Genomic DNA, 109,394 nt, shown 5'->3' on the forward strand with positions numbered 1-109,394 from the left:
TGGGGGCCCCAGAATAAAACAAACCCGTTTTTTTATCGTACGAGTTAAAAACACTTATTTGTCATTGGAAAGTTACCAAAAATTTGCTAGAATTTTTTCTTACGAGTTTTTTTTTTTGCAGAGAACTTATTGATTGAATAATCAACATTCAGCTCCCTCAGAATATTGTACTCTCAACTTAACAATGCTAAGTTTGACAGCCTTTCACTCTTCATAGTCGTACGCAACCTATTTTCAATCAGTTTCATCTTCGATAAAGACCTTTCTCCAGTTGCGTTCGAGATCATTAGGCTCAAATAAATAAATGTATGCAACTGCTCGAAATCTGGAATTTTTTTCTTGATATCTTAAAAATAAAAACCTACCGCAATTCGAAAAAAATGCGATCCGCAAGCAAAAATTTGCACACAATTTGAGAAAGACTGCGCAAATATAAGGCTTCGCTGGCAATAATCTATAGAAACTAGGAAAATCTACACACTTCTGCAGGTCAATAAAATCTGCACACGGACTCTGAAAATCTGCATTTTGCAACGCAAATCTAGTATCCCTGATTCGGACAGGTAAACTTATTTTCGGAATCAACAGCAATGTATTAAAAAAACTTGTGGATTATTTTCTTTCCTGCTTGATCTCCCATGCGCGCTGGATCGATTCAAATGGTGTGTTAATGTCACATCCCTGTCACGAACGTCATCCCCATACATTTCGCTTGAAGCCGTTTTTCTCTGGCTCTCTGGCTCGATTATACGTCAAAAGGCTGTCAGTGCTTGCGAAACAGCCGATTAAGCACCGTCCATGCCAGATCAACTGTTGCTGCAAGTGGTGTAAAGAACTGCAGAAAACGAAAAACGATTGTTTTGTTTTGAACGTTTCATGGATTTTGTGCAGGACATAAATGGTCACGTTCAAACATGTTCCAACATGTTCCGGATAGCCCTACATTCAATATATTTAGAAGCACGCAAAAAATCTGTACAGTAGCACATGCGGCACAATGAATGGAGCTTATGACCATATTTCTAACAGTAGCGCCATCATCATCGGCGGCGGCTTCATGAAACTGTTGCCATGACATCGGTCTGGTTAATGTGTGTCATTCCAAGAGAATCGAAGGTGAAATCGTATGGATGTAGTTGTGATATTGGTGCTCGCGAAAAAATAACACTGAAGGAAAGTTTCAGATTGAAATGGTCTGTTCAAATTTTCTTACTGTAAATTGAACTTTTGATTGAATCTCATTTTTGATAGAGAAAAGAACTTTTTCTCGTTTTGTGGGGGCCCCAAAAATGTGGGGGCCCGGGGCCCGGGCTCTGGCCGTCTTTATAAAATTGGGGAAACAAAATTTGGAAATTTTACGTTGTATAAAACATACATAGTAGCTAGTAGATAATCGAATGCATTCCATTTTACCGGTAATTGAATCCTACGTGAAATTCACATGAAATGCATATGTCTGCTGTATAAGATTCATAGGATAAATCATCTCAACAAATCATGATGAACTCAAATGATAATCACGAAGAATTATTTTTTTGTTAACCATACCATACAAAAGGTCTGTAAACCTCCGCTAAAAAATCACTCTGATAATTTACAGGCATTCCTAATTCATTGTTTAGCAATAGATCAACATTAACGTATGAAAATAAACACGTCCTTCGATGTACCTAATTGCAATACCTCTCAATGTGTTGTTTACTTTCTTGTTCAGCTCAGACACAGAGAACAGATGTCATCTTATTTTTAAAAGGATGTGTAAAACCAGTAATTTGAACTCAAGTGGCAATGCTCCCGCTATGTGGTGGTCATGACAGATGTTGTTAGTGTTTTAACGTATCTGGTTCAAATTTTTACACGCGATTTTCGATTTTTTAATATGAACATAAATGTATGTTCTCTGTGGCTCAGATTTTGACAGTTCGTTTGGCTCCAGTATTTGCTCCGCCCTGGGAGGGAGAAACGAAGACTACACTCAAAACAGAGAACACGCACATGCGTCGTTTTCTGATAGCGTGTAACTATCTTCTTGCTGTAACGCACGCATGACTCAAACGAAGGAATACTGAATGTGCAAATATTACAGATTAATTTTTCGAGTCTGTGTTTCCTTTAATTTGCCATTGTATAAAAGTTTTTTCAAAGTTTCGAGTTTGACCGTGATGAAGTGTGTTCGAAATTGTAACCAAAGGCTTAAATCATGAGAAGCGTAAAGGCCCGAATACACACACGGCGTGACAACGCCTTTCTGACGAAAATTGTCAGTACCTTCTCGAAACCTTTTAATGTGCCTTCTAGCATCTGCCACCTTCCACTCGTCTACACGGAAGACGCAATCACGCCGTCTCGAACTCTGCCGTGTGCTAACCTTCTTGTTGTCATGCCACCCAATTCATATTTGTTTATGTTTGTTGGAAGAAAAAATAAGGCAACACACTTCTAGAATCACCAGCAGATGGAAAATGATACAACACGGCGTTGCCAGTGCCTTCGCCAAAAGAAGGCTTTACAAGACCGTGTGGAAGGCACGATGCGTCTACACGAAAGGCATTCAAGTACGCAGCCGAAGGCGGCGAGCGACTACCATCTTCACTAGAAGCACAGAACAGATATGCAACTTCGAACAAAACTCTGCAGCAAATCGGTGCCCAAGCTTTCGCATTCATTTTTTGCTGTTCCATCCTACATTGATTTTACAGTGCATCGTTCGAACAGTTCGCTCCAATAGTTTGAACATGCACCAAAAAACTATTTTTTTTGCTTTAATGACCAGGCAAAAAGGTGATCTTGAATAGTTGAATCTATCAAAATCAAGCTAAGACAGGACTGCATTCAAGAGATCTTTGAAGTGGAAATTCAGTAACAATTCACAATCAACGTCAATAGAACGAATTAAACTAAAAATCTTTCATCCATTCAAACATTGTCTAACAAATTTTCTTGGATCGTACACCTACGACTGTTAAAACTATTTCAACCTGTTAGTTGATTAACTTGAATATTTTCGTTGGACTTGGAAACCAAATTTCTCGATCAACGACAATATTTTTTTCTCGTACCGTTATTTATACCTAACATTGCTAGAAATGCATATCAGACGCGCTGTACCAGCACTGCTTAAGACATTAGGTACATGTAAAAAAAAATGATTGTCGTTAGTCAAGATATGTATTCAGTTTTCAACTTGGGCAACAATGAAACTCATTAAAAATATATCTACATAAAAACCGTTGCACGTATGCGGGTGGTACTGTACGTTTATCATGAAAAGGCACCCTCGCTATACCAGTATCGGGGAGAACAAAGGATTCTCTCGACGAAAAAGCGGCGAGAGCTCATACAGTCCTTTTGTTGAATGAATGGAACATAAGCGTAATGAAATTTCGAGTGTAAAATGCGTTTTCTCCACCGCTAGATGTCGATACTTAAAATAAAGAGATTTTGTCTCGTTTTTGGTTCTTCAGTTGAACAGATGTGCTAGAAGGCAAAGCTAAAAGGTTTTGGTTTAAAGGGGTCCCAACGGAAGGCGCAATTACGCCTTCTAATTTGTATGGAGGAGGCATCATTACGCCGTGTGTGTATTTGGGCCTTAAGTTTGATAATCGAAGTACGCTAGCATGATTATGATACCAATTTTTTTTGTAATACGACAATGAATACAAAAACTGTTTGCGATGAATATTTTTTCGAGCAACGCGATACCTTTCAGTTATAACAATACTCATCGCAAAAAACGCTTATTTTTCCTTGGTTCAAATTGACAGTCAATGACAGCTCATTCTGGTTCATTTTGACACTCACACAGCTTCGTATCCGTTTCTCCCTCCCAGGCTCCGCCTATCTCACCCTTTGAGTATTGCTATAGACCTTTTTACGTACGAATGATTAGTGCAACTAGTTGAGGGAAGTATTTACAAATCGCTTTTTTGTTTACTATGCTATGTTTTTGGCAGCTGGACAAATATTCAGTTGAATACTTATTATAAGTTCTAAACTCGTTTCTGAATGAGTTTTTCATTCGTGATCATGAATCGGGAGAAGCTGCTGAACATTATCGACCAAAAATAGTAAAAAGTGATAAAAAGTCGGAGCAACGAGATGCGATGATTTACAGTTTGGAGGAAACAAAAGCAACTTCACATGAGTTTACACGTTCATTAGTGTGCGTAGGTGAAAAGTCACTTATCTCTCTAGACCATCGCACGGTGACGTCACGCATCATAATTTGACAGCTACTGGTAACTTTGTTTACCTTCGGGTAATGGAGTTTTGTTTTCAATTTTAGCAGATCATTTCAATTGTGATCGAAATGCCTTTAAAATGCTGTACATGAGGTACCAGTACACTAAGAACAATTATTTATTGAGCAGCATTTCCACTGCGCACACGTTTGTTCCACCAGAAAAAAAGCACAAAGTGTAAAACGTAAACAAAGTTACCACTAACTGTCAGAAAAGTGAGGTTAAAGAGATTTGGTGAGATGGTCTATATCTGACTTTTCTGCCGTGAGATGACATTATGACGTAGATCCATTTAATCAGTTTTTCAATACCATCCAAAAACGAATGGATTACCTGTCACTTTTGCATTAAAATGGTGCCTACGTTAATTGGTTATCTTGACTTTATGCAACGTATACGTATCAACGAAAGGGAAAATATCAAATGATAGATCTTAGAATAACGAACAAAATGGAATAAAATACCCATATCCACGAGCGAAAATGGCGGATAATGCACGCAGCCCATTTTGACGTTTGCTGTAGGTCAGGTAATTTTCAATCGCAGTAACGGAGTAGAAAATATAACAACGTCGCAACGTAGCATAACAACTTCAACAAACAATGGGCGTTTTGTTATTTGAAACTCGTCTTTGGGTTTTCATCGCTTTTATTTCATTTATTTTCTACGCACCTTTCGTATTTTTCATTGAAAAATAGTAGGGGGATTCATGTCGAGCTCGTAAACAAATACCCAGCCGTAAAAATACTCACCTCCATTGACGAGTAATGGAAGATACGCAGTTTACGGCTCGGTATTCGTATACGAGCTCGATGTGAAGACCCCTAGTATATTCACCACTTGAATAAAAATGCGCATGTGTGCGTGAATGTTTCGTCGTAATAATCCTCTCGAAATCACCTCAGAAAAACCCTCACTTTCTCTCGCAGTCTTGAAAGTTCCACCGGAGTTCTTGTGTGTGACTACCTTCCTTCCAGTCCGGCATTTTAACTATTTCAGTGAAAAGAACATTAGTGTTCCCCTGTTAAAAGTTCTATAGAAGTAAGTAAAGGATCATAGTGCTTCGTACCAAGAATTTTACAACAAGAGAATGAATTCGAAGTCGCGTAAATCGATCCACGAAACATTGCACACCGCGGCTACTGCGATTCCGTTATAAAATTTCACTTGTTCTGATAAACTTGCATTATACAATCTCATTCACTAGATAGATTCAGAAAAGCTAGTAACAGAAACCCTATAAAACAAACAGAAAGAAACCGAAAAAATGATTATTGTGCATTTCAATCGGGAGTTTGTGCGTTACATAACCGATCAATACCTACACATGAATAACGAGTTAATGCTGGAAACAGATTTACGTGAAACGTATTTTACATTTCCATATCTTATAATTTTGCAGTGAAAACAATCAATTTGCTATTAAAATCCCCTTTAGAATCAAGAGTAGATTGACCAGGGAGCAGCATGTGAAATTCGGGAAAAGAAAATCAATATGGCTGCGAAAATAATTGGGTACGTAGTTTTGCTACTCACACTATCGCATTATTTGGAAGCACAGGAGAGAGGAACGGACCATTTTCTCTATTTAATTTAGAACATAATCTGTTACTATAAGACAGGTTTATCAAACTCGAATTTATCAGCCTTAAGTTTTCCTGCATGCCACTTGCTGCAGCTAACATGAATTAAACAAGTTTTCTTTTCACTGTAAATTCTGGATGTTCCTAATAGTGCATTTAGTGTCAGGTGTGTCTGCAGGTAAAAAACCCGTTATGCAATAAAGCAGAAAATGGTTCTCCGTTATCTGCCCAATTTACAGAATGGGTTTTTTGCTGTATATTTCACCGGCATTACACGATTGCAAACCCTTGTAGGATATATTTCGCCGGGCTCAAAACGTATTTGTGTTCGTGAAACACGATTTTGTCATAAAATGTTACGTCATCTGAGCATGAAAAGAGTATGCTAATATTTCCTCAGCCCACTCTGTAGCACATGACAATTTCGCAAAGCATGACGTACATTAATCGCGTATCATCGATACTAATGTTTATAAAAGTGCTCAAGTCTTTATTGCGACTTTTACGCCAAATTGGACTACCCCGAAATACACGATTATCACAGTCGAATCTCGCACACGATTTCGCAGTTTGGGTGATGGGTATCGATACTAGCGTTATCGAAACGCTTGACAGAAATATTTTATCATATAGACAAAAAAATCACTATCATGACTGCTACCTTGGTAGGTTAATAAAAAATCACCTCAGCAATGGTCAGTGCTTGATACCTATATATATTAATAAGGTATACTTGAAACCGTGAGGTCTGGTATCGATACAATAACAATTGAGAAAGTATCGATACTCAGTATCACCCAATCAATCATGTAACACTTAGTTTTGTTGTGATATTCAACCTAATTTTCAACTAAAGCTGCTCAAAAATATATACTTAATGTTGCAAATGAAAAACAAAACAAACAATGAACCCAAAAAAAAAACTGCCACTGCGCTACTGAGGTGTCGATTTGATAAAGCGAAATAGAAATTGGGCAATGAATGATTATCACAGAATTCCAAATAGTCATGCAAGGGGCAATACTTACAAAAATAACTAAATCCTTAATTTGAATCAAACGTGTTTGTGAAATACCAGATGTACAAGCAAAAGTTGCAGGATTAGGGTAGTAATATTGACATTTGACTAATGAATTGAACGTTATATAAAATTTGAACGTAATATAAAGTTTGTATAATAGCATGTTTCAAACGATTTCTCGAAATTACACAGTTTTCTGTGTAACAGTAATCAGTTCAAGAAACTTTAAACGAAGTAAATGTACTTATGTTTGCACCATACCAATACCATACATTTTTCTGATATAGCTGTGGGAGCCAAATTGAAGACCGATTAAAGCCGCAGGCTACTATCATCTGAATATTTACTATTTCTCTGTTTAGTAACCAACTCGACTCAAGTTCAACGTCTGGCCCTAGAGACAGATGCTGATTAAATTAAGCTAATCTTTTATTTACAATTTTTGCCGCACTGGTTATTTTTAGAACTTCGCTGGTGAATCTATTGTTTGAATAGACCTCAACTATTCACTCATACTCAAATCCAAACTATGTGATAGTGAATGTTTGTTTTGCGATTCACTGTATGATGATTGTTTACTTTTTTTCTGCTTGAAAGACTAGAATAGATTTCCCAATAGAGAATTGATCACGACACGATACAAGAAATGTCACTCAACTTTGTCGAATATGATGTCGTGTAGACACATCGAATTAAATGAATGAAGTCATTGTCATCAACCATTATATTTCATTCCAGATGGCTCCACCAGCGTACTCAGATCTTGGTAAGCAAGCTCGCGATGTTTTCAACAAGGGATATCATTTTGGACTGTGGAAGCTAGACGTGAAGACGAAGACTAGCTCTGGAGTTGAGTTCAACACCAGCGGTCACTCGAATCAGGACAATGGAAAAGTGTTCGGTTCGCTTGAAACCAAATACAAAGTCAAGGAATACGGTCTGAACTTTTCCGAAAAGTGGAACACGGACAACACACTAACCTCGGAAGTATCGGTTGAAAATCAACTAGTCGAAGGATTGAAACTGTCGTTCGATGGTTCATTCGCTCCACAAACCGGGTACGAAAGCCTTGCTGTGAATTATGGTGTCACGTACAAGTACCGACGTAAGATAGACAATGCTAATATTTTTACTTTGTCCTACAGAAGCAAGACTGGACGCTTCAAGACCTCTTATTCGCACGATAAAGTTCGCGTTGATGCCGACGTGAACGTTGATCTTGCGGGACCGCTGGTGAACGCCTCTGGCGTATTCGGTTATCAAGGCTGGCTCGCCGGTTACCAGGTTGCATTTGACTCTCAGAAGTCCAAGATTACTGCAAACAATTTTGCTCTAGGTTACTCAACTGGTGACTTCATTTTACACACGAACGTGTAAGTATAATGCAATTACCTAATTTACGGTGCTGATGATGTGCATTTTTTCACTCGTTTAAGTTTTTTTTTACTTAGAAAATGCGAAATCGTTTAATTATTAAAACATGATTGCATGCAGTTAGATAGAATGTTTGTGAGAGAGCAAACATCTGAAACACTTGAAATTCAAAACTAAACTGTTATTGAAAAACTAAAGTATTGAAGTACTATAGACACGAAGTTCTTTAAATGTTTGTTTTTTTTTCGCTCCGCAGCAACGATGGACGCGAATTCGGCGGTTTGATTTACCAGCGATGCAATGATCGTCTGGAAACTGGTGTGCAATTGTCATGGGCTACTGGTTCAAACGCGACCAGGTTTGGCCTGGCTGCCAAGTATGATCTAGACAAGGATGCATGTGTCCGAGCCAAGGTCAATAACCAGAGCCAAATTGGACTCGGTTATCAGCAGAAACTGCGCGACGGTGAGTAGACACCGAAACCAAATTAAAAATATTAGAAGTAATCTTTTATTTCTCATTTCGAAGGCATCACTTTAACGCTGTCCACGATGATCGACGGCAAGAGCTTCAACACTGGCGGACACAAGATTGGTGTCGCTCTGGAGCTGGAAGCCTAAACTGAGGTTGAAATCGTGTTCGTGTTTTAACAAACCAGATTCAAATCCAATAACTATTAAAACAGCTAAACTAACAGACGGAAAAACAATTACCAAGTATAGTAAACATTCGCAAAATGCTGAAGGCAGTTCGTGTCCTAGAAAAAGGTCCTTCTTAACAAATGTTGGAGTGAGCTGCACGATTATTCAGATATCACTGACGAGATGAGATGCAGTCGGCCAATCGCAGAAAGACACAAGTTGAAAAAATAAATTGAAATGAGAAGAGTTAGTAAACTACCAAATCACGTTTAAGATTATTAACTCGATGAGAACAGATATGCAAATCTCTTGACAAACACACTTTGAACAATTGTTACGGCTAATGCAAATTCTCGATAGAAATTTAATGATACAATCCAAAACACCGTTTCATCTACTAGTAGAATTACCCCTTTGGTTTGTGTTTTTTTTTTTTTTTTTGAGCACGCTGTGACCCTGCGGATAGAATTTAAATATAACTGTACTGCCGAGACGATTTAGCGAAATTACAAATGGTAATTCAAATAATAACGCATAGAAAACGGGATTTTCGCTGATTTGTTCATATTTGTGTGCAGCTTATAATGGTGCAGAATACAAGCTGCAAGTTGGCTTATGCGACTACTGATAAGTCTTGAAGGAGAGTTGTTACATCTATAGAATTGAAGAAAATAAAGTGCATTGCGGAATTTCACACTTCACCAATGATGTTGTTTCGTGTGATTTATATGATATTTGTGTTGGCACAATTTAGTAGATTTTTCCGTAACAACTACTTTTTACGGATGTGTAACACTTTTTGTTTTCAACTCCACTGGATAGCAGGTATGCTGTTATTAGCGGAGCAATTAAAATTCGAACCAAACGAAAATTATTCATTAAAAAGAACAAAAACTATATTTTGAATAACTTTCGATTTCATACATAGATACGAAAAACCGGTTTGTCGGTAAAATCAGAACTGCACGAGCCTAGAACAAAGCAACTATTGATCAATACTCCTATATGTGTTTAAAGTCATTTTTCAGGTTTTATAATCATTTCAAAATTTTTATTCAAGTCTGAATAATGATCGTCCGATTGAAAGGATTATTGACCCTATCACAGAAGTCGAGTCGAAGCTCCTGTAATACGACCCTGTTAATCAGTTTTATTCTTGTTTCGTTCGAACTACTACATGTGTACCAAAGTATATGGTAGTCGTATTTTTATTTCCGTTCAAACCAATTGGGTTGTTTAGCTATATCAGTTTTTTATATCATCTGAAAGATATGCATTTTCTAAGTAAAACGTGATTTAAAAAAATTTTCTATCCTTCGCTTTTTAAGTCACGGTTTGAATATGCTCGAAATCGCTACAATGACAGTTCGCCCATATATCAACGAAGGATAATGATATAAAGCTTTAAAAAATCACGTTTTGCTCAGAAAATTACACTCTTTCAGTTGATATATAAAAATAGGAATTCCGTGAATAACTAAACAACCCAATTGGGTTGTATAGCTAAATACGGATTTCAAAAAAAGATTTTTAAAAAATATAAAATTTTTAATAGAAGAAAAGAAAATGCGCGGAATCTGCTGAATGACAGTTAGTGTATGGGCGAACTTTCATTCAATTCAATGTCCTTCAAGCAGTTTACTCGTGATTTTGAAACTGAAGGACAATATTTTTTTTAAATCACGTAAGGCATCGTACATAAAATACGTAACGCTAAAAATCTAGATTTCAGATCCTTTATAACAATATAAGTAATGTTCGAAACCTCTCCCCCCTCCCTTTGATCGCATAGGGGGGTTCGCGATGGTGCGAACTAGGGAACCTACGGCACCGACATCCGTTTACTACGATTTCGCCCGTGCCGATTTCGATAATATCCACGTATTGTTGTCTGAAATCGACTGGAATACGGTTCTGGACACAGATGACTCAATGCCGCCGCCTTAACTTTTTCCCATATTCTTAATTACGTCATTGATCGACATGTACCGAAAAAAAACTAACTCTGATCAACAGCGATTGCCCTGGCTGAACACTACGCTACGACGTCTAAAATCAGAGAGGAAAGCGGCCTTGAGAAGGTTCTCAAAATACAGAACTCTACCTCTACGGAACCACTACCTATCGATCAACACTCGCTATAAACAGCTAAGTCGTTCCTGTTTTCGAGGCTTCCTTCGGAATGTCGAGCGTAACCCCAAATCATTTTGGAAATATGTAAACGAACAGCGAAAAGACGGCGGCCTACCATCAAGCATGTTCTTAGACGGTGATACAGCTATTTTCGCGGAAATTCTCTAGCGTGTTTGTAGACGAAAGGTTAACGACGGACGAAATTACTTCTGCGACGGCACGTGTTCCTTTTCTCGGTCGTGCATTGACTAACATTTCCGTCGACGTTAGCATGGTTACATTAGCCGCCTCGAAGCTCAGGTCTTCCATATCCGCTGGGCCAGATGGCATACCGTCCTTTTTCCTGAAAAACTGTATCAGTAGTCTGGCTGCTCCAATGAGTAATCTCTTCACTAAATCCATCAGCTCGGGTGTTTTCCCCTCGATCTGGAAATCGGCATACATGTTTCCAGTACATCAGAAAGGGAACAGGAGAAACGTCAATAACTATCGAGGAATCTCAGCGCTTTGCTCTATCCCGAAGCTTTTTGAGCTCAGCGTGTTCGAACCCACTTTCTCGTTCTTCAAGCAGTACATCGCAGACGAACAACACGGTTTCATGCCCAAGCGATCTACGGCCACGAATCTCCTGACGCTTACATCTTACGTAATGAACAGCTTTGACGACCAGTCTCAGACGGACGTTATCTACACGGACCTTTCCGCCGCCTTTGACAAACTGAATCACGAGATCGCCGTTGCGAAGCTTGAAAAGCTCGGCATTGGAGGACCCCTACTACTATGGTTTAAATCTTACTTGACTGATCGGCGATTAGCAGTGAACATCGACGGAGTTTCCTCGAATTCGTTTTGCCGCTCATTCCGGCATCCCTAAAGGTAGCCACCTCGGGCCACTGATTTTTCTTATTTACCTGAACGATGTCAACTTCTGGCTTCAGGGCCTTCGACTGTCCTTCGCTGACGATCTGAAGCTAATTGCAAAAGTGAAGGTCCCATCAGATGCCGCTGCGCTCCAGGAGCAGTTATCGATTTTCGCGAAATGGTGTGTCGACAATCGCATGCAATTGAACGTCGACAAATGTGAGATTATAACGTTCTAAAGGAAGCTTAGCCCAGTGACCTTTGACTATAAGTTATCAAATACACCTCTACAACGCACAAACTGTGTTAATGACTTGGGAGTACTGCTAGACTCCAAACTCACATTCAAACAACACATGACTTTCACCGTCGACAAGGCCAGCAGGAACCTGGGATTCATAATGCGCATTGCGAAAAATTTCAGCGACATTTATTGCCTAAGATCTTTATATATTGCGCTTTGGTACGATCTAGCTTAGAATACTGCGCTTCAGTGTGGAGTCCCTACTACCTGAACGGAGTAAGCAGAATCGAAGCAGTACAACGACGGTTCATTCGCTTTGCTCTCCGTAGACTACCGTGGACTGACCCCTTTCATCTACCAAGCTACGAACAACGTTGCAGGCTTATCGATTTAGACACCCTGCAAATTCGTCGGGATGTGATCAGAGCTATATTCATCTCGGACGTATTGACTTCACGGATAGATTGTCCGGCGATTCTCGAACAACTTAACATCTATGTCAGACCACGTATGTTGCGAAATAGCCTGTTTCTTCACGTGCAAAGTAGGCGAACAAACTACAGTAGCTTCGGCACGAGAACCGGTCTACAGCGCCATTTTAACGCCAGCCATGAGATACTGAAGAATCGATTCTTAACATTAGCACGTAGCACTTAGATTAAGAAAATCAGTTGGGCCACAAGGCCTGTTGATGTATTTTTTACAAACAAACAAATAAACCTGTATATTAGAGAAATGACAAGACACTCACCGTTAAGGCAACTGTCAACATCAAAACGGATAACGGCAATGCAAAATTATACAGCTCGCCCGTTTTGAAGTTGACAGTTGCCTCAACGGTGAGTGTCTCGGCGTCTCTCTGGTGTATCCAGCTTTTTACGCACCATAATGGCGGTCGCTATAATGCGTGTTCGTAATATGCGAACTTCTCTGCTTACGTCAGATTTGCGATTTCTGAAAAATTGGCAACACAAATGTTGCCAAATATATTTTTCTTTTGATAAATTGTATGAAGACTTCAAACTGACGTAAGCAGAGTTGTTAAAAGGGTGAGTAATTTATTACGAACTTTGCATCATAGCGTCCGCCATTATGGCTCGTAAAAAGCTGGATAGGCTGACTAGTGCAAATCTCTTTTAGCTTCGTAATTGCGAATAGATGAAACATTTCATATCAGCATGGATTACAATTGGATTGTTTAGCTATATCAGTTTTTTAAGTCATCTGAAAGAGCTGCAGATGCCATAAAAACTGATATAGCTAAACAACCCATTTATTTTCAGTGATACTTTAAAAAAGGTAGTATGATGTCATCCCCCTGAGATGTTATCGGTTTTCGAGCAGTTGAAGATAATTCTTAAAGAAAATCTGGCATCTCTGGTATGCTGCACGTTGTGCCTCTACTGTAATCATTTGTTTTCGCTCTACTCTTGTTTGCATAACAAAGATTATCCTGCTCTTGGGCTCTGAAAAGTTGAAATTTATTTTATTCCAAAGCTAATAATATATCTATTAGTGTGGTGAATCAAACTGTTCGATTGAAGTGCTTATTTCGGACAATGGCTTTTTCTGCTGCCGCTCTTCGCAATCAACTTGCGGCTTTGACAAACTCGTCTGGCATCCATAGGGAGCAAGCTGACAAATACCGGGCATTACTCGATCAAATTTTGCTCAACACTGGAAATGAATTAGTAGATACCCTTAAGCTTTTTATTGAAGCAAGTAAGTTTTCTGTTGAAATATATTTGATTCCGCTAATACCACGTTTTTATCTGATCAGTTGTTAATGAGCATGTAAGTCTTGTGATTTCTCGCCAAATATTATCGGACGTGAGCTCTCACTTGGCAAAACTTCCGGATGATATTTCCAAAACGGTGTCTCATTTCACGCTTGATAAAGTTCAACCGCGAGTTATTTCATTCGAGGAACAGGTGGCCAGTATTCGACAACATTTAGCACAAATTTACGAACGCAACCAGAACTGGAAAGAAGCCGCAAACGTTCTGGGTGGTATTCCATTAGAAACAGGACAAAAGTGAGTATCTTTTCTATTTTTCTCTATTTTGCACAATGGTTTTTTTAAATTTATTTCAGGCCATATTCTTTGGACTATAAGCTAGAAACATATTTAAAAATTGCACGTTTATATTTGGAAGACGAGGATCCTGTCCAGGCAGAAGCGTTTATCAATCGTGCTTCTATTCTGCAGGCGGATACAAAAGACGAAAAACTGCAGATTTTATATAAAGTTTGCTATGCGCGTGTACTAGATTATCGTCGAAAATTTATTGAAGCCGCTCAGCGTTACAACGAGCTTTCCTATCGCACAATAGTAGATGAAGGTGAACGCATGACTGCCTTGAAGAAAGCACTAATTTGCACCGTGTTGGCCTCAGCTGGACAACAACGATCTCGTATGCTAGCCACACTTTTCAAGGACGAACGTTGCCAACACTTACCGGCATATTCTATATTGGAAAAAATGTATTTAGATCGGATTATTCGTCGTTCGGAGCTACAGGATTTTGAAGCTTTGCTTCAAGCGCATCAAAAAGCTAGTACAGTTGATGGCTCCACTATCCTAGATAGAGCTGTATTCGAACATAATTTGCTGTCTGCTAGTAAACTGTACAACAATATTACTTTTGATGAACTTGGTTCGTTATTGGAAATTCCACCACCAAAAGCGGAAAGAATCGCAAGTCAGATGATCACCGAAGGCCGCATGAATGGTTATATCGATCAAATCGATGGAGTTGTACATTTTGAAAGTGAGTAACTGATATGGTATTCATAATTTATTGTATGAATATTTGTTCTATCTTTTAGCTCGAGAGATATTGCCTCAATGGGATAAGCAGATTCAAAGCCTTTGCTATCAAGTAAACGGATTGATTGAAAAAATTAGTGCTGCAGAACCCGAGTGGATTAATAAGATTATGGATGAAGAAATGTGCACCTAAAACAAGAGCGCAATAAACAATGTTCGAATTAATAAATTTGTAGATAGATTTGTGATACAATATTTATGCAATAGGGCTTTCACTACAATTGAAAAGTGTATTCGTATTGTGGATGTCTCTTCTGTTGCGATGTGTTATAACTGTAACAACTGGATAATTTATTAGTGAAAACTGATTAGTCTCTACGAGAAGTAAAATCACTTACCCACCCTTTGGGGATCGATTTCATTTCACGTGAATTTAGTAGCAATTAATTTCAATTGCAGCGGAAAAAACATAGTATTATTAAAAATCACAGTACAAGTGTCCCTAATATACATAATAAACCTATCTTAATGTGACACTCGTTTCACTTCAGCCTGCAACAAAAATTTGCTTGGGGAGCGTAGTCATTTGCTTACAAATCTAGGTTTTACTCTGTTATCTGACATTCATATGAACCTTATTACAGGTACTGCGACCGCAACTCCTTCAGCTTTTTTGAACTGCCCCCTGTTATACCCCATAAGACATAAAGAGAACTCAAAGCAAGACCAATACCGCAACCAATGGCACATTTTCTCAAACCAGCTGTTGACTTATAAAGTAGTCCAGTAGCCCCTCCTGCGGCAATCGTGTTAATTTCGTCATCCTCGCCTCGTGTCCACTGCAGAAGAACTCCAAAGGCCGAATACATTACGGCTATAGTTCCTAAAGTATTCGCGGTACCGGCTCCTTGCTTCATCACATGGTTGAGTAGCCTGAACGTGATTAATAATAGATGGATTATTTCTTCATACCTGCGTTGATTACTAGTGCAACTTACTGTGTGCGTCTAAGCTTTCCAGTTTGATTAGCCAGCGCGGTTGCTCGCATTCCGTTGTATAACCCAGCCATTCCGCCAATTCCAGCACCAATCATAGCGGAAGAACCAATTTGAGAAAATGCTAACTCGAAGCGTCCACGCTGCTTAGATGCACCTTCGGGAAATATGAATTCCGGTTGAGTTTGCAGGTAGCGCGAGTCATAGTTAAGATATGGTGATAGCGGTTGTATATGCTGAGATGGGAGTGCTAGAACAAAACAGGTTACATTGCGTAATCTTTGTAAAAATCCAACTGTATCTACCGGGTGAGGCGGATCCGAAAGATAGAGGTTTGCTTAAATAATCGTCACTCATTATTATTCACGACACTTTATAGAAGAAAAGGATATTTTTCAGGATTTTTCGCTCTGAATATGTATGATCAAATTGCACAAGCACGCAATACACTTTCGCAGTTCTCGTTCCTTCTCACGACTCATCATCAGTCATCAGATTACTGGACCAACGTGACTTGAATCGCAACCGTCAATGTCAATCGATTACAGAGATGCCAGATGTTCTTGAAAAAAAACATGCAACGGCTTTCGAAAAATATGTATGTGCATGAAATACACTGAATACGAAAAAAATTACTCAAAATTCGACAAAATTGAGCGCGATACAGCATAAAGCCCTGCTTAGAGTTTCAAGCAAAGTGAAAATCTCATACAAAATGTTCATTTGTTTACGTGCGTGAAAAATGCAACCTGCAAAGATTTAACTTCGTTTGGAACTGTCAACAAATTTGATCCAGCGAAATCGAAGGTTGTGGATCGCATCTTTTTCATTTGGGCTTACGTTCTTCACGCATGCACACCCGTGAAAATAGAAACCTCTAGCGAAAACTTGATTTTTCAGTACGGTTATATTCTGTCAGTTCCTGCCAATTTTCATTTCGCTCGAAGTGTAAACACGTGAATTTCGCTTCGCATAAACTGTAAAGTACAGGTTGGTGAAATATCTGTGTGTTCCACAATCAATTTTCGCTCGAAAAAGTACGCTTTTTCACTTGTCATATTTTTCACTTCGCTTGGAACTGTAAACTATGCTTAAGTCAGCCAAAATCTGCATACGTTTTGAGAAAGTATGCGTAAATACAAGCAAACAACGGTTACAAATAAACAAAAGAATAAAAATTGGCTAGAACAGACAGAATATAGAAATGCTGGCATGGCTACTACTACCTTTTTCGCTAGTGTGTACATGCGTGAAAAAAGTAAGCCCAAGTGGAAAAGATGTGATCCACAACTTACGATTTCGCTGTATCGAATTTGTTTACAGTTCCGAACGGAGAGAAATTTTTGCTAGTTGAATTTTTCACGCGCATGAAAAAATGAACATTTTCTCCGAGATTTTCATCTCGCTCGGAACTCTATAAACAGGACTTCACGTTTAAACAGCAAACAATAATAACAAAGTGATTCGTTTGACCAGAGGATCTGAGTATTTTAAAATTAACCATAACAACATTGGTTTTTGGTAATACTTTTTTACAGATCGAAACAAAATGCTCAAGAGTTCACAATTTATTACTGCATGCTGGTATCTATTTGAGAGCATCGGTTACATCCTATAGGAATTTTTATATCTTTAAGTTTAGTAAAGCGGGCAATGTATGTAGTTTCGCGGGAATGCGAAGATGAACGGGAATAGAAGGTGTGACTAGAATTAGAAAAAAATTTCCCTCGTCCAGACGGGACTCGAACCCGCAATCTCCGTTGTCTCCGGCAAGGTGTTTTGGCCAATTAAACTACTGGGTAAGGGTAACTCTTCCTAAGACCAATGTCGAATCACCCTCTACTATTGTGTTCCCGCATCTCAGCACGCCGCGATGAAACTGCACACACTGCCCTGTGGAAGTTTATTTCTGTCAACTGAGAGAGTAGTCTCTTTACGCACACTATGTATAATGACTTATTATATCTACAGCGGCGCAAGCGATGAGACACGTCAGTTGGTGGCCAACTCCCATGGAAGGCGTATCACGGAAGAGCTCCGTTGTGCTAATTTTACTTTACGAACTAATTCCATTTTTTGTCATATTGACTTACATTTTAAGTTTAGTAAAGCGGGCAATGTATGTAGTTTCGCGGGAATGCGAAGATGAACGGGAATAGAAGGTGTGACTAGAATTAGAAAAAATTTTCCGTCGTCCTCGTCCAGTAGTTTAATTGGCCAAAACACCTTGCCGGAGACAACGGAGATTGCGGGTTCGAGTCCCGTCTGGACGAGGGAAATTTTTTTCTTATTCTAGTCACATCTTCTATTCCCGTTCATCTTCGCATTCCCGCGAAACTACATACATTGCCCGCTTAACTAAACTTAAAATGTAAGTCAATATGACAAAAAATGAAATTAGTTCGTGAAGTAAAATTTTTATATCTTTATTTATTTTTTATTGACAAATATACATTTTACGTTCAATTGGGTTGTTTAGCTATGCCAGTATTTTGTATCATCTGAAAATGCAGCATTTTCTAAGCAAAACGTGATTTTTTAAATTTTTATATCGTTGTCCTTTGGTTTTAAATCGCAAATTAAAACTGCTCGAAATCGCTTCAATGGAATTTCGCACATATACCAACTGTCATTCAAGCGATTTTGAGTGATTTTCATTCTTCATTTAAAAATCGAAGGACAAAGATATAAAATTTTAAAAAATCACGTTTTGCTCAGAGAATACACTTTTGACGTAGGACTACGTCTTTGTTTTCTATACTAGATTACACTTTGTGCAAATGAAAATGAAACTGGCAAATGTTGCGTCAGATTTCAAACGGTTATAGCAAGCGAACGACTTAATGCATCTTAGTCATTTATATTTCGGTGGATAGATAAAATGTGTAACAATTTTTTGATTTTATGTTCAACATTGTTGCTTTACTGCTTAATGGTGGAAAAAGGTGAAAAGTTCCAAGGTCAAGCTTTCCCATACATTTCCCTTGTTCTTGGCTTTCTTCCCAAGCACAGATAACAATAACATGGACGAAATAAATTCCACTGCCTACATATTTTGACTCAGCAAAGTGTTTTGGTTTGTTTGTCTTTGTCTAAGCTGCGTGGCCACGCCTTAATGGTAAAAATCTACGCTGAACTCGATACAAAAGACTGCGTGTGGAAAATTCAGCTTCAGTTTAGTTTGTTCCACAATAGCGAGTGCGGTGCAGCCGTTGAAGCTTTGCGACATTGAGAAACGAGAGCTGCATACGAGTCAACTTCCAGGCACCGCGGAGCATGTTACCTGTATTCTGCACACGGCAGCAATAATAACCATTGTACGCTGCAGGATATTTTGCTGGCACAGCTGCTGGAGGGCACAGCGGAGAGCAAATTTTATATTTTATCGATGCTACCGGTGGTGGTGTGATTATCAGCATTCTGTAGCATACATTTCGAGCTGAAGGTTATCGAATCGGTTCTTTTTAGAACTATAAATGCTTGAAGATAAGAGTTACGAGAATTTTCACAACTACTCCTAGTGTGAAATGTCCATCTATTTCTCAATAATCATTTTTACAATAACGACCAGGGCGCACCAAAGATAAACGGTAGTGTTGCCTATGAATAGTTTATCACAACAAGACATAACCCTCATTTCAAGAATTTTCACTGCTAAATTGAGTGATTTTCCGGTTTAATTGTTTGTTTGTGTTCACTCGAACACCGTTATCAGTCAAATATTAGCAACGAAAATTAGTTAATCTAAGAACCAGAGTGATTTTCGCAGCGGGAAAGCAAAAACTTTCTTTTGATGCTTATGAAAATCACTCAGTAGTATTGAAGATGTATTGGTTTGTTTCTCTTTCTTTCTATAAGCTACGTGGCCACGCCTTAATGGTAAAAATCTACGCTGAACTCGATACAAAAGACTGCGTGTGGAAAATTCAGCTTCAGTATAGTTTGTTACACATAAGCGAGAGCAGTGCAGCTGTTAAAGGTACGCGACATTGAGAAACGAGAGCTGCATACGAGTCAACTTCCAGACACCGCGGAGCATGTTACCTGTATTCTGCACACGGCAGCAATAATAACCATTGTACGCTGCAGGATATTTTGCTGGCACAGCTGCTGGAGGGCACAGCGGAGAGCAAATTTTATATTTTATCGATGCTACCGGTGGTGGTGTGATTATCAGCATTCTGTAGCATACATTTCGAGCTGAAGATTATCGAATCGGTTCTTTTTAGAACTATAAATGCTTGAAGATAAGAGTTACGAGAATTTTCACAACTACTCCTAGTGTGAAATGTCCATCTATTTCTCAATAATCATTTTTACAATAACGACCAGGGCGCACCAAAGATAAACGGTAGTTTTGCCTATGAATAGTTTATCACAACAAGACATAACCCTCATTTCAAGAATTTTCACTGCTAAATTGAGTGATTTTCCGGTTTAATTGTTTGTTTGTGTTCACTCGAACACCGTTATCAGTCAAACATAAGAAACGAAAATTAGTTAATCTAAGAACCAGAGTGATTTTCGCAGCGGGAAAGCAAAAACTTTCTTTTAATGCTTATGAAAATCACTCAGTAGTATTGAAGATGTATTGGTTTGTTTCTCTTTCTTTCTATAAGCTACGTGGCCACGCCTTAATGGTAAAAATCGACGCTGAACTCGATACAAAAGATTGTGTGTGGAAAATTCAGCTTCAGTTTAGTTTGTTCCACAATAGCGAGTGCGGTGCAGCTGTTGAAGCTTTGCGACATTGAGAAACGAGAGCTGCATACGAGTCAACTTCCAGGCACCGCGGAGCATGTTACCTGTATTCTGCACACGGCAGCAATAATAACCATTGTACGCTGCAGGATATTTTGCTGGCACAGCTGCTGGAGGGCACAGCGGAGAGCAAATTTTATACGCGGCCAACAAAATAATCGATGCTACCGGTGGTGGTGTGATCATCAGCATTCTGTAGCTACATTTCGAGCTGAAGATTATGAAATCGGTTCTTTTCAGAACTATAAGATGATGAAGATAAGAGTTATGAGAATTTTCACAACTACTACTAGTGTGAAATTTTTATCTATTTCTAAATAATCATTTTTACAATAACGACCAGGACGCACCAAAGATAAACGGTAGTATTACCTATGAATAGTTTATCACAACAAGATATAACCCTCATTTCAAGAATTTGCACTGCTAAATTGAGTGATTTTCCGGTTTAATTGTTTGTTTGTGTTCACTCGAACACCGTTATCAGTCAAATGTTAGCAACGAAAATTAGTTAATCTAAGAACCAGAGTGATTTGCGCATCGGGAAAGCAAAACCTTTCTTTTGATGTTTATGAAAATCACTCAGTAGTATCGAAGGTGTTTTGGTTTGTTCCTCTTTCTCGAAGCTACGTAGCCACGCCTTAATTGCAAAAATCTGCTCTGAACTCGATACAAAAGACTGCGTGTAGAAAATTCAGCTTCAGTTTAGTTTGTTACACATAAGCGAGAGCAGTGCAGCTGTTAAAGGTACGCGACATTGAGAAACGAGAGCTGCATACGAGTCAACTCAAAATATTCATGGTGCGATTGTCAGCGTTCTGTAGCACGAATTTTTAACTGAATATCATGGAATCGGTTCTTTTCAGAACTATAGATGCTTGAAGATAAGAGTTATGAGAATTTTCGCAACTACTACTAGTGTAAAATTTTCATGTATTCATGCATCGTTAGTTTTAAAATAACGACTATCAAAAATAAACGGAGTGTTACCTATGAACAGTTAAGCGCAGCATATAATAATATTTAGTTTAGCATATATTAAAAATTAGTAAAGCGGGCAATGTATGTAGTTTCGCGGGAATGCGAAGATGAACGGGAATAGAAGGTGTGACTAGAATTAGAAAAAATTTTCCCTCGTCCAGACGGGACCCGTCTGGACGAGGGAAAAATTTTTCTAATTCTAGTCACACCTTCTATTCCCGTTCATCTTCGCATTCCCGCGAAACTACATACATTGCCCGCGTTACTAAAACTTAAAATGTAAGTCAATATGACAAAATATGAAATTAGTTCGTAAAAGTATATATTAAATATTTAGTCCTACGTCACCATTTCATACAACCCCTAGGGCTGTATACCTTGTAGTATTTTAGCTGATATATACAAATCAGAAATCCGTAAATAGCTTAACAACCCAATTTTTGCATCCAAAATGAAATATATGTTATGAATGGACACGTTTTATAACGAACGCCTACAAATCAACAATCCTCCGGCGTAATAAACTCGAATCACTGCGAGCACGCTGTAAGAAAGTAGACACACGTGGTTCAGCTTTGTATGTTACGTTTCCAGGTGGGTAAAACGGTAGGTCACAGAACAGCTCTCTTTGATTTGCTAGTTTCACTGGCCGCTCCATAACATTCAAGCAAACGTAACACTCGAATTCAGCCAACGAGCGTTTTTCACGTTCTCTCACATAATTTATATCATTTTTATAAATGATGTCTACCAGAAGTTGATTCGATATAGGATAAAAGTCTGTCATTTTATGTTTCAAAAAATCGACATACTCCTCTTCGTTATTGGAAAGTTTTAAAACATACTCCGCTAACTCTGCAGGATTCTGAAAATCGTTGATCAAAATTGCGGAGTTAGGATTTGGAAAGTAGTTCTAGAAAGCAAGAAAAAATATCAATACTCAACAATGTGATCCAGTTAACAACTAAAATATACCCTAATATTAGCAGCTCCGAAATAAATTGGCACGACCCCAAATGTGAGCGATTTCCAAAACTTTTCCGAAATGTAATCCTCGCATACTAAATCTTGGTACACAATTAGGAACTTGTATTTGGAAACGAAGTCGTAGAACATTTTTATTTCGGAAGCTTTTTGTGATTTGTCGTTAACTCCGTTTGGAAGAGTTTTATTTTTCAAGCAACTGCCGTATGAATCGATGGCAATATGTTTTCCTAGTTCCGCAACATAAAGCTCACGACCGGTCAACGTATCACATTGCGATTGGATGTATAAAATTGGCGCCAGTTTCATTTTGTGTTGAAATGCTGTTTTTTCACCGTACGAATACATTTGCTTATAATTGATGAGCTCTTCTAAACTTGTTACGTGTTGTAATGTAAGTGGAACATCACTAAACCGACTAAATGTTGCGGTAAAATTAAAGAGATCCAGGGCATACAACAAAAATGGTGCGGTTTTTGGTGATGAATCATAGTATAGTGCCCAAACATCTTCTCTCCTACGATATGGTACGTCGTGAATTGATAATTTAGTTCCTTGGAAAATATAACCCTGTAATTACAAAGAGACATTGTCATAAACGCATAATACCCTATTCGATTTTACCTTGAAATGTGGATCGTTTTTCGCTTTTCGGTCACTTGTAAATCGACAGTTTAGTTGTCCACATTTCCTATTGTATTCCACGTTTGATCTATGCGGACTCCACCATATCATCACTCTGTAATCTGATTCAATTGGCTTGCGGTGCTTCTGATATATCTTCAAACCAAAATAAAAAATTACTAAGGTTTCCACGCATAAAGTTTTGCCGTAGTATTACTAACGTATGCGCACACGATAAGAATTATCACAAATCCCACTATAAGAAGCTTAGTATTACGATACATTCCAATCCCCATTGCGAACGGAATCAAATGACTTGTCATAAAAAAGCAACAGCATCAAAAGCTTATTTATCACACTGTTCGCGCAACTATTTAGCACATTTCTTTATCACTCAGCGTAGTGCGCGCACATTTGCATGCAGTTGCTGTTTGCATTGAGGAATATACTTCGTATCAACTGCAGCCCATCTTGGGCCGGGCGATTAATGCTACTAATACGGTGTGGAAGTAAGATGTAGAAATTTTGGACTGTCTCATCGAACATCAGCATTTACTCATATTTTGACATATTATATGCTTTTACTATTTAGTGGGTTTTAGTGACTCATCTTTAATTTGTTTTTAAGGCAGAACTACATCATTTCTACAGCTGAAAAAAAAACGGGAGGGTTGTGTGCAAAGCCACGACCGCAAGGTTGAAGTAGAATACTTTTACAAGAAAGATAACCCGGCTGCTTGCGTGTCAGTCATTTTTTCTAGTAACTAAACGTTGACTAATCAGATCAGTCGAATTTTGCGCTTCAACAAAGATGGACCATTATCAATAATATAGTAAGTTGCTTGTCATGGTTGGGAATTGACAATTTTTAAATTTTTGACAGACTGCCGCTTTCCGATCTCTTACTGATGCAGTAAACCCCACTGCGACGTGAGAGATACGAAACAAAAGCCAGCCACCAAACAATACTCTCTACTGAGTAAATGATGACGTGCGATAAAGTGTGCAAGCGATACAAAATACATATTTAGCGAGGTCGTCTTATACGTCTTGCGGTGGTGTAATCGAAAACGCATCTGACCGGAGATTAGAAGTTGTGGGTTCGAGTCCCACCTGCTGGACTATATTTTTCGTAAATTTCTAATTAACTATTTCCCCAGTTAGTACATTTTTCAATCGTCAGCTCCACATTTACTGCTTGAAATAGAAATTTAAATTTTGAGATGAATTTTTTTCGGATTTCGTGCTCATGACTGAAGGAGAAGATAATTCAGTACGTTCTGAGACACGGAAATAAAGTAAAATTTATAACTTTTACAAATTTAAAAATGTAAATTAACTCAAGAGAAAACATTACCGCTTTAATCATGAGGTTTTTATTTCATCCTGAAAAGGACAATTTGTTGTTCAATTTAGTATCGGATAAGATGCCGATTACATCTTTGCGTTATCACTGACAGTGCGAACAAAGTACTCGTTGTGATGAAGTAAACATTGAAATGCTGATATAACACTCAAAAGTAGACGGCTCACGTGTTGTTAAAATGAGTCAACTTTTCATTGAATGCATTACTAGTGCCCACTATCGCACATAGACTGCATTTCACTAAAGTGCCTCACTGCATCAGCCGCTATCGATGCTGAGATCCGCTGCAACTAGTGCGCTATCCATTGCTACGCCACAGCTGTGGCCGCTTTCCGCCATCGCTGGTATCCACTGCACTGCTACAATAATATACATATGAATAAGGGAGGACGACTGCTTATGAGCGGCTTCGGCTGAAACAGGCTTTTATATATGCCAAATAGCATGTTTTCAATTGCAAGGTATGTGATTCTGTCGACCGTGCTTGGGGAGCAATCATATAACGACCAATCATAGGTCGAATTTTTCGTTTTGACAAGGCTTGACTATTTTCAATGGTACAATAGTGTGAATAACAAAATTACAATTATCTTCTTTTGGGAAGAATCTTAGAAGATTTTCCAATCTATTGCTGCAAGAACGAAGGAAATCCATTAAATACTAACCGATTTATTAGCATTTGAAATTGGACATATTTTTCACTTTTTTCAGTTTTAGATTTTCATTTCACATCTCTATGTAGCCGAACTTCCTGAGAGAAGTATTTTACTTCAAAACTAACGGACAAACATACACCCATCCACCAGCTGTAATTTTTTTGAATGAAATTTGATAGCATTTGTATTTGTTGTAAGTTTTTCAAACTACACTCTGTTTCATTCGCGAGCTACACGGAAGAGAAACAGTGGAGTTCGTGTGCAGCTCAAAAACTAAAAAACGAGCGAGTATAGCGTAAAAGTGGTTTGGTGTAGCTAGGGCTCAAAAACAAATTTGACAACAGTTTCAGTATTTGTATCATATTAATTAATATTTTTCGGTGAACAATTACAAAACATCTATTATTTTGCGTGACGTTTTTTTTTCGTCACGCAAAATAATAGATGTTTTGTAATTTTTTGTTTGTTTTTTTATTCTCGCTTATTTTCCGTCGGTCTAGTTCCGCCACTGTTGTGGCCAATCACCGACGCCCAGGGAGGCGACTCCACACCCAGGACCCTAACTCACGGCCCGTTTATTAACGGACCGGCGCCAACGGCTTTACTTCCTCATGCGATGAAAGGCGTGATCCCAGAGATTTTTCGCCTCAGAAAATCTCCCGGTGTCGGCTACGATTGAACCTAGACCAGTTGGGTTGGTTGTGAGTGGATCACGCCACCTCACAACCATCGACACCTATGTCGGCGGTGGGATTCGAACCCAGGCGTCGAGCGTGGTTGGCGGAGACGTTACCAACCACACTAGGCCCCCGCTCTCTCGAGTAATTGTTCACCGAAAAATATCAATTAATATGATACATATGAAGTAACGGTGATTATACCAACAAATAGTTTCAGTATTTGCCTGTAGTATAGGGTAGAGTGGCGAAACTTGATCCCTTCAAATATTTTAAAGAAATGTGCCATTTTACACAAAACAGTATTCCTTTGGGATATAAAACATAGGATCTCAAATATAAAGCAAAGCAAAGCCTCGGTGCTACATTCCGATTCGGAACTTGACCTTCTGTTTTTTATACACAGTAGGGTAGGGAATAGTTATATGGAAAAAAAACGAAACTTTATAGCAGAAGGCCAGAACCAAGTTTTTTTTTTGTTCTTTTTGGGGCCCCTAACAATCCTAAATTTATCGAAAGTCGATTGGTTTTGTCTCCGCTTGGCGCATTGCATTTCAAATTTAAAAACCAACTTTTTTGTATTTTCTATTCTAAAGAGCTCAAAATGGCTCAAACCAAAGGTTTCATGACTTCAAATGGTAGGTTTTTTGATGCCTAACAACTTGGCCGAAGACACTAAAGAGCTAGGGTGTTCCAAAAAGTACTAGAGCTGTTCAAAGTTGAGTAGGTCGAAATTTATCAATCATTTTTTCTGCCAACACTGCCAGTGTACCGGCGTCAGTCAGATTTCCATCAGAAAAGACATCAGAAACACGTTGTAGAAGCTACCTACGCCTAGAATGTTGACCTAAATTTGTTTGCTTGATCCAGCTGAGTGTATAAACTCGTTACGACAGGTTACTTCTGATGGGAATCCTGCTGACACCGGTACATTGATAATGTTGGCAGAAAACAAGATTTTCTGCATTTAAATCGACATACTCAAGTTTGAACAGCTATAGCTCTTCTTATAGACATCCTAGCTCTTCAGTGCCTTCGGCAAAGTTGTTAGGGCATCCTTAACAGTGCGGTACCATTTAAGTTGTTATGGCGGCTGTGTACAACGCGGCTATTTTGCTCACTCACCCGTTTTCACACCGGTCGCTGCTATCGTTTCAGTTTGACGTTTCATCCAGCATAAACCTTTAGCAGCGCTGTTTTCGGGCTGCTAAATTTGAGAGCGCGATGCTTCCCGGAAGCTCGGCTACTATTTCTCTAGCGCGTTTAGCAGCGACCGGTACGGTGTGAAGTGATGATAGAGCGCTGCCAAACGGGCTATAGAAGCGCACCGTTAAGGATGCCGTTAGGCATCTAAAATACTATACTTCAACATAATGTAGTGCATCATTAGAGTATTATTGAGCTCTCTAGAAAAGTTAATGCAAAAAGGTAGGTTTTCCCATATAAATTTCCATACAAATTTGAAATGCAAGGGTTGTTTGGGGCCCCAGCTGGGTTTTGGAAAATCGATCATTTTTCTCCACCCTAATACACAGACTTCGCAGTGTACAGGACAATTGCGGGGTTAGCGCTACGATCCTACTGACACTAACAGTCTCTCAGAAGCCGAGACTCAAACCTACGACTACTGGCTTGTTAGACCAGCATCGTACCTCGAGACCATCTGGGAGTCATTATCTTAAATATACTAGATTTAAAAAAATTGAATCCAAGAAGAACCTCCAGAAGATTCTTTTTTTAAATTTAAGATACTAAATGAACCATCTATCTCTCTTTGAATTTGAAACTAATAAACATACTTAAGAGACAGATATGTAAACTCAAATAAATGGTGATATTTGAGCCGGTTTCTTATAGAAAACTATTTGAAAAATAAGTTTGCTGAACTAAACGAGGAGAGACTTGATCCCTCAAATTTGTGGAGGCGTGATCTTTTTGTGCTGAAGACAACAAATACTAACAATCATAATAAAATATACACTATACAGTATTGCCTTTCCACTTGAAATTTTAGAACATTTATGGATATATTTCTAAACCCACATTCAGAAGTAAATGTAAAGTAAATACTGATTTATTGACTCGTCTATAAGCCAAGCGCCGCGTGAACCTTCAGTTTCATCACAGGAAAATTTATTCGATGAACTATTTGTAACTTTTTTTGATTATTCAAATTCGACAATAATATACATATGAATAAGTCCACGTGGACATTGAATGGCCCTTGAGTGTTTATGTGATTAATGAATGACTTTATATCAGCATACAGCAAGAAACAACGTGTTTTCAATGGAGGGATCAAAGCAAAGCAAAGCCTTGATGCTACATTCCGATTCGGAACTTGACATTCTGTTTATTCATACACAGACTTCGCAGCCGACTATTTAGTGTACAGGACAATTGCGGGGCTAGCGCTACGATCCTACTGACACTAATAGTCTCTCCCGAGCCGAGACTCGAACCGACGACGACTAGCATGTTTGGCCAGCATCGTACCTCGATACTATCTGGGAGATAGAGGGATCAAGTGTACTTAAATGAGGAATCAAGTCTTCCCTGATCTGATTTTTTTTTTCATTTTTGCATGTTTTACATGTTTTGTAAAAATTCTTATTATTCTTTTAGAGCAAAAAAAATCTAAGGCTTTTTATTGCAATTAGTATAGTCTATCCAAATCTACAACAGAAACTTATTTTGAATGTGTTTTCTTAAAGATGTAGTAAAACATAAAAAAGGGGATCAAGTCTCCCCAGTCTCCCCTAGATATCACATTAGAACGATATTTATTACTTGCAAGCTATGCGAGCGTTCAAGTAAAGAGGAGTTTTCTATGTAGTCAACAACTTATATTGAAACATGATAGTTATGGGTCACAGTAATTATTACATCCGGCTTAGTGATTTTACGTGACGGGAAATGATCAATATGGTGCAGAACGAGCATACGCAATGGATTGAACGGTTCACTTTTGTATTAGAGACAAATTTGGAGTCGACAGCAGATACAAGCAAAAGGCTGTTTGCTAGTCAAGTCAGACACGGCCTTGAGGTAAAACTGTGTTGAAGTGACCACGTGACTTCGAATTTTCAAGTGCACAAGACTCGGTAATAGCTAATGCGACAGACGTTCAAGCAAGAACAACATTGATCGAAAATTCCGTGTAAATTTTCAAACAGAAATACGTTATAAATCACTTACACACTAGCGCCGCATGGTGACCATATTGCTACAATTTTTTTTCGCATGTGTACGAGGCTAGCGTCGCTGTTAGCACTATCTGGTTACGTATTACTAGTACTAAAAAACTAGGCGGTCCCACTCACTGAGGTGAACTAGTTATTTTTAACCGCTGACTCATTATTCTCGTTCTGCATAATTTTATTTCGATCAGTTAATCAGACACCGAACATGAAAGCTATGTGAAAGCTTTACACTTTTTTACGTAGCGCAAAGCCGCGTGCGCAATTGCGATAAAACTCCTAGCAACCAGCTCCTGCCGGCTGTTTGCTATGCATAACTCATCCACCAGTCGCGGAAGCAAGCAAAAATTAACATGCCACAGCAGGCCATACGCTCGCGAGCTGATCAAAAAAGCTAGTTCATCGGAAGAACCCGTTCTTCTGAGAGCGATCAAAAGATGTCGTTCTTTCAAAGAACTAACTCTTCTGATCAGCTCGCAAGAGGATTGCCTGCACCTGTATGGGTTCAGAAGATCAGTGAACTAGTTCTTTCGCTCTTTTCAACTTTTACTATCCATTCGTCTACTACTTCCTTCCGGTTAAAAGAACTGGTGAGATATGTACCTAAGTGCTTCGTTTTTGTCACTACCATTATGTTATATGGACCAAAATCTTCAACATGGGGAGGTTCACGTGCCACCGTTACTGACGGATCCCGTATTAGGATATCCGTTTTGTCCACATTTAGTTCTAACTCGAATGCTTGAATAACAATAAAATCGGCCAGCTCGTTGTACTTGCAAAAGCGCTTGCCCTAGTAGATACACAAATAGTTTGAGTAACAGTGGACACCCTTGCTTTATGCCTCGCACCTTGCTGTACTCGAATATTCGTTGTCCGAATCACCCAACAAATAATTAAGCTAAATAAAACAGCTAATAACTTGAAACTAGCTAAATAAAGTCTGCATACAGGTGAAACAGATTGCCGCAACGTTCAGGTTGATTTATCAGCTGAACAAGCAATAAATTCAGGTATAGAAAAACTTTTGAAATACTCCTCGTCATTATTTAGTTGTTGGCTGGTTAAGCGCTATTTCAATTTAAAAAACAGCTATTAGGTAGACAACACCAATTAAACACTGAACAAACTGGTTGAATAAACGCTTCTTGATACTTACTGTCTTCTGTCTTAAAAATCTATCATTTTTTTATCCGGTGTTCAAAAGTTAGACTCCCCAGCTGGTCTCGAGGTACGATGCTGACCTAACAAGCCAGTCGTCGTAGGTTCGAGTCTTGACTCGGAAGAGACTGTTAGTGTCAGTAGGATCATAGCGCTAGCCCCGCAACTGTCCTGTACACTTAACGGTTGGCTGCGAAGTCTGTGTATAGTAAATAGAATGTCAAGTTCCGAATCGGAATGTAGCACCAAGGCTTTGCTTTGCTTTGTTTAAAAGTTTGTGAGATATTTTAAAAAGCGAAACGTATATGTACATAAAAATAGAGAATTGTACCGAATGATAAAAAATATACCAAACAGAAAAAAGTTAGTTTGTTATTTTATTTCAATTACTGTTAATTAATTTGAGTACTATGATCTGTTTTGAAATGGTTTTAATGCTTTCAATGGAGCCGATGGGTATTATTGATAGCAGAGCAAATAGAAAATAGCTGAATTTACAATGTATTTTCCTCGTCATTCTAATCAGTAACAAGAGCTCCTGTCGTTGCCACCACCTTCATTAATGCCAACTTTTTTTTCAGATCACTTTTTAAAGCAGCTACTGATTTTAAAAACATAATACCAACCCAAGAAACATTTTTTGGCTAAATAAGCGCATTTATAACTAGTCTAATTCAGCTGATGGCTGAACATAGGTTGAATAATGTATTTTTAAGTGTTTAATCAGCTTTTAATCAGTCGGTTTTAAACAACTAAATCAGCTATTTGTTACATTCGGCTTACTAAATAGCCGAAGAAGGGCTTAATAAGAAATAACTCAGCCAATTGAATAACTTTTATTTATGTTGATCGATTCCGTAGAAGCGATTATTCATTCTTTGTACAGCTTGTAGAAAAACTCTTTTACAGTCAACAGTAGCTGGCTTATAGTCTGAATAAGCGCCTATATGGCAATTCCATGGCTAAAATTGTACATTTTGTCTTTCCGTAAAAGTGCTTTTTCAGCTTTATTACAGCTACGTGAAATATAATTCAAAATATATATTCGTCCTAATTAGACCATTTTTTTATTGGTTAGACGATTCGAACACATCTAAATCTTTCGATTTTTTGCATTTTTGTGTGTATTTTTCATCGTTTATTTTTATATTATTGTTTGTGAAAATTACCTTCTTAATATTCAATTACTTTACTGCCAGTCTCGAATCTCGAACTCATGCTCATGAGGTTGCTGGTAGAACACGTTGCCGTCTATCTTGACATACATGCATACGTATCGATTTAACCCGTACATCTATTTCCAGTTTATTTCATAAACAATTTCACATTGGCTGTATATTGACTGAATTGTAGCTGAACAAGCGCTTTAACATTTCTATCGTATCCCTTGAACACGATAGAACACGTTTTGTCAAAGTAACGGCCCTCTCTAAATGGTCGATTTTATACAAGGCACTGTTGAATTTTGATATAAGTGGGTATGGCTAGCCGTGCTGCAAAAACTATCATTATTTTTGGTTTGCACTGTTTGTTTATGTATACGAGGTGCATAAACTAGCGATAATTCCTCCAATTTCTACAATTTCGGGATATGATACGAATGCTGAAACGCTTGTTCAGCTTCAATTCAGTATATATACAGCCAATGTAAAACTAAGTACGCTGGTACTCCTAACTCTTTGGGGACAATTCTAATCGGTCGAATTCTTGTCGTAGATCTAAGGACAAGATGTAAGAGATTGGAACTTGGAACGTCCCTATTCCAGACTCCATATGATTGCTACTAGTCGATGTATTTGACGTAGTAAGCTCTCCGCCCCATAGCGAATCAGTTCCGGTAGCACTCTGTCTGTACCAGCTGCTGTGTTATTCTCTAGTATGAGAGATATTTTTTCTATGACACTCAGCGTAGGTCCTGCTCTGGTGGAGGAGTATCTTCGGATATCAACGGTATATTTTGTACGCTATCACTTTGTTGCAAAGCGGATTTTCATTCGCGTATGGAAAAGTATCTGTTACTCTGTTGTTTCATACTGGCGACGTCAGTGTTGTGTTAAGCGATCTCGTTCTAGAGGTGGCTCCTCATGATAAGCTTCTGTCCTTTCTTTTTTGTGGCCTATAAAGCTTTTTTTATTGTTGGGTTGCCAGGGTATTTCCTAAGTATGTTTTGCAGATGTTCTTTTCCAGCGCGCGACCTTCTAGGATTCTTGGACGAGTTTTTAGACTTTAGTGAAACCTTAGCAGCATTTTTGATGCTCTCTTGATGAGAGATAGCAAAGCTGTCGGGTTTGTAATGCTCTCTACGTCTACGTCTGACTTGTTAATCCACAGTGATTACGATTTCTTGACGGTGAGCAGTGTTTTAGTAGGTTTACGTTGTATCCAGGTTCCGCAGTACCAGCGCTATTCGCAACTGGAAATGTTGGGGACCCATCTGATGTGTTCGCCGTTCCTTGATTCTGGTGGTGTTTTACATTTATAAGTTTCCATTTTCAAGTTTTTCAGTTTTGTTTTTTTTTTAATTATTTTTGTTCTGTCACCGCAGATTTCTACTTAAGCTCGTAGGTTCAGGATCATTCCAGGAATCAGAATCAGAATAGGGGAACAGAGAGACTTCATTTTTGTACTGATAGGCGCTTATTGCTCGTGTGGAAAAAAATATATGAAGGTTTAATGGCTCATTATATTATATTTCAAAGGCTATTCTTAAGAAAGTAAACATATATCATATTTATGTCTTGGTGGTGTTACGATAAAAAGTGTTGCTCTCCAGGTTTAAGGCACTAGATTTTTGTTCGTTATCTGTCTGTACTATTGTTTGCAATGCTAACCCTCCTATTTGCTATAATTATTTCGTAAATGGCGCATTTTATTGTTGTGTTAATGGTAGATTCACGCGGATATGTATGCATTCAATGAATCATAAACATGGATGTCTTACATCAAACTTCGAAAAGACTCAGATTGCTCATCAAAGCGATCGATATACATTATTGTTATACATTGTGTATGTTGCAACACACATTTAAATGAGACTGTTAACAGTTTGATTCAAAATGGTACAACTCAGCAACAGAAAACTCGTCAGGCCTTCCAAAATAAAACGAGATGTAGAAACTCAAAAATATGTGGCATGTAACATTACATTCAGTTTTTAAAGATTTGTGTTTTTGTTGCAGATTTGGACCGCTATACCCATTTATACGATTAGAAGGTTTCTTCTGAAATAGTTTATCATTTCTAAAGATCCGAGCCGATATTTTCGATTTGAACTCCCTTAAAACCGAGAGAGGAATGTTGCGTTTTTTCAATGCTGACGCTAAATGGGTCTAAATAGCTCATGCAAGCAAAGTTGACATGTTGTAATCAAGAAAACATGTGGTATGAAAAAGTTGAATTTTAAACTCGAACGCGACGGCTAGCTCTAGCACGTTGAGCTGCAACTACTACTGTCCAAATCCAAAGAGCGATACAAGTCCACGAGCATATAAGTCCGATGATCAGTGCAGCGGCTGTGTTGATTTTGCCCTCACGACGACGATCCCAGGATACATCTTGGTGCAAGTAATCCATAAAGTCAAATACCGAAGCGCATGATAATCTTCCTTGGATAGCAGCTACAAGGGGTCCACTAGCTTGCATATACTTGATCAGTTCATTACGATACTGTTTGCAGCTGTATAAAAACCCATCTAAATACATTGCGGCATGGACCAGTGTGAAGAGCGCCATAAAACTTCCAATAATACTAACAGGGATCCAATAGTACGGACTGATATCATCCTCATCAGTTACATCGGTTTTGGTCGTCATCACAATAACTTCACCAGATCTGAAATTTCAAGAATAAATTTACCCCGAAAAAGGAATGTATATGTCATATTTGTTATACCTCTGGCGAACCGTGGCCGTTGAAGTGTTACCCCTAGGTTTGCCACAACAGACACGAAATACATGGAAAATACCAAAAATAGCACAAAACAATATCGGCAGGACGAGTCCATAAGTGGCCCAGTGGCAATAAGCGATATGGCCACCTGTGAAAAATGTGGGAGTCGAAAGGCCATTGAGAATGCATCCGCAGTTGGTTTCCACGCAGGTATCAAGCACATAACGCCAGTGATGCCATGCCACGGCGGTTGATATGCAGCAGATAAACGATAATGCACCGATAAGAGGATACAGATAGGCCAGTCGTTTCTCACTCCTATATTCATTCATGTTGAATCACTACTATTTCCAACGAAATTATCCGACACTTCAATTGATACTACAGATTTGTACGAAGCAACAGTTTAGAGTTAATGCTTTGAATATTTGAAAAAAGTATCAACGCATCGGACAGGGTGTGTGCTATTAACAATAATACGGATCAAAACAAAAATGAAGCTTCTCTCCACGGTACTTACACGCGTATGAAACTAATGGTAATTTGTTTTTATGAGCGACGCCACGGTTACGAGTATGTCTGACGCGCTTACTTACACCGATACGTGAGGAAACCTCCTTCGCTGCGTGTTACATAAATGTCTGGTTTCTCGTTTGAAACGTATTCGTGCTGTGGATATTATTCTCACCTGTACCTCCTTCGCTCACCTGTAAATTGCGCTGCTAGTGTGTAGTATCAGTCCAGTAGGTAGATTTCGATACCCGATCCTAAACCTAAACTTTAAAGTAACTTAAAAATGCTCAAGACAGAAAAACAGAGCGTAATTATATGAGCCCAAGATAATTTTTGAATACACCAGTTTTGAAAAAAATATGACTTTGATTAGCGGGGTAAAGAAATAAGTTAAATATTAGAAGAGGTGGTTGCGGTACAACCAGGCTGAACCAAGTCTAGAAAAACTTATTTGAGTCATTGACATTTAGAGCCTTACGGCTCACAAATTGACCCTGGCTTGACCTAATTTATATATTTATCACTAACGCTGATGATACATGAAATTTACCATATGGAAGCATTTATTAACAATAATTCTCAGTTCGGTATATTATCATATATTCATGTTGATTTCACTACGGTTCCGCGCATTTACGTTTTTTAGAACACTGCTACGATCAGAGCCGGATTTATAAGGGGGCCCAGGGGGCCCGGGCCCCGGGCCCCCACATTTTTAGGGCCCCCACAAATCGACAAAAAGATATTTTCTCTTTAAAAATGAGATTTAATCAAAAGTTCGATTTACAGTAAAAAAATTTGAACAGACCATTTCAATCTGACACTTTCCTTCAGTGTTATTTTTTCGCGAGCGCCAATATCACAACTACATCCATAAGAGCTCACCTTGGATTCTCTTGGAACGACACACATTAACACACCATTCGAATCGAACCAGCGCGCATTAAACGCCTAGAGTATTTTGCGCAGTCTTTCTCAAATTGTGGGCAAATTTTTGCCAGTGGATCGCATTTTTTTCAAATTGCGGTAGTTTTTTTTTCAGGTATCAAGAAAAAAATTTGAAGATGAAACTTATTATAATAGGTTGCGTGCGACTGTGAAGAATGAAAGGCAGTCAAACTTATCATTATTAAGTTTCGAGTACGAGTATACTGAAGATGTTTAATGTTGATTATTTAATTAATAAGTTTTCTGCAAAAAACTCGTAAAGCATAGTTTACAGTTCCAATTTGACAAGTGAAATAGCGTAAGTTTTTGCTTGTGGAATCTGTCGTGAAAACCCGTTTGTGGAACACGCAGGTATTTCACCACCCTGCAGTTTATAGTTTAAGTGAAGCGAAACTCACGAGTTTACACTCCGAGCGAAGTGAAAATTGGCTGCAACTGACAGAATAGAAACTCACTAGCGCTTGCAAAGAAAGAAAGAAATAAACCCAAGTGAAAAAGATGAGATCCACAACCATAGATTTCGCTGGATCGGATTTGTTTACAGTTCCAAGCGAAGTGAAATTTTCGCAGGTTGCATTTTTCACGAGCGTGAAAAAATGAACATGTTGTATGAGATTTTCACTTCGTTTGGAACTATAAATAGGGCTTAAGAAAAAATTCTAACAAATTTTTGGTAATTTTTCAATAGCAAATAAATGCTTTTAACTCGTACGATAAAAAACAGTTTTGTTTTATTTTGGGGCCCCCACTATAACTGGGACTCGGGCCCCCACAATCGTAAATCCGGCCCTGGCTACGATTCGAAGTTCTCTTTCTCTACTTAATGGATATTTATAGTTTCTTCGACCTATTTTTTTTATAATACGTTTTACTAGTTTTGAAGATCGATTTAAACTGAAGCAATTGTACAGCTAAACTACATTGAACGTGACTGCTTACAGTGCATTTATAACTCCGGTTTTTTATTGTTTCATTTTAGATTCTGAATTTTTTTTAAGGGAAAAATTTATTTTTCGCCATTCATTTTTATTGGCCTAAGTCATGCTAAAACTATCCAAGAATCAAAATCTACATCGCCCAAGTACAGATCTAAACTCAAAGTTCGTTTAAATCAATTTTTACCGAACAACTTTTATACTCCAAAATCACATTTTTCGTTTAATTTGGCGATGCTCGTTTTACTTTTTATTTCGAGACTTTGTAAACTAGCAGGAGTTACCTACGATCGTTATCGTGTAATTTGAATTATAGAGGTCTCTGCATCAAATTTTGACCGTTATAGCGTCTCTACAGAACGTGTTTACTCACAATTTCCCTTTGTTTAGTCGATCAGCCGTTCTCGTTGTGTACATTCTTTGTTTGAGTTTTTCTATACTTTTTAACTGTGAGTTATATTCAAAAGTACTTAAATATGAGTGACAAGTTTGAGTTTTGCGTGGGATCGGGCGCCAACTGTGTCATAGTCGCTAAGCATCGCATGTCCGACATCGCGAAAGGCGCAGCCATACATCAGGTGACAAAAAGGAAGAAGTGGAAAATAAAACCTAGGAAGGACAATTTTACGGCGCAGAGATTGCTGACTGAAGGTAAAAAAATTATTAGGGGCTTTGTTGTTGCGATTCTTTAGATTTATAGCATTTTGAAACTTTAAACGCATTTTTCTCAAAACCATGTTTTCAAAATCGGCGAGCAGTAGAACTGAAAAAGTTTACATCCGATTGACTTGAAATTTTAACTGTAGCTTCTTCATTAGATTATCTAGTGAAGTACACACGATTTAAGCGATTGATTAACAACAACTAAAGTTATAAACAATCAAAGTCGATTTTTTTTCTCGAAACAGAACTTTTTTTTCAAACCGTTGCCATTTTGCAAAAAATTCTAAAAATATAATCATGTGTACTTCACTAGTGACACTTATGTAGATAATGAAAAAAAAATTGTTTTGGTTATAGGTGGAGTTGGACACGACTTCTACTGTTCGCCGCGGAACAACTTAAAAAAAAAAGCGGTTCACGACAATCGCTGCACAGCCGCCATTTTGTAACAAAAATAGCAAAAAAAATATTTTTTTTTCTATTCTGCAAGAGTTGCTCAATCCAATGATATATTATTTATATACCTTACATCTCAAATGTCCTGTAAAAAAATCATGAAAAAAGCCTTGCTTTTTTGAGCATTTGGTAGATATAACCCCTTAAAGATTCTTAACCTCATATAAATATAAAAGAAATTGCGTAGGAAAATTCAATTTTCTGTTCGGCTAATGTGCATTACCTACATACTGATTGTAAACATAGCCGTATTTTGTTTCGAGTGTTTGTTAACTAATTCCGTTTTTTTTAACTTTATCCTGGCGTTTTCTCCAATATAGAATCATATTTCATAAAAACCATTCAATTATGGCCACATGTCTTAACAGTATTTTGAAAATAAAGCAGATCAGCCTCATCAAAACGGTAGGCTTCACAAAAATCTTTTGGCTATTTACTTACCAGGTTCTGAGGATGATTGTGACCTAGAGTGGCTCGTGGTAGTGAAACCAATGCCAATGATTAGAACGATTTGAAAAATTTCCTTTTCGAAGTGAAATGATTACATATTTTTGTTTCGATGCGGTGTTGAGTGATTGAGTTAACTAATTTCAATTTAATCAATGACTTAATTAAATTTGTGCGACCTTCACATATATAGTTCCGTCGTTGCGCAACATTTTAAACCCCTCGAGAGTGGTAAGTAGTGTATACTTATCCTTGGAAAGATAGTCTACGTCAATTTGACTCCTCGCATTCAGCAATTTAGCAATGTGTTAATACCATAATGACCAATTATCTCTAATTTATGAAGGCAAACTTGCATTTTCATATATTCGAAAGTCGGGAGTCAATTTGACGCATTATTATCTTTTTACGCACATCAAAATATGATTATCTTTTAAGGACAATGTCTTGTAGTTAGTTATTAGCTCAGTATAAAAATAATATCAATTTGAACCATGTAAATGTATTAACACTTCAATCTTACTAATGCAACAATCGTGAATATCAATTTTCAAAATTAAACAATTAAATACAATTGTTCAGAGGAGTTACCGAAGATGCAAGAAAATGCAGTGACATAGCAAGTTGCTGCGTTAGCAATTTGTATTGTTTAAATTAATGTGACACAGGGTCAAGTTCAGAACCGCGTGTGGCCTAGTTGTTTGTATCTTCACACCTATGTGTTACATCAACGAAGTACTATGTATGTACGAAGTACCATGTATGTTGCAATCTTAACTTTCCTGCCCTATACATCGTGGCTAATAAACTTGAAACATCAGGTAAGAATACGCTAATACTGGTCATCACGAAAGTGAACAATGGCAGAAAACGGTCATTATGGAGGCAAATGAATACAATGGTACTTATTAAGGCTGTAGTACACTCTTCGGCCAATTGTCAAATATTTAATGTTTTTCCGAGAAATATATTTAACCGTCAGTGTAATGGTCAAATCTATTTGACATCAAACACATCTATCAAATTTTTTTCTACTGTTTGGTCAAACATGTTTAGTGTGTTTGTCAGATAGGTAATGCCGTTTGTAAAATATTTTGGTCAACATTTTGTCGTGATTGTTGTTTTCCCATGTTTGACGCTTTTAAAAATTTGTAAGTGACAAACAGACAAAATTTCTCTTGGTGAACGGTCACGGATACATGCGTTTCTTTTTACAATGACATTTTTCGGCAATCAATCAACCGAGAAATGAACCGGCGAACTTGCAAACCCCGAACTTATCTGGATAGCGACTGAAAAAGTTTGACATAAACCGTCAAATAGTGTACTGATCAAAATCAGTTTGATACCGGCTTAGAATTTTTTTATTTGACCAAAGAATTTTCTGTCAAATATTTTCCAAGTATAATGAGTTTATTGAATAATTTTGACAAACAATTATATTTGACCAAAATTTTGTAAATATTTCATCTGTCAAAAAGTGACAAATATTTGAAACTTGGTCAAAGAGTGTGCTACAGCCTCTGCGGGAGTCACTTTACGGTGAAATATGTTTCACTCTCACGCCCACTTCACTTTTTGAGACTTATTGTCGAATCCACCTAAAGTGAGGTGAGAATAGGTCATGTAAAATAAGAATGTTTTCCAGCTCTAAAATTTCCCAGAAAGTCGTTTTTCCGAAATTTTTTTTAGGTAACATCATATTTCGACGTCTTCTGCATTTCTTAGCCATTTGGCATAGTAAAACATTTCGATATCGAAAATATCATGAACTGCATTGCATTATGCACAGAATTTCGTCTGAATGATTTATTCTGCTTTTTGTGCATTTGCATATTAAACATTTTTTTACGAAAAAGGAGGAACTCTCTCATGTTGAACATTTGCTGTAAAATCTTCATGCGTAAAGTCAAGTTGTATGACATACATCTTTATTGAGATTTTGACGACTTAAAAGGGGCCCCACAAATTACCTGGCCCACGGGCCTCCACAACCCCTTAGTTCGGCCCTGGATAAGACACTCATACACTATAAAAAATCGACATGTTACTGCCTAGTGGATTACACCTACTTCTGTAGTAATAGATGTCAAACATTTCATATCTAATCATCTCAAGGCACAAAATCAAGTGTCTAACTCTTCGGTTTTCCATCAATCCAAACCAAAATCAATTTTTTACACTCATATTTCAATGCTAAAACACGTCAAATGTCAAAACACGCCAAAATACCGCGAATTCCATTAAAAATCGAAATGGGTCGACCTGTTAAAATGGTTGACCTGAATGAAATGACCTGTTGAATGGGTTAATTGAGGTTTATTGGTATTCATGTGTGAAGAGCATTTGGTTTGAGTGTGCAATTTTTTTTTCAGTGTAACAACTCAGATTTCACGGCAGATGTCATTTTGCGACGTTTTTCTCACTAAGGTGAGTCCCGTAATAGGGCTTTGTTGGGTTGTTTAGCTATATCAGTTTTTTGAATCAACTGAAAGAGCTGCATTTTCTAAACAAAACGTGATTTTCAAACATTTTCTATCGTTGTTCTTCGATTTTTAAATCACGAACAGGGCTGCAAAGTATACAGATTTTTCTGTATTATACAGATTTTTTGACTACGATACAGAAATGATACAGAATTCATACAGAATTTTGATTTTTAATACAGATTTGTCCAGAATTTCAGCAAGCGATTTTTTTTTATTCTTGCTTATTTTCCGTCGATCTGGTTCCGCCATTGTTGTTGTGCTAATCACTGACGCCCAAGAAGGCGACTCCACCCAGGACCCTAACTTACGACCCGTTGTTTAACGGACCGGCGGCGCCAACGCCTTTACTTCCACATGCGATGGAAGGCGTGATCCCAGAGATTTTTCGCCACAGAAAATCTCCCGGTGTCGGCTGAGACTAAACCTAGACCATTTGGTTTGGTTGTGAGTAGATCACGCCACCCCACAACCATCGACACCTATGTCGGCGTTGGGATTCAAACCCAGGCGTCGAGCGTGGTTGTTCGAGTTCTGCTGGGTGTCTGGCACTTACTAAGCGGGAATACCTTTTGTTTGATTTCTTCTGGGGTGACATTGCGCATTTCGTTTCGAGCAACTCGAACAAAACCAAATGATCGCTGGGGGGCGTTATGTTTCGTTTTTCGTATTTTTTCGACTTTGCGGGTTAGATGAGCCGCAGGACAAATTACAATGACAGCTCCTTTTAAGCTTAAAGCATAACTGGCAGTATGTGGCCTACTCGAAAATAGCGAAAATCGTTCGAATCGAGCTGCGCAATGCCACCCCTGGACATTCGACATTTGGCTAAGCGGGAATGCTTAGGAACAAATATAGCCGATTCGATTGCTTTCATAGAAAAAAAAAAAAAAAAAAAAAAACGATTATAGACCTGAGTTTTCTTTCAGAAATTCTACCCAACCTTATTACGGTTTCAGGCTCAAGAACAAAACGTTTTGTTTTGTTGAAGGTTGCTTTAATAATGAACCGTTTAATAACTGAACAATCTCTTTATATAGGAATCGGTTGCTATGTTTCTTGGTTACTATTTCTGTATGTAAAACATCTGGGTTACTATTTCTAATACCCCCTCTCAGTTAATTAAATGCTAAGCCTAATTTATTTCTTAAAGCTTCAAACATTTGAGCAGGTAGGGACTTCGTCAGGATATCCGCTTGTTGCTTTAAGGTTGGAATATATATTAAATTGATTTTACCATCTGTAACTGCATTCCGAATAAAATGGTATTTCACGTCGATGTGCTTGACGCGTCTGTTTTCTTCTTGTTTGGCTATCGCAATCGCTCCTTGATTGTCTTCAAAAATTGGTACCGGAAGCAGCAATTCATCTAGTTGAAAATCAGCAACTAAACCAGTTAACCAAATCGTCTCACTCACGCAGGAACTCATGGCTACATATTCGGCTTCGGTGGAAGACATAGCCACTGTAGCTTGCTTCTTGGATGACCAGGTAACAACGTTCCCGTAAATATTTAGCAAAAAACCAGAAATACATTTTCGATAAGATTCATCGCTAGCAAATTTGGCGTCCACATACGCAGCTACTATTGGTTGCTTGAGGTTTTTTTCTGTATACTAAACCCAGTTCATTTGTTCCTCGCAGATATCGTAGCACCCGTTTGGCATGTTTCCAATGATCAATATTGGCAACATCTTGAAATCTAGCCAAGTATCCAATGATAAAACACAAATCTGGCCGTGAACCCATCATTATATACATTAGGCTACCTAAGTTCCCGGTAGGGATATGCACATTTTCCGTCTTCACGTTTCAATTTTAATCCGGGTTCATCTGGTGTCTTAGTAGGATGGCAGTTTTCCATGCTAAAACGAGCGAGTATCTTTTCGATCTGCCCTGTTTGTGATAACGTTGTCGTACCACGTATCAAATCCCTTTCTATCTTAATGCCAAGGAAGTGATATAGTTGCTTCATGTCAGTCATCTCAAACTTCTCCATCAGCTTTTTCTTTACACATATGATGTCACCTTCATCTATAGCAGCAATTAGAAGGTCATCCACGTACACCACTATGTATACTTTCTTGCCTCCATCGTTTCGAACATACAAGCAATAGTCATGTTTTGACCGTATGAATCCCAAGGGAATTAGAAACTCATTTAATTTGCTATTCCAGCACCTTGGTGACTGCTTCAATCCGTAAAGTGACCGATGTAGCAAGTACACTTCGTCAGGACGTATCTTTACCCCCGCTGGGCACTGCAAGTACACTTTTTCGTTGAGTTTCCCATTCAGAAATGCAGTTTTGACATCTAGCTGGTGAATTTGAATTCCTTTTCCAGTTGCTAATGCCAAAAGAGTTCGGATGGTAGCCAATCGTGCCACTGGTGCAAAAGTCTCTTCGTAGTCAACGTGTCTCTTTTGTGCGTAGCCCTTGGCTACCAATCTTGCCTTGTAACGAATGGGCTGCCCGTCGGCATCCATTTTCACGCTGAATACCCACTTGGACGGTACGGGTTTTACCTCATCAGGAAGCTTTACTACGGTCCAAGTTTTGTTTTTCTGCAGCGCCATTAGTTCGTCTTGGATCGCTTGTCTCCACTTAGACTGGTTTGGATGACCCTTTCCATCAGCATAGCATTCAGGAATCTGTATAGAATTAACACCAGCAGAAAGAGCTCTATATGGAATAAAATCAGATAGCCAACCTGGTCGTTTGCACTCCCGACCACTAGACCTCGGAACATGCACGATTTCTGCTTTCTTTGCACTAGCCATTCTGGACCGCTTCGATTATTCTTACAACTTCAACTAACTTATTGGTTTGGCATGCCTGTGCCCATAACCTCAAGAATAAAACGTTTTGTCTTGTTGAAGGTTGCTTTAATAATGAACCGTTTAATAACTGAACAATCTTTTTATATAGGAGTCGGTTGCTATGTTTTTTGGTTACTATTTCTGTATGTAAAACATCTGGGTTACTATTTCTAATACAGCCAAAGTTTAAGGTCGGATGCCAAGCCCAGTTACCCTAAGCCAGAGCACTTGTAGGCACACGAACAGAATACAGAAAAATACAGATTTTTTTACGGGTGCATACAGATTTTTCAAAATAAAATCTGGCAGCTCTGATCACGAATTAAAACTGCTCGAAATCTGCTTGAAATCGCTACAATGAAAGTTCGCTCGAAATGAGTATCAATGAAATTCTCTTCTATATATATTTTATATATTGTGATTTCAGAGAAAAAATAGAATTTTGCGCTCTAACTGACAACCGAAAATGACAATCTCAGACAGCACCGATAAAAATGCGACTCATGAACTTGTTTGTCAAAGCATATGCACTCTTAATTTACTTCAATTGAAATTGAATAGCATTGAAGCCCCCTTGATTCCTTGCCCTCGACTATGCAACAGAGCCGCATTGATATGGTTTGCAATCAGAATGTTCTACGAATAAACTAGTTATAATCCATTATATGATGTTGCTTAAACAATATGCAATATAAATAACATAGTTTTCATTGACTGCACCCTCACTCTGGGCTACTCAGCGGCTGAGTTGAATTTTTATCATTTTTTTCAGTTGTTCGAAGACGTCAAAAAATGAGTAGAATTAAGTTGATAATGGCGGCAAAATTACTCAAAATTGGGTAATCGGTGCTTGCGTGTTGTTGTTGTTATTCATTTTGCAATTGAAAACAAACAGCAAACCAAGCAAACCGTCTGAAAAAAGGAGGAAATAGAAGTGTTTGAAATTCGTTGTTATCGGTAAGTAATTCATAATTTGAAATAGTTGACTGCAACTAATGCCAATTTTTCTTTTTCACCAGGACTCGTTGGTTGGATATACGGCGAATAAATTCATAGATCTCTCGTGTCCCGGCGAACAAAGGCAAATTCCCAACATTTTTTGACGTAGGACTACGTCTAACCGCACTATATCGAGATCCTGGCACTCCTGGCACAGACTTCATGAGTGGACACCAACTGCCTGCTATGACAACCTCTATTCAGTGGCAAAAAAAAAATTGACAGAGTCTCCCCGTCCCAATAGGTCAACTAATATTTGCTTCCATGAACCTAGACTATTTTGATGTCTTGAAACTGATGCTTTTTCGGAAAGTTCGTAACAACCTCCTTTATCAGACAATTAAACGATCTGCTGTGAGAATGTTATTAAAACTGATGTCTTGAAGGAAAAAATGCTGACACAGGCAACAGTACTGCACCGAGCCATGTATGAGAAGATGGTCGCTCGTCGTCAGTGCAGTAGCACTCGATTGCCATTTATGTGCAGTCAAGCCAAGTGGAAACAACACGCTCATTATTTGTTACTCTAAAGTGAGTTAGATATGACCCATTTTTGAAAAAAGTGGAGGTACCCTAATTTGAGTACTTTTACGGTTACTCACTTCTGAGTAAGGGCGTCATACGTCAAAAACTGATTAGAATCTACTCTGTTTATGCAAACCAAGAATTAACGAAATGAGTACAAGTTACCCAGTTTGCCTGAATTTGGAAATTTGATGATTTCTGGTTTTTGTAAATCTGACTCAATAAATAAAATAAATTCAGAACAATCAAAATCATAGATTTATTTTTCATCGAAACATTATAAAAGTTTTAAATCATTCACGTGTCTTTATATAATGCGGCAACCAACCGGTTCACAGTTGCCCGTGAACTGTGGCTCATGTTTTTGTACAGTACGCACACCAGAAAATCCGCCATCATCCGTCACCAAACACTGCGAATGATTTAAATTGTATCGATTGCATGTATTGGGCACTGTACATCGATACAAATGTTTCCGTTCATTATCACGAATAAAAGCCCGACTTAAAACGGCATCGCAGGACACACAACATGCGGTTGTTCATTTTGAAGAGATGTTTTTTATGTTTTCAAATCCTCTGCAATAATGATGTTGGGCTGAAATTGTTATGGAATATTGTTACATGTTGTTTGTAATGTAATTGATTAGAAAATTATTGATTTGATGAAAGATCAAATACTTACTGCTAGCAAACGAATAAAAAGCGACACCAATTGTTCTCCGGAAACAGATAATATCGCTGTTGAAAACTTTTGACATATACATATACTCAGGGGTGAGTAAACATCATGTATAATAACTCAAAACTGAGAAAACATGGTATTTATGAAAATTTGGGTAAATGTTACTCAGTTATCCAGTACCCGATAACTCACTTTTTGACATTTTGCATAAGAATACCAAACTGAGTAGATCCTAATCAAATTAGAGTTAAAATAAAGCAGCGTGAATGTAGCTGCTGTCGACGTACAGTGGTGCGTGTTCGCACACTACGCTGTGCGGCCGGGGATAAAATAATTCTGTACGCAACAGTATATCACGATGTTGGATGTTGCATCCAATATGTGATTACAACTGAACGGAATTTGACCACCAATGCTTTGATCGAACGACGACGGTTTCCAAAGCATGTGATATAATAATTGACATATCATTGTACATTGTACATTGAACTGTAAATTAGTAAAAAGTTCAGTTGATATCCATTTTTCCTAGTTCAGTTTCGCAGCTTTCCACCAATCACGAGCTCGCTTTATATAGCTGCAACAGATGTTTTCTCATCGTTTTAAAGTGCTTATTGTATTACTACCCCTGAACAGATTTCGAACACCGATGTCTTATTCGACAGGTAGAATATTGCGAAAGATTGTTATACAATAATTAAAATATCTCTTAAACGAAAGTTGAGTTAAAAATCGTGGACATTCTACTAATCAGAAGCTTGCTAACCCGTTGCTCGTTTCGTTTTGGTTGTCGTGACGAGTAGATGGCATTTGAGCTGCAACCGTAGTGATTCTCATGTCCATGTTTAATGATAAAAACTTTTTTCAATCTCCTAAAATTAGAAGTTGCATTGGGTTGCTGTCTTTTAGAATTCTACACTCTGTTTTTCTCAGATTTATTTAAATGACCAACTATAGGCTATTTAAAAGACAATAGAAAACCAATATGCTTCGTAAAGATTTTTAAACAGATAGTTCAGATAGCTCGTTTAAGCTGTACTGATGGTTATATGTTTCCAGTTAAATAAATTTAATTCAATTTGACAATCCTAGTTGCATTACGCGGTTGTGGTATAGAGAAAACCCAAATTATATGCATCTTGACGTTAGGTTTTAAACATTCATATTCGTATTTTTCACTTACAAAAATATTACATCAGCATCTGCAAGAAACTATTACTAAACATATAAATACAAGCATTAGGATGAAAGGTATTCATCAATGTTAAAAACAGTATTTTTTTCTTCTCAAATAGATGTCCTTAAATAAATAATCAGAATTTTTTCAGTTGTCAAAATCGGACCATGTTAAAAGTAAACGCTTCTCTTTTTATGACTTTCTGGTGGCATATGACCTCAACAATATGTGGCCATCAATGAACTAGTTTTAGGATTGTAAGTTGTTAGAGGTGTCGCTTGATGGATTTAAGCTCAATAATCTGAAAGTATCCGGAACGCACCGGGGACAAATCCGCATGAAGCCTTCAACGACCTAGACACTTGATATGACCCTTCCGAGTAATTAGAGGTATAGCACGGTATTAAGTACTGCTTTGATCATGTCTATTTTGGTTTCGGTTGCGGCAACATAATGAACAAAATGGCATTCTTTTGGTGGTAGATGAGTTTAAATTGGTTGAAACCAAAACAAGAAAATTATAAATTATGAATAAACATAACCGATCGTTTTTGGCTAATGTGTGCCAAAGTCGAACCGTGTCGAAAGTGAAACGTGGTCAAATCGAACAAAGTCTGAATTCTCTAAATGAAATATAAAACTATCGTAGTCCTACGTCAAACATGCGGTCGTGTCTTGGATACCACCCTCGTACTATTTTTTTACGTTTTTTATTATTCTGCGGAATGGTATTCTGCAAGGTGGTACGCCGAATAGTTTTCCGCTACAAACTTACTTTTTTCCCTTTGAGGATTTTGCTGGTCATCTTGAACACACATCTGCATTTCCCCACATTGCATGCGAGGTCGAAGTGCTCAAGACCGGCAGGTATTTCGTTATTTTTCCTGGGATTGTCATCTTCGACCACGAGTTTTTCATAGCTGCCATCGGTATTTTTTCAAGAGCTTCGCTGTGTTCGGTGTGACTATACCAACCGAAATCCAAAAGTTGTACGATGTAGCCATAAAATTCATTAAAAATGGAATGGAAAATATAATAATATCGAGTCAATATAAATGATTTTTCCGAAATTCCCTCATTGAAGCTTAAAGTACTCATTTTTGAGTCTAAAATGAGTAACTTTTACGCATCGCGCATCAGGGATAATATGAGTAATATTTACTCAATTTTTAGAACATTCGATGGTACTCAAAAATGAGTAAAACAACTTCTACTCAATTTTGAGTACATACGGTTTTAGCGAAACTGATTAGGTTTTGACTCAGTTTTGGGTCATACAGAAAAAGCGTGTGGTGAATGACCGCCGGTTAAAACCTCAACAAAAAAATATGTCGATGAGATATATGGGAAAAAGACCTCTGAATTTCGTTCAGAGATATAGAGGTACGGCTCAAGAGTTTCGTCTTCTCGAAAAAAGTCACTATTCTAAATTTCAGCACAATCGGACTTCGGGAAGTCGTGCGGATAAAATTATACTTTTTTACCAATAAAAAAATGTTCGATAAAAAAAATTGTGATGCCAAATTCCTTAGAGATGCAATAAACGTTAAAATCTAGTGTTTTTTGTAAAATTTGGACCACTGCGACCATTATTTTAATCTTTTGTGGTAAAAAAAAATATTTATATATTTTTCAGCTGGGAACTCTCTCAGCTTTAATTTATTTTTACCATTGAGGACATTTTTCGAAAAACCGAAGCTTCTGAGCCCTACCGCTAAACGAAATTCGAAGGCCTAGTTTCCCCATAACTTCTGTTGGTTCCAGCTTGAGAATTCCTATGCTTCAGAAAGTCTTTTTTTTTTTGAAAATTTGTTTCCTGAGATAACATAAATGTCTTCCAGTACCGCAAAAGTCTACAGCGCATCGTTTCTATGTATGTCTCCTGCACCTTCAAAATTGAGCTTTATAGACATAGTTGTCCCACGACTTTTATTTTATATATCATGGCATTGTTGTGATAAATACATCAAATCACCAAAAGCATGCGAACTTTAACAAACCCGTACCCGATGTTGTCGTATCATATTCACTAACCGATCTAAAAATAGGCGAAATGGTGCCCATCGCTGATGGCAATAAATCGTACATGCCTTTGATGAGAATATGATATTCTTTGCTCAATCAAGCCAAACGAAAACCTAAGAAACAAATAAAAAGACTCTAATTAACTAATAAAGTGTAGAGAATAAAACTTATTCGGATATTTTTGTATTTCAATTACGAACATTTCACTATCCCCAGTTGAACGTGTATCGAGTACTATTCCTTACAGCACTTTTTTACCAGTGTTTGAGATGTCTGTCAGTTGCGGGTGTTGCTTCTACTTTTTCTTAAAAATACCCTGCATTCTAATTTTTTTTGTGAAAGGACAATAGTATACTGCCAGAATTCTTGGCAATGAGTAGTTTTGAACCTATTTTTTGAGTAGTTATCAATATGCATGTGTACGACTACTGCACTGTCAAGTGTCAAATCGGCGAACATCAAGAAAAATAAACGAAAAACCGAAAATTGAATCTGTTGTGTGGTTATACTGTTCATCAGCTTTGCCAAAATACTGAACCACATGCGAAATTATACCTAAAAATCTGCTGAAAAAGCTCACGAACAAACAACAGTTAGGGAGAATTTATTGTTATCAACACTTGAAACATGGATATAGAGTTGAAAAAGGTTAGTCTCTTGAGCATTAGCTCAGTATTAATTGTACCTGGTGATTTGTTTCTAGGCCTTCACCGAGATGCAGGTGAATAAAATCGAATCTACCAAAAAGATTCGCTTACTGGATATGAAAACTGATAATTTAAAAGTATCGAAACAGCGTGTGGAATTAACAAATAAGGAAGTCTCTCAGCTTCAACCAGACACTAAAGTGTACGCTTCCGTAGGTCGAATGTTTGTTTTATCAGATGTGCTCTCCTTAACAGATGAAATGAAAATGAAGCAAAATAACTTCGAAGAAATGATCAACCAATACGAAAAGAATAAAGAGTTCTTACTCAAAAATCTTAAAGAGCAAGAAGACAGTCTTCGAGAGCTGGTACAGCAGAAGCGATCAGAATCGGCTTCTAAAGAAAATGGGACCGATGCCAAAAAAGGAGAAAATTAATCGTGAAAGTTATGTTGGGTTATGAACTAGACATTTAATGGCATATTTCGGATAACGAAACTTACGCGTTTCTTATAGTGATAAGTTTCATTCTCAATAAAATCAGGCTACCTCTGCCAGCACATCATCTAAATCGAAGTTTGCATAAGATCTAAACTCATTGCCCAAATTTCGTTCATGCTGTGGTTCAAATTTACATACATTTAAATCTAAATATTTCAAAGCCCAATCACGTACAGCATAACCAGAACAAAGGATTATTTTACAATCAACGTTTGCAATTTTTTTTATTACCATTCCAACTTTTCCAATGCATTCCTCCGATAAGAATGGAGGATCCGCAATAATGAAATCAAATGATTTCTTAAACTCGTCCAGATAGTCTTCTTCAACCGCTCTGTTGTAGTCAAAATGGAGAAAGTCCGCACCGATCGTCGCAAATCGTTGGTCAAATTCAAACAGTTTCACTAAAAACAAAATCGTGTTTCAGTCTTATTAGACAATATATTTACGATTATATGTGTTTTTTCTTATTAGTTTAAATCACCGTGATTTTGCCGGTGACTAAAAATTTTTGTTACTGATTTTACCTTTTGGTATATGGAAAATTAAAGTGAGGCTTCAGATTGAAAACCTCTATTTAGGTGAATACTATGCTGGAAGTAATATTAAGAAAAACTTACCGTTCATATTAATGTCCTTCATGTGATTATAGAGAGACGGGCAAGAAAGCAATGCCACACGTGGTTCAGCATCCTTTGATTCCATAAATTGTTGCCGGAAATAATTGGCAATAGAAGCTAATTTTTCTTTAGTTTGTGTATCATACCAAAACTGACTTAATTGCTATAAACAGAAATGCTCTTATTATTTTTAAACAATAATAAAAACTATAGTTATTACCCAGTTTTCTTGAAAGTTGCATGTAGATTGTTCCTTAGTCTGCTCTTCTTTATCGCGTAAGTCCTTCTCAATTAAAAATTGCTGTAGGATTAACATAGTGTCCGCGGGAAGCCTGCAATCATCGTCACTGTCCATGCTGGATCGGTAAATAATGTGTATTTACTATTGAGTGCGAACTACTAAGAGATTATTCGTCATAAAAATAAAGTTTATAAATAAAATTACAAACTCCGGTCCGGTGAATAACAACACAAGGGCATGGGTGCCAGATGATTTTTAATAAATTATCCATAAAAATAGGGTCTGGAAAATATAGGGGTGTTTTCAGTTTTGTGCACAAATGCGTGGGGTAATTAAAAGTTGCCGCAATACATGATCATTAAACGCAAATATCAAAGACTGTCAAGAGAACCAGAAACATATCAGAACAACCTATTTTTAAGCTTGTATGTACTAGTTAACATCACCATCAAACCCTAACTTGGTTACGGGTAAAAAGTATCCCCGTTACCCGTTGATTCTTGGTACCAAACACTTATTTGAAGTTTAAAATTGTCATTTTGAGGACGTAAAATATTCAAAAAGTGAATTTCAGTATAAACATTCAGATATTTTGGTTATATATTACCAAGATTCGCATTTAAATTTATCAGTAGTTCAAATATAATAATTTACCAAGAACTCAGCTAAACACTGGATTCTCTTTTTATGCGATTGATGCGTCCGCGCAAAAAATGAATCGCGTGAAAAAAATCGTGTAATTTTGAACAAATCGCATAAAAAATCGCGTATTTTGGAACAAATCGTGTAAAAAAAGATCTCATCGTTTAGACAAAATCTTTCGCTATGTGGTAAGTGTGTGTGTGTATGTATGCGTGTATGTGTGTATGTATGCGTGTATGTGTGTATGTATGCGTGTTTGTGTATATGAGTGTGTGTATGTGTGCATATGTGTACACATACCTATGTGTGTATGTATGTGTATTAGGGTGGGGAAAAATGATCGATTTTCCAGAACCAAGCTTTTTTGGTTCCTTTTGGGGCCCCAAACAACCCCAAACTTACCGGAAGTCGATTGGTTTTGTCTCCGCTTGGCGCATTGCATTTCAAATTTGTATGGAAATTCATATGGGAAAACCTTCTTTTTTACATTTACCTTTCTAGAGAGCTCAATAATACTCTAGTAATGCACTACATTATGTTAAAGTATAGTATTTTAGATGCCTAACAACTTTTCCGAAGACACTGAAGAGCTAGGATGTCCATACACACTTAGATTTTATTGCCGAGAACTCAACAGCTGATAAATTCAGCGAAATGTTCTACAAGTTTTCGGCAGAATTCTCAAGAACTTCGGCAAACGAGCTGTCAATACTTGCTGATTCACGGTAGATCGATATATTTGCTGAATGTTCGTCGAAGTATATTGCTGACATTTGTTAAAAACTTCGCCGAGCTCGATCAGCTGTTGGGAAGTTTGCCGAGATAAATTAAGTGTGTGGGAAGAGCTATACCTGTTCAAAGTTGAGTATGTCGATTTAAATGCAGAAAATCTTGTTTTCTGCCAACATTACCAATGTACCGGTGTCAGCAGGATTCCCAACAGAAATAACCTGTCGTAACGAGTTTATACACTCAGCTGGATCAAGCAAACAAATTTAGGTCAACATTCTAGGTGTAGGTGGAATCTACAACGTGTTTCTGAGGTCACTTCTGATGGAAATCTGACTGACGCCGGTACACTGGCAGTGTTGGCAGAAAAAATGATTCGCAACATAAATTTCGACATACTCAACTTTGAACAGCTCTAGCATTTTTTTGGGACACCCTAGCTCTTTAGTGTCTTCGGCCAAGTTGTTAGGCATCAAAAAACCTACCATTTGAAGTCATGAAACTTTTAGTTTGAGCCATTTTGAGCTCTTTAGAATGGAAAATGCAAAAAAGTTGGTTTTTCCATACAAATCTCCATATAAATTTGAAATGCAATGCGCCAAGCGGAGACAAAACCAATCGACTTCCGATAAATTTAGGATTATTAGCGGCCCCTAAAAGAACAAAAAAAAACTTGGTTCTGGTCTTCTGCTATCAAGTTTCGTTTTTTCCATATAACGATTCCCCACCCTAATGTGTATGTATATGTGTGTGTTATATCTTGGTTCATATAAAAATGTTTTCATGTCACAAATCGCGTAATTTCAAGAAACCGTGTAAGGAAAATCGCGTAATTTCGAAAAAACAGAGTTCAGTGTACTTTGTGGTAACATCTAGTGTGGTCCCAAGCTAATTTTGAGTGGATACAAAAAAATACGGATTGAGCAGTTGGTTTTCATAACTTTTTAATAATTTTAACGAGCCAAGCGTGCTGCTTCTAGTACGAATGCAAAGCGAAAAAACAGCTACAAGGCAGCGATGCCAGATGTTCATTGAAAATATCTGCAACTACTAAAAAAACCGGAAAAATCTGCTTAAAATCCAAAAAAAATCTATCCGTGATTCGAAAAAATTTCGATCGCGCAAGTCTGCAAAAATCTGCACAAATTTTGAGAAAATCTGCGCAAATATAAGAAAACTCTGACAAAAATCTGCAGAAACTGCGGAAAATCTACACATCCTTTCGATCTAACAAAAAATCTGAACAAAGACTTTTAAAATCTGCGTTTTGCAGGCAAATCTGTAAATCCTACATGGCAAAAGTCTAGTTCTGGTGTAGCTACACCACAGAAACGAATTCGACATTATTCGCTTGAATGACAGCTGGTAAATGGACGAACTGTCATTCAAGAGATTTCGGGCTGATATCAAACAGTTTCAATTTGCGATTAACGGAAGAACAATTTTACACACACACACACACATATATATATATATATATATATATATATATATATATATATATATATATATATATATATATATATATATATATATATATAAATATATATATATATATATATATATATATATATATATATATATATATATATATATATATATATATATATATATATATATATATATATATATATATATATATATATATATATATATATGTTTTTAAAATCACGTTTTAAACAGAAAACTATTATAGATAAATAAGCCAATTCACTATCGTGCTTTGCTATTTTTATTGGCTTTTCAACAGAAATCACATGATGAAAGTTTGTTACGTCAAGTTCAACTAGTCCTCTATTACTATATTCTCCTTTGTTCTTCATTTTGACATCTGTCATTAAGGTCATTAACATCCCTTTCTGCTTTTCTGCTGCGTGATGTTGGAAGTCGCAATCGCAAATAACACTAATTCATTTTTCTCTCCCATCCACGATTTACCTCGCAGACGGATATTACTAGAAACTTTGTGAATGTAACTTGCAAAAAAAGATTGAGCTAAGTAGAGTGAGTATACAGTGTTCAGCAAAGAAAGGTTAATCTCTCGACGTAGTCATTAAAAAACAAGAAGCAAAAAAGTAAGTTTTTCTCAATTTCTCTGTCTATATTGTGTAAAATCGGTCAGGAGTTTAGTAATTTTGTTCGTTCTCTTGAAATATTTGCTGAAACCACACCTTTAGCTTAAGACATGTCTCAAGTACGCTAAGTTTTGATATTTCTGAATTAAACGCGGCGTAAATAATTAACTATGTGCAATTTTAATAATTAATGAGACGAAAATCGATTGAAGAATAGTGAATAGTTGTAAATCTTTATTGCCTTGTAATTGTACGAAGCGTCGGACTCATTTGGTGATCCGGATCGTGATACAATGATGAAATTAATTACAAGAAAAGTAAAGTCATGTCTCACCGTAATGAATGTATGGATGATGAGAAACTTTCAAAAGAGCCCTCACACTTGCACGGTGTTCTATAAATAGTGACTTCCCAGTGGTGCTCCTTATGTTATTTATGTTGCATTAAAAAATCTTATCAGTGTTATCTATAATGTGCGAATGCTATCTAGAATTTGGGTCTGTTCGTCTTCCATCGTGATTGATCGCAATATAAAAATAACATTAAGCAACACAATTTTGCGTCACCACGACCTATTGAACACATGAGCATATGTATAATTATTAGAGGATCATCCGTTTTGAAAAGAAAAAAAAGTTCACAATTTAAGTTTATACGCATACTAAGCTTAGTATTCGCACATTCAAATATTGCGTGTGTATATTCCTCATTCTTCATGAAGAGAGCGAAGATTTGAACGTAATTTTTGTATAAAAAAGGTTACAAAACTGAAAATGATTTCATATTAGCTTGAAAATAGTGTAAAGTGTTAACAGATCAAACAAACTGAAACTGGGAATATCAAAGGTATGCGCAATGTAGACAGTCAGTTTGATTTGATATAATTTTAGTTTATTTTTTCTTCGATACATAAATTCTATGCAGTTGAGTTAAGCCGCAATAAACACCGATAATGGTTATAAGTAATAACCGAAATACGTTTCTGCGGACGTTTTAAAGCGGTGCTCGATGTTTGCAGTAGAATTGAACATTGTCTATTCTTAACATCAATAGTATATAATTCTTTTTTTGTTTGAACAGACATAACATGTAACAAGCATACCTTTCACTATTAAGTACACAATTGTCTATTATAAATTTATCCCAAATATATTATCGATTAGTCGGCTGTCGGTTTGACTCTCTACCCTTCGTTCAACTGTTAGGTTTCAAGATATATAAAAGTTACAGAATGAAATCATTGGAGCATAAAACAAACCATTATCGGAAACACTGTGGTATACAAACAACTGAAGAAAGCGGAAATTCTATGTTAAGAACGGATGTTTGTAAAGTGAAATCAGCTGAATTTCCTTCTCAATTATTAAATATTCTGTGCTTATTAGACCCTTTGTCTTAAAAACCGATATTTTACGGTATGCGCTTCGCGGTATTCTGGTTGACGGTTCTGCCACACGATAGTGACATCGATTCCCGACTTGATAACGGCTAGACTGAAAATTTTTGTTGCCAATAGTGGTGTACGATGTAGCTTTACACTCAAAATTTTATTTTTTTGTTCGTGGTGTTCACATTGTATGCTGTGTTAAATACTTTTTTGAATTGATTTTCGAATTCGCCACACCGATTATTAATCATTCTGAAGACGAAATTGATTGATAAGCTTTATAAGTGCTTCGTTTATGTGAGTGTCGTATAGCCTTCAACATTGCTTTTTTTCATTCCAGTTATCCGGTGTAAAAGTGTTATAATAGATTAGCGAATATAGTAAAACAATGAGCGATCAGCAAACACGCGACCAACCACGTGGAGTGGATGCTCTAAAACAGCACATCATTGTCAATAAAATTGATACCGCATTATGGGCATCCCGAGTACTAACCATTATCTTCGCCTTGGGATATGTAGTTCCGATATTCGGGTAAGTAATCTACTCATATATTTTTTTATTTAACTTTCAAAATAAATGGTATTGCTAAGCATTGATATATAAGCAATCGAAAGTAAATTAGAATGTCGAAGGGGAGATAATTATTAGTTTGTAATATTTCGCCTGATTGAAAGTAGAGCTGTTTTTTGCTTTATAAGTCATCATTGCACGTTTTTATACAGTCTCACGTTAACCAAAGGTAAAGCGATAAGCTTGGGTCGAGGAATCCCATCATCTATACGATTCTATAGATGTGCGTGTTGAGAGCAGCGAATCAGTGAAATGAGAGAAGTGCACCACAGAAAGCAAACAAAAACTGTATAATCCCCCTCACCTACCTGCTAACATGCACCGCGATGAAGCTGTCATATATTAAACCATTTAACGGTGGATGGTACGCGACCGCTCGTATAGATGTGTAAAAGTCATTACGGCGTAATAATTAACTGCCTTACGTAACAAAAAATGACGGCGCGTATGTATATCTTTACGGACAGCATCGAAACAAACTTAACAATTCATCCAAATGAACTTCGCGTGCAATTGTTGCTAAAAGAAGAAAAAAAAACAAGTAGCAGATTTGCGATGTGGAGAATGCATTTTTATACATCGATACTCTCATATCGTGATTTTTATCATTAACGCTCAAACTAATATGTAGTCTTTTCATCCAAAAATCATACAAAGAAATTGGCCTGACGTTAGACAAAAATATATTAGGTATGAGGGAAAATATTATGGTTCCTAATTATTTTTTCTTGAGAGCAATATTAAGGTCAATTGCGAAACATTCGGCGGTTACTGAAAGCTACGATATTGGAAAGAGGTTGAAATCTAGGTGAGAGGTAAATGAGATGGGGGAATATTCTGTTGGTATTAGGTTGGTACAAGTTTAACATTTAAAATTTTAAATCAATAGGAAATGTATAAAATTTATCTCGCAATTTAGAAACTGATTAGTCGTCGGTATAGTGGCTGGGTATGTATGATGCAATAAACGACAGAGGTATATTTTATCATCGACGAGCAAGTTTACCAATATTGCAGCTAGTACATGATTACCGATTGTATTATTGTACCTAGCCAAAAAATATGTACATCACATTCAATAGACATGAGACATTGTAATCTAATCAGGAACTACCTCTAATCAAGACAATAAATATTTGCAGCAAACATGTTGGTATGAGCCAAAAGCGGAACCAGACAAAATTTAAAAAAATCATTATACATGAACTTTCTTGAGACATTGAATCAAGGCCGTTGTCATCGAATCGGCACGACTCCATCAATTCATTTCCCACACGAATTGCGTTATTCAATTAATAAGTTCAAGTTCACGTGTTTCAACTGAAATTAAATATTTCAATTTCTTACATAGTACCCAATTGATTAACGACCTACAAAAATGCTACATGAATTTTATAATTTGAAATTATTAAACATCAAATTATCAACTCATTGGCGTTCAAATGATTTTCAATGCCAATTTGAATTTGAGATGTCGGACGCATTATGATCGAAATGCCCGAATTTTGTTAGCCATTCAAGAATGCTTTAGTGTTCATGTTCTGTTTAGGTAGTAGTTAGCAATTGTATTCGCGAGACTGTTTTAGTCATATAATTTTATTTTAGTTTTTTCTTTCATTTGCTTTACAAACTTTTCATTATTTCGAGTTTTTTTCTCTAAATGTTCACATTGCAGATGTTTTGTCTGTTTGTCATTATACCCTAATTTTTCTGGAAGGTATAAAATAATAGTCTTCGTTTCTTTTTCCTAATTCCAGCAACCCCACCAATGCGTACTACAAAGTATTAATGGCCAACGCCGCCACAAGTGCCCTTCGTCTGCATCAGCGTATGCCAGCGTTTAAGTTTTCCAGGGCTTACCTGCAACAATTGCTGCTGGAAGATTCCTGCCACTATTTGCTGTATTCACTCATTTTCCTGTATGCTTATCCGGTGCTGCTTATCATATTCCCAGTAACTCTGTTTGCGGTTCTGCATTCTGCCAGCTACTCGTTGACGTTGTTGGATGTAAGTACAACTTTTTCATGAGCTAATAACGCTTGTAGTTTTGTGTATGTTATGAAAAGCGTGTAGTTGAACTCGCGAAGCAACAATAAACGCAATATTAGCATATTTCGCGCGTTTCCAGTTGCGATTGAAATTAGCGCAAATTTACACCTCCATGCAAAAAACAATCATTTTTCCCATAAGGAATATTAGGAACAGTTCTAAAAGCAAGCCATTTTATCTGAAAATATCATATAAATCATATAAAATCATGACGAATCTTATAGTGTTTTAAAACTATGTATGATTTTTTTCCAGACTTTGGGACAAAACTCATGGTGGGGTGCCAGGCTGCTCATTTCACTGGTTGAATTCCAGACACGAAATATTCTCCGGTTGGCAGCATTCGCTGAAATCTTCATTATGCCGCTGGCAGTCGTATTAGTATTTTTGTAAGTACAATATTTGTATTCACTTTCGAATAACAAAATGCTTCACACTTAAATTTTAGAGGAAAGGCCGGTATTATGACACCACTTGTGTATTATCAGTTTCTGGTATTGCGGTACTCGTCCCGTCGCAATCCCTATACTCGAAATGTGTTCTACGAGCTACGTTTGGTTACGGAAAACTTTGCCAACGGTGCTCGCACGCCACCGGTCATTCGTAAGGTGCTTCAAAGCAGTGTTAGCATCGTGAGCCGATTAGCACCACCGATGCAGCAGCAGCAGCAGCAACAACAATAGATGCAATCGTGTGGCTTGTTGAAAACAAGTCAGCAAAATTCATCATTTAACAATCACGGCATTCACTACAACCACCACCAACTTCATCGCACTTTCATGTAAAATGATATAGCAGTTTCCACAAGCATTTGAAGGGGCAGTATATGTTTTTGTTAGTTTGACATACACTTTGTGGGAGTGTGCTGTTTTTCATACATACTTTAATCAGTTGTAATAGGATATGGGATGTAACCTATAAGTTGCTTTGTTAACAGTTTTAAAGGATAGCTTATACACACAACTAGGAACAATTGACGAGTAATGCATAAAGACAGCAAAGGATATTAGTTTGGTTATTTCGCCTATAGTTAGACAACATGATTGACGAGCACTTATGAAAAATAGTATGTGAATCAAGAGAATACATTTTTTCCCTGGCGTGTTGTGTTTATGTTTACTGTTATGTGGAGAGAAGCTAAATCATAGTGCAGCTGGGTACATTAGTTTTTACAACGACGAAAAAACATGCCGGGTAACCTACATTGATGGTCAATAAATATTTCTATTTAGGTTAAAAGAGTGACACATTTCCTACAATATTGTATCTTTCCATTTGAAAGAAATTTTCTGATTTGTTTTGAATTGTTTTTCAACGTAGTCCGAGTTTAGGGAATTTTGTTTTTAAACATGAAGCAAAGGTTTGGATTTTTGAGTTGAGTTGATATCAAAAAAATTGTAAAGTTTTTGCTGCTGTATTACAAAAGCTTCGACAAGTCGTTCGGCTCATTTGGAATAAATGGTCGAGATGAGTCTGCTTGACCTTTGTAATAGGCCATATATAATGCTATCTCCTCATATAAATTCGAACGACACTCGCAAAATTCATTTTATAGAAATCACAATCGCTTCTAGTTGATTAGAAATTGTGCGAGGGATGTTATGAAAAAAAGCAAACCCGCAAAGATAGACATGTAAACCAGTAAAAATGTGGATTGATAGAATGGTTATATATTACCTAGGAACTTGATTATAGTCAGTAAGCCACATTGGCCTTCGACTACGTATACTTGTCAGATTTTTTTTCTACAGTAATAATGATGGCATAGAAGTCAGATTGTTATGCTCTATTTTGCTGGGCGATAAAATGAGACATATTTAATCAAGTGTACCTCCGAAACTTAACAGTCTTAAACTTACTTGAAAAATAGATTCAAATTAACTTTATTGATATGTTCTACAAACAATAAACGTTATGTCTATTGTTATAACCAGTTTCACTATTACAATTTCTCCGCTGTTCGAAATATCAACATAATTCCAAAATCTACTCCATGTGATGTGCAAGTCGATCACGTAACTGAGTGAACAGTTTTGTGCGCCAATTGATAATCACAATCCTGTGCATCCATATTACGTCATTATACAGCATGACATTAATTCACCTGTGCTTGCGTGACTTTGAGTAACCATCACTTCACGTGTAGGAACATCTCGTTTTCTATTGGATGACCAGCAATCAAAAACATAACAAATAGCACAATTGCAACTGAAGCATGCAAAAATGAGCGCGCTTGTTGGTAGCTCTTTACTTAATGGCCAGTTGGGAAGCGATCCAATCCAAGTTCTCATAATAACGAGGGTCACTCATCTTTAGCGCCGATCTCTTGTATAGGTAATAGTAAAGTGGCGAGACTAGAAATAAAAACACTTCAATCAAATATTCGAGATAATCAAACGTCACTAACTACACCCACATAATCTTTGCACGATGAACAATGCAGTCAAAGCTTTTGGCCATTGGAAAAGATATGGCGATTTATTATGATCAATGATTTGCCAAGCGTGAAGACTGATGCAAAGAAGAAAATATGCCATGGCAACTAGCAATGGAACCCGGAATTTCTCATGTAACAAGTGCGCCATACCAGCCTGAAGTCCAAAAAGCATAAATCTGATTTTAAAAATATTTGAAGACAGTCGTGAATTTTTTTACCTGATAGACGTATGTCGAGTATAAACTGAAGATAATTGCTGTTAGCGATAAAATCAAGCATACATCTTGGGCTCTGAAAGAACAATATCAGTACATTTGGATCTTTGAAAAATCGATAACTCACTTACAAGAACAGGAAAATAATGGACACTTTATCTCCTCGAGCCAAATAAGAGAAACTGTTGATCCCTAAATCCACAAAGAGAAACACCATTTGAAAGAATAGCAATGACGCATATCTTTTCAGTGATAATTTGAACATTTTGTTTTCGAACTGCAGAGCAATACAATTCAGACGAAGGCTTGCTTTATCAGAGCACCGTTTCTAAACTTCAAAGAGTTGCAATTTGCACCGCCTACACAAAAACGTCACCAAATGTCCTGCGTGCGCCGCGAAGTATATCAGCTGGCGATGTAATGAGACTGTAAACGATGGTAGTAGAACAGAGACAACAAGCAAACAAACTTTTGTTGCATTCGTGTGCGTGTACTGTTATTCAATATTATGACATTTTTATTTCCGGAATAAGAGATAATGGATCACAGGTATGTTGCCTTTTGGTTCAAAATTATACACAGAGAGGTAAAAACGAATAAATACATATTGAATAAAGGCAATCCACCGGTGACGTTTCACGTTTGTTATTGTTGCTGTTTTTCAAGCTGTAAACCCGAAACACGACCATAACCGAAATTTTTTAATGTCGGCGATAATATCAAAAGTGATTTTTGATTGTTGTATTAAGAATTGGCATTCGCGATACTAGAGCTACCAGGGGGGATTTACTGCTGTCAAAATTCATATATGTGTGCGTTATCGCAGATCAACTTTGGTCCATGAAGTTTGTTGGTCCATGACGTTTAAAAGATTTCCTGTGTGGCGAAGAAACTTCATGATTTTCAGCTAATTGCAGGCTGCTGCCACCAAATTTCACTACGCAACGCAGTATGAATAAAAGTTTTCTACGATTTCTAGAGTTTTGTTAAAAAAGAACGTTACAATTCTACTAAATTTTACTTCAATCAAAACGACAAAAACCATTACAACCGGACGCCTTGTTGCCAAATATGCTGGTCACGGTTACACGATATTTGACAGATAGATTCCCCCTGAGAGCTACCGATCGGATAACATTTGTTTTTCACGCTTCTGGATCCGGATTGCATACAAGTCTTACCACATACATAAGACATACGTAACACTCAGGAAGAAATCTTCCAAAAAAGTTGGTACAAAATAAACTACTCGAAAGTACCAACCTCTGTAAGAAAATCCTCTGTTTGAGTTGGTTTTGAAGGCAGTGTACCTGCGCAGCCCTGCATTTGTCTCGTTCCTACTCGAAAAATGCTGCATTGATTTTGTAAATAACTTTTTGACAGTTCCTCATGGGATTTTCTTTGGGGCTCGATAAGGCCGAGAAAAAGAAAATTCATTTTGTTCATTATTTATCGAGCAGTTTGACAGGGTGAGGTACGGAGTACTATGGGGCAACGTGTACCAGAAAAAAACGCCAGTGTTACGTATGTCTTATTGTAATGGAATAGTCAAGTAAGCCTTGACGTGCTGTCAAGGCTATGAAATAACAGCTGTGAAAAATTATATTCATTCTGATTCCAACCACCAAAGAAACTAGACTATTAAAGTAGAACTTAACAGTTATTAGTAGTTCTATTATCTTGAAGAACTCAACATATTTTGAAGTTCGAGCCCTTGGTAGAGAAGCTCCGTTCCAGATTTCCTGATGTTTTTCAAAGTTCCCTTGGTCGTTGCACCAAAGCACAAGTGAAACTGTACCTCAAACCCAATTCACGCCCTGTGTATTGTCCAAAGAGGCCGGTGGCCTACGCTGCACTTCCCAAAGTTGACGCCGAACTACAGAGATTGCAAGATAAAGGTATCATTTCACCAGTTCAATTCTCCGACTGGGCGGCCCCCATCGTGGTTGTTCGAAAGGCTGACAACGTCTCCGTTCGTGTCTGTGGTGATTACTCCACGGGTCTCAACGACGTGCTGGAATCCGATTGTCATCCTTTACCGCATCCGGAAGACATGTTTGCCGAGCTAGCTGGTTCCCGCTTTTTCTCGCACATCGATCTTTCAGATGCATACCTCCAAGTGGAAGTCGAAGAAGAATTCCGTAAGATGCTGACCATCAACACTCATCAAGGATTGTTCCAGTACAACCGTTTGCCACCCGGAGTCAAATCCGCCCCTGGTGCTTTCCAGAGAATCATCGATAGTATGGTAGCCGGCATTCCAGGTGTCAAACCATATCTTGACGACATCATGATTGCTGGAAAAACTCAAGAGGAACACGATCGCAACCTTTACGCTGTCTTGGAACGAATTCAAGACTATGGATTTCATCTCCGCATTGAGAAGTGCCGTTTCTCACTTCCACAGATTAAATTCCTGGGTCACATCATTGACGAGGATGGTCTCCACCCTGATCCTGAGAAGACGCGAGCCATTTCCCAGATGCCAGCCCCGAAGAACATTTCGCAGCTGCGATCTTATTTGGGAGCAATCAACTACTATGGACGATTCGTTGGCCAAATGAAAGAGCTTCGTGCGCCACTGGACCGTCTGCTGAAGAAGGACGCTCGCTGGGATTGGACCGCCGAATGCCAGAGGTCTTTCGAACGTTTTAAGACAATCCTCCTTTCCGATTTGTTGCTGACTCACTACGATCCAGATAAGGAAATCATCGTTGCCGGTGACGCTTCTAAGGATGGTTTGGGTGCAGTGATTATGCACCGTTTTCCGAATGGCGCGGTCAAGGCCATCGCACACGCTTCAAGGTCACTGACACCAGCTGAACAGAACTACGGACAGATCGAGAAGGAAGCTCTAGCGCTTATTTTTGCAGTTACCCGTTTTCACAAAATGGTTTTCGGACGTAGATTCACTCTTCAAACCGACCACAAGCCGTTGCTGAAAATATTTGGAAGCAAGAAGGGTATTCCAGTTTACACCGCAAATCGCCTACAACGCTGGGCACTCACGCTGATGCTTTATAATTTCGACATCCAGTTTGTGCCGACTGCAAGTTTTGGTCACGCTGATCTCCTGTCACGCCTGATGAGTTCAAACAGTAGACCGGACGAAGACTACATCATCGCTGCTTTGCAAATTGAATTGGATGTGAAAGCGATCCTCGACGACTCCATCTCTGCTTTACCGGTCACATCTGAAATGATAGTCAAGGAAACAAGTCGTGATCCAGTCCTACAAAAGGTGATCCAGCACATCAATCAAGGTTGGCCGCAAACTGCAACCCAACCACAGGATCCAGCCATTCGTCAGTTTTTCACCAGACGAGATAGCCTGCAGATCGTTCAAGATTGCATAATGTTTGGTGATCGGGTCGTTATTCCAGCACGTTTCCGTAAGCGCATCATTCGTCAATTGCATCGAGGACATCCTGGAATGAATCGCATGAAAGCGTTAGCTAGAAGCTTCGTTTACTGGCCAAACATAGACGACGATATAGAAACTTGTGTTCGACATTGCAGTTCCTGTGCCGAAGCCGCCAAATCCCCGAGAAAAACTGATCTGGAGTCCTGGCCGATTCCGTCGAAACCCTGGGAGCGCATTCACATCGACTACGCTGGCCCCGTGAATGGTTACTACTATTTGGTTATCGTCGACGCTTACTCAAAATGGCCCGAAGTTTTCCGCACCCGCAGTACAACAACGACAGCAACACTGGAAATTCTTGAAGAAACCTTCGCAAGGTATGGAAATCCACGAACCCTGGTGTCAGACAACGGTTCCCAGTTCATCAGTTCAACATTCAAACAGTTTTGTGAAGCAAACGGAATCTGTCACCTGACCATAGCTCCGTATCACCCGCAGTCGAATGGACAGGCTGAAAGGTTTGTTGACACACTGAAGAGGGGACTCAAGAAGCTTGTCAAGGGGGAAAACACGGCCACATTCCAACATCTCCAGATTTTCTTATCTACGTACCGCTCAACCCCGAGTCGAAACTTGCCTGAAGGAAAGTCACCTGCTGACCTGTTCCTAGGAAGATCGATCCGTACAACACTCGATCTTGTCAAGCCACAGATTCCAAGCCCAACTGAAGTAAACACGAAACAAAACACTCAGTTCAACAGACGCTACAACACCATCAAACGGGAGTTCAAAGCAAATGATCTGGTCTACGCAGAGGTACACCAACGCAATGCAATCAAGTGGATTCCTGGAACAATTGTGGAGCGCAAAGGCCGGGTAAACTACAACGTTCTGTTGGAAACTGGACGTCTCATTTGCTCGCACACAAATCAGTTGAAGCAACGTCATGGCGATTGCGACAGTTCTCCAGTATTACCCAACATGCCGCTCTCTATGCTGTTGGATGAATTCAACCTCCAACCAGTGAAGCCCGCTGTTTCTGAGATTCCAGATGAATCAGCTGCCCCTGTAGTTGAAGAAGCTTCTCCAATCATACCTGAAGGTGAATCAGATGACGATTTCCAGGATGCAGAGTTAGCCAGTAGCCGTTCCCTGTCTCCTGCCCAGCCAGACCGTCCAGTTCGAAATCGTAGGGTCCCAAATTGGTTGAACCCCTACGATCTCTTCTAAAAAGGGAGATGTAATGGAATAGTCAAGTAAGCCTTGACGTGCTGTCAAGGCTATGAAATAACAGCTGTGAAAAATTATATTCATTCTGATTCCAACCACCAAAGAAACTAGACTATTAAAGTAGAACTTAACAGTTATTAGTAGTTCTATTATCTTGAAGAACTCAACACTTATGTATGTGGTCTTACTCTAATGCGTATCAGAAACGGTGATGCAAAACGAATGTTTTTTTTTCCTGTATGGACTTCCTCACTGCGACCAGAGTTGTAGATCTATTGTGAGATATGCCCGGGTGTCTGCTGTATCCCGCACTTCTGTTAATAGCAATACCGCTATTGAGAAGTGGCATGCTTATTGTTATTGTTTATCAGTGCTTGTGTGTAATGTGATACTCTTCCTGACACGCTTACTGTTCTATCATACCGACACTTGTTCCTCTTGCCAAATATCACCAATTATAATTCCCTTGAGAAGTTTCGTCGTGCGTCCTTCTGGCCAGTTTTATTGCTAAGAGGGACTTATTTTTTGTTAAGAGGAAGTCACGCAAAGGTATTGTATATTTCAGCGTAAAGGAAGGGTAACTGGTGGGGAGCCTGAGAATAAACCCATGCTTAAGTCCTTTCTGACATCGGATGGCCTGGTTCTTCTAAGATTCGAACCCTCGACCATCCGCATGACAAAGCGGACTCTGTAACCTTGCGGCTACGCAGCTCCCCCCGAATGTTTAAAACTTAGTTTTAAATCTCGTTTTAAACACACTTTTCATTTGTGATCAAGATTTTTTTATATTTGAATATTTGATCTTCTAAAAAAATACGTATAAACAATTAAATTTTTTGTTCATGATGTCTGAATTCCCTGTTACTAGAAATATCCTTCTGTTGCCAAAGTTTGAGTTCTACAAACTTAACGAATCTTTTTTACACTGACGCTCAATATCAGTACACGAGAAGAATCCTGTTTATTGTGGTTACACCGGTTACACACTTAAAAAACACCGACTACGGTGAAATTTCACCGGAATCTCAGCAGTGAAGTCTTCGGTGTTTCTGAAAATAACGTCCCGCATAAGCAAATACCATACACGAATTGTTTCCCGTATAGTATCTTAACCATTTATAAAACAGTCACATAACCATTTACATATCAGCTTTAGTTTTGACCATCTAGTTTATAGTAAACTGAGAAATAACCATTTGGTGAACTAGGCGTTAGGTATGGTTACCATTCAAAAACAGCGATTTTCCCGAACATATTTTTTCGATATTATACACGATATGGTAAACTAATAATCCAAAATTTTGTACAAAAACTATTCTTCAAATAGTATAAATATGTTATTTTGCAGTAGTTTCCAGTTGTTCAGGTATCATTTCATGAATGGTATATTTATATTGATTTATATTCTGATAATCGTTCGTGGAATAGTCGTGATATTGTTTTGAATATAAAGATTGTTAGTGGCGATTTCTTTATTTTTTGCAAAATCATGTTTTTGTTTTTCAGCTGCAGATATCATCACTTGCCAGCCATCTTGCACATTTATTTTTGTGACTGGTCATATTTGTATTCTCCCAGGCTGCGAGGGGCGCTGTTTTGCATTCGTCGTCGTGCAATGTGGACTTCATTATCGTTCTGCTCGAAGATACTGGATAGAAAAAAGGATTGTATAAATACTAAAGCCAAAAGATTTGTGACCAATTTGATTACCTTTCATTATAGTTTGACAAATACCTGCGACTACAGCGTTTACTGGATCTCTTCGTTTTTCGATGGAGCTTCAACCGTTGAAGGTGTGGTGGACAAACAGTGCTTACTATCCTATGTGGGGATATAAATAGTTTAAGACTTTCAGTTTAGTACAGTAATACCTGATGAAAGACATTATCACGAACAGTTACCATACTTCATTTAGTACAGTTAAAATCCTTACCGCTTCAGCAATGGTTTTTGGTTATGCGGGGTGCTCCTTAAACACGTTTAATGCCAATACACGTTGAAATACCGTGGATTCCAATAGACCTTTTTACGTACGAATGAGTTAGTGCTAGTTGGGGTAGTTGGGGAAAATATTTATAAATAGCTGTTTTGTTTGCAATGCTATGTTTTAAGTAGCTGGACAAAAATTCAGTTAAACACTCATTATATGTTTTAAACTTGTTTCTGAATAAATTTTCTCATTCGTGATCAGAATTCGGAAGAAGGCGCTAAGTATAATCGACCAAAAATGGTGAAAAAGTGATAAAAGTCGAAGCAACGAGATGCGATGATTTACAGGTTGGAAGAAACAAAAGCACCTTTACACGGGGTTAGTAATGTTAGTAGGGTTAGTAACGAAAGGCTGAAACTCAAAAGGCTGAAACCCGAAAGGCTGAAACTCGAAAGGCTGAAAAGTATGTTTCATAACGAAAGGCTGAATGCACAAGAGGCTGAAGCTCCAAAAGGCAGAATGAACGAAGGGCTGAAACATAAAAGGCTAAAACTTTTGTAACTTGAATCATAATCGTTGAAAAATTCGGACACATGGCTAGCAAATCTTTATAAGGTGACAGAGTTCAATGTTTGAATATTAATTGGTTTGTGCGATGGAAAATTAGTTTTCAGCAACATTTGAATCTGTACGCACTTGACTCTTGTACACGTTTCCTAGATGATTCAGGGCGAGACGGCCGAAGGCCGCGAGTGTGCGCCGGCGACCCGCAGTCGGAAGCGCCGGCCACTGCGGGGGGCAGCCCTCCCACAGAAATCACCTCTGTATAGGTTCGTTCGTTTTCCTAGGTCTACTAGCTCGTGATCCCCTAGTTTAGTCCGAACGAGCGATAGCGAGTAAGGACAGCATACATCATAGACAATCGAGTCGGCCGTAGACCGTGAGTGTTTTTTTTTTTTTAGAAATGAACTATGTGAATTTCAGCCTTATGATTTTTCAGCTTTTCGTAATTCAGCCTCTCGTGTTTTTCAGCCTTATGTAGCTTTTAGCCTTCCGTGATTTCAGCCTTTCGTGTTTCAGCCTTTTGAGTTTCAGCCTTTCGTAGTAGATCCGGTTTACACGTTTACTAGTGTGCGTAGGTGAAAAGTCACTTATCTCTATAAAAGCGATACGGGTCAACATAATAAAATAATTAGGTTCATTCATTGGCATTTACATGTGACGAGTGTGGTCCGTGGCTCTGTGGTTAGCGATGTCGGTCTGCTAGCACTCTCACACGGTTGTGATATCGGGTTCGATTCCCGATCAGCTCGAGGATCTTTTCGAGCTGGAAATTTTTGACTCAGCACTGGGGCACGGTGTATCGTTGCACTTATCCTACACAAGCAAAATGTGCCAAAAACAATATCGATAACGAATTCTCTCAACTAATCTAGCGAGCGGTATTGTTTGTTCGTAAACAGCATTAGGGATTAGCGTGCGATTTATTTTCAGTGTAATTCAACCACATAACGTTGAAATCCCACTGCCAAAATGCAATGTTTTCGATTTGTGGTTGAAATTCATTTGTCAATAATTTTGGTTGGTAACGCTGACAGCTGGACGTGACGTCACGCTGCTGTTAAGTTCTTTTCTGTCCCACGTTTCATGGGCTTCAAGTTTACTGATTTGAAGAAGCAGTAAAATTTTATCAAAATGAAGTGAGTTTATTTGATATGACCTGATACACGAACTCTAAATGACAAGCAGAATAAAAAATAAATATTTTTCTTTAGGATTGGCCTGTGCGCATTCAGTGGATTCAAAATTTACCCCGCGAGTGGTAAAACATTGGTTAAAGCCGATGGCAAAGTAAGTTGATATTGATATTTTGGAAATGAATACGACCTCTTATTTGATATTAGTCATGGTTCCTCAACGAATTATGGTGCACATCTTAGCAAATATTTGTTGAATGCATTTTTTTTGTGTTGTCCATTGGACGGCTAAGACCAATGTTGGTCCATCTCGCCATTTGATTGCATTTATTCCTATTTTGCAGACATTTACCTTCATCAACAAAAAATGCGAGCGTTCCTTCTTGATGAAGCGTAACCCGCGTAAGGTTAAATGGACGGTATTATACCGAAGGAAGCACAAGAAAGGTATCGTTGAGGAAGCCACCAAGAAGCGTACTCGCCGGACGCAAAAATTCCAGCGCGCTATTGTTGGAGCTTCTATCACTGATATCATGGCTAAGCGTAACATGAAGCCAGAGGTGCGCAAAGCTCAGCGAGATCAGGCTATCAAGTAAGTAAATGTTATTAGGAATATGCTACCTCTAGCAGCCTGCTTGCGCGATTAAGCGTTTGGTTTTAATGACGGTTAGCAGACATAGGCAAGGCTAAAGAAACAATTCCTTTTGTTCACCTGAGTTCTCTATAAGCTTGCTACTAGAGTTTACATAAGGAACTCACTCTTGAAAAAGGAAACATCTTTATACTGGAACACACGGTGAATGTGATTTGATATATACCTATTTGAGATGGGGTTTTGAATTTTAGAGAGGATAAGATACCAGATTGCACCAGGTGTCAAATTTTTAAAATTACTCAGAATTATCGGCATTCATGTTGTTATTATGTAAATATAAATTGTGTTGCATTTTTTCTGGTAAAAGTCTCTATAGCTAAGTTTAAAAATCTATGTTTTTCGTTTTCTCATTCTTTCCAGGGTTGCAAAGGAAGCTAAGAAAGCCAAACAGGCTGAGAAGAAAATTAAAGCTCAACCGACTACCAAGCAGCCAAAACAAAAAGCCGCGAAAGTGTCCCAGAAGGCTGCTCCACGCGTAGGAGGAAAGCGATAAATTTCGAAAACTCCGTCTGTTTGTAAGGATTATTCTAATATTGGATAAAATAAAGGAAATAAGGAGTGCTAAGTTGCTGTTGTTTGTTATCGAAAGATTTATAGACAGATATTCTCGAAATCTAAAACATTTCAGAAGCACGACATTATTACCTTTCTCAAAGAGAGAACTTGTTACCGTATGTAAACAATAAGCCGTATGAATAAAAGCGTTTGCTTTACTCATCCCGTGCAAATCTTACGGGAGAAGCAGAGTAACTTCTTTTATTCATACGGCCTAATGATTCTTCATGTGTTGTGTTTGATGTGAAGAGTAAGGCAAAAATCAAAAATATTCACTCTTATTAAAAACTTTGCTTCAAATTGACCAATCGATTCAATCTCCTATTTGATTCTGTTGGTGTTTTCAAAAAATCTTCGTTATTCAGTGGAAAAAAACTGGTACTTAGTATTCAAGAATCAAAAGGATTTTACTTTCGGATGAAAAAGTGTAAGGAAATTAAAAAATTAAAACACCTATAGTTTATTCACATTTTTCATTCATGGGTTTTGTAATCGGAAAGCTAGTTTGTTCTGTTATCGTTTCTGTGCCATTGAAAGTCTTTTACTCAAATAGAATCACCTTACGTTATGTCAAATTATGTTAACATTCATCAGAATAGCCTGTGTCAAACACCGACGGATAAAATCGGCGTTACAAATGTAATACTCTTACAAAATAATATTCAATAGAACATATCTACATACAGACAAGAGGAATATAAAACTGAGGCAGATACAGTAAAGATCACTCGTTTTTTGTGCGAGTTTCACCAAATCACAAAAGGCGCATTAAAGATAGGCTCGGCTGTTTACAATTCGTCTTTGGTGGTGGCTCCGTTTGAGCGAATATATTCATACATTGCCTGGGCCGTGCGCTTTCCTTCGTAGTTGGCAATAAACTTCCCCCGCACGAAAAATTTCAACGTTGGAAATCCTTGTATTTCGAATTTTTCTGCTGTTTTGGTTTGTTCAGTGCAATCAACAGCTGCCACCTTGCCAGATACGTTGGTTTTCACCAGTAGATTTGCTGTTTCAGCAAACTCCGGTTTCATGCGTTTGCAGTGTCCGCACCATGGAGCATAGAACATAACCAGTAAACGATCCTCATTGTGCAGCACATCATCTACGTTTTTGTCACTGATCATGATAATCTTATCTGAACCAGGATAATCCCCATATGGTTCTGGAGGTGGCTTTTCTGGAGCAGGCGCTTCGGGATCCGAAAGAAACTTAATGAAATCATTTTGTGTTCTTCCGCCGTTGTATTCTCTAACAGTTTTAAGATAGCTGAAATATTTCAAAGTTGGGTACCCACGAACTTCATAGACCCCGCAAACTGCATTGTAACGGGTACAGTCAACCGCTGCCAGCGCTATTTTGGGATCTTCTTTGAAATGTTCTGCAGCGCCTGCAAACTCAGGCTTAGCACGCTTGCAATGGCCGCACCCTACAATAGAAGGAAGAGTTAATCAACTGTCTTATAAAAATATATACGTAATGCGTACATGGAGCATAAAACATTACTAGAGCGTGCTTCTTTTTCTTCAAAAATGTTTTAAATGTCTCATCATTGAGATGAACGACTTGGTTTTGTTCCTCTTCCCATGGCGTTTCTGGAGCCGGAGGTGGTGGTGGTTCGGACGGGTTCTAATAAAACAGTAAATTTATACACTGCATCCATTTTAGTTTGCTTATAGACCTACCTTCATGAATTCGACAATTTTGTTTGCTTCCCTTAAATTCACATCAAATTTGAACTCGCCATTGCTGAAATATTTCACGGTAGGATAACCCTTTACCCCGAACTGTTGACCGATTGCCTGTTCTTTGGTAGCATCAAGCGCGGCTAAAACACCGGCTATCTTCTGCTCCTTCATTAGGCTGGCTGCTTTTTCATATTCGGGTTTCATCTTCTTGCAATGACCACACCATGGAGCATAGAACATTACTAGCGCAGATTTTTCATCTTTCAACGCCGGTTCAAAATTAGCGTTACTTAAGTGTACAATTTCAGAACTTGCTTCTGATGCCCAGTCTGGTTCTTTAGGTTTAGCAGGGGGCGGTGAGGCTGGGTTTTTCATAAAAGCAACTATTCCGGCTTTATTATTTTCCCCGTCGAAGGTGTGCTTCATGCGCCCATTTCTATATGAAATAATAACGGCTATTAGATTATGTTCATGACTTGCATACAATAAATTCTTACTCATAATACAACAAAGTTGGAAAACCAGTGATATTATATTGTTTGCGAATAATTGAATTTTCTGGACGATTCACATCTATAGCTGCTAGAACATATTTGGGTTTCAGCTCACTGGCAGCTGCAGAGAACTCAGGTTTAAGCGTTTTACAGAATCCACACCACGGTGCGTAAAACATTACCAGCACCGGGCGTACTTCTTTTTTGAGAAATTTTGCGAGAGCCTTGAAAAACATCGTGAATTAACACTATTTATCTTTCAATTGGTTCATGGCCTACTTACAACTGAATCTGGAACGTGTGTAACATCGACTCCAATGGGATCTTCCTCCCAAGGGAGATCTCCTGTAGGATCTCTCATGAAATTAGCCAAGCTAGTAACAGTCAGTTGGCGATCATAGTCTTTATGGAAATCGCCGTCTTTAAAGTGCTTCAATGCATGGGGTGCTGGATTAGCTTTTAGCTTTTTACAAATTTTTTTCATATCGCTGTTGCTGCAATCCAGTAATACCATCGTTCCTTGACCTTTGATGACTTCGGCTGCTTCACGGAATGCGATTACGGTTGCTTGGGCCTCTTTCAAACTACTTACGAACAAAACCAACACATTGTTTTTGGTTCTGAAAAGCTTTTTAAGTTCCTTCATGTCCGTGATACCTTCTACCACAGCATTTTTGGAGTTTGTTTTTGCATACGCTGTTTCAAGTTCAAGGGCAAAAAGCTGAAGTGGAAACAAAAGTACTCGATAAAAGTTTGTCGAAAAAAGAAAAACTGTCTTTTTGATACTAGCACATCAAACCATCAAGCGTTTAGTTTTATAAAAAAATAATTGTTCTCATGACCGTGAATATTCATCGCGGATATGTTAATTTACAGCTTCGAAGGATAAAATAAATCTGACGTGGCGGCGTCAAAATAAATTCTTATAAGGTAGCATTTGCACATAATCCGAACTCAAAAACTGCTTCTTACACTTACCAGTGCTATGAACAAAATATATTTTAAAAGCATGGTTATTTCAACTACTGTGAATTTACTACATTTAAAATTTTATACCAAGAATAAAGTTTAGATCTTTTTCTCCAAACTAACTAAGCAGCCGGTGATACAAAAGAAAGTTTGACATAAGTGTTAGCTTCGTTTGCTGTTCTTTTTTACTTCTTTTTCCTGTATCAAACATAACCGGTTCGCGATTACAGGTAGCGTCGATGAAAGCCGTCAGAGAAAAGAAATAATTATTATTTAATGAAATTTTGAGAATTTTTGCTGTTATTCAATCAAAATAAATACCAATTCAGAATAAACAAATTGGTTGGTAGTTACATTAAACATTCTATATCTATTCAACAAAAATTGTGCACTTATCCATCGTCGTAGGTTCGAGTCTCGGCTCGGGAGAGACTGTTAGTGTCAGTAGGATCGTAGCGCTAGCCCTGCAATTGTCCTGTGCACTTAACAGTTGGCTGCCACAAACAGTCGTCGTTCGCTAACTGCAACATGTTAACATTGCAGTTATCGAATGCCGTTCGATAACTGCAACAGTTGACACATGCCAAAATTTAGAGGGGGGTCCGTCACTACCATTTTTGTTTTCAATGATGTCGAAATGTATTTTTTAATGAAGTACATAGTAGCAAAAAATAGCAGAAAACTAAAATAGGTAAGCTTTTTGATTAATCAATTTGATAGTCATATTTCCGCATCATAATTTATTGCGTTTTAGTAACTACTTTACATAACCAATATGTTGGCGAAGATAAAGTTCATCACTACAGAAGACCATTTTACGAGACGATTCTGAACTCAATTCATGAATGAAATTTTGACAGAAAGCTCGGAGCCGCTGACATAACGCAAGTAAAAGCAACATCAATGTCAGCAGGATCCGTGACGTGAAAGCTAGCCAAACAATGCACAAGGAATTTTTTTTCTTATAATAATTACGGAAAGTGAACCACTTAACATGGTGATTTGGCTTCATTGATTAATAGTGGAGATCTATAATCTCCCATCTAGAATGAAGAGACAACAAGTGAACGGAATCGAAAAAAATCGAGAAAAATGAAAAGTCCTTTTGAAATGTTTCTAGAGATTCAACAATTTTTATTTTCGAATGCATTTAGAATCCCCCCGCGAGATTTGTCACTTCAATGTCAAATATGACTTTGACTTCAGATTTGACGGATTGCGGTCCGATAACTGCAAAGTTGTTGCAGTTATCGGTCTTGCAGTTAAAAAGCGTTGCAGTTAAAAGACTTGCAGTTATCGAATGGCGACTGTACTTAGACATACGTAACACTGGCGATTTTTTTTGGTACTCTTTGCCCCACATCACCCGGTACCAACACCAGTATGAACTGCTCGACGAAAATGAACGGAATGAATTTTCTTCATCGCGGCTCTACTCGAGCCCTCAACAAAATCCCTTAAGAAACTGTCAAAAAGTTGTTTACAAGATCAATGCTGCATTTTTCGAGTGGGAACGAGACAAATGCAGGGCTGCGCAGGTACACAACCTCCATAAACTACTCAAACAGAGGTTTTTTTACAGAGGTTGGTACTTTCGAGTAGTTCATTTTGTACCAACTTTTTTGGAAGATTTCTTCCTGAGTGTTACGTATGTCTTATGCATGTGTGGCTGCGATGTCTGTGTATAATAAACAGATACGGTTTCCAACCGATTTCCGTCATTTTTGCAGCAATCGATTGGAAAATTATCTACACAGAAAAATAAAAATACCTGATTATGCGTATTTTTGACGCAAACCAGCCCCTCTGTGCGGGAAGGTACTTTTAGGTAAACCTGATTTACCTACTTTTAAACACTGCACGGAAGTCATCATTTAGGTTAAATTGGATACCTTGAATCATCAATATCAACGTCAAAAACTCCATACAAATTTTTACCCAGAAATAAGTATTCGCATTTTATTGAGCAGTTGCGTTGTTTTCATCCATTTTTATGCGTATTATTTACCTAAACCAGTGAAAACATTCAGGACTACGTAGATTTACCTTGTTTTTACGTGTTCGCTTGGTAATATTTTCTTTGTGTGTAAGCACCCATCTAAATGTAGAAAATTGTAATCTGATTGTTCGAACTATTGTATTATTGAAAATTGTTGAACATTGTCGAAAAGCGAATGTCGACTTACAGAAAACCCCGACCTACAGAAAACGTCAAAACCTACAGAAAACGTCAAAATGGGCTGCGTGCACTGTACGCCATTACTGCTCGCGGATAGCTGAATAGCAACATCAACATACACTGGGCGTTTTGTTATTTGAATTTCGTTATGCGCACGCGTGAACCGAAATAAACAAAACTGTTGTATCATCAACATCGCATGCGCTCTTCATGTTTTTTTTTCATATGGGACAATTATAAGCAGTAATGCAAATTATCCAGCTTGCCACGAGCGGTGATGGCGGACAGTGCAAAAGCAAAGCAAAGCCTTGGTGCTACATTCCAATTCGGAACTTGACCTTCTGTTTGTTATACACAGACTTCGCAGCCAACTGTTTAGTGTACAAGACAATTGCGGGGCTAGCGCTACCCTACTGACGGTAACAGTCACTCCCGAGCCGGGACTCGTACCTACGACGACTGGCTTGTTAGGCCAGCATCGTACCTCGAGACCATCTGGGAGGTGGACAGTGCACGCAGCCCATTTTGACGTTTTCTGTAGGTCGATGAATTTTCAATCGCAGTAGCGGAGTGAAAACATAAAAATTTTGCAACGTAGCATAGCTTGTTTTGATCCGCGCATGCGCACGACGAAATTTAAATAACAAAACGCCCATTGTTTGTTAAAGTTGCCAGGCTACCTTACGACGTTGTTATATTTTATACTCCGTTACTGCGATTGAAAATTCTCTGACGTACAGAAAACGTCAAAATGAGCTGTGTGCACTGTCCGTCATTACCGCTCATGGAGCTGGATTGATTTGAAAACATTTTATAATTCGAAATTGTTAAGTGAAAAACCGCTTGTGCAGCTGAACTTCAACTATCATTTGTCAAACATGAAAACGTTGGTTTACATGCTTTTTATATTGTTTTTTCAACGAGTTGTAACGCTTTTTTACGCATCGAAAGTAAATATCTTGAACATGCGCATAATTTGATTTTGTTCGATAATCGAAACGTCTGTCCCACTGTGTTTCGTTACAAAAATAAAACACTTTGAACTTTTTGAACCGGTTCGAGGGTTCGAGTTTCACGTAAATGTCATCGATAGCTATTAAAAATGTCAAGTGTTAAATCTTGAACTTTGTTGATGTTACTAGCGTCGCAAATTTTGAAACATTGAATCAGTTTTTGGAACTCACATCTGCATTTTTTGCAGCTGACTGTGTAGACAACATGTAGAATAAAGGCAGGCCACTAATATTAACAGCAAAGCAGCTAGTTTAACAACTTTGTGTTGATTGTGCGTAGCAATAGTAGCGACCTTGAAATTGCCTGTTTAGCTCTTCGTTAGTTGACAAATATGGAGGAATCTCATCATCGTACAATAATGGACCACTTAGATCTTGGTACTGGAGGTCACCATATGCAAGAAGATCTATCCAAAGGTGTGTTGCGAACAATTCATCACGTCGAAAATGGAACACTCCATTTTATTACAATACCACCGGCTAGTAATTCTCGAGAACAGGAATACATTGAAAGTTCCCTGCTTGGAGCAGATCTGCTGTCAAGTCACCTTCCGAATGGCTTGTTAGTAGATTATATCAGCACGCCAGGGCCGGCTACCCCAAACGGCAATTCATTTCATTCGCAATCCACAAGCTTACTGGATCACCACGCTGGCAGTGGTAGTATGCAAACATATTCTGCAGAAGATCTGCAAACGTTAGTGGATGCAAGCTCGTTGCAGTCATCAGACAACGATCGAAAGCTTTTTCTTCAATTCGTGAATAAACAGCCAACGCAATTATCTCATGAGGCACCGGTCATAGTAACAAACCCGAAGGTAATATTTCTACTTTATAACGGGGATTACGTATACAGTGAATGAACATTTTTAGGATGTAACCGGTGTAAATTCGTTGAACGGACATGACAAATTGACACAGCCATCACATTCACAGTTAGCAGGAGTCAACCACATGCCGGTTACCGCATCTACCAGTAGCTTTCTCCATTATCACAATCAGGATCATCTTCTGGGAACAACACATACTAGTGTTAACAACATGATCAATACAGGGAATATTTTGACTACTCATCATGCCGCGCCCCATCATCATCATCACCATCACCATCTTCAACATCATCATCAGACGCAAGCGACTTCCCACCAAATTGTGCAGAATAATACACCCCAACAACAACAGCACCATCATCAGCAATCTCAAAATCAATCACATCTGTCTTCACTCCATTCCATGTTACAAAGTGAGTGCTCACCCTCGAAGATGTTCCACGTTGCCTCTTCAGTTGCTAACACGAGTATAGCAATAAGTACTGCTACCAGTCAAAATGTAAGTCATTTTTTCAACGTTTCATTCAAAAAAGTAATTTTTTTCCGTATTATAGTGTATCCAAATGCCTCCACTGGCTCCACTGAAGGGTGTCGAATCTCCGAAACGATATCTTACTTATCAAATGGTGCAGTCGCAAGGACCGGTTATGGAGCGAACAGCTTGCCATGATACAGTAGATGTTGCAGAGAATTTTTTATCCCGTGATGACCTCTTAGAATGCGCTGCTACTGGTGAACCACGTTCGGATGACGATGAAGATGCTGTTGAGTCTAATGGTGGACCGTTAGCTACAGCCAATTCAACCTTTACCAATACATACCTGCCACACAAGAAGCGACTATCTAAAAAGTTAGGTGACTCGAAACGCACTGAGCAGATTCAAAGACATTCTGTCATCTCGACTGATCACCAACTGCAAGAATTGCAAAGCAAGGATTCCTCCCAGGATCATGCCAAGAACAATCTAGATGTTGCAAAATCTAAATCATTTTCCTGTCAGTTGTGTACTGATATATTCGAGGATCAATTGTTGTTTTTCACTCACCTTAAGCAACATTATGAACCAAGCTCGGGGAGTCCGAGTGATGAAAGGAAAACCGGTGATCTGAAGAAGAAACCCAAATTACCACGTGTTAAGCATACCAAGAAACTGAAAAATGATAAATCATGTCGTGGAACAGTGGAAGATGTGGAAACAAGCTCAAATGTACAAGATCAACAGCAAACATCCGCATTCGATGGTCAAGGTTTTGAGCAAGCGCCTAGCAATCTGACTGACTATCAGCAACGATCTCAGCAACAAAATTCGGAGGTGATCGTAAATCCTTCACAACAAGCGGTGTGCGTAGAATCCGATAATGCAGCAGGTGAATTCAGTGAAACTGAAGATATGCTTGAAGGTATTCGTAATGTGGTACAAAAAGTTCAAGAAGCTGTCGACACTGACACAAATGATGGTTTAGGAGGGACATCTACACTTGAGAGGACGATTATTACAGCAGAAGAGAAGTTGTGGTATCAAGCACAACAACAACAGCAGCATCAACCGCAGCCACAGCAACAGCAACAGCAGCAGCAACAGCAACAGCAACAGCAGCAGCAGCAGCAGCAGCAACAACAACAACCAAATCAGTCTAGTAGTACTGCGTCGGATATGGTGAAGTCAATTGATTTCACCTCAGATTTGGGAACCCACGAGATCCATATCAATGCTGGGAGTGATAATTTCGTACTATTTTTAAATAAGGCGGAGTTCAACGAGGGTAAGGAAACATCATTTTAATTTAGAATTGAAAATTCATTCATGTTTTCTACTTGAAACTAATAGTTTTTAAATTTCAATTTACTAGTTAAAGTTCTAATTTAGTAAATGAAAAAATTGGGATACATTGCATTGGGGTCTACTACGAAAGGCTGAAACTCAAAAGGCTGAAACACGGAAGGCTGAAATCCGAAAGGCTGAAATCATGAAAGGCTGAAAGCTACATAAGGCTGAAAACACGAAAGGCTGAATCACGAAAAGCTGAAAAATCATAAGGCTGAAATTCACAAAGTTCATATTTTAAAAAAACACTCGCCTTCTACGGCCGACTCGATTGTCCGAGATGTATGCTGTCCTTACTCGCTATCGCTCGTTCGGACTGAACTAGGGGATCACCCCTATGAGTCAGTAGACCTAGGAAAACGAACGAACCTATACAGAGGTGATTTCTGCGGGGGGGCTGCCCCCCCGCAGTGGCCGGCGCTTCCGACGGCGGGTCGCCGGCACACACTCGCGGCCTTCGGCCGTCTCGCCCTGAATCATCTAGGAAACGTGTACAAGAGTCAAGTGTGTATAGATTCAAATGTTGCCGAAAATTAATTTTCCATTGCACAAACCAATTAATACTCAAACATTGAACTCTGTCACATTATAAAGGTTTATTATCCATATGTCCGAATTTTTCAACGGTTATAATTCAAGTTACAAAAGTTTCAGCCTTTTATGTTCAGCCTTTCGTTCATTCAGCCTTTTGTGGTTTCAGCCTTTTGTGCATTCAGCCTTTCGTTATGAAACATACTTTTCAGCCTTTCGAGTTTCAGCCTTTCGGGTTTCAGCCTTTTGAGTTTCAGCCTTTCGTTACTAACCCATTGCATTGTAGTGAAATGCCTCTTGCATCATTAAGATGAATCCAAAAGCTGAATTTTTCAACAAATATGTTCCGCAAAACGTTTGAAACGGAACAATAATCTTATAATCGAAAACGGATATGCTGATTTTCATCGTTGCATGAAACTCTACCAACTCGAAGAGAATCAAAACATGCAAAAAAATTTTTTTGGCGATATTTGAAGCTCACAACTGTAAATTTTAACTTACATACAAACTTAACGCGGTTATTTCTAGAAAAAATAACACATCTAACATCTGATTGCTATATTTCATTGCAGATATGTTACATTCCGGAAATACACCCCACCAACAAGCAACTCAACGTACGATCTCAACCGTTCCACAGCCGCCAATTCCTCCCAGTCACAATCCACCCGCTTCGTACATGATGGATTCCGATTCTCAACTACCGCAGCCAACGATTGGCGAGTGTGATATGAACATGCAAATATTGGACCTTGGTTCCACAGGTATTGAGAATCATCCTGAAATTGTTAAGCTTGTTGATTTTAACCTTTCAACAGTAACTGCTGCTACATCTACAATAAATTGTCAACTGGGTAGCAGCACGAAACTATTGAAAGATGAACAAGCATCCAATCCAGATAGTGACTCTGTAATAAACGACGATGGCTCGTTTTACGTATTTGATGAAAACGTTGAGACAGAAGACTCCTGTGGAGAAGAGGCTAATACTGTGTGCAGTGGAGATGAGCAAGCTACCTACCCGAACACCCAACAATATGACGCAGATGCTGCAGAGGATCAAGTAGCGATAAAATGTAATTCAACGTTTCCGTCAGTTCCTCCCTGTAAAAAGAAAGGTCGAAAAAAGTTGGGCGATTTACCTAAGAAGACTAACAAAAAGTATCCTTGCACCGAGCCAGACTGTGATAAAGTATTCAACTCAAAAACTGCAGTTCGCTATCATGAATTGCAACACAAGAATGAGCGGCCCTATAACTGCATGCAGTGCTCGAAAAATTTCTTCACATCCAGTGCTTTGAAAGTTCACGAACGTCTGCACTCTGGTGAAAAACCGTATAAATGTGAGGAGTGTGGTCGAGCGTTCCGACAGTGGGGCGATATGAAGTACCATCAGTCGTCCATACACTCAAACGAAAAAACACATCAGTGCGAATTCTGTGGTAAAAAATTCGCCCGACGTTATTCCCTAGTCCTGCATCGCAAGATACATTTAAACGAGAAAAATTATGTTTGCGATATTTGCAACAAAGCCTTCAGAGCGAGCTCATACCTTCAGTCTCACCGGATGATACACACCGGTGAGAAACCGTATTCTTGCGGTATCTGCTCCAAAAAATTCCGATGCGGAGGAGACATGAAGCGACATCTCAAAACCCATGATCGCAACAGCAAGGGTGAATCCAGCCACAAAGTAGTACAAGCGGTAGAGGATAACTTGCATGATAAACAACCAAATACCCAAATAACTCGATCGTCTGCGACAGACGTGATCGACTTGACCAAGGTGAAATCCGAGGGTGGTAGTGCCGCGAAACTGACCAGCTGTATTCAAGCCCCTCCGGTAGTGACGGTGTTGTCGAAGGATATCGTACATGCCGGCAAAATTGCTAGTTCTGTCGGTCAGCAGCCACAACTGGTGTACTTACCGCCGACCATCGGGGATCAATTCCGGAATAAACCGGAAGAAACCGTACTGATGGATGTCTCGCGGTGGTAACGGCCGCACTTCCACACAGTATAATAATGGCGATGCAAATGTGAAGCACGAGCATTTTTATATTGAAGTTTTCTGAATCGATTTTTTATTTAAAATATCGTTTATGAAAAACATTTTTTTTTAATAAAAAAGACGTTTATGAAATTAATTTATATTTTCGTAGTCATGTGATCAATAGTGAACTATTACTACTTGACCGGTATAATCTAAACAGCATAGTGTTGATTTATCTCTTAACTGCATGCAATCCATAGTTACAGTATTGGTTTTCAATGAAACGCCACGAGTTGGATGGCCGATCATAGAAAATTCCACGGACTCGCTGCGTTTGACATCCATATTTGCTGAGTATGGAAGAAATAGCTTCTGGTTTGATAAATTTTTCATAGAAATGTGTGTTTTTCGGTATATATCTGAGTATATATTCTGCGGTTACGATCCAGAGGAACCATGCAAGCATTGTTTTGCTTTCGGTGGTGATAAAGATAGAACCTCCAGGCTACAAGAATTAATAGTACGATTAAATTACCAAGACGATCAGCAAAACTAATACTTACCTTTAAACATTTGACACAAGCCCTTAAAATCGATTCTTTTTCATCGACGTGCTCCATCACTTCTGAGCAAACGACTGCATCGTATGTTTCGGCGAACTTTCTAGCGTGTTCTTCTACTGTGATTGCGTGATATTCCACACTATCTTTCAGTTTGGACGAATGGGTGGTAACATGTTCTTTAGCGAGATATATCATCTCTTGACCCGGATCTACGCCGACCACGTAAGCTCCCAGTCGAGCGAGGTCCTCTGCTAAAACTCCACCACCGCATCCGGCTTCTAAAATTCGTATTCCTTTCAATGAGTCAGTCTTACTAACGTCAGCTTTAGAAATTCGTCCGGTTTCTGCCAAACCTTCAACGACTAGAGGTACCCTGAGAGGTTTGGAGTTTGATTAATGACTACTGTTAGAGTTTTTGAGGTTTGTTCTCTTCTAGTTTTATCACAATTGCTCACCGTACTTGATAAAATGTGTGTAACATTTTGGCGGGTCCTTGTTTATCCCACCAGAAAGTAACCATTTTGGCCAAGTGCTCAACCTCTGATTTGCTAACGCTATCCGTTGGTGCTGTTTCCTTCGGACGAGTATCATTTCTGACAAATGAAGGTGGAATATTAATATACTTCTGCATGAAAATAGATGTGTTCGGTTGGATGAGGTTTTATAAAATAAATTAAGAGGTGTCCAAATACTACAACTGTCGCCCCAAATCGTTATAAGCTTAAAGTTGAAGTGAAAATAAGAAAACAGAAATTACTCTAACGTTGTAGCTACTAATATCAAAAAAAAGGTAAGACGGGGAATGCGTAATAAACTAGATTTACTTTTATATCTGAATGTCTGGGAGTTTAAACCGACAAGTAAGATTTTTTGTTTATTTGTGGTAAAGCTGCTCCGTTGAGAAGTGTGCGTGTTTAATGAACGGTACCCCGCCCCGTCGATAACAGATAGCGTGCGGTACTTTGTGGACGTCGGATAAACTCGATCTGGCATCCACAACATCTTGACAAAATTGAACAACAATCAGAGCATCGAACGAACGGCCGACGACCTTGAGCAACAAGAAGTTCCAAATTGTACTGGAGATGACGACCGAGGGAAAAAGTACCTAGCGAACATGGACATACATGTCAGGAAGCGGCAGTTCGTCCACTGGTCTCGAAGCTGCATGCAATGACGCAACGGCAGCGGCTGAATAAGATGGCCAAGTCGATTTTTTCGGTGAATCATGACGTGACGATGGTGATGGAAGACAAGACCTATCTAACCTTGGATGACAACGACTAGCAGGGCACTTCGTATTTCACTTCCTCCATGAAGCGATTGTTGGAGAAAATGGAGCTGAGATGGCTGAATATCGATGTGATACCCATTTGGCGTCGAACCCGACCAACTTCCCTCAGCTACCTTCAATCGAGAATTTCTAGGCAAATCTGAAACGTAAAATCTACTCCAACAATTTTGTCGCGAAAACTGAAGAGGAATTGATAAATAAAACGAGGAAAGATGTCAAAAACATGCCTACACGTATATTTTCGTCCGCTATGGCGAATGTTCCGGGTAACTGCCGGAAGGCCACTCGCAAGGGCATAGAATTTTTTTTGCTAGTAAGCTAATATAATTACTTTCCATGGAAAATGTACTTACTTAGGAGGATACAATTGAACATTCAGCGGCTATCAACTGAAGAAGTGGCTACAGAGTACCCGCAGAAGGTTGATGAGCGGATCGAGGTAGTCTGAATGAAAAGTGGAGGCATATCCACAGTACAATCAGCACCACAGCGGGAGGAATGTTGGGTACATCAGCGACAGCCGCGTACAATGAGTGGTTTGACGCTGAGTACCAGCTAGCGACGGATGAAAAGAACCGCGCCGGAGTTCACATGCTAGCGACGGCTGTGACTCTTCAGAACGTAGGAAGATACCGGGAAGCTAGGGCTACTGAAAAAAAAATCACCGGAAGAAACTACAGCATTGGGAGCGTATTCTTGCGGTGGCGGAAGGTTGCTTCTCCAGGCACGATGCGAGAAGCTTTTACGAGAAGATTAATAGAATCAGGAACCGAAACGTGTCAGTCTCTGTCATGTGCAACGATAGGGATAGGGAAAACAGCGTAGTCGAAAGGAACAGGATGGTGATTGAGGATGATGGCAAAGCTGTGGACCCACCATTCATGAACGAGGTGAAGAAAGCAGTGAAAGAGCCAAACTCTTCAAAGTCGGGAGCGAACAGCTGTATCGTGATTTACACCGGATCATGCTGAGAGTGTAGTCCGATGAAGAATTACCCTCGGACTGGTTGGAGGGTATCATATGTCCGATCTACAAGAAAGGCCACCGCCTGGACTGTAGTAATTATCGGGGTATAACTCTCCTCAACACCGTTTACAAAATTCTCTCCCGTATTCTGTTCCATAGACTGAGGCCGTTGTCGGAGACCTTTGTTGGCGATTACCAATGTGGTTTTTCAGGGAAACACTCCACGGACCAAATGTTCACCCTGCGACAGATCCTCGATAAATTTCGAGTATTCAACTTACCGACTCACCATCTGTTCATAGACTTTAGGGCAGCGTTTGATATAGTTAAGAGAAATGAGTTATGGCAAATTATGCTCGAACATGGTTTCCCAACAACACTTATCAGGATAGCCGGTGAGATATTGAACTACTTCGTGACGTTAGATGGTTTGAAGCAGGAAGACGGGCTGTCAAACTTACTGTTCGACATCGCATTGGAGGGTTGGGCGTGCAAAGAATCGGCACCATCATTACGAAGTCTCACATGCTTCTAGGTTTTGCGGACGACATCGACATCGTTAGTATCAACTGTAGAGCAGTGGAAGAGGCCTTCGGACCTCTCAGAAGGGAAGCTGCGTGCAAGATTGAACGTTCAATTTTGGTGTGGCAATTCCATTCAATGGGGTCCTAAAGTTTTAAACGATTTTCTGATTTTTATATATTAGCTGGAAGAGTGCAATTTTCTGAGCAAAACGTGATTTGTAAAAAATGTTTATCATTTTCCTTTGATTTTTAAATGAAGGATAAAAATCTGCTCGAAATGCCTAGAATGACAGTTCTCTCATATACCGTACATGGGCGAAACGTCAACTTAGACCTTTCGAGCAGTTTTTTTATTATTCATTTAAAAATCGAAGGAAAACGATAAACTAAAAATCACGTTTTGCTCAGAAAACGCGGCCTTTTCGAATGATATATAAAAACCGGTATAGCTTTAGGGCCCTATTGGCCGCGTGCCGATAGCTCGCGCTACAAGTACAATTTTGAAACTAGATGTACGACAAACTTGAAGTCCTGAAGTAATGCTATAAATTTGTCGAAGAAAGCAATGCCCTAACTCTTATGCCTAAACTGTAAAAGCCCATATTTAGTGGGATATTCAGCCGATTGTCGCGGTGAATATCATAATATTCACCGCGAATATTGACTGAAATTGCACTGAATATGGGCTCTCACGCATCAGGCATAAGAGTTAGAGCATTGCACTATTTGACAAACTTGTAGTACTACTTAGGGACTACAAGTTTGTCACACAACGTTTCTTAAAATTGTACTTGTGGAGCGAGCCATCGGCACGCGGCAAGCACCCTAATATTGATTATGCAACCTTGGCTGCGAGAATAGGGCTCATCGTTAACTTTGCCAAAACGAAATACATGGTGCTGGTAGAGAGCGTGGTAGTCCGACGGATGTTGGTGCTAAGGTGGTGTTAAATGGGAAACTCTTTTGAAGTAGTCGACGACTTTATTTACCTGGGTACATCAGTGACATGTGACATCGAGGTTAACCGTGAGATAAAAAGGCGGATAGCAGCTGCAAACAGGGCCTTTTACGGATTACGTAACCAGCTGAGCTCCCGCAGTCTGCAAACTCGTACTAAACTAGCACTCTACAAAACACTAATCCTTCCTGTGGCCATCTACGGCCATGAAGCATGGACGTTGAAAGAGGCCGCACGACGAGTGTTTTTCAGCGTAGGATTTTGCGTTCAATCCTTGGCGGCAAACTAGAAAATGGTGTTTGGCGCAGACGTATGAACTATGAAGTGTACCAGGTGTACAAATCGGCGGAATATAGTCAAACGGATAGAACACGGCAGGTTGCAGTGGGCTGGGCATGTAGCTAGAATGCCAGAAGAACGACCAGCGAAGACTATATTTAGCAGGAATCCCGATAGAGGTCGGCGACTTCAAGACAGGTCCCGCACTCGTTGGATGTATGCTGTCGACGAGGATGCCCGCGAAATAGGTGAGCGAGTGACATGACGACGTATTCTGGATTCGACATTGGATCGATAATCGGTCTGTCGCCGTAAAAGTAAAGTAAAGTAGGTACAAGATGGGTGACAAATTGGAATGTGAGAACTACAGAGCGATCACGTTTCTCAACGTGGCCTACAAAGTGCTCCCCCAGATCTTCTTTCGCCGTCTCTCGCTGCTAGCACGAAGGTTTGTGGGAAGTTATCAATCTGGTTTTGTGGATGGGCGATAGACAACGGACCAAATCCTTACGCTACGGTAGATCCTCCAGAAGAGTCACGAATACCAAGTCCACATGCACCACCTGTTCATCGATTTTAAGGCCGTTTACGACACTAACGACCGTGTAGAGCAATGGAAAGCTATGGATGAAAATGGCTTCCGTGTGATACTAACAAGACTGATTAAGGCCACGATGGAACGTTTACAGTCCTGTGTGAAGATTTCGGGTGGGGAATCAAACACGTTTAAAACACACGAGGGACTTCGAAAAGGCGGCGCTCTTTCCTGCCTTCTGTTCAACATTACTCTTGAAGGTGTTATGAAACGTGCGGCCTTTAACATACGTGGCACGATCTTCAACAAGTTCAGGCAGATCATCTGCTTCGCTGACGACGTGGACCTTGTCGGGACGACGGTGCAGGCGGTTGCTGAACAGTACACAAAGCTGAAACGTGAAGCAGAGAAGGTTGAATTGAAGGTCAATACGTCGAATACCAAGTATCTGCTAGCAAGGGGCACCGAGCGCGATGAGACTCGCTTAGGCAGTAGACAGTGATCGACGGAGACGAGTCCGAGGTGGTTGACGAATGTGTGTACTTGGGAGTTTTGTAGCTGGAAATCGTGCTTACTACGGACTCCACAGGGCGTTGAGGTCTGACAAATATCGCCCCCGTACCAAGTGCACCATGTACAAGACGCTCATAAGACCGAAAGCCCTCTACGGGCACGAGACATGGACAATGCTCGTGGAGGACTTGCAAGCACTAGCCGTTTCCAAACGACGTGTGCTAAGGACCATCTTCGGCGGAGTATGTGAGGATGGTGTATGGAGACGAAGAATGAACCACGAGCTGGCGCAAATCTACGGTGAGTCTAGTATCCAGAAAGTCGCTAAAGCTGAAAGGGTACAATGTGTGGGACATATTGTAAGAATGCCGGACAACAATCCCACAAAAATAGTGTTCGCCTCGAATCTAGCCGGCGCAAGACGTAGAGGCGCGCATCGAGCTAGGTGGTTGGATCAAGTGGAGTTACATTTCGGAAATGTAGGACGCTCAAGAAGCTGGAGACATGCTGCCATTGTGCCTCAGGTGAAATCCTGAGTATTGTTTCACCACGAAAGAAGAAGAAGAAGTATAAACACAACTCACTTCATTAAGTTTACAATGTTGTTTCCAAAATGTCGTGTATTGAGTTGAAAACTAAAATGTAAGTCTTGAACATCTGGCGCTCTGAAAACAATATCGCACGCTAGCCTGGGGGGCTAATGCGGTCTCGATTAACTAGGTTAGTTGAGAGAATTCGTTATCGATATTGTTTTCGACACATTTCGCATGTTGTAGGATAAGTACAACGATACACCGTGCCCCAGTGCTGAGTCGAGAAAATTTCCAGCTCGAAAAGATCCTCGACCTGATCGGGTATCGAACCCGATATCACAACCGTGTGGGAGAGCCAGCCGACCGACATCGCTAACAACAGAACCACGGGGACCACGGCGCTCCGAAAGGAAGTAACATATATCCGAATTACGAAACGAATTAAAATTCAACCGGAAATCTTGATATCAACTATTCCCTGAAAAGCCACATGTGGTTTGTGATCAACTTTAGTTTTTACAAAAGGCACAATAAATTCTTAAATTTATTTGAAGAAGAGATTGGTTCGTCTGTATAGAAAACATGACGTTCTTCTTCATTCTGACCAGAATCGGTGTGTCCTGTTCCTTAAAAAAGAAATCAACCCACCAAACTGTTCCCAACTGCGATCGATTAAACGTTACTGAGCAATTGTTAAGGGCAACTCAAAAAGGAATCTATCAGTAGCGCCCAGGAAGTGCATTTTGTGCTAAATTTGATGAAAGGCGTCAAATCTGAAGAACGAGCATTTGAACGCGTTTTAAGGAGCGCTTCCATGCCGAATGATCTAAAACACAAAAATCTAATCGACCATTTATGATTTGAATGAAATTTTGCACACATATTTGACATAACAAATTATATGGGTATTCATATCAAGCTCGTATACAAATACCCTTCCCTAAAAATATTCACCTCCATTGACGAGTAATGGAAGATATACAGTTTATGGTAGGTTATTTGTATACGAGTTCGATGTGAAGACCCTTTAAGTATTTTCCGCGGATGAATACATTTTTCTGACTCAACAATTTTCTAAAAGGGTGTAGGAATATGGCATTTCATGCAACGCATTGTAGCTTTTTTCACTATTTGGTTTTTCAAAGAAACCGAAAGTTATAAGAAAAGATTTGATAAAAGTCCAAAATGGAGTAAGGCGTCGTACACAAATTACGTAACGCTAAAAATCTAGATTTCAGACCCCCCTATGAGACGATAGGTAAAGTTCGACATGACCTCCCCCTCCCCTAGAATTACGTAACACTGACCCCCCTCCGAAATTTTCAATTTCGAGCAAACATCCCGAAAAAAAATTTACGATGTATTTTGCGGTGAGAACAGTGAACGGACAATGTTTTTTATTGTAACCATAAAAAACATGGTATTTTTACTATAAACTTGCAAACGATTTTTGTCGTTACCATGTTTTAACAACGTTTTTCGATGTTGCATTTACCACCGCCAATATTTTTACCATGAAAAACATTGTCAGTGACTTCTAAATGTATGGGAAAAATGCCTGAAAAAATACTGTTAAGATACATAACAACCACCCTTTTATGGTAAAAATGACAAAAACAATGTTTTTTTATTGTTCTGGACAATGATAGGTATTTAATGTAAAATTGATGTATTTACAATAAAAAACGTAGTTAAATTATGGTATCACTATGTACAATTACAGCAACTTTTAAGGTTTTTTTGATGTTATTTTTTTCGGGATCACAGTTCCGTAACTGTCTCTACAGATGTACTCGACAACTTAGTACTGGAGGACTTTAAAAAATAACCAAACTTTTTGCACCATCTCATAAAAAGCAATGATACGAAATTGTAATAAAATGCATTTCCTTGGCTTGCCAACTCTTATAACATGATGGACATGCATAGCGGCAGTCTATCGGTAATTCTCTGGTAATTGTTTAGTTTAACTTGGAACTGTTTAAGTTTAAAGTATCTGTTACTCAACAAACAATTTTTAGTTCCACTAAAAATCCAAATCAACAAAATTGTTGCGCCAAAAAAGTGTCCTGATTTATACAGGGGGTAGACAAAAAAATTGAGATAAATAAAATTCTCTCAAATTTTAAATGGCCAGTACATTACGAAAAATGAATCAATTTTGATGACCGGTTTCATTTCACTGGAAAACTATCCTAGTTTCCTAGTATTACATACTTGGGAACTTGGCATGAGCAACCTACACCGAAAATGTTTCGGATTTCAAGAGTGTGTGTCAAAGTGTACAGTTTTGCAATGCATAGAACGTTCTAGGCAACTAAAGTGTCTATCTAAAATACTGCATGAATAACCTAAAAGGTTAAAAAATCCGCGTGAAAATAATCTGACCTTTTTTAATGTTAATTCAGATAAATTTTCAAACGCAAGTTTGCAAAGTTACTTGGTTTAATAAGACCTACACACCCACAATGTTCGATTGAATTCTGCTGAAGTGCCAAAGATAATTAGTACCCAACAGGAAAAAAACCGCCAGAATCAACACCCATACTTAATAAATTCATACTTCGATGATTCCTTGGCGAATTTTCAACCTTTGGCTACCAATGAACCCGAAATAAATTCTGATTTATTGACAACATATAAACCTAAGTGAAACAAGATGTCAGAAAAAGTTCTAGGCGTTGCAAAAATGTACACTTTGACACACACTCCGGAAATCCGAAACATTTCCAGTGACCCTTGGTCACGTCCAGTTCTCAAGTAATACTAGTAAATTAGGACAGTTTTCCAGTAAAATGAAACCTGTTTTGTCAAAATTGATTCATTTTTCGTGAAGTTTTGGCCATTTAAAAATTGACAGAATTTTGCCTACTTCAATTATTTCCCTTATCATACAACCTTCAAAATGAACTTCGGCTTGAAACTACTTCGTAGAAAGCACTCCCGGCGTAAAACCCGAAGACTTTCCAAAACAAACTGTTTAACTCGTCCGGTTGTTTGAATTTTCATTCGCAGTATCGTAAGATTTGTCATTCAAGACCTTAACACAATGGATAGATGCGTTTGCGGCAATTTGACAGTTGGCCCACACATTTACTGTCAAATTAACGTCAACGCAATGCAAACGTATCCACTCTGTTTGGGCCATCACTGTCTCTGTTTTTAACAGATTTACATAGCGAAATTTCATTTGGCAAACAGCTGTCAAATTATCGATACTTATCGATGATATCGATAAAAGCCCCTGAATTATCAATTGTTATCGATGTCCGTTTTGGGCGATATTTCGATATTTAAGTTTGCTTACTTAGTTTTACAATGTAAAAACAATTTCTGACAGAGAAAAAGATAGAGAACAGATTGATATACTTCTGTTTGAATTTCACCCTACACATTTCGAGTATTTTGTCTCAATACACAGGCGGTTCCTAAAGCTGCTTAGAATATGTTCCCTACCCTATTTAACTTATGGGAAAATAATTGTTATGTGCTTTTTGATTGGAAATGTTCATCCAACAACTTGTTTAAATAATAAAGAGAGAAAATCTTAAAATAAAATGTTTTTCTCAAACATAACATTCAATAAAAGATTACCTTTTTTCCCGTTCTATAGTTTTGACCACAAGTTTCGTTTAAACTTTAGGTTTTTTGACAAAAATATAAGAAAAAATCATCTTTTTTTGCAAATCAAAATTAAGTGTTTATTTATAATTTATTCAGATAAAATTTTATTCGCGGAGCATATTTTTTCGTTAAGAATTTCTAGTTCCTTACAGTTTATTCTTAGACAGTTTTCTATGCAACTAAAAGTTTTTGAGCTACAATGCTTTGAATAAAATCTATGTCAAAAAGCTTAGTCTCTTTTAGAGATTTACTTCCGATTCTGAAAAATTTGTCCATCCTTGGAAAATAGTCAGTTTTTTAAGTCAAATACGTGAGCAAAGTTTTAATCAAATCAAAAATGTTCGATATTCGATAATAGGTCATTTGGCATGGAAACAAGGGCTGTTTATAATAACGAAACATAGTTCTTCGATAAGTAAACTATTTGAGAGAATAGTTGTTAACAGGATGATGTCACACATCAATGAAAATTAAACTTTTGCAGATGAACAGTTTGGATTTCGCCATGGGCATTCCACTCCTCCTCAATAATATGATACGAGCGAACAAATATGAAGGTTATTCCACTGGTACTGCTCTTTTAGACATAGAAAAAGCATTCGACAGTGTTTGGCATAAAGGTTTGATTGCGAAATTGCTATCTTTTAATTTTACAATTTTTCTAATCAAAGTTTTAAAAAATCATCTAACTGATCGAACTCTGCAGGTTGTCTATCAGAATTCAAAATCTGATAGATTTCCCGTCAGAGCAGGTGTGCCTCAAGGTTCAGTCTTGGGTCCAGCCCTGTACAACATATTTACTTCTGATCTTCCTGATTTACCTCCAGGATGCACAAAGTCATTGTTCTGCGATGAAAAGCAATTCCATAAAAGGAAAAGTCTTCGTGTCATATGCAGTCGATTGCAGAAAAGTTTAGATATTTTCTCTACCAACTTGCAAAAGTGGAAAATCTCTCCCAATGCTTCTGAAACTCAATTGATAATTTTTCCTCATAAAACTAGGGCTTCTTTCCTCAAGCCAAACAATAATCACGTTGTCAAGATAAATGGGGTTATTTTAGGTTGGTCTGACAAGGTTAAGTACTTGAGACTAATTTACGATAAAAAACTTATTTTCAAAGAGCACATTGAGAGTATACAAGCAAATTGCATTAAATATACAAGATGTTTATATCCTCTCATTAACAAGAATTCTAAACTCTGTTAAAGAATAAACTTTTAATTTACAAACAAATTTTTAGACCAGCAAACGCTCCGAAGGATTCAGAATAAAATTCTGAAAATGATTTTAATGCGTCCTCCTTGGTTTGGTACACTCGAATTACATAGACTTACTGGTGTTGTAACATTAGAAGTTATGTCAAATAAAATCACCAATTTTCGACAAAAATCGTTGCAATGTAAGCTCTCTTTATAACCAATAAGTTAGGAACTAAGTTATTTGTAAGTTGATTTCCCTTATTTGACAAGTTGGTTTAAATCCCTACGAATGATAAGTCCTAATTGCGAAAGCAAACAAATCCTCATAATTAAAATAACAAATTTCTAACAGTAAAAAAACAATAAAAAAAACAGTGTTGAGAAGTCACCACTTGTGATTGGGCACACAAACTCATTTTTTACTAAAATTTATCATGAATACTTGAGCTACTAACAATCCCCCTTTTAAAAATCAAAAACGAAGCATAGTTTCTAATCTGAGAGCTCCAGAGCAGAGCAGACGTGTAGTAGATTCAAAAACGAATTTTATCTGAAACCTATCATATTGAGGAAAGTTGTAGGAATTCATACTTATATGTCAAAGTTTCTTCTCAGAAACAGCTTCCCTTGTATAAACATTCAGATTGTTCTGAACAGATTTGATCCAAACTACCCCGGTTCTTGCTTCATAGCCTGTGCTATTCTAGTTTCTAAATAGCTGGATAAAGATTAAAGCTTTTGTAATATTAACTGTATCAGAGACACCAACATTTCTTCAACATTTATTTATTCAGTTGACAAAACAATTTTCAAACGCATGTTGTCAACCAGAATATTTTTTCTGCACGATCAACATGACTTTCATTTCGCGAAATATGTAGCCTACTTGTAGCGCAAACATGTGATCAGGAAAACGTTAACAATGTTTCGGTAAGTTATGTTATTGTGTCAGCGCTGAGTGTTCTGTTAATTTAAATTGCACTGCCAAACCTTAAACATTCGATAATTTTTTTGGCCGGTAAGACTCTAGACATTCAAACATTTCACGTTGACCAAAACAGAGGAGTATTGACCTGTGAGATCACCGGCTTATTTTTACAATACCCGGTGGTACCGCTATCTGTTTACTTACAATCCTATTATGAAATGTCCAAAATTGGATTCCAAAAAATCCACGAGAACGTCGAGTTTGCACAGGTTCACTAACTTTTCCACTAGCCCGAATACCAGGCAAAGAACAACGTAGTAGCAGTAATAGAGACCCATTTCGTAATACTTCTTCTCTTGTCAAACGTCTCACCAAAACTGAATCTGACCTTCAAAGCATTCAATTTTTCGAATCTGTGCGGGATCCGCATAGAGTGCTAGTGTTGCCGTATTATGCAAGAGCTTATTTGCACTGTGCGCGATAACGAGTATAATTTGTTTTGCTGTGTCATCGTGCATAAGGAAATATCTACAAAATGTTAACGTACTAATTTAGTTTTTAAATTTTAAATATTTAAATTTAAAATTTAAACCATCCATATATTATTACCATTTATTCAATAGTTTCAAATGCTAGCATCACTGTTTGAAGCAAATCAAAAACGGCGGGCGATGCATGTCATGGCGAAGAAAAAAATCTGACTCGATTAATAATTTATGTTGCACCTATTTTTCAATACTGTTGATTGTGACCACCGATGCCGTGGTCTCCGATCTTCCCGTTGTTAGCTTTATTTTTAGGATGTGCTTTTATCTCGAAAAATAAGTGTAGTCATGATCAACAAGGAGTAAAAACAAAGGAAGGGGAAGGTCTTGCAATCGTTTTGATAATATAGAAGTACCTATGCCTATGATTCGAGACTATTGATTTCAATATAACTCTTGGTATTTTTCTTTATATTAGCTCTGAATGAGCTGTGGCTTCCTGGCTTAGAAAGCCCCGATAACATGTTGTGCCATGTTAGCTGTATTCATGTGTATTTTCCACGAAATGTCGACTATCATTTGTGATTTACGATTAAAGGTCGTTCCCCGTTATGCATTCATGATTAGAACTTGCACCGTTATCAGTGCTTTGTTTCCACTTGTTTGGGTGGTTTGTCATTTTTATAGCAGTTTCCACGCCAGAGATTCTTATTTTGGGAAATTTTTATAGGATTATTGTTATGACATGTATCGAATCCAACTCACATTTAACCCAAAAAAAAAAACAGTAGTAGCAAGTGGTAGAAATATTTAACGCAATGATTGTCGGAAATAATATGAGAAAACGATATTTGAAGGTGCAGGCAATTTCGCACATTTTAAAGAGTTCGAAAAAAAGGGCTAAAAATATATATTTAACTAATTTTAATTCTCACATTAAATTCGAACAATACCGATCTTCTCAAATGTACATAGGAAAGCAAAATGATGCATTTGACATATACTAATATTAGTTTTCTTATTTGACAGTATGAACCATATTCTTCTGTAACCTATTCCATTAGTAATTGGATAGTAGAATATTCAAAATATGATAGTTTGTTAACTAGTTTTTTATGCTATAATCTTTCTTTATAATTATAAACCAATAATATGAATGATATTGATAGAATGGAAACAAATGAATGCTAATCAATTCTTAATGTCACTGTAGTTTACAACGCATCGCATCGTATTTGCATCGCAGTATATCATCATACATGAGAAGAGTGTAGTGGAAAATGCTAGGTATATTCCTAAATGTGGATATTTGTTTGCGATAAACGCTTGCAACATTATGGTTCCAAGATACGGAGTAACCACTTGTCTGAGGCAGTGAAACTCTCACAGAACCAGCGACCATGCGCGTTACATCCCTAGCAACGCGGATTAGGGTTTGTTGTGTTTTCTAGTGGTTACTCTAGCTTATTATTGTTTGAGTACTAGATCGTAAAAATACCATCATTTTTTTTAATTCACTCTAAAATATAGGTAAAATCGGGTAGTGTAAAATGTTTCGTCACGAATACGGCCTCGCGATGGATCGCGATCAGAATGGGGCCTCGATTGTGTCCTCCTATCAGGTGGATGACTTGATGGAAAAGCTGAAACTGTTAAATTTCGAGCGACTTCTACTGAAGGAGATGAAAATGAAGCAAATTAATCGATACTATTTTCTAAAGTCATTCAATCCGGGGGAGCAGTTTTTCATGTTCACTTCTATATGTGCCTGGTTGAACCGAATGATAGGACGAACTTTTGACCAACCGCAGGAATTTGATGATCCAAATATGGTTATTTCAAGAATTATCCGAGTTTTACAGGAAATGGTAACGTTTTAAAATGCATGAATAATTTCTAGTTTTGATAATTTCCTCAACAGGACATACCAACAGATTTTCAATCCAACAAGTTGATACAAGGAGCGGGTCCGATATGCATTTACATAATGGACTGCCTGGCAACCCAGGCTTTAAAGCTGACCAAATTTCAAATTAAACGTCCTGAGTGTAAAAAGGAAGACGATCCAATGGTGGATCTCATCGAAAATGATTCCGAGATTATTTTAGAAAAAGTTGAAGAAGAGCAAATGGCGGGAGTAAGCGATGAAAATGACGATGAAGGGAATGGATTGTTTGATCTGAATTTTTCTGACCAAAAATACAAAAAGATCAACAACAAGGAGTACAAGATAGACTCATTGACAGCTAGCGAAAACTGGCGGTTGGAACTGGAACGTGTTTTACCGCAGCTGAAAGTCGTGGTTAAAACAGATCCACGTGATTGGAGGGCTCATCTGGAGCAGATTAGAAGTTTGCGGGCCAACATTGAAACCGCAACTGAAGAAACGGATAGCCAGTTAAAGAAACTTCAGACCGATATAGCATATGTGATGGAGAAAATTGAAAGCCGCGAGAAACATCTGAACAATGACTTAAAAGATTTGATTCAAACTTATAAGGGAGTACTGATTGAGTATAATCAGGTGAACAAACTTATCAAGGAAAGCGATGGAGAAAAAACAGAGAAGAAGCACGAATTGTTAAAAATAACTAACGAGTTAGAAAATATAAAAGTTCAAATGGAGCAGAGAGGAAATTCCATGACTGACGGAAGTACGACTCATTCCCTCAATTTATTTTATATGGTGTGTACACAAAAACTCTTTGTTTTGTAGGTCCATTGATCAACATAAAGAAGGCAATTTTTAGAATAAAAGAAGAAATTTCCGAAATGGATATAAAAATCGGTGTTATGGAGCATACTTTGAACTCGGAGATTATAAAACAAAGTGCGCAGTACGCGGAATTCGATTCAATGATAATGACTGCGCATTGATAAATTTGGTCGATTAAAAATATATGTACATAACTTATTTGATTACGTCTACTAAAACTGTAAATTTTTTATTCGAAACGGCAAGCATGCTCTGTTTGGCTAATGAACTTAATTGCAGTTTTTTGAGTTCGTGAACTCTTGTTATTTGAGTCATGCTATGTCATCGATAATTTTCCGATATTATACAGAGGCTGGAATAAGAATTGCTGGGGCCCCGTTTTCAGTTGTAAAAATTTCCCTAGGGGAATATGTCATACAAAAATACAAACTAAAGGAAGATTAAGGAAAGATTGTGTAAGTTTTATTAAAATTTCAGTTATTTTAAGGTGTCACGATATTTTGGATTTTTGTTTCTAGTATCTAGTTATGAGTCATGAGAAGTGAACTTTTGTGTGGTGGCCTCCAAAGTCTGGGGGTCCGGAGGCCATGTCCCACCTGAACCCTCCCTAAATCCGGTTATGTACAGGTATTTTAGATCATTTTCGGTAGAGTTAAAAAGATTCGGTCTATAACACTAAAATGAAGACCTTCTTTAGGTTTGCCTTGAATTGTTGTTGTATTGTTGAAAGTTTAAAAAAATCATAAACTAGGATGAATAGTAATCAAAATATCCGAAAAAGACACCCTTGTTCCGGATATTTTGGTAAGACACAAAAAATCTGAACATCCTGATTGCCGTTTGAACCTTCCAGCTGGTCTTGAGGTATGATGCTGGCCTAACAAGCCAGTCGTCGTAGGTTTGAGTCCCGGCTCGGAAGAGACTGTTGGTGTCATTAAGATCGTAGCGCTATCCTCGCAATTGTCCTGTACATTAAACAGTTGGCTGCGAAATCTGTGTAAAATAAACAGAAGGTCAAGTTCCGATACGGGATGTAGCATCAAGAATTTGCTTTTTGGGTATTGCCGTTTACGTTCTCCACTGGTGTAAATAGAGAAACAAAAAAAGAGAGAGAAGATAACAAGAGAAAAAGAGAAAAAGAGAGAGAGAGAAAAGAGATAGCAAAAGAAGAGAAGAGAAAAGAAAGAGATATATAGAAAAGAGAGAGGGAAATAAGAAAAAGGGAGAGAGAGATAAAGAAGAGAGAAAGAGAAATAAGAAAGAAAGTTTAGCTTAGCTGAGCTTAATCGATTGCACATATCAATGGTTGCTACTCTGTGATTGTTCCGAATCAGTGTAAGTGCACAGTGAATCAATTAAATGGGGTTCTACCATTCTTATTGTACAAGTTTTTCAAGGATCAATAACGGTGCCGGCCACATCCTTGCAATCAGGTGGGAAGAGGGAAGTGATATGTTAGCGTGACTATTACTGTTTAGAGACCGTGCATACAAACAATTATAACTTTTTTTCTGATTTCTTCATGATCGGATCGATTTCATTGTTTGAGTAATGTTTTAAAGTTTTTATAAAAAAAAATCACATTTTTAAAAAATGAGCTTTTTTGATAATTATTTCAAATTTTTCATACAACTTTTTTTCAAAAATTTAATAATTTGTTAGAGTTTATATTTTTTCGGAAAGACAAAATGATTATCTACAACATCACCAAGGACGTCACACCGATCAAATAAACCGTTTTGACTCCAAAAAATATTGTTATCATCAATATCTTCGCAAAATAGCATTTTTCAATAGTTTCTCCAAACTGAGCCATGTTCCAAAAAATTCAACCAATAGCACAAAATGGCATTTTTTGTCCATAGTAACGTCAGCCAAATCAAAAATGACAATTCAATAAAAAAAATATTAGAACTGGGACATTTTTTGTGGAACTGCTCAGTAACAAGTGACAACTAAAATTTTGGAAAGTTTTTGAAGCTATACACAGCAAACAAATTTAGAGAAAAATGAGAATATGTATTACTCTTTATGCCAGTATGTTTAGTTTTGTTTATGCATCCTCCACTGTTTTCAAAATGCTGCCGAAACAAGAAGCATTGCACAAGCGCATTGTACAGTTTTAACTTACGTGCAATACAATCTTGAAAAAAGTTCAAAGTAAACCATTTCAAAAGTGAAAATCTTCCTGTTTCGACTGTGTACAATATCCTGTAGGGCTTTAAATGGTGAGTTGACAACCTGGAAGGAGCGTCAAACATAGCTTCGGCCTTCACAAGTTCCTATTTCACACCTCCACGAGTCATATTATTACACTAGACCGCCGGTTGAAACATGGATACAACTGGTTGTTGTTGGCTGGGCAATGTTTTCATCCGACAATAGCTAAGTGAGAAGGTGCGAGGCGATCATTGGCACGTGAACCATATTCCGGCGGTAGAGAAAATGCTTCGCCAACACGAGCGTCTGTTCACCAAGATGGTGCGGCTTAAAACAGCGTCTAATCTCCATGTTAGGAGCGGATGATCAACGTCCTGGTGGCAGCGTGGGACTCTAAACAGAGCTGACAAGATGGTCCCCCGGCGAGGTTGGGGAAGGCCCAACGTGTCGCACCGGAAAACATGTTACAAACAACGTAAGAGATAATACGGATCGGAACAATCGGCATGGACCTAGGCAACGAAATAAGGACAACGTTTGGACACTTGGGACATGTAACTGCAAATCGCTCTGTTTTCCAGGATACGACAGGATAATCTACGACAGGCTACATCCACGCAACTTCGAAGTCGTAGCGCTGCAGGAACTTTGTTGGACAGGACAAAAGGTATGGAGAAGCAAACACCGGCGGCTACTTTCTACTAAAGTTCTGGCACCACCGGCGAACTGGGAACCGACTTCATAGTACTGGGCAAGATGCGCCTACGCGTGATGGGGTGGCAGCTGATCAACGCAAGGATGTGAAAGTTGAGGATAAAGGGCCGGTTCTTCAACTACAGCATCATCAACGTGCACTGCCCACATGAAGGAAGACTCGACGACGAGAATGAAGCGTTCTACGCGTAGCTGGAGCAGGTCTACGATAGCCGCTCGCGACGGGACGTGAAGGTCGTCATTGGGGACATGAATGCTAAAGTAGGACGGAAGGCAATGTACAAACCGGTAATCGGACCAGATAGCCTGCATGCCGCTGTGGAACGATAACGGCCATCGGTGCGTAAACATTGCGGCCTCCCGTGGTATGTAGTCCGAAGTACCTCCCCGCAAAGGTATCCACAAATCCACCTAAAGATCACCCGACCAACAGACAGAGAAGCAAATCGGCAGTTTCTTCTCCGACATAATCAACATTCGCACCTACCGCAGTGCGAATATAGATTCGGACCACTACCTAGTAGCTATGTGCATGCGCTTAAAACTATCGACGGTGTATAACACGCCCCGAAGTCGTACGCCGCGACCAAATATTGAGCAACTGCGGGACGCCGAGGCTGCACAGGAATACGCGCAGCAGCTGGAGGCAGTGCTACCCACGGAAGAGCAGCTTGGCGCAGCTACTCTCGAAGATGGCTGGAGGAGCGTTCGATCCCCCATAGGGGGCTGCTGTAGTGCTACTAGGTACAAGGGCTCCGAATCATAGAAATGACTGGTTTGACGGCGAATGCAAACTGTTAGTCGGTCAGACTAACGCAGCACGGGTGAGAATGCTGCAACACCGTACAAGAGCGAACGTGGAACGATACTGACAGGCACGGAAAAGCCTAAACTCGGTCCTCCGAAGGAAGAAGCGCCAGCAAGAGGACCTTGATCGCGTAGCGATGGAAGAGCTGTACCAAGCTAACGATACTCGGAAGTTCTACGAGAAGCTGTACTGCTCCCGTAAAGGCTTCATGCCGCAAGCCGGCAACCTTCGATTAATCGGTTTTAAATCGGCGTACGACACAATCGATCGAGACCAGCTATGGCAAATTATGCATGACTACGGATTTCTAGACAAACTAACGCGGTTGGTCAAATGTGTGTAGTTCGAGTATCGGGGGCACTCTCGAGTCCCTTTGAAACCCGAATAGGTTCAAGGCAAGGTGATGGTAATTCGTGTCTACTGTTTAACATTGCTCTAAAAGGTGTCATTAGATGTAAAATCGTACAGACTAAATCTTAAACTATGTGTTTAATCCTAGTTTTAAAAGACGTTTTCGACATACCATACTCGTAGAAACTGCTTACATTATTGTATGCTCTTAAACTAGAGCTAAATGGATTGAAATAGCCTTAATTAGTTCTATGTATGGGAAGATTGATGGCTGAGAAGCTTCGAAGATTACGTTGAGGGATATTAAAGTTGATTTGCTGAACAGTTCCGGACAGTCGATGTTCCCTTCGATGATGTCGAATATGAACATCCACTGGAGCTTAATTCGACGAGCCGATAAAGTGTCTAAGCTGATAAGCATACAGCGTGCTGAGTAATCAGGTAGAGCCATAGGATCCCTCCATGAAAGTCTGCGTAATGCATAGTCCACAAATTTCTTTTGTATTCGTTCAATTTTAGCAGTAAGATTGCATGCACAGATTGCAACCGCATACTCTAGGATGCACAGTGGAGCACTTAGAACACCAAACCTGATCAAAATTATTTTGAAAGATTTTTGGACTGGAAACGTATATAGTATAATAAACTGTTGTAACTGAAAATTTTATGGAATAACCAACCTTTGAGTGATTTGTTACTTTTCTGATGATGTTGTTCGAATTTAATGCTAGTTTCTTTCCTACAATAAATGGCTGAGCCTTTATGAACGAAACAGAACATTTTTTTAGATCAGTGAGGCTTGGGGTTAACACTATTTTGATTATTAATCAATCTGAACACTCAAAAGAATCTGAAGAGTCACTTTTATTATCATCATTGTCCGTGTACGAACATTTCACTCGCAACACTTGCATTGCTTCGGACGAAAAAGTTTGACCGTTTTTCTTGGATTTTGGCCTAGAGCTCGTAATCAAAGGATCCGAATTCAATAGCAACCTGTTCAGAATGTCTCAGGACACTCATCATCATTACATGGCAGAGGTATGTTCTTGGAACTAAGTCAAAATCACTGCCGGAAGCTGAAAAGTTGCAATTTCTCGATGATTTTCACAATGATTTAACTCATGAGTTCGGATTAGTTCGGATGATCTTATATCACCAGTTTGAACAAAAACATACTGGCTTTCATTTGCAATTGACTGTTTTCATTGAAACTCATTGATACCTAACTTACCTCATATAATATGACATATAAAAAATCTCATTTACCTCATTTTTGTGTTTATTAAAATGTTCCCTGGCAATATCGAGACTACTTATAAGTCCTCTAAGCTTAGAGTTTGATAAAACTAACCTTCTTTGACAATATCCATAGTTGGTTTGATTATAAATCACTACGTTGTATTTGATTGTTTTGAAAATAAGTGAACGGTACGGGAGCATCGAATGCAACAACAGAAAGCTAAAATTTAATCGATTTCAACCAGCTGTAACAAAGATTTACAATATTTCTGGATGCTCATAAGCTGTCAAAAGATTCAGTAGGTATCACACTTCAAAATGAGACTATGCAGAACATGGGTAATAAACTTTTGCTTTTTTGACTTTTGATCAGGTTTTCACTTGATTTACTCCTATGTGGGATGCTGCGAACCAAGGTACAGAAAAGCGTTTTTAGAGTATAGACATCAGTGAAGTTGGATGTTTGCCTTCGTAACAACCCCAGCATTGCAAATTGAAGTGTGATCATGGAACTGCAACTCAGAATCTATTGTGACATCTAGATCGCGAATGAACTGGGCCCGTTCCAGCGTAATGATATTGATGTGGAATGGATAACTGATTGCATCTAGGCGACGAGTAAATGTGATCAATTTGCATTTAGTAACATTCAAGTTCATTCCATTCATTCTGTGCCGAACACGCATCATTATCGGACGTGTGATCGGTGATCGCTCCGATAGAATATAAAACAAAAGACGTGTGAACAAGTGTTGGCATTGTTTGCCTGGTCGAGTGAAATAAATCCGGGTTCAAGGTCGCGCCTTTGTGCAACTGTTTCGCATCGTGACTACCAGCTGGTGCGTAAGCCGATTTGGCTGCTGGCTGAATTGTGCTACAGCAGTGGACGAGACACGAAAGAGGAAAAAGAAGAAGCCATCAGTTGACAGTGAGTTGTATCGCTATGTGGAGTGATCTCACACCTGGCTCGCTGCTGGTGGCTGTTTGGTGCTGCTGTATTGGTGCTGCTGGCTGTAACGGCTGCAACTTCGAACGATCGGACAACCAACCTTACTGGAAGGGAGAAGTAAAAAGGTACGTGCTCTTGTCGGCGCTAGTGCGCTAGACTTAGCGGGATGGATGTAGATCCCTCGCCTCCCGCGCCACCATCCCCAAACCCCTCTGACACTGACCCTTCTGTTACCCCCTCCCCTGTTCATTCTCCAGTCCCCCCTCGCCCCAGGCTTTACCCAGACGGAGCCCAGGGCAGCTATGCTGTCTATTTTCGGCTAAAGGCGGGACCGAAATCGAAACAGTTGAACCTCTTGCAGATTTCTAAAGACCTGACGAAGGAGTACAAGGGCGTGACCGAAATTTCCAAGGTCCGGCCTAACAAGCTCCGTGTCGTGGTCAGTAACCTGAAAGAGGCCAACGATATAGCTTGCTCTGAGCTCTTCACACGCGAGTATCGCGTTTACATACCCGCACGAGACGTGGAGATCGACGGTGTCATAACCGATTCGAGTCTGTCCGTCGAGTGTATACTGGCAAGTGCCAAAGGGTGCTTTAAAAACAAAACCTGTCCCGATGTAAAGGTGCTCGACTGCAAGCAATTGCGGTCAGCATCGATCATCGGTGGCAAAACAGTATACACCCCGTCAGACTCGTTTCGAGTTACGTTCGCCGGGTCAGCGCTACCAAGCCACGTCTCGATCCACCGGGTTCGTCTCCCTGTGCGATTTTATGTGCCTCGCGTCATGAACTGCCTGAATTGTAAGCAGTTAGGCCACACCGCCGCCTACTGCTGCAATAAGGCACGTTGTGGCAAGTGTGGGGAGAATCATGCCGATGATTCCTGCAGTAAAAATGCTGAAAAATGCATTCACTGTGGGGAGAGTCAGCATGAGCTCTCGACATGTGCGGTGTACATGTAGCGCAGGGATAAAATAGATAGGTCTCTCAAAGAGCGTTCGAAGCGTTCTTACGCTGAGATGCTGAAGAAGACCGTTACCACTTCTCCCATTACATCAAACCCTTATGATCTGTTGTCCTCTGATGAAACAGATTCTGACGATTCACCAGCGGGAACATCTTACGCCAATCCTGGGGAGTCTAGAAAGAGGAAAAATATTTCCTCTCCTAAACTTCCCAGAAAAGGTCCTAAGATTTCTCAAAGTGAAATGAAAGTTACAAGCAAACCAAACAGTGCTGCGGAAAAACCGAAGCAAACTCCTCCTGGGCTTGCAAATTTAAAGTCCCAGAAGGAGTTCCCAGCACTGCCAGGAACATCTAAAACCCCAGTTGTTCCTTTTCCACATCCAGTTGATGAAACAAACTCTGGATTAGTGAAATTTTCTGACATTGTGGACTGGATTTATGAAACTTTCAATGTACCCGATCCAATTAAAATTTTTCTTACAGCATTCCTCCCAACAGTTAGATCATTTTTGAAGCAGTTGACTGCCCAATGGCCCCTCCTTGCAGCGATTGTATCCTTCGATGCCTAATTCAACTGCGTATATGAAGGATTCTATCTCTGTCTTACAGTGGAATTGTAGAAGTATTTTACCAAAAATTAATTAGTTTAAAGTTTTGATGAATAAAAACATATGCGATGCATTTTCCCTTTGTGAAACTTGGCTTACTTCAAATATTGATCTCAACTTCCATGATTTTAATATTATTCGCCTTGATCGAGACACCCCATATGGAGGAGTACTTTTAGGGATTAAAAAGTGCTATTCTTTCTATCGTATTAACCTCCCCTCGATTCCAGGCATCGAAGTTGTCGCATGTCAAATGACAATACAAGGTAAAGAGCTTTGTATTGCCTAGGGTGGTTTACCGGTAAAACAAAAACCGAAAAAACCGGTAAAACCGATATTTTTTCCAATACCGAAATACCGGTATTGGAGAGGCGAAAAAACCGGTATTTCCGGTATTTTTCTTAAAATTAAAAAAAATAATTGTCACAATATTCATAAATCATTGTAAGGTTAATGAATGCTACCCACTAAGGTAGGCGTTACAAATCAAATGACGGTGTATATAATATTATATATTTAGAAACATTGAAAATAATTTACTCTAACCTATTTATCAATTTTTGTTTCTTTCTTGTTTGTTCTGCTTGGATTCAAATTATGTTTTTGTGTGTATCGATAATATATCAAAAAACTTCTTATCAATAAAGCAAAACATTTATTTTTTAAGTAGAACAGCTAATTTCTTTACACACTCATACTTACAGAGGCAACCCGTGGATTTTGAACCTACCAGTTCAACCACAAATTCTGAAAATCATAGTTTGGGGCAGTAAGCACAATCTTGTCCGCGAAAAAACGTAAGTCATTATTCGTTTTGTGCTATTTAAAAGTAAAACTAAAAAAATAATATTTAAATATAAATTTGGATTAGGGATTTTTTTGGCGTCTCCGAGTGCATTGCACAGGTTGCACCTAGTTATGAACATGTTGCTCCTTATACAAAGCGTTTACAGGATGAAATAATCAATCAATAAAAAATTTTGTCCTAAAAATTATTGCTCCTTATTCTTGAGGTAGCGAAATTTAAATAACTGTAGCATGGCCAAAGCTTCGTCGCCCAAACCGCAGCGAATTTTATTAGCGATAATTATAGCTGAGAAAAATGCTTTCTCAGGTTGAACTGAATATGGAAGGACTGTCAAACAGAATAGAGAAGTATTTACCTTCGATTCCTTCGAATTTGTAGAATGTAAATACTTGTCTAATCATCATTTCATTTTCTTCTTCATTCATTTACTCTTCTCAACAGTTTCAATAATTGTTCCTCTAAGAATTTTAAATTTATTCAATAATTTCAAACTAAGTTTTGCGATGTGAAAGAAATTCGCAATAAAAATCTGCATGTTTTTTTTCATTAATATGAGTTTCGAAATAATGTTCTTCGTAATCATATCACTGGATTCATTCATTAAAGTTTTCCAAACACTATTAAATTTATCCAGTGTTGTATCTGGATCGTATAACACCACAAGAGATCAAAACAAGTGGTCCAAATCTTACAGAAAAAAAAGCTGGGTCGTAATGAAGCATAGGGACTCATCAATGCAAAAACATAATTATGCAGCGACACGTCCATAGATGCGACCTAGGCAAAAAATAGATTTCAAATCCAAATTTCTGTATATATTTAATTATTTTTCAGTTTTATTTTCTAATAGTACAGAGAGAATGATTTGCGTTTTTCCGTAGACATGATTGTCATTATTTCCCTAAACAATGATTTCCAGAATTTTGTAGTTGAACAAGTAGGTATAAAGACCACGAGTCGCCCCTGGTTTGTATTAGTCAGAAAAAAATAAAAATACCGGTTTTTTACCGGTTTTACCGGTTTTTATTTTTATAAATACCGAAATACCGGTTTTTCGAAAAGTCGGTAATACCGACCACCCTAGTATTGCCTCAATATATATTCCTCCCAGAGCACAGGTTGGGCAACGGCTGCTCTTTGATTTAATAGAACTTCTTCCCTCGCCACGTTTGATTTTGGGAGACTTCAACTCTCATGGCGTGGCTTGGGGTTCCCCTTACAATGATAACCGCTCCTTTTTAATCTATAACCTTTACGATGACTTCGACATGACTATTTTAAACAACGGCGAAATGACACGTATCCCTAAACCTCCAGCGCGCCCAAGCGCTTTGGATCTATCCTTATGTTCGACGTCGCTACGGTTGGATTGCACATGGAAGGTAATCCTCGATCCTCCCGGTAGCGACCATTTGCCTATTCTTATTTCAATTAATAACGGGTCAACTCGCATGCGACCAGTTGACATTCCGTATGACCTCACACGGAATGTCGATTGGAAGTTATACGAGGAAATGATTTCAAAAGCGGTCGATTCGATTCAACATCATCCACCACTTGAAGAATACAACCTCCTCGCGGGCTTGATTCTCGACGCCGCGTTGCAAGCCCAAACGAAGAAATATCCCGGCGTAACGATTAAAGAACGGCCTCCCACTCCGTGGTGGGACCGAAAGTGCTCCGATGTCTACACGCAAAGATCCGACGCGTTTTTGGCCTACCAGAAGGGAGGTATACCTGGCGACTATTTACGGTATCCGGAGCTTGATACCAAGCTTAAAAGCTTGGCTAAAGCAAAGAAACGCGGATATTGGCGTCGGTTCGTGAACGAGACGTCGAGGGAGACATCGATGAGCACTCTTTGGAACACAGCCCGAAGAATGCGGAATCGCGTAACGGTCAACGAAAGCGAGGAGTCTTCAAGTAGGTGGATATTTGATTTTGCCAGGAAAGTATGTCCGGACTCTGTTCCTGAGCAAAATATTGTTCGTGATGCGTCTCCGGGCCACGACGCGATAGAATCACCTTTTACGATGGCAGAATTTTCAGTTGCCCTCCTGTCCTGTAACAATAACGCGCCTGGGTTAGATAGAATCAAACTCAACTTGTTGAAGAATCTACCCGGCAATGCCAAGAGGCGCTTGTTGAACTTGTTCAATAAGTTCCTGCAGCAAAACATTGTACCGCAGGATTGGAGGCAAGTGAAGGTGATCGCCATCCAAAAACCAGGGAAGCCAGCTTCTGATCACAACTCTTATAGGCCGATTGCAATGCTATCCTGTATCCGGAAATTGATGGAAAAAATGATACTCCGTCGTTTAGACCATTGGGTCGAATCAAATGGCCTACTATCGGATACTCAATTTGGCTTCCGCCGTGCCAAAGGGACGAATGATTGTCTTGCGCTGCTTTCAACAGATATTCAGCTGGCGTATGCTCGCAAAGAACAAATGGCGTCTGCGTTCTTGGACATTAAGGGGGCTTTTGATTCCGTTGTTGTCCGAAAAGCACATGCATTTTACGCACGGCGATTTGGCAACTTTCCCCCCTTCTTTACAACTTTTATGTAAATGACATCGACGAATGTCTGGCTAATTCATGCACGATAAGACAACTTGCAGACGACAGTGTAATCTCTGTTACAGGAGCCAAAGCTGCCGATTTGCAAGGACCATTGCAAGATACCTTGGACAATTTGTCTGCTTGGGCTTTACAGCTAGGTATCGAATTCTCTCCGGAGAAGACTGAGATAGTAGTTTTTTCTAGGAAGCATGAACCTGCTGAGCTTCAAACACAATTAATGGGTAAAACGATTTCTCAGGTTTTGGTACACAAATATCTTGGTATCTGGTTCGACTCTAAAGGCACCTGGGGTTGTCACGTGAGGTATCTGATGAAAAAATGTCAACAAAGAGTGAATTTTCTTCGTACAATAACCGGAGAATGGTGGGGAGCCCATCCAGGAGACCTTATAAGCATGGGCGCAACTACGGGGGGGCTAGGGGGGGCTTCAGCCCCCTCTAGAAAGTGTTTAGCCCCCACTAGAATTTTCCAGAGAATGATTGTATTCAATATAAATACATTCCATACTACTTATCAGAGCATCAAAATCAACACAAATTGAGATGTCGTCATTCATTGGCTAAGAACTAGTTCTGCACCCAGGATCGTTTCTCAAGCCTTGCTCTCTTACTCATCTTACCAGTCAGACAAGAGCTGTAGTAACTCGTGCTGTATCAAGAAGTTGTCGCCATTTTACTCGGTTTTGGGCTGTGTTTCACCAGTTCCTACGCCCCTTACTTTTTGTTGCCGGTAGGGTTTGCTGAAGAGAAGTGATTTCACAGGGTTGTCGTCCGGCATCCTTACGACATGACCGGCCCACCGCAACCTATTGTCTCTCGCCAGGTGCGCAATGGGGTTCTCTCCAAGCAGCGCTTGTAGCTAATGGTTCATGCGCTGTCGCCGTTATCCGTCGTCCGTTTGTACTCCACTGTAGATAGTCCACAGCACCTTTCGTTCGAAAACACCAAGAGGACTTCCGTAGAGGACTACCGGTTATATTAGAGTTTTGTAGTTTTTTGTATTGAAGTAGTCATGTCCGATCAGCACTGTGATTGGTGCGTACGTATGTAATGTCTGTGAAGAACGGGCCGTCGATGAGAACGTGGTCAATTGTTTTGCTGTACGTTGGTCGAGGAAAGAAGGGACTTTGGACTGCCAGCCCGTGGGAAGCTGCGAAGTTGGTGCATAGCTGGCCGTT

General features: G+C 38.7%; 15 protein-coding genes and 1 long non-coding RNA gene across 17 annotated transcripts; 8 read left to right on the top strand and 8 right to left on the bottom strand.

Moving 5' to 3' along the window:
* Positions 1–5,120: 5,120 nt before the first annotated feature.
* LOC129733326 (voltage-dependent anion-selective channel-like) lies at positions 5,121–9,565 on the top strand. Its single transcript, XM_055695123.1, has 5 exons — positions 5,121–5,282; positions 7,584–7,903; positions 7,991–8,218; positions 8,476–8,684; positions 8,748–9,565. The coding sequence occupies exons 2-5, from the start codon at positions 7,584–7,586 to the stop codon at positions 8,837–8,839; spliced, it is 849 nt and encodes a 282-aa protein (XP_055551098.1). The 5' UTR covers positions 5,121–5,282; the 3' UTR covers positions 8,840–9,565.
* Positions 9,566–13,501: 3,936 nt separating this feature from the next.
* On the top strand, positions 13,502–15,104 carry LOC129731468 (COP9 signalosome complex subunit 4). Its single transcript, XM_055691482.1, has 4 exons — positions 13,502–13,820; positions 13,879–14,134; positions 14,194–14,870; positions 14,929–15,104. Exons 1-4 carry the CDS (start codon positions 13,658–13,660, stop codon positions 15,060–15,062), a joined length of 1,230 nt encoding a protein of 409 aa, XP_055547457.1. The 5' UTR covers positions 13,502–13,657; the 3' UTR covers positions 15,063–15,104.
* Positions 15,105–15,166: 62 nt separating this feature from the next.
* Positions 15,167–16,365, bottom strand: LOC129731469 (mitochondrial import inner membrane translocase subunit Tim23). The gene is made up of 3 exons (XM_055691483.1): positions 16,170–16,365; positions 15,868–16,114; positions 15,167–15,802 (listed from the first exon to the last, which is right to left on the bottom strand). Exons 1-3 carry the CDS (start codon positions 16,219–16,221, stop codon positions 15,508–15,510), a joined length of 594 nt encoding a protein of 197 aa, XP_055547458.1. The 5' UTR covers positions 16,222–16,365; the 3' UTR covers positions 15,167–15,507.
* Positions 16,366–21,816: 5,451 nt separating this feature from the next.
* On the bottom strand, positions 21,817–23,630 carry LOC129729998 (alpha-(1,3)-fucosyltransferase B). 2 transcript variants are annotated; one of them, XM_055688937.1, is made up of 4 exons: positions 23,436–23,630; positions 23,215–23,370; positions 22,582–23,160; positions 21,817–22,519 (listed from the first exon to the last, which is right to left on the bottom strand). In XM_055688937.1, exons 1-4 carry the CDS (start codon positions 23,535–23,537, stop codon positions 22,100–22,102), a joined length of 1,257 nt encoding a protein of 418 aa, XP_055544912.1. In that variant the 5' UTR covers positions 23,538–23,630; the 3' UTR covers positions 21,817–22,099. The 2 variants fall into 2 exon arrangements, with proteins under 2 accessions (XP_055544912.1, XP_055544913.1); XM_055688938.1 differs by having other exon boundaries at positions 23,432–23,630.
* Positions 23,631–32,943: 9,313 nt separating this feature from the next.
* Positions 32,944–34,762, bottom strand: LOC129732581 (uncharacterized). The gene is made up of 2 exons (XM_055693575.1): positions 34,167–34,762; positions 32,944–34,106 (listed from the first exon to the last, which is right to left on the bottom strand). Exons 1-2 carry the CDS (start codon positions 34,493–34,495, stop codon positions 33,674–33,676), a joined length of 762 nt encoding a protein of 253 aa, XP_055549550.1. The 5' UTR covers positions 34,496–34,762; the 3' UTR covers positions 32,944–33,673.
* A 14,421-nt stretch (positions 34,763–49,183) lies between these two features.
* Positions 49,184–50,056, top strand: LOC129732585 (prefoldin subunit 1). Its single transcript, XM_055693580.1, has 2 exons — positions 49,184–49,487; positions 49,543–50,056. Exons 1-2 carry the CDS (start codon positions 49,467–49,469, stop codon positions 49,921–49,923), a joined length of 402 nt encoding a protein of 133 aa, XP_055549555.1. The 5' UTR covers positions 49,184–49,466; the 3' UTR covers positions 49,924–50,056.
* LOC129732582 (protein-lysine N-methyltransferase CG9154) lies at positions 49,992–51,106 on the bottom strand. The gene is made up of 3 exons (XM_055693576.1): positions 50,827–51,106; positions 50,607–50,769; positions 49,992–50,390 (listed from the first exon to the last, which is right to left on the bottom strand). Exons 1-3 carry the CDS (start codon positions 50,959–50,961, stop codon positions 50,026–50,028), a joined length of 663 nt encoding a protein of 220 aa, XP_055549551.1. The 5' UTR covers positions 50,962–51,106; the 3' UTR covers positions 49,992–50,025.
* A 2,969-nt stretch (positions 51,107–54,075) lies between these two features.
* On the top strand, positions 54,076–59,561 carry LOC129732580 (Krueppel homolog 2). The gene is made up of 5 exons (XM_055693574.1): positions 54,076–54,293; positions 56,021–56,214; positions 58,011–58,260; positions 58,558–58,691; positions 58,751–59,561. The coding sequence occupies exons 2-5, from the start codon at positions 56,069–56,071 to the stop codon at positions 58,983–58,985; spliced, it is 765 nt and encodes a 254-aa protein (XP_055549549.1). The 5' UTR covers positions 54,076–54,293; positions 56,021–56,068; the 3' UTR covers positions 58,986–59,561.
* A 581-nt stretch (positions 59,562–60,142) lies between these two features.
* LOC129732583 (transmembrane protein 138) lies at positions 60,143–61,373 on the bottom strand. The gene is made up of 4 exons (XM_055693577.1): positions 61,086–61,373; positions 60,958–61,030; positions 60,719–60,893; positions 60,143–60,656 (listed from the first exon to the last, which is right to left on the bottom strand). Exons 1-4 carry the CDS (start codon positions 61,217–61,219, stop codon positions 60,550–60,552), a joined length of 489 nt encoding a protein of 162 aa, XP_055549552.1. The 5' UTR covers positions 61,220–61,373; the 3' UTR covers positions 60,143–60,549.
* Positions 61,374–61,492: 119 nt separating this feature from the next.
* Positions 61,493–65,715, top strand: LOC129728465 (uncharacterized protein K02A2.6-like). The gene is made up of 2 exons (XM_055686912.1): positions 61,493–61,503; positions 62,641–65,715. Exons 1-2 carry the CDS (start codon positions 61,493–61,495, stop codon positions 65,546–65,548), a joined length of 2,919 nt encoding a protein of 972 aa, XP_055542887.1. The 3' UTR covers positions 65,549–65,715.
* A 1,301-nt stretch (positions 65,716–67,016) lies between these two features.
* LOC129732586 (uncharacterized) lies at positions 67,017–69,168 on the bottom strand. The gene is made up of 3 exons (XR_008729290.1): positions 67,482–69,168; positions 67,259–67,369; positions 67,017–67,196 (listed from the first exon to the last, which is right to left on the bottom strand). It is a non-coding gene; the product is annotated as an uncharacterized LOC129732586 (long non-coding RNA).
* On the top strand, positions 69,049–70,395 carry LOC129732584 (60S ribosomal protein L24). The gene is made up of 4 exons (XM_055693579.1): positions 69,049–69,178; positions 69,254–69,329; positions 69,520–69,767; positions 70,191–70,395. Exons 1-4 carry the CDS (start codon positions 69,174–69,176, stop codon positions 70,321–70,323), a joined length of 462 nt encoding a protein of 153 aa, XP_055549554.1. The 5' UTR covers positions 69,049–69,173; the 3' UTR covers positions 70,324–70,395.
* Positions 70,396–70,821: 426 nt separating this feature from the next.
* On the bottom strand, positions 70,822–73,701 carry LOC129732576 (protein disulfide-isomerase A5). The gene is made up of 6 exons (XM_055693566.1): positions 73,543–73,701; positions 72,848–73,285; positions 72,568–72,788; positions 72,068–72,506; positions 71,870–72,011; positions 70,822–71,811 (listed from the first exon to the last, which is right to left on the bottom strand). The coding sequence occupies exons 1-6, from the start codon at positions 73,573–73,575 to the stop codon at positions 71,174–71,176; spliced, it is 1,911 nt and encodes a 636-aa protein (XP_055549541.1). The 5' UTR covers positions 73,576–73,701; the 3' UTR covers positions 70,822–71,173.
* Positions 73,702–76,808: 3,107 nt separating this feature from the next.
* LOC129732575 (uncharacterized) lies at positions 76,809–82,062 on the top strand. Its single transcript, XM_055693565.1, has 4 exons — positions 76,809–77,543; positions 77,599–78,054; positions 78,110–79,319; positions 80,488–82,062. Exons 1-4 carry the CDS (start codon positions 77,058–77,060, stop codon positions 81,912–81,914), a joined length of 3,579 nt encoding a protein of 1,192 aa, XP_055549540.1. The 5' UTR covers positions 76,809–77,057; the 3' UTR covers positions 81,915–82,062.
* On the bottom strand, positions 82,053–94,186 carry LOC129732579 (ubiquinone biosynthesis O-methyltransferase, mitochondrial-like). Its single transcript, XM_055693573.1, has 4 exons — positions 94,030–94,186; positions 82,927–83,064; positions 82,472–82,844; positions 82,053–82,413 (listed from the first exon to the last, which is right to left on the bottom strand). Exons 1-4 carry the CDS (start codon positions 94,161–94,163, stop codon positions 82,141–82,143), a joined length of 918 nt encoding a protein of 305 aa, XP_055549548.1. The 5' UTR covers positions 94,164–94,186; the 3' UTR covers positions 82,053–82,140.
* A 1,562-nt stretch (positions 94,187–95,748) lies between these two features.
* On the top strand, positions 95,749–97,651 carry LOC129732578 (intraflagellar transport protein 57 homolog). The gene is made up of 4 exons (XM_055693572.1): positions 95,749–96,178; positions 96,232–96,964; positions 97,027–97,481; positions 97,545–97,651. The coding sequence occupies exons 1-3, from the start codon at positions 95,861–95,863 to the stop codon at positions 97,185–97,187; spliced, it is 1,212 nt and encodes a 403-aa protein (XP_055549547.1). The 5' UTR covers positions 95,749–95,860; the 3' UTR covers positions 97,188–97,481; positions 97,545–97,651.
* The last annotated feature ends 11,743 nt before the right edge of the window (positions 97,652–109,394 follow it).

The sequence above is a fragment of the Wyeomyia smithii genome, chromosome 3 (genome assembly GCF_029784165.1).
Source record: "Wyeomyia smithii strain HCP4-BCI-WySm-NY-G18 chromosome 3, ASM2978416v1, whole genome shotgun sequence".
In the NCBI taxonomy this organism is placed as follows: Eukaryota; Metazoa; Arthropoda; class Insecta; order Diptera; family Culicidae; genus Wyeomyia; species Wyeomyia smithii.

Excerpts from the sequence above, each read along its gene's own strand:
- LOC129732575 (XM_055693565.1), top strand. The coding sequence starts at position 77,058 with ATGGAGGAATCTCATCATCGTACAATAATGGACCACTTAGATCTTGGT. Across the intron at positions 77,544-77,598 it reads TCATAGTAACAAACCCGAAG|GATGTAACCGGTGTAAATTC; the intron begins GTAATATTTCTA and ends GAACATTTTTAG. Across the intron at positions 78,055-78,109 it reads GTACTGCTACCAGTCAAAAT|TGTATCCAAATGCCTCCACT; the intron begins GTAAGTCATTTT and ends TCCGTATTATAG.
- LOC129731469 (XM_055691483.1), bottom strand. The coding sequence starts at position 16,221 with ATGAGTGACGATTATTTAAGCAAACCTCTATCTTTCGGATCCGCCTCA. Across the intron at positions 16,115-16,169 it reads TTTCGGATCCGCCTCACCCG|CACTCCCATCTCAGCATATA; the intron begins GTAGATACAGTT and ends GTTTTGTTCTAG. Across the intron at positions 15,803-15,867 it reads GGAAAGCTTAGACGCACACA|GCTACTCAACCATGTGATGA; the intron begins GTAAGTTGCACT and ends AATCACGTTCAG.
- LOC129732583 (XM_055693577.1), bottom strand. The coding sequence starts at position 61,219 with ATGTTCAAATTATCACTGAAAAGATATGCGTCATTGCTATTCTTTCAA. Across the intron at positions 61,031-61,085 it reads TCCATTATTTTCCTGTTCTT|AGCCCAAGATGTATGCTTGA; the intron begins GTAAGTGAGTTA and ends TTGTTCTTTCAG. Across the intron at positions 60,657-60,718 it reads GTTCATCGTGCAAAGATTAT|TCTCGCCACTTTACTATTAC; the intron begins GTGGGTGTAGTT and ends TTTTATTTCTAG.
- LOC129732576 (XM_055693566.1), bottom strand. The coding sequence starts at position 73,575 with ATGCTTTTAAAATATATTTTGTTCATAGCACTG. Across the intron at positions 72,789-72,847 it reads CACACGTTCCAGATTCAGTT|GCTCTCGCAAAATTTCTCAA; the intron begins GTAAGTAGGCCA and ends ATGTTTTTCAAG. Across the intron at positions 71,812-71,869 it reads AGTAATGTTTTATGCTCCAT|GGTGCGGCCATTGCAAGCGT; the intron begins GTACGCATTACG and ends CTTCTATTGTAG.
- LOC129731468 (XM_055691482.1), top strand. The coding sequence starts at position 13,658 with ATGGCTTTTTCTGCTGCCGCTCTTCGCAATCAACTTGCGGCTTTGACA. Across the intron at positions 13,821-13,878 it reads TAAGCTTTTTATTGAAGCAA|TTGTTAATGAGCATGTAAGT; the intron begins GTAAGTTTTCTG and ends TTATCTGATCAG. Across the intron at positions 14,135-14,193 it reads CCATTAGAAACAGGACAAAA|GCCATATTCTTTGGACTATA; the intron begins GTGAGTATCTTT and ends AATTTATTTCAG.
- LOC129729998 (XM_055688937.1), bottom strand. The coding sequence starts at position 23,537 with ATGACAAGTCATTTGATTCCGTTCGCAATGGGGATTGGAATGTATCGT. Across the intron at positions 23,161-23,214 it reads AAAACGATCCACATTTCAAG|GGTTATATTTTCCAAGGAAC; the intron begins GTAAAATCGAAT and ends TTGTAATTACAG. Across the intron at positions 22,520-22,581 it reads TCGGAGCTGCTAATATTAGG|AACTACTTTCCAAATCCTAA; the intron begins GTATATTTTAGT and ends CTTGCTTTCTAG.
- LOC129732585 (XM_055693580.1), top strand. The coding sequence starts at position 49,467 with ATGGATATAGAGTTGAAAAAG. Across the intron at positions 49,488-49,542 it reads TGGATATAGAGTTGAAAAAG|GCCTTCACCGAGATGCAGGT; the intron begins GTTAGTCTCTTG and ends ATTTGTTTCTAG.
- LOC129732581 (XM_055693575.1), bottom strand. The coding sequence starts at position 34,495 with ATGAATGAATATAGGAGTGAGAAACGACTGGCCTATCTGTATCCTCTT. Across the intron at positions 34,107-34,166 it reads ACGGCCACGGTTCGCCAGAG|ATCTGGTGAAGTTATTGTGA; the intron begins GTATAACAAATA and ends TTGAAATTTCAG.
- LOC129732578 (XM_055693572.1), top strand. The coding sequence starts at position 95,861 with ATGTTTCGTCACGAATACGGCCTCGCGATGGATCGCGATCAGAATGGG. Across the intron at positions 96,179-96,231 it reads TCCGAGTTTTACAGGAAATG|GACATACCAACAGATTTTCA; the intron begins GTAACGTTTTAA and ends TTTCCTCAACAG. Across the intron at positions 96,965-97,026 it reads AAATTCCATGACTGACGGAA|GTCCATTGATCAACATAAAG; the intron begins GTACGACTCATT and ends TTTGTTTTGTAG.
- LOC129732579 (XM_055693573.1), bottom strand. The coding sequence starts at position 94,163 with ATGGGTCTCTATTACTGCTACTACGTTGTTCTTTGCCTGGTATTCGGG. Across the intron at positions 83,065-94,029 it reads GGACATTTCATAATAGGATT|AAATGATACTCGTCCGAAGG; the intron begins GTAAGTAAACAG and ends TTCATTTGTCAG. Across the intron at positions 82,845-82,926 it reads CACACATTTTATCAAGTACG|GGTACCTCTAGTCGTTGAAG; the intron begins GTGAGCAATTGT and ends CAAACCTCTCAG.
- LOC129733326 (XM_055695123.1), top strand. The coding sequence starts at position 7,584 with ATGGCTCCACCAGCGTACTCAGATCTTGGTAAGCAAGCTCGCGATGTT. Across the intron at positions 7,904-7,990 it reads TCATTCGCTCCACAAACCGG|AAGCAAGACTGGACGCTTCA; the intron begins GTACGAAAGCCT and ends TTTGTCCTACAG. Across the intron at positions 8,219-8,475 it reads TTCATTTTACACACGAACGT|CAACGATGGACGCGAATTCG; the intron begins GTAAGTATAATG and ends TTCGCTCCGCAG.
- LOC129732584 (XM_055693579.1), top strand. Across the intron at positions 69,330-69,519 it reads TGGTTAAAGCCGATGGCAAA|ACATTTACCTTCATCAACAA; the intron begins GTAAGTTGATAT and ends CCTATTTTGCAG. Across the intron at positions 69,768-70,190 it reads CAGCGAGATCAGGCTATCAA|GGTTGCAAAGGAAGCTAAGA; the intron begins GTAAGTAAATGT and ends CATTCTTTCCAG.
- LOC129732580 (XM_055693574.1), top strand. The coding sequence starts at position 56,069 with ATGAGCGATCAGCAAACACGCGACCAACCACGTGGAGTGGATGCTCTA. Across the intron at positions 56,215-58,010 it reads TATGTAGTTCCGATATTCGG|CAACCCCACCAATGCGTACT; the intron begins GTAAGTAATCTA and ends TCCTAATTCCAG. Across the intron at positions 58,692-58,750 it reads GCAGTCGTATTAGTATTTTT|AGGAAAGGCCGGTATTATGA; the intron begins GTAAGTACAATA and ends CTTAAATTTTAG.
- LOC129732582 (XM_055693576.1), bottom strand. The coding sequence starts at position 50,961 with ATGGACAGTGACGATGATTGCAGGCTTCCCGCGGACACTATGTTAATC. Across the intron at positions 50,770-50,826 it reads GCAACTTTCAAGAAAACTGG|CAATTAAGTCAGTTTTGGTA; the intron begins GTAATAACTATA and ends TTCTGTTTATAG. Across the intron at positions 50,391-50,606 it reads GAAGGACATTAATATGAACG|TGAAACTGTTTGAATTTGAC; the intron begins GTAAGTTTTTCT and ends TTTTGTTTTTAG.